This window comes from Phacochoerus africanus, chromosome 2 (assembly GCF_016906955.1).
Source record: "Phacochoerus africanus isolate WHEZ1 chromosome 2, ROS_Pafr_v1, whole genome shotgun sequence".
Taxonomy (NCBI): Eukaryota; Metazoa; Chordata; class Mammalia; order Artiodactyla; family Suidae; genus Phacochoerus; species Phacochoerus africanus.
In genome coordinates, this window is record NC_062545.1 from 128,300,806 (window position 1) to 128,443,003 (window position 142,198).

The 142,198-nt window shown below is 41.1% G+C and overlaps 1 protein-coding gene, 1 long non-coding RNA gene, 1 other non-coding gene and 2 pseudogenes across 4 annotated transcripts; 2 read left to right on the plus strand and 3 right to left on the minus strand.

Moving 5' to 3' along the window:
* Nucleotides 1-22,122: 22,122 nt before the first annotated feature.
* On the plus strand, nucleotides 22,123-27,436 carry LOC125120761 (52 kDa repressor of the inhibitor of the protein kinase-like; annotated as a pseudogene).
* Nucleotides 27,437-43,641: 16,205 nt separating this feature from the next.
* Nucleotides 43,642-45,817, minus strand: LOC125121174 (glucose-6-phosphate isomerase-like; annotated as a pseudogene).
* Nucleotides 45,818-68,151: 22,334 nt separating this feature from the next.
* On the minus strand, nucleotides 68,152-81,732 carry LOC125121175 (uncharacterized). The gene is made up of 3 exons (XR_007133393.1): nucleotides 81,576-81,732; nucleotides 76,553-76,807; nucleotides 68,152-68,448 (listed from the first exon to the last, which is right to left on the minus strand). It is a non-coding gene; the product is annotated as an uncharacterized LOC125121175 (long non-coding RNA).
* Nucleotides 81,733-84,257: 2,525 nt separating this feature from the next.
* On the minus strand, nucleotides 84,258-121,315 carry SLC28A2 (solute carrier family 28 member 2). 2 transcript variants are annotated; one of them, XM_047766455.1, is made up of 17 exons: nucleotides 121,115-121,315; nucleotides 120,893-120,981; nucleotides 106,754-106,845; nucleotides 105,009-105,192; nucleotides 103,201-103,342; nucleotides 101,724-101,837; nucleotides 101,305-101,382; nucleotides 100,773-100,853; nucleotides 99,022-99,102; nucleotides 97,663-97,788; nucleotides 97,455-97,585; nucleotides 96,883-97,051; nucleotides 96,489-96,686; nucleotides 95,819-95,900; nucleotides 94,172-94,270; nucleotides 93,894-94,005; nucleotides 84,258-84,568 (listed from the first exon to the last, which is right to left on the minus strand). In XM_047766455.1, exons 1-17 carry the CDS (start codon nucleotides 121,193-121,195, stop codon nucleotides 84,451-84,453), a joined length of 1,977 nt encoding a protein of 658 aa, XP_047622411.1. In that variant the 5' UTR covers nucleotides 121,196-121,315; the 3' UTR covers nucleotides 84,258-84,450. The 2 variants fall into 2 exon arrangements, 1 of the variants encoding a protein (XP_047622411.1); XR_007133102.1 differs by lacking the exons at nucleotides 84,258-84,568; nucleotides 93,894-94,005 and adding an exon at nucleotides 94,392-94,537 and having other exon boundaries at nucleotides 94,205-94,270.
* On the plus strand, nucleotides 110,051-110,157 carry LOC125121812 (U6 spliceosomal RNA). Its single transcript, XR_007133663.1, has one exon. It is a non-coding gene; the product is annotated as a U6 spliceosomal RNA (small nuclear RNA).
* Nucleotides 121,316-142,198: the final 20,883 nt, after the last annotated feature.

The following is a 142,198-nucleotide window of genomic DNA, read 5'->3' on the forward strand; positions in this document are numbered from 1 at the left end:
AATGGAATCATACAATAGGCGGTCTTTTGTGATGAGCTTCTTTCAGTGAGCAAACAGTTTTCCAGTTTCATCCACTTGTACTTCGTAGCACTTCATTTTTTTAAAGCACTTCATTTTTTATGGATAAACAAACTATTCTTTCTTTCTTTTTTCTTTTTCAGACCACACCTGAAGCATATGGAAGTTCCCAGGCTAGGGGTGGAACCGGAGCTGCTGCTATGGGGGTACACCACAGCCACAGCAATGCCATATCTGAGCCACATCTGTGACGTAAGCTGCAGCTTGTGCCAACACCAGATCCTTAACCCACTGAGCCAGGCCAGGGATCAAACTCACATCCTCTTGGACACTAGGTGGGTTCTTAACCTGCTGAGTCATAACAGGAACTCTGGATATTCCATATTTTTTTTTTTGTCCATTCATCTATTGGTGACTATGTAGGTCATTTCCACTTTCTTGGCAATTATGAATAATGCTGCTATGAACATTTGTGTGCAAGTTTTCATGTGGACCCAGCCATACCAGATTGGAATTGCTAGGTCATCTGGTAATCCCATGTATGACCTATAGAAATAAAACATTACATTAAAAAACTAGTAAGAAGATGGGATTAAGATGGTAGAGTAGAAGGATTGGAGCTCACTTTCTTATATAAAAGCAACAAAATTACAACCAACTGCTGAATAACCTTCAATCAAATAGACTGACAACTATCAAAAAAGATATCCTACTCCAGAAGACAAAGAGGAGGCCACATCAAGAGAGTAGGAGGCATGATTACACAATATAAGCAACACCACAACCACCGGTGGGACGCCCACAGACTGGAAAATAACTGTATCACAGAGACTCACCTATGGGAGTGAGAGTTCTGAGCCCCATGTCAGGTCACCATGCCTGAGAATCTGACATCGGGAGGAGGAGCCCCTGCAGCATTTGGCATTGAAGGCCAGTGGGGCTTGTGCACAGGAGCTCCAAGGTACTGGGGGAAACAGAGACCCCATTCTTGAAAGGTGCACACAGCCCTTTCATGTGCACTGAGTCCCAGGGCAAAGCAGAGACTCCATAGGAATCTGACTGCAGTTCTTGGAGGATCTCCTGGGAAAACAGGGGATGATCATGGCTCCTTGTGGGGGAAGGATATTAGAGGCAAAAGAGTCTGGAGTAACCATCAGCATGTGTTCCTTTAGAGGTGGCCATTTTGGAAAAGTCTGGCCCTACGCATCTGTGCTGAGAAGCCCCAGGCCAAACAATAATCCAGGTGGAAGCACAGCCCCATCCATCAGCACGCAGGCTGCCTAAAGATCCCCCAGGCACCCAGCTGCATCTGATCTCACCCAGAGACAGAGCCCTCCCACTAGAGGGATAAGAATCAGCTCCACCTACCAGTGGGGAGGCACCAGTCCCTCCCATCAGGAAGCCTACAGCAAGCCCCAGTACAAACCTCAGCCACAAGGGGGGTGGACATCAGTGGCAAAAGGCTACAATTCTACTGTCTGAAAAAAAGGCACTACTCCAAAGATCTATACAAAATGAAAAGGTAAAGGATTATGACTCAGATAAGGGAGCAAGAGAAAAACACCAGGAAAAGAGCTAAGTGATCTGGAGTTTACCAACCTCCATGAAAAAGACTTTGGACTGATGACAGTGAAGATGATTCAAGATACTGGAAATAGGAGTTCCCATCATGGCTCAGTGGAAACAAATCTGATTAGCATCCATGAAGACACAGGTTTGATCCCTGGCCTTGCTCAGTGGGTTAAGTATCTGATGTTGCTGTGAGCTATGATGTAGGGCACAGATGAGGCTTGGATCCTATGTTGCTGTGGCTGTGGCGTAGGCCAGCAGCTACAGCTCCAATTCGACCCCTAGCCTGGGAAACTCCACATGCCTCAGGTGTGGCCCTAAAAAGACAAAAAAAAAAAAAGATACTAGAAATAAACTGGAGGCAAAGATTGATACGTTACAAGAAACAATGAGCAAAGAAATACAAAATTTAAGGATTAAGCAAGCAGAGATGTAAAATTCAATAACTGAAATTAAAAAATTCATTAGAAGCAACCAACAGCTGAATACAGGAGGCAGAAGAACAAATAAGCGAGGTGGAGGACAGATTAGTGGAAAATACTGATGTGGAATAGAAAAGAGAAAAAAGATTGAAAAGAAATGAAGACAGTCTAAGAAAACACACCAACATCTGTATTATAGGGGTGCCAGAAAGAGAAGAGAGAAAGAAAGGGCCAGAAAAAATATTTGAAGAGATAATAGCCAAAAACTTCCCTAACATGGGAAAGGAATCACTCACTCAAGTCCAGGAAGCACAATAAGTATCACATGAAATGAACCCAAGGAGGAACACCCCAAGACGCATATTAATCGAACTGACCAAAATTAAAGACAAAGAGAAAATCTTGAAAGCAGCTAGGGAAAAGAAACAAATTACATACAAGGAAACCCTGATAAGGTTATCAGCAGATTTTTCAGCAGAAACTCTGCAGGCCAGAAGGGAGTGGCATGATACACTTAAAGTGATGAAAGGAAAAAAACCTCCAACTAAAATTACTCTACCCAGCAAGGCTCTCATTCAGATTTGAAGGAGAAATCAAAAGTTTTACAGGCAAGCAAAAGCTGAGAGAATTCAGGACCACTAAACCAGCTTTACAACAAATACTAAAGGAACTTCTCTAGGTGGAAAAGGCTATAACTAGAAACAAAAATTTTACAAATAACAAGGCTCACCAATAAAGGCATATACATATATATACAGTAAAGGTAGGAAATCATCCACACACAAATATGCTACCAAAATCAGAAATTGTGAGAAGAGGAGGGTACAAATGTAGGACACTGGAGAGTCACTTGCAATTAAGAGACCAACAACTTAAAACAATCTTGTATATATATAGCCTCCTATTCAAAACTTCAGGGTAACTGTAAACCAAAAATCTACAACAGATAACACACAAGTAAGAAAAAGCAACTCAAATACAACACTAAAGATAGTAATCAAACCACAAGAGAAGGGAAGAAAAAGAGCAACAAACCAAATTCAAAACAGTTAATAAAATGGCAATAAGAACATAAATATCAATAATTACCTTAAATATAAATGGACTAAATGCCCCAACCAAAAGACACAGACTGGCTGAATGGTACAAAACCAAGACCCATATATATGCTGTCTTCAAGAGACCCACTTCAGTTCTAGGGACAAATACAAATTGAAAGTGAGAGGTTGGAAGAAAATATTCCATGAAAACAGGAATCAAAAGAAAGCTGGAGCAGCAATACTCATATCAGACAAAATTGACCTTAATATAAAGAATATTGGAGTTCCCGTTGTGGCGCAGTGGTTAACGAATCCGACTAGGAACCATGAGGTTGCGGGTTCGGTCCCTACCCTTGCTCAGTGGGTTAAGGATCCTGCGTTGCCGTGAGCTGTGGTGTAGGTCGCAGACGCGGCTCGGATCCCGCGTTGCTGGCGTTGCTGTGGCTCTGGCGTAGGCCAGCGGCTACAGCTCCGATTCAACCCCTAGCCTGGGAACCTCCATATGCCGCGGAAGTGGCCCAAAGAAATAGCAAAAAGACAAAAAACAAAACAAAACAAAACAAAAGAATATTATAAGAGACAAAGAAGGACATTGCATAATGATCAAAGGATCAATCCAAGAAGAAGATATAACAATTTTAATATATATGCACCCATTATGGATCACCTCAATATATAAGGCAACTTCTAACAAACTTAAAAGGAGAAATTGACAATAACACAGTAAGAGTGGGGGACTTTAACTTACAGCAATGGACAGATCATCCAGATAGAAATCAACAAGAAACATGGGCCCTAAATGAGGCATTAGACCAGATGGACTTAATAGATATTTATAGAACATTCCACCCAGAAGCAACAGAATACACATTCTTCTCAAGTGCACATGGAACATTCCATAGGATTGATCACATTCTGGGCCACAAATCAAGCCTTTGTAACTTTAAAAAAACTGAAATCCTATCAAGCATCTTTTTCAACCACAACACTGTACAACTGGAAATCAACAAGAAAAAAAACTGCAAAAAACACAAACACATGGAGACTAAACAACATGCTACTAAACAACCAATGGATCACTGAAGAAATCAAAGAGGAAATTAAAAAATACCTAGCAGCAAATGACAACAAAGATACAACACTCCAAAACCTATGGAATGCAGCAAAAGCAGTTCTAAGAGGGAAGTTTATAGCAATAGAAGCCTACCTCAAGACACAAGAAAAAGCTCAAACAAACAACCTAAATTTATACCTAAAGCAACAAGAGAGAAGAACAGACAAGACCCAAAGTTAGCAGAAGGAAGAAATCATAAAGATCAGATAGAAATGAAGAAAACCATAGAAAAGATCAATCAAACTAAAAGCTGGTTCTTTGAAAAGATCAACAAAATTGATAAACCCTTAGCCATACTTATTAAGAAAAAAAGAGAGAAGACTCAAATCAATAAAATTAGAAATAAAAAAGAGATGTTACAACGGACATCACAGAAATACAAAGGATCATAAGAGACTATACTACATGCCCTACATGCAACGGTATTCTAATAAAACAGACAACCTAAAGAAATGCACAAATTCTTAGAAAACTACAATCTTCCAGCACTGAACTAAGATGAAATAGAAAAGATATATGGACAAATCACAAGTACTGAAATTGAATCTGTGGTTAAAAAACTTCCAACAAACAAAAGTCCAGGACCAGATGGCTTCACAGGCGAATTCTATCAAACATTTAGAGAAGAGCTGACACCTATCCTTCTGAAACTATTCCAAAAAAATTGCATGGGAAGGGATACTCCCAAACTCATTCTATGAGGCCACCATCACCCTGATACCAAACCAGACAAAGATACCACAAAAAAAGAAAATTACAGGCCAATTTCACCAATGAACATAGATGCAAAAATCCCCAACAAAAGACTAGCAAACCAAATCCAACAATACATTAAAAAGACTGTACATCATGATCAAGTGGGATTTATCCCAGGGATGCAAGGATTCATCAACATCCACAAATCAATCAGTGTGATACACCACATTAACAAACTGAAGAATAAAAACCTCTTAATAGATGCAGAAAAAACTTTCGACAAAATCCAACACCCATTTCTGATAAAAAAAAAAAAAAAACCCTAGGGAACCTACCTCAGCATAATAAAGTCCATATATGACAAACACACAGGTAACATCATTCTCAATGGTGAAAAGCTGAAAGAATTCCCGCTGAGATCAGGAACAAGACAAGGATGTCCGCTCTCACCACTACTATTCAACATAGCTTTGGAAGTCCTAGCCACGGCAATCAGAGAAGAAAAAGAAATAAAAGGAATCCAAATTGGAAAGGAAGAAGTAAAACTATCACTGTTTACAGATGACATGATACATACCTAGAAAATCCTAAAGACACTACCAGAAAACTGCTAGGGCTCATCAATGAATTTGGCAAAGTCGAAGGATCCAAAATTAATACACAGAAATCTATGGCATTTCTATACACTAACAACAAAAGATCAGAAGGAGGAATTAGGGAAACAATCCTCTTTACCATTGCATCAAACCTACCATAAACTAGGCATTATCCTGAGTACAAAACATACTTTTATCTCATTTGACCTTTCTAACAAACTTCAAGATAGGCATTTTCCTTATCAAAAAAGAAAAAGAAAAGAAAGTGAAGAGCTCATGTTCAAATCTCTCCTATTTTAGGGAGTTCCCGTTGTGGCTCATTGGAAACAAATCCAACTAGTATCCATGAGGATGTAGGTTCCATCACTGACCTCACTCAGTGGGTTAAGTATCCGGCGTTGCCATGAGCTGTGGTGTAGATCGCAGACACAGCTCGGACCCTGTGTTGCTGTGCCTGTGGTGTAGGCTGGCAGCTGTAGCTCTGATTCGACCCCTAGCCTGGGAACTTCCATATGCCACAAGTGTGGGCCTGAAAAAAAAAATCCTGTTTTAACAAAAAACAAATTCTCTTAAATCACATTATTCCCCAGCTACCTCTCATTTCCTTCCTCCCTTTCAGAGAGAAATTTCATGAAAAGATTGCTTATGTCTCCCATATTCATTTTCTTACCATTCACTTCAATTCACTTATTTCTGAAGTTTGCCCCACAGCATTGTCAGAAAACTACTTCCTCTGAATCAAAGAAGAACTAAGAGTTCTTGTGCCATTTTCTGGACTTGCTCTTAAAACACTCTTCCCTTGGCTCATCCTCTAGAGGAAGATAGAGCAAATTCTGGTCTGTAGGCCAAATCTGGACTGCCACCTGTTTTTAACATCTTGTAAGCTAAAAATGGCTTTTAGATTCTTCAAGAGTTGAAGGAAAAAGTTGAAAAAGGAAGACTATTTCACAACATGCAAACATTACATGAAACCCTCATTCCAATGTCCATAAAAAATGTTTTAAGGGACACAGACACTCACGTCTGTACTGTCTATGGCTGCTTTTGTGCTACAGTGGCTGAGTTGAGTACCTTGCAACAGAGACCTTATGGTGGGCTATGAAGCATACTGACACAATTATAATCTAAAACTTGACAGTGTTTCAAATGCCTTATGTATCACTGTATTCTGACATTTCTTTTCTTTTCTTTTTACTGCCAGTACATACCATCATTTCAAAACAAAAAAAGAAAAGTGGACTTCAAATGCCGTGCCTCTAACTCACAGTGGAACGAGGGGCTGTTTTGATCAAATTAGATGGCAAAGCTTTGTGCTTATTAACAATGACATCATAGCTATGCTAAAAGAATTCAGTGTTTGTTGACATTACCAAACTAAGCACTGATTACAATACTCCCAACTCCCTGGAGAGTAACAGAAAAATTGGAAAATTTTAAATGGACTAACATCACGGCAAAATTTCTTCAGAAAAATTAAAAAATGAAATAACGCTGTACACACACCCGTACTTTTCTCAGATTCTTTTCCCAGATAGAGCATCACAGAATATTGGGTAGAGTTCCCTGTGCTGTACAGCAGGTCCCCATCATACGATCACTTTGTTGTACAGCAGAAATTATCACAACATTGTAAATCAACTATACTTCAATAAAATTTTTAAAAACTAAATATAATCCTCAAAAAAATCATAAAACTGAAAGAGACTCAAAGATTTTGAAACCAAACTCATGGTTACCAAAGAGGAAATGGGGGGGGATAAATTGGGAGGTTGGGACTGACATATACACTAGTCTGTATGAAACAGATGAGTAGCAAGGACCTCCCTGTATTGAGTACAGGGAAATGTACTCAATACTCTGTTGTGACCTATATGGGAAAAGAATCTGAAAAGGAATGGATATTTGCATAGGTGTAACTGATTCACTGTGCTGTACACCTGAAGCAACACAAACACTGTAAGTCAACTCTACTCCAGTGAAATTTTAAATAATATAAAATAATAAAAAAAAAAGAAAAGAAAAGAAGGCTGTAACAAAAGCAAGTTTTCTTCTGGCTCATTTGTTAGCCAAGCAAGGAAAGCCATTTACTGCTGGTAAGTTAACTCAACCATGTGTGATTGCAACAGCTGAGGAATTGTGCCCAGAAAAACAAACTTGCTTAAAACTATCAGCCATTTGGTGTGAAACATTTCTCTATGAGTTGAAGACATTGGGAGCAACATCAAGAGTCAATTAAACCAGAAGGCAAATGATGCCAAGTGGTTCCTTCTACTTCCCCTGAATCCCACCATCTCCCCATCCTCCCCACACCCTGCTCTTGACGGGTCAACAGATGTTACCCATACTGCTCTGTTGTTCACTATTCATGGAGTCAATACTGAGTTTAAAATGACTGAAGCATTGTCTGAATGTCCTACCTTGCCTTTGCAGGAAGCACTTTAATGGCTTAGCAACGGTAAAGTGTTTTTTTGTTTGTTTGCTTGCTTATTTTTTTTTTTTTGGTCTTTTTAGGGCTGCATCTGCATGTGGAAGTTCCCAGGCTAGGGGTTGAATCCAAGTTGTAGTTGCCAGCCTACACCACAGCCTCAGCAATGCCAGATCCTTAACACATTGAGCGAGGCCAGGGATCAAACCCGAGTCCTCAGGTACACTAGTCAGGTTCATTACCCCTGAGCCACGAGGGAACTCCAATGGTAAAGTTTTTATCGCAATTTTTTGAGCTCAGGCTAAAAGTGAAATTTCTCTGAAAAAGAACTACCCTCAGCCACTACTATCAAACACTAAACAGCTTCAAAAATCAGCTTTTGCCGCAAACTTGATGTGTTTCTTAATAAATGCAACCTAAAATGACAAGGCAAACCAGTGCTCATGTGCAAAACATAGCATGGTAAAGTCATTTCAATAACTGACCCTGTTTTAATCACAAGCCATATCAAGTTGCTTTATACACAGATAAATTTTCTGAGCTCAAACTACAGTTCTAGCAGTGTTTCCAAAATTTGATGCAGTACAAACAAAATGTCCATATTCCAAAATCTATGTAACTGTGATTTGGGAGTTTCTATCTAATCTTCAATTGAAAGTGACTTATCTGGAGTTCCTGCTGCGGCATAGCAGAAACAAATCCGACTACTATCCATGAGGGTGCGGGTTCAATCCCTGGCCTCACTCAGGCTTTGGGATCTGGCGTTGCCATGAGCTGTGGTGTAGGTTGCAGACACTGCTCAGATCTAGCATTGCTGTGGCTGTGGCGTAGGCTAGCAGCTGTAGCTCTGATTCCACACCTAGCCTGGGAACTTCCATATGCCTTAGGTGTGGCCCTAAAAAAGACAAAAAAAAAAGAAGAAGAAGAAGAAGAAGAATAGACTTATCTGCAATGTAATAACATGCTAAATGTCAACAATCAAGAGATGAGTCTAATAATACTTTCTCTCTTCCTGGTCATTTAATTGTTACTGGAAAAAGTCATGAAATTTTCCTTATTTTCTTGTCTTTTTTCTCTGACTCTTTTTATTCTGGATTGATCTCTTTCTTACATTCTTCCAGAAATATTTAAATATATAAAACTCTTTAATGTGTATGAGAGCCAGCTGGAAGTCCTGCTAAGATGCAGATTCTTGAGCTCTACAGCCAGAGATTCTGCTTTAGTAGGTAGGCGGGCTCACATTTTAAAAGAGGTACCAACATAGAACATACCATATTCCAACTTGCATTATAATTTTTATTTACAGGTTTTATCTCCTTTCTAAACTTCTTGAGGTCAGAGATAATTTTTAAAAATTAATTCGATTCCTTCTTGCTACCTCGCACTTATATGTCATAGATGTGTAACAGTTACTGAGTGAATGAATACTGATTAATGTCATGACATTTTTATTCTGATGACAGCACTGCCACCAGTAGAGTTTCACAAGGTGGGTTTGGCATACTTATGTTTTTCGTAATAACTGCTGACAATTACAGTCTGATCATCACCTACAAAATGAATAACATAATTATCAACAATTATTCAAGAGCAGGGGCAAAGAGCCTCTAAGAAAAAAATTCCTAGAAAGGCTCCTTTCTTTACAAACTTCTCCATTTTCCCTGCTCTGGTTATATAACATCGGGGGTGGGGGTGGTAGGGAAAGACAAGAAAAGTGTGATGAATTCATTGGCTGGTTCAAAGAATGAGAAATAGAGTGGAGAAAGAAGAGGGAAAGAAACAAAAATATTTACACTTTCCTCCAAGCCAAGAATTAATGGCCTAAAACCTGCTAACAGAGAGAGGGATCAATTTGAAGCCTTACACACGTCATGCCCTCAAGTGTTTGTCACCTTTCCTTCTCTTCCCAGTAAATATATACACAACAAAGCCTTCAGGTCCGTTCAGGTCCCTTCTGTTCTCAAGCAGGCACTTAGGCTTTCAGGATTAGTACTTAGTCTTGTAGGATTAGAACTGCAGTGCTCAAAGCTCTAGGATAACAATGGCACATTTTCAGAGAATTTCAGCTTCATTCCAGGATTTAGAGAAATAATTGTTTAAAACGTTTGCCCTTTAAAAGGTTTTGGTGACATGTGTGCAAGTAAAATCAGCAAAATTCTGCTTTTTGATGTCAGTCAAACCTGAGTTTTTCTTGAAAGCCTGCTGTAGATTAGAAAATTTTTATCTGTAGAGGACCACTGAAAACTCTGCCATTTTTTTGTGAAATGGGGGAGAACCTGTTGATAATGGATCTGGAGTCTCTTCAAGTTAAATAAATGCAAGGTTTTACATGAGGCAAAAACAAATTTTGTGGCTATCTGTGGCCTGCGTGGCTTATACTTTGACCAGAGGAGATAAACTCGGAACATGTGACCTCTCAGTGAGTCCAAGAAGGCTGACATATCTATTGCACACTAATATTTATCCACCTTATGAGTGTCACCTCATAAATCACTGTTACTACTTGGATTACACTCAAAACCACTGGCTCCTGCAAATCAACTCAATTCCCTGATGTAACTGCCCTTAATCAGATGTTCCAGCAGACTGAAATACTTATGGATAAAGTCTATGGTATTCAGGATTTGGCTCAAAATAATACGGGATGGAGGAAGTACCCCAGGGTAAGGTTTCAAACTCAAGGTTGACTTGCTTTTTATTAACGAGAAAAGAGGACAGAAAACAAAAACCTGGATAGTTTAATTAAACTGTTCATCTTGATGATAAAGTCTCACTCAGTTGCCTTATTTAAGCTTCTGGTTTGTTTGTTTGAAGTCTGAACCATTTCAGATAACAGCTGCAAAGCAAAACTGTTCATTTTTTTCCCCTGCACATCAGTAAAACTGCTATAATAAAAATAAAGATTACGAGTTAGATGGAAATCATGAGGATTAGAAATTTGAAATTCTTGGTTCATTTAAGCATAGTGAAAGTTACAACTTTAGTAAAACAGAAAACATCATTAGTCATCTTTCTTCAAAAAGTGCCCTGGCAAGAATTCCATGGAAACGGTAAAAAAGGCTGACCAGATTCGAGAACAGATCTTATGACATGGTTACTCCGCCTGTAAACAGGATGATGCAACTATTAGGACTGTTTATCACAGAAACCTGAAAATACTGCGCCATAACTTTCTCTCCAGCAGCACCCTAAGAATATTTCCTCAGATAATGTGAGAAAAAGAACGTGTGTGTGTGTGTGTGTATATATATATATATATATATACACACACATATATATATGTATATATATGTACAAATGGGTCACGATGCTGTATAGCAGAAATTGACAGAACATTGCAAATAAACTATAATAAAAAAATTTTTTTAATATTTCCTCAGCATTCAGCATTTACCATCTTATAGCCCATAAAGCAATGAAAAACTGTTTGCCTCTTTTTGGGGGGGGGGGCAATAATAGACACTGAGACTTCAAAATAGAGAAGAGAAATTGCCAAGATGATAAATCTAAGATTGCTGTCAGCTGTCTGAGACAAGCAGAACCTTTCTTTTTTCCCAAATGATAATTTAAAACATTTTAAAGGGTGTTCCCATCATGGCTCAGTGCAAAGGAATCTGACTAGTATCCATGAAGATGCAGGTTCGATCCCTGGCTTCACTCAGTGAGTTAAGGATCTGGCGTCGCTGTGAGCTGTGGTGTAGGTCGCAGACATGGCTTGGATCTGGTGTTGTAGCTGTGGTGTAGGCTGGCAGCTACACCTCTTAATGTATTTTGAAATATGGTGTCATTGTAGTATAAAATGAAAAATTCACATGATTGTAATATTTAAAAAGGAAACTTCAAAGAAATTTAATGATTTTATTGGCTACTTTGGCCATACCTCAATACTCTCTAGAGTGTATGATTTGTTCTCCGCTGCTAGGAGGGGTAACTGGTAGAAAACAATGAAAGGTCCTGATTGAACTGGTTTTCTTTTTCTAAGGAAAGCTTGGGAAGGTATCAATTATTTAAAACTTCTCTAAACCATACCTACAGAGAGAAAGTTTTCTCAGTTACTTAAAAATTAGGCTAACAACAACAAAAAAAATTTTTTGGTCTTTTTAGGGCCACACCCATGGCATATGGAGGTTCCCAGGCTAGGGGTCGATTCAGAGCTCCAGCTGCCAGCCTACATCACAACCACATCTGAGCTGAATCTGCAACCTACACCAGAGCTGACAGCAATACCGATACTTAGCCCACTGAACCAGGCCAGGGATCAAATCTGTGTCCTCATGGATACTCGTCGGATTCATTAACTGCTGAGCCACGATGGGAAGCCAGGCTAACAAAATATTTTTATAGAAACATTAGTTTTACTATTTTCTAATGCTATAGTGTAGTAATTCAAAGTAGGCTAAAAAGCATTGCCTAATAGCGAATCTCAGTGAAATGGGGGGAAAAATGGATTTGATATGTGAAAGCATGGGCTGACCACAAATCAATTTCCAAATTGAAATTTATTATTTGCATACCCATTGAAGATACTGCCTTAAAACTTTCTAAAAACTAAGTAAAATTTCCCATGTAATTTTGTAGACAGACAATTTTCTATGGAAACAATTATCTCTGAGGTAAAAGGGGAAACTGATTCTGTCCCTTCAAATGATTACAAACAGTAAAATCTGTTTTAGGGAGGTTTTGTTATAACCTCCATTGCATAGAAAGGATGCTTGGGTGATATCTGTGTGGATGCCTACAATAAATGTATGCTTGGGTCACAGCTGAGACACTGAGGTCAGCATTTTCATCCACACACCCTGTCCTTGGACTCCAGGATGTGGGGACTGTGGCTTTCACATGAGCCCCACAACTCTCTCCACTCTGTCCCTATAGAAACTATTTCCTTAACCAGAATTTCTGGTGCTTGTTGTGCAAAGTGTGAGAACAAACTTTGGCACAGAGTTAGAATGTGTGAGACATCCTGAGAATTGCTTTAGCAATTCTCCCCTCTCCACGATGCATCAACATTTTTTTCTCTCTACTAGACATTTCTATTGGTAAACAAATATAGTATTATTTCTTCCTCTTAAAAAAAAAAACACCACTCCTGATCTCACTTCCCCCTCTAGCTTACTGCTCTATTTCTTTTCTTTTTGGCTGCACCCATAGCATGTAGAAGCTCCCAGACCAGGGATCAAACCCATACCACAGCTGAAACCAGAACCACAGCAGTGACAATGCCTTAACCCACTGAGCCACCAGGGAACTCTCTACTGCTCTATTTCTGTTCCCTCTGCAGAAAAACTACTCAAAATAATCACCTACCCCCCTGGTCTGAAATTCCCCCCACCTCCGTCTTCTCTTCTGAACCCAGACCTCCCTCAGGCCTCTACCCCACCTCTTCACATGAACTGCCCTGTTACCCCCCGTTGTTAGAGTCAAGGCACACCTCCTTCACCCTCACTTGATGCATTGCCAGCGACCTCAACAAGTGATCACTTTAGGTTTCTTCCTTGAAACATTTCTGCCTCTGACTTTCAGGACAGCCCCTCTGCGGGCTTTCCTCACTCCACGGTGGCTGCTACATAGTCTTTTCCTGTCTCTCTGACTTAAAACACAGGACTACTCCAGGGCTCAGCCCTGGCTCTATCTTAAGACTACCATTTCTCTAGGGGAATCTCACTCAATCTCATGTGTGTAGACAAATTTTCAGCCCTGACCTGTCACACAAACATTCAGCTGCCTGCTCAGTGTTTCTACTTGAATGTCTATTAGGCGTCTCAATTCTCCTATGTCCCAAACTGAACCCGATCTTTCCCCCAAAACCTGCTTCTTCCTCTGTTTATTTAGGTAAGGTAATTCCATCCTTCCCGTAGCTCAGGCTAAAAACTCTGGACTCATCATTCACTCTTCTCTTTCTCTTGAATAAAAAGCTGAAAGTAGGAGTTCCCGTCGTGTCTCAGTGTTTAATGAATCCCACTAGGAACCATGAGGTTGCGGGTTCCATCCCTGCCCTTGCTCAGTGGGTTAACTATACGGTGTTGCCATGAGCTGTGGTGTAGGTCGCAGACCTGGCTTGGATCCCGCGTTGCTGTGGCTCTGGTGTAGGCCAGTGGCTACAGCTCTGATTCGACCCCTAGCCTAGGAACCTCCACATGCCACAGGAGCGGCCCAAGAAATGGCAAAAAAAAAAAAAAAAAAAAAACTGAAAGAAAAAACTGAGGTCTGCTTAATCTAACACTTAAAGACAAAGGGCCAGAATTTTCACCAATGCCTAAAAGTTGCAAAAGGGCTGCCGCTACCTCTTCTTCTTTGGAAATGCTGAGCTTCCAACTACCAGCTATTGTCACCCTTTGGATAGACCAAGAAGCTTCTACTCAGATCTGCAGCTTCTACTAACTGGGTAACAAATGCTCAGACTGCTTCCAGTTAGGAAGGAGGAAGGGAAAACACAAGGCTGGACATCCCATCCCTTTATGCACACCACTGACATATACCAAATATTTGCACACGTTTCTTTTACTCTTTACTCTCAAATGGTCAGCTTTCCCACCAAGTGCTCAGGAGAGCTCTGTGGCCCTGGAGAAACCAACTTCCGAAAAATCCTTTCAGAGCACGTAGGGTCACAGTCACTGTTGGGCGCTTGTACTGGAGAAGCAGAGCTGCCCAACTTCCTCTGGGGACAGAGAGGATTCCCAAGAAATGGAGAAAACTGCTCCCATAGATAGAATATAGAATTTAAATCCCTCTGGGGGTTTTAAACAGAAAGGTGTGTCTTCTGCTTTTTGAAAATCAGCCCATCTGTAATTTCTGTGAAGATAAGAGAAGCATTTTCTACTTTTTTTGGACCACTCCCAAGAGCCTGAGTGAGGTGCTTTATATCTGATGGGTGCTCAAAAAATGTTGTAAATTGGAGTTCCTGTCGTGGTGTAGTGGTTAACGAATCCAACTAGGAACCATGAGGTTGTGGGTTCGATCCCTGGCCTTGCTCAGTGGGTTAAGGATCCGGCGTTGCTGTGAGCTGTGGTGTAGGTCGCAGACGCAGCTCGGATGCCACATTGCTGTGGCTCTGGCGTAGGCCGGCAGCTATAGCTTCGATTCAACCCCTAGCCTGGGAACCTCCACATGCTGTGGGAGTGGCCCTAGAAAAGGCAAAAAGACCAAAAAAAAAAAAAAATGTTGTAAATTATTCTCTACTTTATCCTCTCTCTTGTGAACTGGGTGGCTTCCTTTTTATTCTTTAAGGACTAAATCACATTTCTGTTTGTTTCTGTCACCAAGAACTGAAGAAGCACATACTTGCCACCCAACTCTAAAGATACAGAAGCCCCAGTGAAGAAGGCGCACATGCATTCTTGGAAAGCTGCTCTTCTGGTGGGACACTGCTGATGCCTCAGGCAACAGGGGAGATGAGGAGAAAGAAACTTAAGGTAGCCACATGCTTTGTTTGTTTGTTTATTTGTTTGTTGTCTTTTTTAAGGCTGCACCCACAGCATATGGAGCATATGGAGGTTCCCAGCTAGGGGTCAAATCAGAGCTGTAGCCGGTGGCCTAGGCCACAGCAACGTGAGATCCAACCTGCATCTGCAACCTACACCATAACTCAAGGCAACACCGAATCCTTAACCCACTGAGCAAGGCCAGGCATCGAACTTGGATCCTCATGGATGCTAGTCAGATTTCCTTCCACTGAGTCACGACGGGTACTCCAAGGTAGCCACATGTTTTATACACTACCAGTTTACTAGAAGAAATTCTGGTAGGATTCTGAGTTTATCACTATTAAAAGCTCTGCCTTTTCCTTTGCAAATTTGCATTTGTACTCTGCCACCATTTTTACTATCAATTCTGCAGTCTTTGGTGTCTTAAATTCACTCAAATACATTTCTTCTTCTTCATCCATAATCCACCATATATAATTAATTATATTCTGGTAAAGTGGAAATTGAAATTATCTAATACATATCCTCAAAGGCTTAAAATGTTTCTGAGAGTTTTGTCTGAAAAAACTGCGACAAAGAAGTATGAAGAAATCACTTTGTATTTATGTTTTAACCTTACTTTCTATTAAATGCAATTTTGAAGTGTTCTTTTCTATAAAAGGTAAATGAACAATACAGTTCTTTAAGAAAAACTAAAAGAAGCTATACGGTTGAAATTTGTTAGAGCTATTGCTAAGGAAATGATGAAACCATGAAGAAATGCTATAAATGAATGCAAGTAATTGATGCAGATTAGAAACTCAATTCTGGTTTCAAAGAAAGAAATGCTAAAAGTAAGAATAGAGAAATAACTTTTTTTTCTCTTAAGTTTTATTGAGATGTAATTGATATATAACATTAATTTAAGGTGTACAACATAATAATTTGATATATGTGCACAGTGCAAAATGATTATAGTTGTCAAGTTAACATCCATCACCTCATATAGCTACAGTTTTTGTCTTGTGATTAGAACTTTTGAGATGTACTATCCTAGCAACATTCAAATATATAACACAGTTTAACTACAGTCATGGTACTGTACATTACAGCCCCAGAACTTATTTCTCTTATAATTGGAAGTTTATACTTTTTGACCCCCTTTGTCCATCCCCACCATCCCTTCCCACTCTGTTAACCACCAATAACATTCTCTGCTCCTAGGAGTTTTTTTTTTTAATATTCCAACTATGTGAGAACATACAATATTCTCTGTCTGACTTATTTCACCAGGACTAACTTTCTTATTAGGTTGGGAGCTTATTAGTCAGGGATCACTAGAGAAATAAAACCAGTAGGAGATATAAATACACACACACACACACACACACACACACACACACTCATATAAAGACAGAAGGGGAGGAGACGGAGCCCAGGGGGGTAGGGGTGGGGTTAAGGAATCAGTTTGTGCAGTTTTAAGGGTTGGAAAGTCTGAAGGCAGGCTTTAGACAGAGTTTCTCTATTGCAATCTTGAGGAGAATTCCTTCTCCTTTGGGAAAACTGTCTGATTTTAAGGCCTTCAAGTGATTATCTACAATATGGAAGGTAAATTGCTTTATTCAAATGTTAATCATAGCTTCACAGCACCATCTAGACTGGTATTTGACTGAACAACTGGGCCGCACAGCCAGGCCAAGTTAATACACAGAGTTAACCATCACAAAGGTGGTCCAGAAAGAGGGGTCTCCCTCAACAACTTCTTCCACTGAGGAAGGAACTCTGAGTCCTCAGGGACATGGTACCCTGGGCAAAATCACCTAAGCTTGTTCAAGGTTAGCAGACACCAGCCTAACACTACTAAAGACTCAATGAAAGAAGTAAGAGGTTCTGGTAGCTGACAAAGCTGGTGAAGGTCCAAGAATGGTGGGTAGGGTCCTCAGAAGACCAAACTCAAGAAGGGTTCGGGTGAATGCGAAAATTTTGTTCTTCTTAAGGCTTAGATAAAATGAAGTAAGCAAGATAACACTAGAATATACAATAATCAATAATATCAAAATAAATGCAGAATAGAATTAATTACCCCAGATAGTCTTTGAAACTGCTTCTAATTGTATATAATTCTTTACACTTAAGGATAATTTAGGAATTATTTATGTCTAACTCCCTTAACAGAGTATTATTTCTTTTTGAAAATCCAAAGCACGTCAATATTTGACCCACTTAACCACTGTCTGGGAGAATGGCACCTAATGGTCAATTAATTAATAACTAGATAGAAAGGAAACAACTTCTGGAATGCTAGCTTTGCAAATCTATGCCAAAACTTATCATGTGGGAGCAAAAGTTCAAACTGTTGTTCTAAAATATTCTTTCTAAACATCTAACTCAATTCTCCTCACTTATTTCTTCTTTGAATTTCAACAAAGAAGGACACATATTCTTAAGAAATACCCTTTTGTTCTATCCTTCATTACTAATCCTGGATTCAACTACTTAGCAAGAGCAAAGGGAAATGACACCACTTCTGTTCTCCTGGTTCCTGCTCACTTAAATAAATTCAGTATTCATGCTTTTCATTGTACAGAAACAAATCTTCCCCAAAGACTTCACTTTGGCCCTAATTAAATATACCAATTTCTAAACTTACCTATCATCTTCCAGAGGTTTAACAGGAGGGAAAGGAAGTGGGGAGTTCCTATTGTGCTCACCACTCAAGTCTTCTCACACGATCACAGTGAGGGCCCAGACTGGCAAATCCACAAAGAACAAACTCTTATCTAAGAAAAACTAGATGTGAGAAGTTCTTTTTAAAGCCGCAACTTGCAGCATATGGAAGTTCCTGGGCTAGGGGTTGAATCAGAGCTGGAGCTGCAGCTCCTGGCCTAAGCCACGGCCACGGCAATGCTGGATCTGAGCCGCATCTAACCACTAGACCTCCAGAGAACTCCCTGTGATAAAAATTATTTTTATGGCTTATTTTCTGAAAACTCTCAAGATTATATGGGCCTATAAACAACTCAGCTAGAGAAAACTACTATACCCTACATAGGGAACTTTGGGGGGAAAAGCAGCAGAATTCAGGGTCATACCATCTTGATTTGATTACTGTAGCTTTATAATAAATCCTGAAATCTGGTGATGTGTCAGTCTTCCAGCTTTGTCTTTTTTTTTTTTTTTTTGGCCACACCCATTGCATGCAAAAGTTCCCAGGCCAGGGATTGAACTCACCACAGCAGTGACAACGCCAGGTCCTTAACCCACTGAGCCATCAGGGAATCCTTTGTTCTTACTGTGATTGTATTGAATCTACAGAGCAAGTTGGGAAGAACCTCTATCTTGACAATATGGAGTCTTCCTATCCATGAATATGGTATAATCTCTCAATTTATTTAGCTCTTCTTTGATTTTGTTAATCAGAGTTCTATAGTTTTCCTCATATAGACCTTGTATACATTTTATTAGCTTTATACCTCGGTATTATATTTTTTGAGTGCTAATGTAAATGGCAATGTGTTTTTCATTTCGAATTCTACTTCATTGCTGGTACATGGGAAAGTGATGGTTTTTGTATAAAATTCTAGGGATTAATTGAAGTAGGAAGTAAAATACATTTTTATTACTCATTTTGCCATCTTGTTAATGTAGGTTGCTTTGGGCACAGCAGCCACAGAAACTCAGAGTACAGCAGGAAATATTTTTGTGGATATGCTAAGTAGCATATATCTCTTTCATTAGGTAATCTCGGGTATTTTCATAAACATACCTCGGAGTCCCCAGAGCTCTGCTGGTTAGAGAAGGTTTTTTCAATAAGTTTGGTGTAGGGACTTTACACAATGATAGAAGCTCATTTTCTCTGTTCAGGTTTTCCGGATAGTTGACTATTTAAATCTCCAAATTCAGGTTCCTCAGTAAAATAACTTGCTCCATGTACCCCTAGAGTTGTTTCTTGAGCAGACTAGCCAGTGTTCTTTAACCTGTGGCTGCCTACATCCAATCCCAATTAACCTTCCTGTTTGCAGACAGAGGCACTTCTAACTTGTCTGTACACTGCAGGCTGTTGCTCTCTGAAATCCATGCCTTGATGACTGGTGACTCTGCTCCCCTGTAAAGAGTGTACAAAAGACATGTATCTACATATCTTTTGTTAAGCTTCTAGCAAAAGCCAGAGCTCCAGACACTGATTCATTGAGGAATATAAGCTTCTAATATAGCATATCAGGCTTGTAATATAGTAATTTACCTGTCCCTTCCAGAGTACTGGATCTGGAACATGTACAAAGCATTTCCTTACTGGTTTTAATAAGTGCTTTGGACCATTAGAGAAGACAAAGGTAAAAGAATGAGAACCCCAGGGGAATTTCCCATGGAATTCCTAGAACATAAGTACTCTAAATGTGGTATTCTTTTGGTCTAGTCTAATTTATCCCTAGGAACATTGTCTAAATATCAATAACTATTCTCTTTTTAATTTTTTTTTATAGCTACACTTGAGGCATACGGAAGCTCCCAGGCTAGGAGTTGATTTGGAGCTGCAGATGCAGGCCTATGCCACAGCCATGGCAACACCGGATCCAAGCTGCATCTTGACCTACGCTGCAGCTTCGGGCAATGCCAAATACTTAACCTACTGAATGAGGCCAGGGAATGAACCCACATCCTCATGGACACTATATCGGGTTCTCAACCCACTGAGCTACAATGGGAACTTCTTAATAGCTATTTCAAGGTAGCCGAACTTTCCAATACAGTGTGTTCCAGAAGCCACCATCATAAGGAATCCCTTCAGTGTACTTGTCCTGCACCCAGTCATATCCTTGTTAGGAGACTGGGGAGTACTAGTTACTAGTTTTTCCACAAATATTAGGGTGGCTAAGGGATCTCTTACCTTCAGGGGAGACCCAAAAGTCTTTGGGCAAGAGCTTTTGTTTCATCCTGTGTTACCTAATAAGGAGAATTCTAGTGGGAGAGTTTTGCTCTTGATCATCTAAACATTTCTTTTTCCTTTAAAGAATTCCAGGACATTACAGTTTGGCTCAGAATACGCGAAGCTTAAATGAAGTAAAAGTAGACCTTTCTTGCAGAAGCTATAAGCTAGAATAGTTTCACACCATCCTTACTCTAGGAACAATATAAAAAGACTCTGTAATTGCAGGAATCACTTCAAGAAATTTATCAAACCCTCACACCATGCACTAAAATAAACTAAAAATGGCTTAAAGACTTAAACATAAGATATGACACAATAAAACTCCTACAAGAGGACATAGACAAAATATTCTCTGATATAAACTACACAACTGTTTTCTTAGATCAGTCTCCCAAGGCAACAGAAATAAAAACAAAAATAAACAAATGGGATCTAATCAAACTTACAAGCTTTTGGACAGCAAAGGAAACCATTAAAACAAACAAACAAACAAACAAAAAAGACAACCTAAGGAAGGGGAGAAAATAGTTGCAAATAATGCAACTGAAATGCGTTCAGTCTCCAAAATATACAAACAACCCATATAACTCAACAACTACAAACAATCCAATCGAAAAATAGGCAGAAGACCTAAATAGACATTTCTCCAAAGAAGACATACAGACGGCTAACAGGCACATGAAAAGCTGGCTCAATACTTGAAATTCCCATTGTGGCCCTGTGAGTTAGGAACTGGACATGGTGTCCCTAAGGATATGGGTTCAATCCCTGGCCTCGCTCAGTTGGTTAAGGATCCTGTATCACCTCAAGCTGCAGTGTAGGTCATAGATGCAGCTTGCATCCAGTGCTGCTGTGGCTGTGGCATAGGCTGGCAGTAGCAGCTGCAGCTCTGATTCAATCCCTAGCCTGGGAACTTCCATACACAGCAGATGCAGCCTTAAAAGAAAAAAAAAAGTTGCTCATCATCACTAATTATTAGAGAAATGCAAATCAAAATTACAATGAGGTACTACCTCGCACTGGTCAGAATGGTCATCATTAATAAGTCTACAAATAACAAATGCTGGAGAGGGTGTGGAGAAAAGGGAACCCTCCAACACTGTTGGTGGGAATGTAAACTGGAAAACAGTATGGAGGTTCTTCAGAAACTATATACAAAACTACCATGTGCTCCAGCAATCCCACTCCTGGACATATATCCAGACAAAACTACAATGCAAAAATATACTGCACCCCTATATTCATAGTAGCACCATTCACAACACCCAAGACACAGAAACAAGCTAAATGTCCACTGAGAGATGAATGGATAAAGAAGATGTGGTGTATATATATAATGGAATACTATTCAGCCATTAAAAAGAATAAAATAATGCCATTTGCAACTAGAGATTATACTAAGCCGGAAAAAGAAATACAAATACCATATATATCACTTATATGTGGAATCTAAAATATGGCACAAATGAACCTATCTACAAAACGAAACAGACTTACAGACATAGAGAATAGACTTGTGGCTGCCAAGGGGGAAGGGGGAGAGAGTGGGATGGACTGGGAGTTTGGAGTTAACAGATACAAACTATTACATTTAGAATGGATAGACAATAAGGTCCTACTGTTTTGGGGATAGCCAGTATATATAGCCAGGCAAGTATATCTAATCTTCTGGAATAGGCTATGATGGAAAACAATATTTTAAAAAAGAAGTGTATGTGTGTGTGTGTGTGTGTGTGTGTGTGTGTGTGTGTGTGTGTGACTGAGTCACTCTGCTATACAGCAGAAATTTGCACAACATTGTAAATTAACTACACCTTAATAAAAACATATATAATAAAAAAATTCAAAAAAGAAAAAAAAAATTCTGAGAGAAGGCCTATAAGGCAGCACCAAACTGTCAAAAGGGACCATGGCAGAGAAAAATTTAAGAACCTTGTCTGGATACAAAGCTTCAGGAAAGAATCCTGACTTCAAAGCCTCATCAGTGAGTGAAAGCGATCATCTTATACTCCTTTGTATACCCCCACTTGTATTAAGTGGTTAATATATACTTGCAAAAAAATAGTTGTTTTTGTTGTCGTTGTTGTTGTTTTCCTTTTCTTTCGGGCCACAACACAGCATATGGAGGTTCCCAGGCTAAGGGTCTAATCAGAGATACAGCTGCCCGCCTACACCACAGCCACAGCAACACCAGATCCTTAACCTACTGAGCAAGGCCAGGGATCGAACCTGCAACCTCATGGTTCCTAGTCAGATTCGTTTCCACTGTGCCACAACAGGACCTCCAAAAAACAGTTTTTAAAGAAAGAAATTTATTGAGTTCAATTCCAATTTATACTCAGACATTCCGATTTAATTATCCAGCATGGGAACCAGGGCTCTTGGCGATTTGAATATGAAGCCTGGTTATAGTATACAGTAAGACAAGTATGTACAGCAAGATTCTATTCCCCACCCCCAAAAAACATATACATTTTGTAGATACAAACATTTTTCTGGAAGAAAAAATAATAGTTATACTTTTGGCAGGAGAGACTAGAAATTGGGGGAGGACAGTAAGGAAAGAGAGAACTTACACATTTTCCATCTGGTTTGAAGTCTTCACCACATACAAGTATTATCAATATTATTACTTAAATTTAACTATTCAAAGATTTCAAAACCAAATTTATGGTTTCCAAAGGGGAAACACTGGAGGGGGGATTAATTAGGAAGTTGGGATTGACATATACATGATACTACATATTAGAATGGATGAGTAAAAAGGATCTGCTGTCTAGCACAGGGAAAACTACTCAATACTCTGTAATAACCTATATGGGAAAAGAATCTGAAAAATAACAGATATATGTACATGTATAACTGAATCACTTTGCCGGACACCTGAAACGAATACAACATTGGAAGTCAACTATACTCCAATGAAATGTAAAAATAAATAAATAAATAAATTGATCTAAAAAAAAAAGAAATCTATTGAGTTCAATCCCAATCTATACTCGGACTTTCTCATTTAATCATCCAGCATGGGAACCAGAGCTCCTGATGATTTGAATATGCAGCCTGGTTTGAGAACATCCTACCCTCAAACCCCTTCATTCTACAGATGAAGAAATCGGGCACATTAATTAAAATGGTACCAATATAGCATACTAAAGTAAAGAAAAAAGTTTATAAATAAGTTATTCATAATTTTTAAAATCTGAAACTTCTTGGACAAGGGAGGCTTAAATGTTTGGATAATTGTTTACCGTTTTCACTTTTTTTTTTTTTAAGGAACTAAAGGTCATATTTATCTCTGATATTAACTCTGTGAACACAGATTAACCTTTCTAATCTTTCTCTGAAAGAATTACCAGCCAAATATTTACCCAAAGGAGCTGACACAAGCAAGTTTAAAAAGAATAAAACTTGAAATAACATTGTTGACTCACTTTTTAACTTCCTCCATCAGAACTTACTATACAAACAGAAGAGCTATTTTTAAATAGCTTACAAAATTAAAAATAAGGATTAAAATCTGAGAGGCAAACAGGTGCCAGGGTGATTTTTTCTTAAAGGGCTGTACCTTCTCTGACACACCTTCCTCCAAGAGCAGGGTCTGTTCCCCCATTTTACACAGAAAGGCTAATGACTGCTTTAGCCAACAGAGCAGGGCTCAGCAAACCTTTTCTGTAAAGGGCTAGACAGTAAATATTTAGGCTTTGCAGACCATACAGTCCCTCTCGCAACCATTCAACTGTGCATCAGAATACAAAGGCAGCTATCAAAGACACGAAAACAAATGGACAAGTCTGTGTTCCAATAACACCTTCTTTAGAAAGACAGGAGGCAGGATGGAATCAGCCTCAGACCAGAATTTGCTGATCTCTGCAGCAGAGTATGGAAGAAGTGATGCTATGTGACTTCTGACTTGACGGCATAAAAGGCCACAGAGCCTCCTCCTGTTTCCCTGGAACACTCACGCTCAGAAGCTTCCTCTTGGAACCTAGCTGCCATCCTATGAGAAGCCCACACCAGAGAGAGGGGCCCCATCTAGGTGCTCTAGTCAAGAGTGCAGCCTTGCCCAGGTGCCCATGTGAACAAGGAAGCCTCCACATCATTCCAGTTTCCGGCCTTTCAAATCACCCCTCACCATCTGAGTCTTCCCACGGAGACCCTGGACATCATGGAGCAGAGATAAAACATCCCCATCATGTCCTACCTGAGTTCCACAAGGATAATAAAACAGTTGTCATTTTTATGTTGCTAGGTTTGGAGGTGATTTGTTGTTTAGCAATTGACTAACCAGAGCAGACACTGACTGAAAAAACTAAGCACACACATGGAAGGCTAAAAAGTCTCAGAAAAGGAAGTTTCTGTGTATGTGTAGAATATTTAATACTTGACATTGCTGTGGTTTCAGATAACTTGGAGGTAATACTAAAACAACATGTATGAAACTAGTCTAAATTGGAAAAGCTTTCTAACTTCAAGTAGTATGAACTGTGCTAGTAGGTACATTTAAATTACAATGAACTAATTTCATCAGAACAAGCAAGAGAGAATGCAAGCAAGATGAAGTTAGTCTTTGGTAACTTAACCCTGGAGGTGACATCCATTACTCTTGCCAAATTCTGTTTATTAGAAGCAAACCATAAAGTCCAACTAACACTCAGCAGCAAACTCAATGGGGGGCAGTGTAGAGGCCTGACCACCCCAAGATATAAGAGAGGTAAACTTGGGGGGAATGTTTGCATGCCTAAAATAGTCTTTTTCAGAGTTCCCGTCATGGCACAGCGGAAACGAATACAACTAGGAACCACGAGGCTAAGGGTTCGATCCCTGGCCTCGCTCAGTGGGTTAAGGATCCGGCAGTGCCGTGAGCTGTGGTGTAGGTTGCAGACATGACTTGGATCTGGCATTGCTGTGGCTGTAGTGTAGGCCAGCAGCTGTAACTCCAATTAGTCCCCCAGCCTTGGAACTTCCAAATGCCATGGGTGCTGCCCTAAAAAAAAGACAAAAAAGACTAAATAGTCTTTTTTTTCTACTCTTGCATTTACTTGATAGGATACTAGGTTGGTAGAGTTAGGCTGGCTTTCCTCCCCAACCCTACTTGAGGGCAGACTGCCCTGATAAGATAGGAAGGGGACAGCACTAGGACCTGCAAGGTAAGGACAACTCATTCCTTCCCAGCCCCACTGCATGAGAAAGAATTGGAGCTGGTCTTCAGGTTCCCCAGGAGACCTGGTCAAATGCAGAACAGGTGAAGAAGTATAGGAAAGCAGACTTAAAAAGATAAACTTAGAAGATATGACTTGATAGGTTACATGCCAAACACTTTGAGACCTCTATTATCTGCAGAAATGGTCCCTATAGGATGATTTTTTTATCTCATCAGTCATCTGAACAATTTGCATGACAGACAGAAAATGAATAAAAGAACTGAGTGAAGATGAAATCAAGACACTGAAACAAAATCAAGTTACTGGAGTTCCTGTCGTGGCGCAGTGGTTAACGAATCCGACTAGGAACCATGAGGTTGCGGGTTCGGTCCCTGCCCTTGCTCAGTGGGTTGACGATCCGGCATTGCCGTGAGCTGTGGTGTAGGTTGCAGACAAGGCTCAGATCCTGCGTTGCTGTGGCTCTGGCATAGGCCGGTGGCTACAGCTCCGATTAGACCCCTAGCCTGGGAACCTCCATATGCCGCGGGAGTGGCCCAAGAAATAGCAACAACAACAACAACAATAACAACAACAACAAAAGACAAAAAAAAATCAATACAACTTCTAAACAGGAACAAAAATATAAGGACACAGTGGATAGTCAGAATCCCAGTGCAGAAGGAGGTAAAGAACTGAATGAAGGCATTTTATCTTTACTCCTTGAAGAGAAGAGAAACGAAACTTAAAACCTCTATTTGCAATTTATTTTTAAAAAGTTTTTATTGCAGTATAGTTGATTTACAATATTAGTTTCAAATGTAGAACAAAGTGATTCAGTATTTTTATAGAGTACACTCCATTTAAAGTTATTACAACATAGTAGCTATATTTCCCTATGCTGTGAAATATATCCTCACTGCTTATTTATTTTATGCATAGAAGTTTGTCTTGAAATTTCAATTCTTATGTATCACAAAAGCCACCTCTGGATAGACATGAAGCTGACGGACTCCCATAAGTTCCCTTTACTGCTGATAATTTTCAAGCACGGCTGAAGTGCAGAACAAATTCTGGTGAAGTAGTTCCAAGAAGCCACCTTGAGATAACATCAATGAACATGTTCTGTTGGGAAAAGGAAGAATCCGCTGCCAGAGATCAGTGAGAAACTTGTTCAGGAAGAACCCTTCAGGGAATTGAGGGACTCAGGATCATGATGATGTGTGAACCTAGCAGGGGAGGAACACCGGCTTGTGCTGGTGAGGTTTGCTGATGATTTCACTCCCAAGAGAAGAATTTATAGGTTTCCTGCCTCATGAAGCTGATGCAGAAATTTTGGTTGTGTGATTTCACACTGGGGTAACTGCAAAGTCAAGATTAAATATGGAGCACTGTCATGGCCAGGGGATTTTCTTCAAAAATGAAAGCTGTTGCTTCAAGACTTGTAGGGAAGCATCCTAAGCTATCAAGACTCTGCTCTTCCAGTGCCTTACATATGTGGTAGACAAAATTAGTACTTGTTATGGACATACCTGATGCACTGAAAACAACTTGGGAAGTCTGTTCTTTTATCCATCAATCAGCACAACTCTTTTAGAACTTGACAATGTAATTTGTCTACTCTCAGAGTAACTAAAAGGGTAATAACGTAAAGGAAATGTATCATTCTCAGTGGACAGACAAGCATGGCACTTTTGAAATTTTAATACATCTCCTGCAAGTATTTGCTTTATGTTTAGAGGGTATCCATGGTGACACAAATATTAGATGAAATAACTGTCTAGCTGGCTAAGCATTTGTCCTCTGCAGTGAATCAATAGATTTTTATTTCATTTTTATCACTATTGTCCTTTAAAGTGTCCTATCTTAACCTTTAAAAAAAAAAATCCTATCCTTTTCAAGAGCCTTTGGAGGCAATCTTCAGGGGGCAAATCTTTGATGTTTTCCTTGCAGTCAGTAGAAAGACTGAAGCATGCATTCACTAATGAGGTGACATAAAATATCAAAAATTACCACGGATTTTGGTTTGAGGAAGACATAAATGTGATAACCAAAACTGATATTCAAATGAAAACTCCCTGAAAATGTCACAGAGCTCATCAAGGTAACAGTTGACCCCTGAACAACACAGGTTGTTTGAACTGCACAGCTCCACTTATATGGAATTTTTTTCCCACAGTAAATACCACAGGACTACCCTGATCCACAGTTGGTCAAATCCATGGATAGGGAGGGCTAGTATAAGCTATACATAGATTGAGTGCAGGCAGTGTTGGTGCCATTTAACCTCCATGTTGTTCAAATATTAACTGTATATTTTCAGAACAACACCCTGAAGCTTATAACACTTATTTCTGGTGCCCTCTGTCATAGGACATCAAATCCAACGCATCAGATGAACAGCATGCTGACTTGTACAGAAGGGACTTAGTCAAACCTGACACACTCTTAGCTCAGCCCCCACTATTGGAGATCAAGTAGAAACATAGAAGACAGAGGCAGAGCTTCCATCCACCCCTTATGAAGCCCTCCACCTGCCTGGCCTCAAGTTTCTTTCCTAATGTTTATGCGTTGCTGAAGGGCCTGTGTATTCTTCCCATGATGAAGGCTGAGAATGAGTGTCATGAAAATGGCTGAAAGCATGTTAAAGCACACCTGAAGAACACTTTGACAGACCTAAGCCCAAGTAAGTTGGTTTTGCTTAACATAAATTTTATGTAAAACATGACCTGTATTTCATGATAGACACATATATCAAACTCTGTACAACTAAGTTGGTGCTTCCTACCAACTTAGGATAATTCATAAACCATCAAAAATACCTAAAAGAATGTTTATATTTACATATAAATATATTCTCTTGTATTTAACCATTTGAAGGAAAAGCTTTAAGTTGTACGTAGGCCACTTAATCTTTGAATATTCTTGCTTATAGCCTCTGACCAACAATTGCATTAGCCTTGGCAATGTCTGTCTAAATAAGCATTTGTTTAACACTCACACTTTGGAAACTTATCTGTTCTTCAGAAGACAGCATTGAAAGTGCCACATTTCCATTATGTGTGATATCTCAGGTACCGGCACTCTGGAATTGTTCGAAAGCCTTTATTTTTTTTGGCTGTGGCCCCAGCATGTAAAGATCCAAGGCCAGGGATCAAACTCCGTGCCACAACAGCAACCTGAGTCACAGCAATGATGGTATCAGATCACTCCACCACCAGGTGACTTTGGGAGTTGTTCAAAGTAATCTTAAACATGACATTTGTTTTATTACTGTGGATCTAACTGTATTGAGTTACCAGTTCTTTGAAGGAATAAATTCTGGGGAGGTGTGGGAGGAAGGAATACATTTATAAATGCTACAATGAATCTCACAATTGACCTTGACTAGTTCAAGTTTTAAGTATATTGTTAAGCATTTGTAATATACAGTTAAGGGAATTACAGGAGAGGGGGAAACTGTGAGCTCATTAAACAAAATTGTCATTGTAGGTTTTGTTTTATCAAGTGAACCTAAAGAAACAAGTTATAATTGAAGCTTGAATGGACAATTCTACCATTATTGTTCCACATCTGGTTACTACTATTTACATTACTTTGTTCACTTTCTTGTGTCATAAGCTTTTACTGGGTATATGTTAAACATTTTTGTGTCATGCTCAAGACAGAATCAGAGGCCATGGATTCAACTGATTTATCTGCTTTTCTTCTGCTTTTTTCCTTGACTACACTTACTTCTTATCTTGATCTGGAAAACTTATAAAACTAAATGTTTTGTGGTTTATTTAGGAATAAAACAGCATAAATGACTATTATCTTTAGTGAGGAAAATAAATTTTAGTTTAATCTAAATGAATTTTTACTTCATCTTACTTCAATGAAATAAGCATATTTCAAGATAAAATGTGGGTTGGCTTTTTTAAAATTTGTTTTAAAATTTCATTTTAAAGACATTGTGCCTTGGAGTTCCTGTCATGGCTCAGTGGTTAACGAATCTGACTAGGAACCATGAGGTTGTGGGTTCAATCCATGGCCTTGCTCAGTGGGTTAAGGATCCAGTGTTGCCATGAGCTGTGGTGTAGTCTTGCAGACATGGCTCAGATCCCACATTGCTGTGGCTCTGGTGTAGGCTAGTGGCTACAGCTCTGATGAGACCCCTAGCCTGGGAACCTCCATATGCCGCAAAAGCAACCCTAGAAATCGCAAAAAGACAAAATAAGAATAAAAATTAAAATAAAATAAATAAAAAAATAAAGACATTGTGCCTAGAGGAGTTAACTGGTGAATTCTACGCAATATTTAATAAGGAAGAAATTACACCAATTCTCTATAATCTCTTTCAGAAGACAGAAGCAGAGGATATACTTAACTGACTTTATGAAGCCAGAATTACCTTGATATCAAATCTAGATGACATTACAAGAAAAGGAAACTACAGACTGATATTTCTCATGAACTTAGATATAAAAATACTTAACACAATATTAGCAAACTGAAATCCAATAATGTATAAAAAATATTACACTATGACCAAGTGGGATTTTCCCCAGGTATGCCAAGTTTGTTGAACATGAAAAAAATCAGTTAATCTGGAGTTCCCATTGTGGCATAGCAGAAACGAATCCAACCAGGAACCATGAGGTTGTGGGTTCGATCCCTGACCCAGCTTAGTGGGTTAAGGATCCAGCTTTGCCATGAGCTCTGGTGTAGGTTGCAGATGTGGCTCGGATCTGGAGTTGCTGTGGCTATGGCATAGGCTGGTGGCTACAGCTCCGATTCAACCCCTAGCCTGGGAATGTCCATATATTGCAGCCCTAAAATGACCAAAAAAAAAAAAATCAATTAATGTAAACCTCCATATACTGCAGCCCTAAAAAGACCAAAAAAAAAATTTAATGTAATCCATCATATCAATAAGCTAAAGAAAATCGCATGATCATATCAATAGATGTAAAAAAAAGCATTTGACAAAATTCAAGACCCATTCCTAATAAAATCTATCAGAAAACTAGGAACAGAGGGAAACATCTTCAACTTCATGAAAGACAAGTACAGAAACATATAGCTAACATACTTAATAGCAAGAAAGCAGAAGATTTCCCACCAAGATCAGGAACAAGTCAGGATATCTCCCCTCACTGCTACTTCTCAACATCATACTGAAGTCTCTGCTAATGCAATAAGACAAGAAGAGGAAACAAAAGGTATATAAATTGAGAAGGACAAAATGAAACTGTCTTTGTTCATAGATGAGGTAACTATCTATTTAGAAAATCTTTAAGAATCAACCAAAAAATTCCTGGAACTATTGGCAAGGTTGCAGGATACAAAGTCAATGTACAAAAACCAACCACTTTCCTACGTCTCAGCAATGAAGAAGTGGAATTTGAAATGAAAAACACATTACCATTTACATTAGCAGCCCCAAAATATAATACTGAGGTATAAAACTAACAAAATATATACCAGGTCCATATGGGGAAAACTACAAAACTCTGATGAACAAACCCAAAGAAGAGCTAAGTAAATGGAAAGATATTCCATGTTCCTGGATAGAAAGGCTCAATATTGTCAAGATATCAGTTCTTCCCAACTTGCTCTATAGATTCAATACAATCACAATAAGGAAAAAGCTGTAAGACTGTTATCACCAGGCTTCAGCACTAAAGCTACAGTAATCAAGGACAGGGTGGTATTGTTGAAAGAATAGAAAAATAGATTCAGAAAACAGAATACAGAGTCCAGACATAGACCCAATAAATATACTCAACTGATCTTAAACAAAGAAGCAAAGGCAATACAATAGAGCAATATAGTCTTCTCAACAAATGGTGAATGAACAGCTGGATACACACACACACACACACACACACACACACACAAATAATCTAGACACAGACTTTATACCTTTCACCAAAACTAACTCAAAATGTATCACAGACCTAAATGTAAATGCAAAAATATAAAACTTCTAAAATATGACAGCCCACCTTAGGAAACAAGAAAAAGCCCAATAAACAAGCTAACTTTACATCTAAAGCAGCTTGAGAAAGAAGAACAGACAAGACCTAAAGTTAGTAGAAGGAAAGAAATCATAAAGATCAGAGCAGAAATCAATGAAATAGAAACAAGGAAAACCATAGAAAAGATCAATGAAACGAAAAGCTGGTTCTTTGAAAAGATCAACAAAATTGATAAACCCTTAGCCAGACTTATCAAGCAAAAAAGAGAGGACTCAAATCAATAAAATTAGAAATTAAAAAGGAGAAGTAACAATGGACACCACAGAAATACAAAGAATCCTAAGAGACTACTACATGCAACTATATGCCAATAAAATGGAAAAACCTAGAAGAAATGGACAAATTCTTAGAAAAGTACAATCTTCCAAGACTAAACCAAGATGAAATAGAAAAGATGAATGGACCAACCACAAGAACTGAAACTGAAACTGTGATTAAAAAACATCCAACAAACAAAAGTCCAGGACCAGAGAGCTTCACAGGAGAATTCTATCAAACATTTAGAGAAGACCCAACACCTCTCCTTCTGAAACTATTCCAAAAAATTGCAGAAGAAGGGATACTCCCAAACTCATTCTATGAGGCCACTGTCACCCTGGTACCAAAACCAGACAAAGATTCTGCAAAAAAAGAAAACTACAGGCCAATATCACTGATGAACATCAATGCAAAAATCCTCAAAAAATACTAGCAAACCACATCCAACAATACATTACAAGGGTTGTACCTCATGATCAAGTGGGATTTATCCCAGGGATGCAAGGGTTCTTCAATATCCGCAAATCCATCAGTGTGATACATCACATTAACAAACTGAAGAATAAAAACCATATGATCCTCTCAATAGACGTGGAAAAAGCCTTTGACAAAATCCAACACCCATTTCTGATTAAAAACCCTTCAGAAAGTGGGCATAACGGGAAGCTACCTCAACATGATAAAGGCCATATATGACAAACCCACAGCAAACATCATTCTCAATGGTGAAAAGCTGAAAGAATTCCCACTGAGATCAGGAACAAGACAAGGATGTCCGCTCTCGCCACTACTCTTCAACATAGTTATGGAAGTCCTAGCCACAGCAATCAGAGAAGTAAAAGAAATAAAAGGAATCCAAATTGTAAAGGAAGAAGTAAAACTATCCCTATTTGCAGATGACATGATACTATACCTAGAGAATCCTAAAGACTCTACCAGAAAACTGTAAGAGCTCATCAATGAATTTGGCAAAGTCGCAGGATGCAAAATTAATTCACAGAAATCGATGGCATTTCTATACACTAACAATGAAAGACAGAAAGAGAAATTAGGGAAGCAATCCCATTTTACCATCACATCCAAAAGAATAAAATACCTAGGAGTTAACCTACCTAAAGAGACAAAAGACCTGTACTCTGAAAACTATAAGACACTGATGAAAGAAATCAAAGATGACACAAATAGATGGAAAGACATACCATGCTCATGGATTGGAAGAGTTAATATTATCAAAATGACTATACTACCCAAGGCAATCTACAGATTCAATGCAATCCCTATCCAATTACCAAGGACATTTTTCACAGAACTCAAACAAAATATTTTAAAGTTTGTTTGGAAGTACAAAAGACCCAGAATAGCCAAAGACATCCTGAAAAAGAAAAACAGAGCTGGAGGAATCAGTTTCCTGGACTTCAGACTATACTACAAAGCAACAGTCATCAAAACTGCATGGTACTGGCACAAAGACAGACATATAGATCAGAGGAACAGGATAGAAAGCCCAGAATTAAACCCACACACCTACAGCCAACTACTCTATGACAAAGGAAGCAAGACTATACAATGGAGAAAGGACAGCTTGTTCAGTAAGTGGTGCTGGGAAAACTGGACAGCCACATGGAAAAGAATGAAATGAGAACACTCCCTAACACCATACACAAAATAAACTTCAAATGGATTAAAGACCTAGATATAAGACCAGACACTATCAAACTCCTAGAGGAAAACATAGGCCAAACACTCTCTGACATAAACGACAGCAACATCTTCTCAGATCCACCTATCAGAGTATTGACAACAAAAACAAAAATAAACAAATGGGACCTACTCAAACTTCAAAGTTTCTGCACAGCAAAGGAAACCCTAAATAGCACAAAAAGACAACCCACAGAATGGGAGAAAATATTTGCAAATGAATCAACTGACAAGGGATTAATCTCCAAAATTTATAAACACCTTCTGCAGCTCCATACCAAAAAAACAAGCCTATCAAAAAATGGGCAGAAGATCTAAACAGACAGTTCTCCAAAGAAGACATACAGATGGCCGAGAAACACATGAAAGGATGTTCAGCATCACTCATTATTAGAGAAATGCAAATCAAAACCACAATGAGGTGCCACCTTACACCAGCCAGAATGGCCATCATCCAAAAGTCTACAAACAGTAAGTGCTGGAAAGGGTGTGGAGAAAAAGGAACCCTAGTACACTAGGGTGGGATTGTAAATTGGTGCAACCCCTGTGGAAAGCAGTATAGAGATTCCTCAGAAAACTAAACATAGAACTACCATTTGATCCAGCAATCCCACTCCTGGGCATCTATCCAGAGAAAACCATGACTCGCAAAGACACATGTGCTCCGATGTTCATTGCAGCACTATTTACAGTAGCCAAGACATGGTAACAACCTAAATGTCCATTGACAGAGGAGTGGATCCAGAAGATGTGATACATATACACAATGGAATATAACTCAGCCATCAAAAAGAATGAAATACCAGCATTCTTAGCAACATGGATAGACCTAGAAACTATCATGCTAAGTGAAGTCAGCCATACAATGATACACCAACACCAAATGCTTTCACTGACATGTGGAATCTGAAAAAAGGACAGACTGAACTTCTTTGCAGAACAGATGCTGACTCACAGACATTGAAAAACTTATGGTCTCAGGAGGAGACAGTTTGAGGGGTGGGGGGATGTGCTTGGGCTGTGGGATGGAAATCCTGTGAAATCAGGTTGTTATGATCATTATACAACTACAGATGTGATACATTCATTTGAGTAATAAAAAATGGGAAAAAAAAAGAAGCTCTAAAAAAATAAAAATAAAAAAATTAAAATAAATAAATAAAAAATAAAATAAAATAAAATAAAATAAAATATGACAAAGGTAAAATCCTAGTTGACGTTAGATAAAGTGATAACTTTTTAGATACACCAGTGCATGATGCATGAGAGAAATTAACTGATAACTTCATTAAAGTTGCATACTTCTATTCTGTAGAAGACAATGTCAAAAGAATGAGAAGACAAGCCACAAACAGGAAGGAAATATTTGCAAAAAACACATCTGTTATCCAAAATATACAAAGAACTTTTAAAATTCTACAATAAGGAAACAAATAACCCAATTTAAAAATGGGCCAAAAACGTTAACATATACCTCACCAAAAAAAGATATACAGATGGAAAATAAGCAAATGAAAAGATATCATCACATCTTATGTCCTTAGGGAAGTGAAAATTAAAACAAGAGTGAGATATTGCTACACAACTACTAGACTAGCCAAAATCCTGAACACTGACAACACTGATGCCAGCAAATATGTAGGCCAAGAGAAACTCTAATGCACTGCAAAATGATTACAGGCCACTTTGGAAGACAGTTTGACAGTTGCTTACAAAACTTAAAAAAAAAAATCTTTAAAAAAAAATCAGCTTTAAAGTATAATTAACACTTTGGAGTTCCCATCGTGGCGCAGTGGTTAACGAATCCGACTAGGAAACCATGAGGTTGCAGGTTCGATCCCTGCCCTTGCTCAGTGGGTTAACGATCTGGCGTTGCCATGAGCTGTGCTGTGGGTTGCAGATGCAGCTCGGATCCCGCGTTGCTGTGGCTCTGGGGTAGGCCGGTGGCTACAGCTCCAAATTTGACCCCTAGCCTGGGAACCTCCATATGCTGCAAGAACGGCCCAAGAAATGGCAAAAAGACAAAAAAAAATAATAATAATAATAGTAAAAAAAAATAAAGTATAATTAACACATAAAATTGTAACATACTTACAGTGTACATTGTGGTTATTTGATATACATTGTGAAAGGACTACCCATCTAGTTAATTAACACATCCTCTCATACAATCCAGTAACCATGCTCCTTGGTATTTACTCAACAGAGTTGAAAATATATGTGTATACAAAAACTTGCACACAGACGTTTACAGCAGCTTTATTCATAACTGCTAAATGCTGGAAGTACCAAATATCCTTTAGCAGGTTAAATAAGCTGCAGTACATCCAAACAGTGGAATATTATGCAGTGCTAAAAATAAATGAGCCATGAAACATTGCAGAAGAACTTTACATATTACTAATTGAAAGAAGCCAATTTGTAAAAGCTACAACTCTATGATGCTAACAACATGACGTTCTGGAAAAAGGAAAAATTATCGAGTCAGTAAAAAGATCAGAATTGCCAGCAGTGAGGGTGGAGGGAGGGATGAAGAGGTGGAGCACAGAGCCTATTTGGGGTGACAATACTCTGTGTGATTCTCTAAGGGTGCATACATGTCTTCAACATTTGTCAAACCGACAGAACGTACAGCGTTAAGAGGGAAAGCTGGTTCGAGCTACAGACTTTGGGTGATAATGATGTGTCAGTGAGGTTCAACGATTGAAACGAATGTACCACTCTAGTGGGGGATGTTGACAACAGAGGCAGCTGTGAGTGGGCAGGAAGACTATGGTTACTCTTTGCATTTTTGGCCCAAAGTTGCTGTGAATCTAAAACTGCTCTGAAAAACAGTCTTTTTAAAAAACTTTAATTCACAGAGGATTTTAATAGTCCACCCAACTAATAAATATATTCCAAATGTCTAAGCACATCATTTTCTCTTCTGTAAAACTTAGTGGCTTCGCTGAAGGCAGAGAGACTAGATATGAGTGTATCAGAAATGATCATACATACATATAATTGAATCACTGTGCTGTACACTTGAACACCTAACACTTTGTAAATCAAACTATACTTCAATTTTTTTTAAATTCAACCAAAAATAAATAAATAAATACCATACCTGAAAAGCAAAGATTTCCTCAGGTGTCTCCAAAGAAATCTAGAAACCAACTACAACATTGTTCGGGAAAATCTGGGGGAAAAAAAAAAACTGTAGTTAATATACAATCATTCTATCTCTAAGTGACGGTTCTCAACAGGGTCCCATGGACTCCTATGAAGTCAATGGATGGAGGCCAATCCTTGAATTTCGTGAAAATTTGTAACATTTTACATGTATGTGCATTTTCATGGTGTTTTAAAAAATCAAACTGTAAAGTGTTCCATGACACAAAAAAAGGTTAAAAACTACTGACTGTATTATGTTCTCTTCACCCACATTTAATCTGCTTTTTAAAAAGGAGACCTAAGTGATTTTTTAATTTTTTTTTCTTTTTTTTAGGGACGCTCCCTTGGCATATGGAAGTTCCCAGTCTAGGGAACTTAGGGGGCGAATCGGAGCTACAGCTATCAGCCTATGTCACAGCCATAGCAGCGCGGAATCTGCAACCTACATCACAGCTCACGGCAATGCCAGATCTTAACCCACTGAGTGAGGCCAGGGATTGAACCTGCAACCTCATGGTTTCTAGTTGGATTGGTTAACCACTGAGCCATGAAAGGAACCCCCTAAGTAACATTTTAGACAATGAAAAAACTACCAAACAGGGATTTTTGGCATCTGAGATTGTGGGGAAAACTCCTAGGTACAGCATGCTTATTTGTATGAAACCTAAGAATCACACAGGAAATTAAAAAAAAAAATTGGTCTTATCCAACTAGGTACTTATTTTAGGGGGAAAAAACCTCAAAACTTTTTTCTTTTTGTGTCTTTTATCCTGCAAGGATCATGGGAAATTCCTCAGCAGGGGAATATCTCCTACATCAAAGCAGAACTAGTATCTAGTAATGCTGGCATCTAGTAATGCTGGCATCTGGATTAAATGAAGGCCTTGGCTCAAGGCCTGAAAATATTAGGGATGTAAAAACTCAGAAACTGATGGTTGTAACAATATCATGCCATATTTATATGGCCTACTCTTAGATTTCAATAAATACCTCACTCAGAACCTTCAACATTATAACTCTCCTTGTGTGAAATGGGAAGATTATGTTTTAGTATGAAACTCAAGTCATTTTTAGGATTTTGTCTTTCACATCACAACCCCTGCCTGTTTCTGGGTTGCAAAATTGTTCCTTTAAAGTGACTGAAGTAAGTATTTTTTGTACAGAGTTCACTGAAATCCTGATACAGTTACCTTTTATTATTTATTTGAAGCATAAAGATGAGAGCAGTTATCAATGAAATAGAAATGAAGAAAACCATAGAAATATCAAACTAAAAGCTGGTTCTTTGAAAAGATCAACAAAATTGATAAACCCTTAGCCAGACTCATCAAGAAAAGAGAGGACTCAAATCAATAAAATTAGAAATGAAAAAGGAGAAGTAACAACAGACATCACAGAAATACAAAGGATCATAAGACTACTATATATGCCAATAAAATGAAATTCCTAGAAGAAACAGACAAATCTTAGAAAAGTACAATCTTGCCAAGACTAAACCAAGATGAAATAGAAAAGGCGAATGGACCAATCACAAGCAGTGAAATTGAAAACTGTGGTTAAAAAACTTCCAACAAACAAAAGTCCAGGACCAGATGGCTTCACAGGAGAATTCTATCCAAGAAGAGCTAACATCTATCCTTCTGAAACTATTCCAAAAAATTGCATGGGAAGGAAACACTCCCAAAATCATTCTATGAAGCCACCATCACCCTGAAACCAAAACCAAAGATAACACAAAAAGAAAATTACAGGCCAATTTCACCAATAACATAGATGCAAAAATCCTCAAAAAAAAAAAATACTAGCAAACCAAATCCAACAATACATTAAAACGACTGTACATCATGATCAAGTGGGACTTATCCCAGGGATGCAAGGATTCCTCAATATCTGCAAATCAATCAGTGTGATACACCACATTAACAAACTGAAGAATAAAACCATATGATCCTTTCAATAGATACAGAAAAAGCCTTTGACAAAATCCAGCACCCATTTCTGATTAAAAAAAAAAAAACCTAGGGAACCTACCTCAACATAATAAAGTCTGTATACGACAAACACACAGGTAACATCATTCTCAATGGTGCAAAGCTGAAAGAATTCCCACTGAGATCAGGAAAAGACAAGCATGTCCATTCTCACCACTACTATTCAACATAGCTTTGGAAATCCTAGCCATGGCAATCAGAGAAGAAAAAGAAATAAAAGCAATCCAATTGGAAAGGAAGAAGTAAAACTATCACTGTTTACAGATGACATAATACTATACCTAGAAAATCCTAAAACAGGGAGTTCCCATCGTGGCGCAGTGGTTAACGAACCCTACTAGGAACCATGAGATTGCAGGTTCGGTCCCTGCCCTTGCTCAGTGGGTTAACGATTCGGCGTTGCCATGAGCTGTGGTGTAGGTTGCAGACGCGGCTCGGATCCCACGTTGCTGTGGCTCTGGCATAGGCTGGCGGCTACAGCTCTGATTCGACCCCTAGCCTGGGAACCTCCATGTGCCACAGGAGCAGCCCAAAGAAATAGCAAAAAGACAAAAAAAAAACTCCTAAAGACACTACCAGAAAACTGCTAGGGCTCATCAATGAATTTGGCGAAGTCGAAGGATACAAAATTAATACACAGAAATCGATAGCATTTCTATATACTAACAACAAAAGATCAGAAAGAGAATTAGGGAAACAATACCATCTATCATCACATCAAAAAGAATAAAATACTTAGGAATAAACCTACCTAAGGAGACAAAAGATCTGTACTCTGGAAACTATAAGAGGCTGATGAAGGAAATCAAAGATGACACCAACAGATGGAAAGACATACCATGCTCTTGGATTGGAAGAGTCAATATTGTCAAAATGACTATACTACCTAAGGCAATCTACAGATTCAATACAATCCCTATCAAAATACCAAGGATATTTTTCACGGAACTTAAACAAAGTATTTTAAAGTTTGTTTGGAAGCACAAAAGACCCAGAATAGCCAAAGTCATCCTAAGAAAGAAAATGGAGCTAGAAGAATCAGGCTCCCTGACTTAAGACTATACTACAAAGCACAGTCATCAAAACTGCATGGTACTGGCACAGAGACAGAAATACAGATCAGTACAGAAAGCCCAGAATTAAAGCCATGTACCTACAGTCAACTAATCTATCACAAAGGAGGAAAGAATGTACAATGGAGAAAAGACAGCGTATTCAGTAGTGGTGCTAGGAAAACAGGAGAGCTGCATGTAAAAGAATGAAATTAGAAACACTTCCTAACACCATACACAAAAATAAACTCCAAATGGATTAAAGACCTAGATATACGACCAGATACTATAAAACTCTTTGATGAAAACATAGGCCAAACACTCTCTGACATAAACCACAGAAACATCTTCTTAGATCCACCTCTAGAGTAATGACAATAAAAACAAAATGAACAAATGGGACTTAATCAAGCTTAAGTTTCTGCACAGCAAAGGAAACCTTAAACAAAACAAAAAGACAACCCACAGAATGGGAGAAAATATTTGCAAATGAATCAACTGACAAGGGATTAATATCCAAAATTTATAAACACCTCCTACAGCTCAATACCAGAAAAAACAAACACCCCATCAAAAAATGGGCAGAAGATCTAAACAGACAATTCTTCAAAGAAGACATACAGATGGCCAAAAAACACATGAAAAGATGTTCAACATCACTAATAGAGAAATGCAAACCAAAACCACTATGAGGTACCACCTTACACCAGCCAGAATGGCCATCATCCAAAAGTCTACAAACAATAAATGCTGGCAAGGTTGTAGAGAAAAGGGAACCCCATTACACTGTGGTGGGAAATGTAATTTTGTGCAGCCACTGTGGAAAACAGTATGGAGATCCCTCAGAAAACTAAAAACAGAAATTACCATCTGATCCAGCAATCCCATTCTTGGCATCTATCCAGAGAAAACCATGACTTGCAAAAAATACATGTACTCCAATGTTCATTGCAGCACCATATACAACAGCCAGACATGGAAAACCACCTAAATGTCCATCAACAGAGGAGTGGGTGGAGTTCCCATCGTGCACAGTGGTTTAACGAATCCAACTAGGAACCATGAGGTTGCGGTTCGGTCCCTACCCTTGCTCAGTGGGTTAAAAATCCGGCGTTGCCGTGAGCTGTGGTGTAGGTTGCAGATGCAGCTCAGATCCCGCGTTGCTGTGGCTCTGGTGTAGGCTGGCAGCCACAGCTCTGATTCGACCCCTAGCCTGGGAACCTCCATATGCTGTGGGAGCAGCCCAAGAAATAGCCAAAATGACAAAAAAAAAAAAACCAGAGGAGTGGATGTGGTACATATACACAATGGAATATTACTCAGCCATTAAAAGGAATGAAATAACAGCATTTGCAGCAACATGGATAGACCTAGAAATTATCATGCTAAGTGAAGTTAGTCAGACAGTGAGACACCAACATCATATGCTATCACTTACATGGAGAATCTAAAAAAGGACACAATGAACTTCTTTGCAGAACAGGTATTGACTCAGAGACTTTGAAAAACTTACAGTTTCCAAATGAGACAGGTTGGGGGTTGGGGGATATGCTGAGGGTTTGGGATGGAAATGCTATAAAAATTGGTTGTGATGATCATTGTATAACTATAAATGTAATTGAGTAATAAAAATTGCTATAAAATTTTAAAATAATGGGCTATTGTAAATGATAATGTAATATAATAGTAAATATATTTTTTTTAGGACTGTACTTGTGGCGTATGAAGGTTCCCAGGCTAGGATATATTGGAGCTACAGCTGCCTGCCTACACTACATCCACAGCAACACCAGATCCGAGCCACATCTGCAACCTACATCAGTTTGTGGCAACGCCAGATCCTTAACCCACTGAGCGAGGCCAGTGATCAAACCCGCAACCTCATGTTTCCTGTCAGATTCATTTCCACTGAGCCATGATAGGAACTACCCAACAACCTTTTAGGGAAAAAAAAAAGTATACTACAGTTAACATATACTTGGTGGTATTTTTTTCTAATGTTAATTTTTTTATTTTTACTTTTTGGCTACATCTGCACATGTAAAAGTTCTCAGGCTAGGGATCAAATCTGCACCACAGCAGTGACCTGAGCCACTGCAGTGACAACGCTAGATCCTTAACCCTCTACACCACAAAGGAACTCCATGAGTGTACCACTTTTAGAAAATGTGTGTGGTAGGGAATGTATCATAGATTCATGAATTATGTTATTTCTTTACATATTTGATACATAAAATGTTTGTACATTTTTGTACTCTGTTCTTTTCACCTAATATTATCACATAAACATTACCTTAATGTTATTAAAATCAGTTATTATATTCTTAATTTATTTAATTAAATAAAATTTATTTAATATTCCATTGTAACTACTTAACTGTTTTTCCATGATGACACTTAAGTTGTTTCTAGCATTTGCTCTTATTAATGCCTTTACAGACATCATTGTGCATACCTTTTTGCTGACTTTCACAGGCTGTCCCCATAATATTTAGAAGCAGAATTCTTTTTTTGTGTTTATGTGTATGTGTCTTTCAGGGCTACTCATAGCATATGGAAATTCCCAGGCTAGGGGGTTGAATCGGAACTTGAGCTGCTGCCCTACACCACAACCACAGCCACAGCAACACAGGATCCAAGCTGCATCTGCAATCTGCACAACAGCTCATGGCCACATTGGTCCTTAGCTCACTGAGTGAGGCCGGGGATCAAATCTGAGTACTCATGAATACTAGTCAGTTTCCTTAATACTGAGCCACAATGGTAACTCCTCAGAAGTGGAATTCTTAAGGCTCTTACTACAACACAACATAAAGATAACTATAGAAATATAGGACTAAACTAGCAATAACTCAACACTGAACTCGGAGCCCAACATTCAGAGTCTTTCTCTTAACATATTTGGTTTTAATAAACACAGGCAAGCATAGAAAATATTTAAAAGATTATTTATCACTCTTTTGAGACTATTTTGTGCTACATGCTGTGCTAAGTTCTATAGAGTCTAAGAAGATCAATCAATAAAATCCCTTATCTTAAGCTTACTATGGAAAATTACATTCAATTTTGTAGGCATGGGGGCCTGGACTCACAACACTTGAGATAATTTGACCTTTAGCAGGAGACTAAAAACAATTCAAATAATACAAAACTGGGAGTTCTCTTGTGGTGCAGTGGGTAAGGATCTGATGTTCTCACTGCAGTGGCTTGAGTTGCTGCTTGTGACTTGGGTTTGACCCTGGCCTGGGAACTACACATGCTGTGGGTGGGGTGAAAAAAAAGTTAAAAAAAATTTAAGAGTTCCTGTTGTGGCTCAGCATGTTAAGAACCCAACTAATAACAATGAAGATACGGGTTTGATCCCTGGCCTTGCTCAGTAGGTTAGAATCTGGTGTTGCCACCAGTTGTGGTGTAGGTCACAGATGTGCCTCGGATCTGGCATTGCTGTGGCTGTGGTGTAGGCTGGCAGCTGCAGCTCTGATTTGACCTCTAGCCCAGGAACTTCCATATGCGACAGATACATCCCTGAAAAAAATTTTTTCAATAAAACAACAAATAATAAAAAAATATTGCTTAGAAATGTCTTAGAGAATAAAGGAAAAATAATTTAAATGTTTTTTGCTTTATCGTATTCTAAAAACTTCTATTTCATTTCATTTAAAAGCCTCATCTGGAGACTAGAGGGCCTCTTTATTTTTTCAAGGTTCTAAATGGCTAGGCAATGACCCTAATACAAGTTACTAACTAATATTTTCCACACTGATTTGAAATAGTGCCTGTATTATACATAGAATTCCCATATACACATTCTACTTTTATTAGACTCCTAGAAAAAAACACCAAAATTATAACCATCTGCTGAACAACCATCAACAAAATAGACCAGAAACTACCAAAAAAGATATCCTATACCCAAAGACAAAGAAGCCACATTGAGACAGTACGAGGGGCACTTTCATGCTATTTGCAATTCTACACCCACCTGGAAGGCAACCCAGAGGCTGGAAAATAACTATCACAGAGGCTCTCCCACAGGGATGAGAGTTCTAAGCCCCACGTCAGGTTCCCAAGCCTGGGGGGTCTGGCATTGGGAGGAGGAGTCCCTGGAGCATTTAAGAATCTTGAGAAGTCACTGGGCTGCTGCCATCAAGCTCGGCCTCAATTCTCTTAGCCAGCTGCTTTCCCAGCTCCACTCCCCACTGGTCAAAGCTGCTGGTATCCCAGATGATGTCATGAATGAAGATCTTGTATTCGTACATGGCAATCAAGGCTCTAGGAATGAATGGCATGAGCTTGGTGAACACAGTAGAGTTCACTGGGAGATTTTCTTCAAAGACCTTGTGGTGCAACAGTTTTCTCAAAGTCTTCCAGACTTATTCCCACAGCTTGTAGCTCCTTTGAGGCCTTTTCTGTTGACTTCCCCCTCATCGGGGCCTCCGCCTGGGACAAGAAGTTTGCCAGGAGGATCTTGGGATGTGAATCCATCCTTACCAGATGCTGGGTCTGGACCAGGATGAGGAAGTTACAGGGCATCATCTTGGTAACCTGGTGGATGAGCTGGTAGAAGGCATGCTGCCCATTGGTCCCTGGCTCCCCCCAACAATGGGGCTTGTCGGGTGGTCCACACGGCTGCTGGATTTGATGATGTACTTCCCATTGGACTCCATGTCACCCTGCTGGGAGTAGGCAGCAAAGCAGTGCATGTACTGGTCATACAGCAGCATGGCCTGCATCTCACACCCCAAAGCACTTGATGTACAAGATACCTGGCAGAGCCAGCAGGGCAAGGGCGTTCTTCTCCAGGAGTGTTGTGCAGAAGTGCTGGTCCATCTAGTGAGCCCCTGAGAGCAGCTGCTTGAAGCTGTCACATCCCACAAGCAGGGCAATGGAGAATCCTCTGGCTGATCACGGCAAGGAGCAAGCTCCCACCTGATCCCAGATCTCAAACATCTTTTGAGGGTCAATTCCAAATTCCTTCACTTTAACAGTGTTGGTAAACAGGGCAATAAAGTCCTTCTCAACTGCAGAAGGATCCTTGGCCAACAGGAGAAACTAATGCTGGAAAGATGTTACCAGAATCCAGGTTCTTGTTCACCCAGTTGAAGAATGAACTCCCTGAACACACAGGCAGCAAGCAAGCAAAGTCTTTACTACAGGAAAGCAAATAGCTCTCAGGGCTGCTAGGAGTGGTGAGAAGAGCCCCCTTCTCTATTTTCCTATATGGATTTTTATCCCTTAAAGATGGGGGGATTACCAACGTGGGGTCCAGAAAGATGTGTTTTTCCTCCCATTGGCCTTGTCCACTTACCTCTATCAGTCCTTGTCCAATAGGGGTTTTAGGGGTGGAAATGTCCCGTAAGGTTTATGGTTTCTTTGTTTTCTCTTCTCTTAGACTGAGTCACCATTCCTCAGTCTCATTTCTTTTCTATAAATTGAGGAGTGGGTTAGAGATTAAGGTCCATGTGGGCGTAGGTACACTTCCTACAGTAAACGAGGCCTGTGGGAATATTACTCTCTGGAGCTCTTAAGCCACAAATGTTAATAAATAGCCACATAAAAGAATACATCAAAGCCCATGCTCCTACACTGACTACCTGAATTAATATTCTGCCTCAAAACCATTCCTTCGTCGTCTCTGCGTTCATGATGGTCTCTTGGGTAGTGAAGGTCTTGGAGGCAATGATGAACAGGAAGGACTTGGGGCTCAGGGTGGCCAGCGTTTTGGCAGTGAGAGTGCCATCAACATTGGATACAACCAGAGCTGGGGACCTTCTGCAGAATATGGCTTGAGGGCTTCATTCACCATGAGGGGTCCCAGGTCACAGCTGCTGATACTAACATTGATGCGTGATGGACTTGCCTGAGTATCCCTTCCATTCAGCACTTTGGATACGCTGGAAGAAAGACTTCAACTTCCCCTGGACCCTTCGGACCTCTGGCATCACATCCTTGCCATCCACAAGAACTGGGGTGTTTGACCAGTGGCTCAGGGCCACATGCAGCACTGCCCAATCCTCAGTGAAGCTGATGTCTGAAACTGTACTCCCAGGCAACCTCCATACCCTGGACTTGGCCAGGTCCACCAGCATCTGCATCACAGCCTCCATCACAAGGTTTGTGGAGTAATCCACCAGAATATGCCCATGGTTGATGTTGAGGTTCAAGATAAAAGTGGCTGGAGCACTCCTCAGTCCCTTCAAAAAGGTTGTGCAAGCTGAGGTCAGAGCCATGCCTGTGGTACCCTGCCCAAAGCTTCTTGACCTGCAGGTTCTGGGTGAGTGTGGTCATGGAGAGAGCGGCTGGGAACATGCACCAGGGTGAGCATGAAGGAGGAAGTGTGGCAGGTGGCAATGGACATGCTGAAGCATTCTATAGCTTATCTAGCAACCTACTCCGAGTTGGGGGGCGGGGGGGGGGTGGGGAGGGTACACAGGGTGTGATACCTAGGAGGCAGCCAGTGACCACTGGAGCCTGTCTTATAGGTTGACTCCCAGAGCTAAGTCTTCCCTTTTAACACTTTGATTTATTTATTTATTTAGCCGATCAACCTCATGTAATGACTCTTAGTGAAACTGAAAATCAAGTCATGTTCCAAAAAAAGAAACCAGTTATAGTCTTTGTTGAGATTTCATTAAATCTACATATTAATGCCAAGAAAAAGGAAATGCAGAATAGAGGCCACAGCAGAAAAACAACATAGCCTAAGGTGAGGCAGAGAAGGGAAGACTCAGCTTTCAGGGGCATGCTGCATCCTTTGCCAGGCTTTGGCTCCCACTCTTCAACAACAGTTGTTAACAAATCTCTTGAGCAGTGGGAGTGTCAGATTTTTTTTAGCTGGAAACACTTCAGGGTAGCAATCCATCCAGAAGGGGAAGCTAGAGGTCCTGCCTTAACTGAGCACTGCTTCTGGGTATGAGTGCACTGTTTTTACTTGGAATACATATTATGTAACAATAAAAATAACATGTTTTGGAGTTCCCAGGTGGCACAGCAGGTTAAGGATCTGGTACTGTCACTGCTGTGGTGCAGGTTTAATCCCTGGCCCACAATCTTCCACATGCCATGGGCGAGGCAAAGACAAAAACAGGTGTTTTGGGGAGTTAACTTCATGGCTCAGTGGTAACGAACCTGACTAGTATCCAATCCCTGGCCTCACTCAGTGGGTCAGGATCCAATGTCTCTATGAGCTATGGTGTAGGTCACAGATGTAGCTCGGAACTACTGTTGCTGTGGCTGTGGCATAGGCTGGCAGCTGTAGCACCAATTCAACCTCTAGCCTGGGAACTTCCATATGCTGTGGGTGCAGCCTAAAAAGCAAAAAAAGAAAAAAAGAAAAAAAAAGTGTTTTCTAAAGATGCTCTCATTTACAATTTATAATTTTTTTCTTTTTACATATGATTATAATTCTGGAGAGGGTGATGGATTTTATGCAAATTAGTGGGGCAAACTAAAGCTTTCCTAGTCCACTCCTTCATGTCCACAGGACTGTATAATGCACTGTTCTAAACTGTATGAAAGCATAAAATTTAAAAAGCTACAATTCTTGGAGTTCCCATTGTGGCACAGCAGAAAAAATCCAACTACTATCCATGTTAATTCGGGTTCGATCCCTGGCCTCGCTCAGTGGGTCAGGGATCCAGCACTGCCGTGAGCTACAATGTAGGTCTCAGACATGGCTTGGATCTGGCATTGCTGTGGCTGTGGCACAGGACAGCAGCTGTAGCTCCAATTCAACCCCTAGCCTGGGAATCTTCATATGCCATGAGTGCAGCCCTAAAAAGAAAAGAAAAGAAAAAAAAAGCTATGATTCTTCAAAACAGCATGGTACTGGCACAAAAACAGACATATGGATCAATGGAACAAAAGAGAGAGCCCAGAAGTAAATCTGCACACCTACGGTCAATTAGTTTTTGACAAAGGAGGCAAGAACACACAATGGCGAAAAGACAGTCTCTTTAGCAAGTGATGCTGGGAAAGTTGGACAGTTGCATATAAATCAATGAAATTAGAACACTCCTTCATATTGTACACAAAAATAACTCGAAATAGAAGACATGACACCATAAAACTCCTGGAAAAGAAGACAGGCAAAACACTCTATGACATGAGTTGTAAAATGTTTTCTTAGGCCATTCTCCCAAGGCAATAGAAATGAAAGAAAAATAAACAAATGGGACCTAATCACACTTAGAAGCTTTTGTACAGCAAATGAAACATAAATAAAACAAAAGACAACCTACAGACTAGGAGAAAATATTTGCAAATGATAACACTGACAAGGGCTTAATCTCCAAAATACACAAACAGCCTTTAAAACTCAATAACAAAAAAACAAACAACCCAATCATAAAATGAACAGAAGACCTAAACAGGCATTTCATCAAAGAAGACCCACAGATGGCCAAAAGGCACACGAAAAGATGCTCAATATCACTAATTATTAGAGAAATACAAATCGAACCTACAAATGAGAGTTAATAGATGCCTTTGGAATGGATAAGCAATGAGGTCCTGCTGTATATCTGGTCATTTATGATGGAGCATGATAATGTGAGAAAGAAGAATGTATACATGTATGTGTAACTGGGTCACCTTGCTGTACAGTAGAAAACTGACAGAATACTGTAAACCAGCTATAATGGAAAAAAATAAAATCATTAAAAATTTTTAAAAAACCTACAAATGAGGTACCATGTTGCACTGGTCAGAATGGTCATCATTCAAAAGTCTACAAACAACAAATGCTGGAGGAGGTGTGGAGAAAAGGAACCCTCCTTACACTATTAGTGGGAACACAAATCGGTGCAGCCACTATTGAGAATAGTATGGAGATTCCTCAAAAAACTAAAAATAGAGTTGCCATATGACCCTATAAACCCACTCTTGGGCATGTATCTAGATGAAATTATAATTCATATATACACACACACACACATACACACAGGAATATTACTCAGCCATAAAAGTTATGAAATAATGCCATTTACAACTACATGGATGATCCTAGAGATTATCATACTAAGCAAAATAAGTCAGAAGGAGAAAGACAAATCCCATATGATATCATTTATATGTGGAATCTAAATTATGACACAAGGGAGTTCCCTTCTTGGCTCAGTGGTTAACGAACCCAGCTTGGATCCATGAGGATGCAGGTTCGATCCCTGGCCTCACTGAGTGGGTTAAGGATCCCGAGCTGCCATGAGCCATAGTGTGGGTCATAGACTTGGCTCGGATCTTTTGTTGCTGTGGCTGTGGTGTAGGCCGGCAGCTACAGCTCTTATTAAACCCCCTAGACTTGGAACTTCCATATGCCACGAATGCGGCCCTAAAAAGCAATAAATAAATAAATAAATAAATATAAAAATAAACTATGATGCAAATGACCTGATCTAAAAGACAGAAACAGACTCACAGACATAGAGAACAGACTTCTGGTTGCCAGGGGAACGGGGTTAGGAGAGCGGTGGAGTGGGAGTTTGGGACTAGCAAGTGCAAACAGTTATATATAGAATGGATAAACAACAAGGTCCTATTGTATAGCACAGAGAAGTATATTCAATATCCTATAATAAGCCATAATAGAAAAGAATAGATTTGTATGTGTGTATGTGTGTAACTGAATCACTTTGCTGTACCCAAAAAAACTTACACAACATTATAAGTCAATTATACTTCAGCTTAAAAAGAAGAGATATGGGAGTTCCTGTTGTGGCTCAGTGGAAACAAATCCGACTAGGAACCATGAGGTTGCAGGTTTGATCCCTGGCCTCGCTTAGTGGGTTAAGGATCCAGCACTGCCGTGACCTTTGGTGTAGGTCGCAGATCTGGTGTTGCTGGTGTTGCTGTGGCTGTGGTGTAGGCCGGCAGCTGTAGCTCCGATTAGACCCCTAGCCTGGGAACCTCCATGTGCCATGGGTGTGGCCCTCAAAAGACAAAAAAAAGAAAAAAGAAAAAAAAAATAATGTGACTGAGGCAACTGTTGACTATGGACACAGTATAGAACTACTCAACCTCCAGATCACAAATGAAAACACTGATGTTCAGAGCTAAGTTAATTTTAAATTCTATCTTAAGGAGTTCCCATTGCAGCTCAGTGGTTAATGAACCTGACTAGTATCCATGAGAACGAGAGTTTGATCCCTGGCCTTACTCAGTGGGTTATGGATACAGCATTACCATGAGCTGTGGTGTAGGTTGCAGATGCGACCCAGATCTCGCATTGCTGTGGCTGTGGTGTAGGCCGGCAGCTGCAGCTCTGATTCAACCCCTAGCCTGGGAACCTCCATGCACCGCAGGTGTGGCCCTAAAAAGACTAAATAAATTCTGTCTTAAAATGTGTTGATAGTGTCAAAATATTCCCAGAGAGGGGGTATAGGAACAAAGAAGGGAATGTATCTTTTCTAACACACCTGGTGTTGTGGTCCTAAGCCATGAGGCGTCTGAAGAGGCACCTCCTCCAGCACACAGCTTATCATTTACCGCTTTGGGGAAACAGGTAATATGAGGTATTTCAAGTCCTATGGAGAGTGCAACTCAGGTCTGGAGCCTGGTCCAGACGGAGTGGCTTCAATTCAACATATATTTACTGAGTACATGTGTATCAGGCACTGTGTGGGGTTCAAAATAAGACAAAGGTCTCATCCTCAGAGCCAAGGGAAGAAGTTTTCACGTCTGTCTTCTCAGAATCACAGTCAGGGTCTTAACCTGTATACCTGTACATCGTAACTCAAGGAGCCACCAAAACAACTGGTCTTGCCTTTTCTAGAAGCTTCTTGTCTTTGACACTGTGTGCCATTTCTGAACAGAGTACAAAAAAACAAAATGTAAAAGGTGCTCTGGCCTGTTCTCTTTAACTCTCAAAGGCCTACCTTGAGGTGGGGGTGGGGGAACACTGCAAATTTCAGCTGATTTTGCTCTTGCTGGAGAGGGGAGGGACTGAGCAAAAGCAATTTTTAACTTAATAAACACCAACTCTGAGCCAATTTAAAACAAATATTCCCAACCAAGCCATTCTACTGGGCAGTAATCAGAGCAAACTCCATCCTAGCCTGGATCGATGACATCCACCAGAATCTGAATGCCTGGGGAGAGAGACCTGTTTGATTTAATTAATATTCCTCACTGAATTCTTGATTTTAACCACAAGCCCCTTCTCCAAAACCTCTTTCTCTCCACATTTTCTCCACCTGAGAAAATGGCAACCCATCCACCTAGCCACTTGCTCAACCTGGACACCTTAACACATCTGCTCTGGACAATGACCAAGTACTGTCACCTCTACCCTCCAATATATCTTGAATTCACCTACTTCTCTCTCCCCTAGCATCACCCTAATCCAAGTCATCCTGTACCTCCCATTTGGACAGCTGTAATAGCTTCCTAACTGGTGTGCTTGCTTCCACCTTGACCTCTATCAAATTCCCCAGACACATATATGATTTAACTTGTTTATTGGATATTTCTCCCTTTACAGTGTAAGCTCCGTGAAGACAAAAGCCATGTCTGACTTTTTTACTGGGGTATTCCTGCTGCCTAGCACAGTACCTGGCATAAAATGGGCATCAGTAAAACTTGTTGAGAGCATAAATGAACACTTTGTAATCCTTGCATGATAGAGGTCCTCCTGTTCACAAAATATGGTTCAGAGTCTATCCTCTTAAGAGTCTTTTTCCCCCCTCAGAGCCACACAAGCCATTCTTCAAAAGAGAATTGAGTCTTTTTCCTTCCTTCAGACTGAATGAATGGTGACCTTTTAGCAGAGCCTTTTAGGAAGAAATCAGAGTGAGCGCTGATAGAGCATGAATAGATGGAAAGAATTCAAACTGAGCCTACCTCTTTCTAATGCTTTGGAAAGAGATGAAATTTTATGAAGAAAAAAACAAAATACCATCTTGGATATAGACCCTTCGAGGTATTACTGCCATCTGGTGTCCATAATATTAACCCACAGGCAACCAAGAACTTTTCCCTCTGCCTTCTAATTGTCTCAATTTTTCTGAATATTTTTTTAAGGTCTACTTCTTAAAAATTTATTTTGTTTTATTTTCCTTTTTACAGCCACACCTGCAGCACATGCATGTTCCCAGACTCGGGATTGAATAGGAGCCGAAGCTGCTCACCTATGCCACAGCCACAAAGGATCTGGGTCACATCTGTGACCTATGCTGCAGCTTGCAGCAAAGCCGGATGGATCCTTAACCCACTGAGCAAGGCTAGGGATCGAACCCACCTCCTCATGGACACTATGTCAGGTTCTTAATCCACTTAGCCACAATGGGAACTCCTTTTTTCATTTTTTAAACTTTTGTTGAAGAATAGTTGATTTCCAAGGTTGTGATAATTTGTTATACAACAAAGTGATTCAGTTATACATATACACATGTCCATTCTCTTTCAGATGCTTTTCCCACATAGATTATCACAGAATATTGGGTAGAGTTCTCTGTGCTGTATGGCAGGCCCCTACTGGCCAATCAGTCCATATACCCAGTGTGCATGTGTCAATCCCAAACCTCCAGTACATCCCTCCCCCAAACTTTCCCCTTTGGTAACCATAAACTACCATAAGATTTTCAAAGTCTATGAGTCTGTTTCTGAAATTTAACAATAATTTTAACTTTGGTATGAGTCTTCTATTCTGGAACGTATGTTCTTCATTTCTAAGACATTTTCTTTGATATTTTCTAGGAATTATTTCTTTGATATTTTTCTCCCCATGATTTTCTTTTTGGAATTCCTAGAATTTGGATGTTGATCTCCTGAATTGACTTTTAACTTTCTTATCCTTTTTCTCTAACATTTTTCCTCTCTTTTGTTCTACTTTTTTTTCTTTTTAGGGCCACACCTGTTGCCTATGGAGGTTCCCAGGCTATGGGTCAAACTGGAACTCCCTATGCCACAGCCACAGCAATGCCAGATCCAAGCCGTGTCTGTGCCCTACACCACAGCTCATGGCAACGCCTGATCCTTAACCCACTGAGCAAGGCCAGGGATCAAACCCATGTCCTCATGAACACTATGTCAGGTTCGTTACTGCTGAGCCACACCAGGAACTCCCTTTTTGTACTTTTTGAGTAGCATTCTCAGAGCTGAGTTGCAGAAAGGGGCTGAGCTATCAGTGTCTAATTCTGACATTCACTTAATTCCCAATTTCAGTACGATATTCCTGTCCTCAGCTATGCCTCCTTTTTTTTTTTTTTTTTTTTGTCTTTTGAGGGCCACACTCACAGCATATGGAGGTTCCCAGGCTAGGGGTCTAATCAGAGCTGTAGCTGCCGGCCTACACCACAGCCACAGCAAGGCCAGATCCAAGCAGCATCTGCAACCTACACTACAGCTCACAGCAACACTGGATCCCCAACCCACTGAGCAAGGCCAGGGATCAAACCCGCCATGATTCCTAGTTGGATTGATTTCCACTGTGCCATGATGGGAACTCCTCCTTTTTTTTAATCTCACTCACAGTGCCCCTTTCAGAGATATATAGTACCTCTACCACTGATCTTTCCTGGAGGCTCTAAAAATGGGCTTGCTCTGGCTTTCCCCACCAATAGTTTAGTGAATTACTGCTCTGTAAGTCAATGTCCACTTTTCCAAAATGTGGTTGCTGTCATTTGTCTACCCAGGTTCTCTGTCTTATGGGTTTATGCATTTTGAACATACTGTCCTTTTAGAAGACTTTGGAGGGGCAGCAGAGATAAATGTTGAATTTATTCAACCACATTTAACACCAGGAGTATGCATTATATCGCTAAGATCAACTCCAATTCCAAATTCTGTGATTTTAAGTGCATTTTCATTAAAGCAAGAATGACACTGGAAATGATACTGAAGCAAGTATGACTTAGGATTCTCATTTGCCTTAGAAGAGAGGCTTCTCAGATTCTCAGTGGCTTCCTTGCAAGGTGCATCATCAGCCCTTCAACATTTTAGTACATCCAGTTTCCTGCATGCCACCTCTTCAATGGGCAGCAACTCAGCAAACTGTCATCCAGTGACATAAACTGTCACATACTCTCCCATATAGCCCAATTATCAGTCTTGATAATTTGGGGTCTCTTCCAAATTCTTTCCTTCCTTGTGTGCTTGGCCTCAACCCTGGAGGTAGTGGCTGTTCCCTATATGTGCTATTGTATCCTTTTAGCGTACTCTTTACCCCTTAGTAGTTAATGCCCTGTTACTGGTTAATAATTCTTTATAATAAACTTTCCCTATTTAATTTGTGGTTTCTGTCTCCTGAGACCCTAGCTGGATACAGTGTTTCATTATGTTTTCAAAAAACTGTGTGCATATGAAATTACACATAACCTCCACACACACACCTATATAAATGTACAGGCCAAATGGAATATACCAAATTATTAACAGTGATTATTTCATGAAAATAAGTGGGATGTAAGGATGGGAAAAAGGATTTTCTCATTTACTTTATATACATCTCATTTTAATTTTTTATTATGAACATTAATTCAGGTATTATATAATTAAAAACATGTATATGTTAATATAATATATATATTTTAAAATATGGTTTATATATAGTAATATATAATGCCAATTTATGGGAAATAAAGCTATATAATTTAAAACAAATATATATTTTAATATATTTTTTACTCTAATATGTCAAATATATATACATGTATATTTAATATAGCATGCCAATTTCTGGGAATTAAAATGGTAGATGGCTGTTTTCATGACTGAGGTTTGCTCTGAAAAAACTACACAAAAGACAAAAAAAAGAAAAAAGGATAAATTATTTAAAAAAGCAGTGAAAAGTGTGAAAAGGACAAATTCTTTGGGGAGGGGCTTTTTAGGGCCATGCCCAGGACATATGGAAATTCCCATGCTAGGGGCTGAATCACAGCTGCTGCTGCTGGCCTACACCACAGCTACAGCCACACCAGATCTGAGTCATGTCTGTGACCTGCACTGCAGCTCACAGCAATGCTGGATCCTTAACGCACTGATTGAGGCCAGGGATGGAATCTGTGTCCTCACAGATACTCGTTGGATTCATTACCAATGAGCCACAATGGGAAGGAAAATTCTAGGTGATAAGGATTTGATATTATTGCACAATTTCAAGAGATGCCAGAAATCATGCCATTGCTGTGTCAAGAGATGCACATTCAAGAAAAATGGCAATAGGAAGATGGACCACTCAAGCTTCATGATATGTAATTTTAAGAGAAGTTAGTAACTACAGTATAAGACGATACTTACAGATTTAAAGCTTGCCTAAGCCACTCCTAAAACTTGGGGGCCTTGAGCAAAAGAGAATCTAATAGATTAAACCCTGAAGTACCAGCAATTGTCATTCCAATAATTTCCAGATTTATTTCTCAATGTCCACCCCTGCCTAACTGGCTATCCCACAGTAGCAAAATCTACTGCTACAGTCAGATCTGTAAAGTCAGCATTTCCTAACTCCTAATTTAGCAGGGAAGCCTAAAACATAAATTTTTCTTCAAACTAAAGTGTTTTATGATCAAACTGAGGAAGTGAACTTGGGGTAGCAAAGTGCATTAATGTATTGTTCATGTAGAGTATATATCATTGAATTTGTGAAAAACATAAAGACCCTTGGACATAAAAAATGGAAATTTTGGTGTGGTTTAAAAAAAAAAAATCATGGCCCTGTCACTACCTAGTAATCCTTTCTACTTAATCAGTTAGGGAGGCAGGTTTTAGAGTCTGATCTCCTGGGATCAAATCCAAGCTATACCACATTAGTAAGTTAATCACACAGCCTGTTTCCCGAGAACAAGGATACCTACATTTTACAGCCTAGGTTTTTGAAGAATACATTTAAGATACATTTAAGATAAGCACAGCACCTGGTGAGTATTAAGGTCACAATACATGTCACGTGCACCTTTCCAAGTCTCAGGGCTTTGGGTTTTTGTTACGTAAAAATGAGGGGTCCCCACTAAATTATCTCAAAAGTCCCATTCCTGCTTTACCAGTCTATAAGTCTACATGATCAGGATGGGTTTCTTAGGAGGAAGTGAAATGGGAGGATGTAGACAAAACAGTCTAATATCCAAGTCAGCAAAAGAAAATTCATCAGAAAGCTAGCAGATTAATCACTACCTGCCTCTTCCCTCTCCCATTGGTAAAGAAAGACACTGGCTTTAGGGAGTTTTGTGAGGGAATGTATCGAAGTCAAAGGGTCAGGTTATTTATCCTGTAAATAAAGAATAAGAAGAGGAGTTCCCGTCGTGGCGCAGTGGTTAACGAATCTGACTAGGAACCATGAGGTTGCAGGTTCGGTCCCTGCCCTTGCTCAGTGGGTTGACGATCCGGCGTTGCCGTGAGCTGCGGTGTAGGTTGCAGACGCGGCTCGGATCCCGCGTTGCTGTGGCCCTGGCGTAGGCCGGTGGCTACAGCTCCGATTCAACCCCTAGCCTGGGAACCTCCATATGCCGCGGGAGCAGCCCAAGAAATACCAACAACAACAACAAAAAAAACAAAACCAAAAAAAAAAAGAGTAAGAAGAGATGCTCTTTTCTCAAAACCGAAGGATGTGAGGGTTAATCTTGCAGTAATTTATAGGTCGAATCTGTTGATCTGGCTGTTTAGATCCAGTGCTTTGAGTAGAATAACAGTCCCACTCAAAGAAACCCAGGAAAACTCCCTTGATTAGTCTCGCCTTAAAGGGACAGATGGCACCTCTGCACTCATCAGAGTAATTTGCATGTCAACGGAGACAGAAAGTGGGGTTAGGCTGGTGGTCAGCTGGGCCAGACGACCACCGACTCCCAATACTCACCCTGGCTTTGCTTTACTGCCCCACTTGGGATGAACCCTCCTAGAGCATCCCGGGCTCTGGTGGGGTATCCTACTCTTCCTCTTACCGATTCACTGTCCCACCTGCACCCTCCCTTCCTCATCCACTTCTCACCACGCCGCCTCTCTCACGTCCCTTCCTCTCACCCTCTTTCCATTTCTCTGGACCCTCCCAAGCTCCCACCCTCTCGAATTTTCTTCTCCATCGTTCTCTACTTCTCATTTCCGACGGTCGTATCTCCCCTCTTTTTACCACCCCCCTTATACGCTACTCTCCCGCGCTCACCTTGCTCTAAAAGACTTCAGCTTACCGGCCCACGCAGGACTGAAGGCTCGGGTGGGAGCTGCGCAGAGGCCCCGCCCAACGCACGCGGACGTCCAGAGTCTTCAGACCCCTGAAGGCGCATCCCGAGAGCGATTGGTCCCCAGCGTGCGCTTCCCAGGACTGACAGCTCTTCCCACCCAACTCGAACGTGTCCGGCAGTCTTGTGCCGGTCTACTGCCTGCCAGGGTCCTGAGCTGGCTCGTTGTTGCTTCGTCCAGCCTTTCGGTGTGTTCAGCTGGTGGTGGTTTTAGGATCACCTGGTTTCCTTGCTAGGAGAGCTGCGTTCAGATATGCTTTAAATAGGAGACTGAGTCGAAATTAGAAAGCCTGCCCTTCCTCTCCAAATTTTCTCCTTTTTCATGTGTGTTGGACCAAGTTTAAGCAAGTCCAGCAAACTGATACATATACGTGAATAATAATAGTAGCTAATACTCCAGACTTACAGTGCCACAGCTACGGTTACAGATGCTTTATAAGAAATTGCTCATTTCTCTGTAAGGTAGATGTATATTGTCTCAGTTGTACAAATGAGGAAAATTAAATTACAGAGAGGTTAAATATCTTGCTTGTGATCTGCTAATTAACTGATAGAACTACAACCCAGGTGATCAGATTCCACTAAGTTAAACTCCAAACCCGCTATAACTACTGCCTCTGGGAGCCTAGGATAAAGCAGGCTGCAATTCAAGGAGCAGGTTATTGACATTTCCCTCATCCTCTGAGTCAGGTTTAGAAGATATGGAGGAAGATGAGAGAGACGGGAAGGAAGACCAAGAAAGGTTGCTTTTTTTTTTTTTAGTTTAGTTTAGTTATAGTAGATTTACAATATGATATTAGTTTCAGGTGTACATAATTCCATTTTTTATAGATCATACTCCATTTAGTGTTATTATAAAATATTGACTAGGAGTTCCCGTCCTGGTTCAGCAGAAAGGAGTATGACTAGTATCCATGAGGATGCAGGTTTGATTCCTGGCCTCGCTCAGTGGCTTAAAGATCTGGCATTGCCATGAGCTGTGGTGTACATTGCAGACATAGCTTGGATCTGGGGTTGCTGTGGCTGTGGCATAGGCTGGCAGCTGAAGCTCAGATTCCACACCTAGCCTGGGAACTTCATATGCCATGGGTGCAGCCCTGAAAAAAAGCAAAATAAATAAATAAAATGTTGGCTGTATTGCCTATGCTGTGCAATATATCCTTATAGCTTACTTACGTCTTACATAGTTTGTACCTCTTGATCCCCCTACCCTTATCTTGCCTCCCCCCGTCCCTCTCCCCATTGGTTACCACTAGTTTGTTCTTTATATCCGTGAGTCTGTTTCTGGTTTGTTATATTCATTTCTTTGTTTTATTTTTTAGATTCCACATTATGAGTGATAACATACAGTATTTGTTTTTCTCTGTCTTATTTCACTTAGCGTAATACCCTCCAGTGTCATCTGTGTTGTTTCAAATGGCAATATCTCATTCTTTTTTATGGTGGAGTAGTATTTGATTGTGTGTATTACAATCAAATATATAGAGATACTGCATCTTCTTTATCCATTCATAAGTTGATGGACACTAGATACTTCCATATCTTGGCTATTAATAATATCGCTATGTTCATTGAGATGAATGTATCTTTTTGAAGGTAATGTTTTTGTTTTCTTCAAGTATATACCCCAGAGTAGACCTGCTGGATCATATGGCTGTTCTATTTTTTAGTTTTTTGAGGAAACTCCATACAGTTTTCCTCAGTGGCTGCACCAATTTATATTCCCACCAGCAATGTACAAGTATTCCCTTTTTTCCATATCCTCACCAACATTTGTTTTTTGCAATCTTTTTTTTTTTTTGGCCTTTTTAGGGCTGCACCTGCAGCATATGGAGGTTCCCAGGCTAGGGGTCAAATTGGAGCTGTAGCCGCTGGCCTATGCCACAGCCACAGCAACGTCAGATCCGAGCTACATCTTTGACCTACACCAAAGCTCACGGAAACACCAGATCCTTAACCCACTGAGTGAGGCCAGGCATCGAACCTGCGTCCTCATGGATGCTAATCAGATTCATTTCCACTGAGCCAGAATGGGAACTGTTTTTTTGCGGTCTTTTTGATGATAGCCATTCTAACAGATGTGAGGTAATACCTCACTGTGATTTTATTTTGCATTTCCCTGATGATTAGTGATGTTGAACATCTTTTCATGGGCCTGTTGAACATCTGTATGTCTTCTTTGATGACCAAGAGATTCTTTGTTTGGTACTAGGTTTTCTAAGCTTGGTGAGTTGGAAGATGAGTTGGGTCCATTAAGTGTAATACTGTATCTGGGTATCCTTTTGAAATCACTCTCTAAAGCTAACTTATAGAATATTAAGGAGAAAAAACTATCAAACAATCTTTTGTTAAAATAGGGAAGGAGTTCTCACTGTGGCATGGGAGGTTATGAACCTGATTAATATCCATGAGGATGCAGGTTCTACCCCCTGGCCTTGCTCAGTGGGTTAAGGATCTGGCATTGCTGTGACCTGTGGTGTAGGTCGCAGACAGCTTGGATCTGGTGTTGCTGTGGGCTGTGGTGTAGGCCAGCAGCTACAGCTCCAATTCGACCCCTAGCCGGGGGAACTTCCATATGCCACAGGTGCTGCCCTAAAAAGCAGGGGAAAAAAAGTGGGGTGGGGGTGGGGAGACTCTTAAGAGTTGTTTTTGCGGGGGTTTTTTTTTTTTTTTTGCCTTTCTAGGGCCACTCCATGTCTGTGACCTACACCACAGCTCACAGCAACGCCAGATCCTTAACCCACTGAGCAAGGCCAGGGATCAAACCTGCAACCTCATGGTTCCTAGTCGGATTCATTAACCACTGAGCCACAACAGGAACTCCAAGAGTTTTTAAGTATTAATATTTGAAGAGATGTGTAGCAGCTATGTAAGTGTGTGCAGGGAGGGAAAAAAAATACCCATTAAATTTATAAGCACTTTGGGAGTTCCCTCGTGGCTCAGCAGATTAAGGGTTCAGCACTGTCACTGCTGTGGCTCTGGTTACAGCTGCAGTGCAGGTTCCATCCCTGGTCTGGGAGTTTCTGCAAACCACAGGCATGGTCAAAAAAATGTATATGCACCTTCAAATGATTGAGAAGTCACATAAATCTCAGCTCACTCTCAAAATTTCTAGAAACAGAGCTTTCCTCCATGAGTACCACTACTCACCATACCACACATAAACCACGTTACATCATATAAATTATAGAATGACTGCCAGGAAAAATATTAAATTATTTGTCATAGTAATGTTTATTATTTCAAATCTGAGTTCATGTAAGGTCCATTGTCAATTTCTAATATTGTTCAGTAAGTTTTCATTTTAGGAAACAGTGAACAAGACTAAATTTAACATTTTCTATTAAAGATCTTGGTGAATAGATTGTGGAGTAGGAACTCAACTAGCTTTGCCAACAAAAAGGTAGTTTGAACAGGGAATGGTAAGGAAATGAATGATTCTCACAATAGTCTACTTAAATCCTGAACATTTTTCCACTTAGGAACTGGAAAAATGATGGTTCCTTTAGAGAAATGCCAATATGAAAAAGCAAAGGGATACAAAGTGGTTGAGATTAATACAGAGCAACAAGTCTGATAAACACATTTTGCTAAGTAGATGGAGGTGAAACCTTCTGCAATGAATAACTGAGTAAAAAGTCTATTTCTTGTTCATACCTCAGATTATACCAGTAAAGAACTCTATGTGTTAGGAGAACCAGTTCCTTACTTTCCCCCATACTCATATTTAACTCTGCCCCTGTTGGGAAACTCACTCCTCAAGCTTTCTTGCAATTTATTTCATGCTTTACCAAGAAATTTCTTTAGTGGACCTCTATCCTAGAAATGGAGTTAGGTATACTCAAGGCTCTTTACTTTTTTTTTTTTTTTTTGGCCGAAGTATTTCAATAAATTTTATTTTTTTAATTTTTTATGATTTTTATTTTTTCCACTATAGTTGATTTACAGTGTTCTGTCAATTTGTAGTACAGCAAAGTGACCTGGACACACACACACACACACACACACACACACACACACACACATTCTTTTTCATATTATCCTCCATTATGTTCCATCACAAGTGACTAGATATAATTCCCTGTGCTATACAGCAGGACCTCATTGCTTATCTGCTCCAAATGTAATAGTTTGCATCTACTAAACCCAAACCCCAAGTCCATCCCACTCCCCCCCACCCCCTTAGCAACCACAAGTCTGTTTTCCAAGTCCGTGAGCTTCTTTTCTGTGGAAAGTTTCATTTGTGCCATATAGTAGATTCCAGACGCAAGTGACATCATATGGTATTTGTCTTTCTCTTTCTGACTTACTTCACTTAGTATGAGAGTCTCTAGTTCCATCCATGTTGCTGCAAATGGCATTGTTTTGTTCTTTTTATGGCTGAGTAGTATTCCGTTGTGTATATATACCACATCTTCTTAATCCATTCATCTGTCGATGGACATTTAGGTTGCTTCCATTACTTGGCAATTGTGAATAGTGCTGCAATGAACATACAGGTGCATGTGTTTTTTTTTCAAGGAAAGTTTTGTCTGGATATATGCCCAAGAGTGGGATTGCTGGGCCATATGGTAGTTCTGTATTTAGTTTTCTGAGGTACCTCCATACTGTTTTCCATCATGGTTTTACCAATTTATATTCCCTACCAACAGTGTAAGAGGGTTCCCCTTTTTCCACACCCTCTCCAGCATTTGTTATTCATGGATTTACTAATGATGGCCATTTTGACCATTGTGAGGTGGTACCTCATAGTAGTTTTGATTTGCATTCTCTAATAATCTGTGATGTTGAGCATTTTTTTTCACGCGCTTGGTGGCCATCTGTATATCTTTGGAGAAATGTCTATTCCGGGCCTTTTGCCCATTTTTCAGTTGGATTGTTGATTTTTTTTGCTGTTGAGATACATAAGTTGTTTGTGTATTTTAGAGATTAAGCCCTTGTCAGTTGCATTGTTTGAAACTATTTTCTCTCATTCCGTAGGTTGTCCTTTTGGGTTTTTTAATGGTTTCCTTTGCTGTGCAAAAGCTTGTCAGTTTGATTAGGACCCATTAGTTTATTTTTTTTCATTTCTGTTGCCTTGGGAGACCGAACTAAGAAAACATTTGTAAGGTTGATGTCAGAGAATGTTTTGCCTATGTTCTCTTTCTAGGAGTTTGATGGTATCTTGTCTTATGTTTAAGTCTTTAAGCCATTTCGAGTTTATTTTTGTGCATGATATGAGGATGTGTTCTAGTTTCATTGATTTACATGTGGTTGTCCAGTTTTCCCAGCAACACTTACTGAAAAAACTGTCTTTTTCCCATTTTATATCTCACCTCCTTTGTCAAAGATTAATTGACCGTAGGTTTCTGGGTTTATTTCTGGGTTCTCTCTTCTGTTCCATTGGTCTGTATGTCTATTTTGGTACTGGTACCACACTGTCTTAATGACTGTAGCTTTGTAATATTGTCTGAGGTCTGCAAGAGTTATGCCTCCTGCTTGTTTTTGTTCCTCAGGATTGCTTTAGCAATTCTGGCTCTTTTATAGCTCCATATAAATTTTTGGATTGTTTGTTCTAGTTCTGTGAAAAATGTCATGGGTAATTTGATAGAGATTGCATTGAATCTGTAGATTGCTTTGGGTAGCATGGCCATTTTTATGATATTAATTTTTCCAGGAGTTCCTGTGGTAGCTCAGTGGTTAACGAATCTGACTAGGAACCATGAGGTTGCAGGTTCGGTCCCTGCCCTTGCTCAGTGGCTAAGGATCCAGCATTGCCATGAGCTGTGGTATAGGTTGCAGATGCAGCTCAGATCCCACATTGCTGTGGCTCTGGCGTAGGCAGGCAGCAACAGCTCCAATTGGACCCCTAGCCTGGGAACCTGCATATGCCATGGGAGCGGCCCAAGAAATGGCAAAAAGACAAAATAATAATAATAATAATAAATAATAATTTTTCCAACCTGGGAGCATGGACTATCTTTCCATTTCTTTGAATCCTCTTTAATTTACATGATTAATGTTTTATAGTTCTCAGCATAAGAATTTGGTCAGGTTTATTCCTAGGTATTTAATTTGGGGGGTATTTGCGATTTTAAAAGGTATTATATTTTTATATTCCTTTTCTAATATTTGATTATTAGTATACAGAAATGCAACCAATTTCTGAATGTTAATCTTGTATCCTGCTACTTTGCTGAATTAGTTTTCAGTTTGAGTAGTTTTTTTTGTGGAGTCCTTGGGGTTTTCTATATATAGTATCGTGTCATCTGCATACAGTGACAATTTTACCTCTTCTCTTCCAATTTGAATACATTTTATTTCTTTTGTTTCCCTTATTGCTGTGCCTAGGACTTTCAATACTATGTTGAATAAAAGTGGTGAGAGTGGGCATCCTTGTCTTGTTCCAGATTCTAGTGGGGCTTTTTCTCCATTGAGTATTATATTTGTTGTGGTTTTGTCATAAATGACTTTGATTCTGTTAAGGTATATTCCTTCTATACACACTTTGGTAAGAGTTTTTATCATGAATGAAGGTTGGACTTTGTCAAATGCTTTTTCTGCATCTATTGAGAGGATCATGTGGTTTTTGACTTTTGTTAATGTGGTGTATGACATTGATTGATTTGCATATGTTGAACCATTCTCGTGAACCTGGGAAGAATCTCACTTGATCATGTTGTATGATCTTATCACATGTTGTTGGATTCAGTTGGCTAAAACTTTGTTGAGAATTTTTGCATTTAGGAGTTCCCACTGTGGCTCACCGGAAACGAATCTGACTAGTATCCATGAGGACTTAGGTTCGATTCATGGCCTCGCTCAGACGGTTAAGGATCCGGGCTTGCCTTGAGCTGTGGTATAACTCGCAGACCTGGCTCAGATCTGGTGTGGCTGTGGCTGTTGTGTAGGCCAGCAGCTGCGACTCCAATTTGACCCCTTAGCCTGGGAACTTCCATACGTTTCAGATGCAGACCTAAAAAGACAAAAAAAAAAAAAGGAATTTTTGTGTCTATATTCACCAAAGATATTGGCCTATAATTTTCTTTTTTGGTAGCATCTTTGTCTGGTTTTGGTATTAGGGTGATGGTGGCTTCATAGAATGTCTTTGAGAGTGTTCCTTCTTCAACATTTTGGAAAAGTTTAAGAAGGATGGGTATAAGTTCTTCTTTGTATGTTATGTCAAAAAAAAAGGCTCTTTAATTTTGAGGGAAAGCTGCTTGCCCAGGAATCCCAGCACATGCAGAGAGCAGAGAAAGATCCACTGCAAGGGCATTCACACCCACACTGAGAACACCATGCTTGGTCTCAGTGGGAGGCAGGACTGGAGCAGAGGGATTCCCGGGCACCTGCCTGGGCTCAGTGCCTCCCAAGGTAGTTGGGGAGCCCCTGGGGCAACCCACCAACACCTGAAAAACAGGAAACTCCTCAAAACAAGGCTGTGCAATGATAATATTTACATTGGATCTTTTGTTTCCAAGTAGAGTCTTCAGCTAAAATGAGGTTCCTTCCCTCACTCCTCCTTTGGGGTGTCTGTGTTCAGGATGTGCTGGGAGGAGACCAGTGTGAGTGGTGAGTCTGGGAGAAGGGACAGCACATGGGAGACTCAGCCTCTAACTTCCTCCTCATGGAGACCCAGCCTAATCTCAGGATGCAGATATTTTTGTCTGTGTAGTAAAGCAACTATTCCTGCAGAGAGAGGCCTGTGGCTATCCCTGGCTATTTGTCCTGGGAAGAAAGGGCTGTTTGTTCAATTTAGCTTTCATCAGTGAAAAAAAGGGGAGAGGAGTTCCCGTCGTGGCGCAGTGGTTAACGAATCCGACTAGGAACCATGAGGCTGCGGGTTCGGTCCCTGCCCTTGCTCAGTGGGTTAACGATCCGGCGTTGCCGTGAGCTGTGGTGTAGGTTGCAGATGCGGCTCGGATCCCGCGTTGCTGTGGCTCTGGCGTAGGCCGGTGGCTACAGCTCCGATTCAACCCCTGGCCTGGGAACCTCCATATGCCATGGGAGTGGCCCAAGAAATAGCAACAACAACAAAAGACCAAAAATAAATAAATAAATAAATAAGACACTTTAAAAAAAAAAAAGGAGAGAAAAAAAGGAAAAAAAACAAACTGAATTTTCTTTTAATTAATTTAAAAATTTTTTCGAAATTGATAAATTACTAGCTTTGTTTACTGAAGATAAATTCAAATGTATTTTCAAACTTTCAGAAAAAAATTCAGGTGCAATACAAAGATATCTCTCCCAGATTCCTAACTGTTAACATTTTATCTTATCTGCTCCATCTGTGTATGTGTATATGTAATTAGGGTTTTTTTTAATTAATTAATTTTTTTTTTTTTTTTGTCTTTTGCTATTTCTTTGGGCCGCTCCCGCGGCATATGGAGGTTCCCAGGCTAGGGGTTGAATCGGAGCTGTAGCCACTGGCCTACACCAGAGCCACAGCAACGTGGGATCCGAGCCTCGTCTGCAACCTACACCACAGCTCATGGCAACGCCGGATCGTCAACCCACTGAGCAAGAGCAGGGACCGAACCTGCAACCTCATGGTTCCTACTCGGATTCGTTAACCACTGCGCCACGACGGGAACTCCCTAGGTTTTGTTTTGTTTTTTTTTTTAATGTACATATGTAATTAGGTTTTTTCTGAGCCTTTTGAGAACAAGTTGCATCCCTGATGCCCCACCACCCCTAAATACGTCAGTGTATATTTTCTCCAAATTAAAGACTCTTTGCTACTTTACCATTTAACCCCCAAAGTTAGGAAATCAACATTGATACAATGCCACTCTTCAGTTCAGGCTCTCACCAAGACTCTGGCCAACTCACCTTCCACCAATTCCCTCAGCAGTGTCTTCTCCTTCTTTCTGGCAACTATCCCTCCAGATAACACACTGCTGCTGGGGTCACGTCTTCTTCAGTCTTCTCTGGACTGAAACTTTTCTCACTTTTCTCCTGCCTTTCGTGTCCTCAACAGTTTTACCTCTTATGTCTGTGACACTTTTAAGGAATGCAGGCCTTATACTCTGGAGAAACGATCCTTAACCTTAGTTTGATGTTTCCTCATGATCTGGCTGGGATTGTGTTTTCCTGGCAGGAATTCCTGAGAAACGATGCTGGACACTTTGTAGAGTTGGGACAGGGCCTACTTTGTCAATCCATCCCACTGTTACTGAACTTGGGTTCAGCTGCTTACTGCTCAAAAGGCAATAATTCAACAGGCAAAGGTTGACAGAATGGAAAGCTATTTAATCAGAAAAGCCAGCAATCTAGGGACAATCTAGGTGGACTCATGTCCTGGGACCAAACTCCGAAGATTCTGCTCAGCCACGATGGCTTTTAATGGTGAAAAAATGGGGGTAAGTGAAGAATCTCATGAATCATGGAGGATGGGGTACGGCTATCTTGCCCTTTGGATGTTATCTTGCCCGTGTGATCTGCCTGCAGAATTGCTAAAGGGGCTGTGGGGGTAGGGTGCTAGCCAGGCTTAAACTACTTAATTCTTCATTCTTACTTCTTTTATCTAGGTGTTGCGAAAACCGCAAAAAACCGTGGCAACGGAAGGAGACAAACAGCACTCGGAGATACGGAAAAGCAAGGTTTATTCAGCACCGGTGGGGGCTCAGAGGAGTCACCTCCAGAGTCTGAGCACCAAGTCTTTGTTCTCAGTAACTTTTACACACTACAAGGTCTTGATTTTCCCATGTAGGCATCCCGGACCTCCCCCATCCCCAAGCAGACAGTGTTCCTCCCTAAGAAACTGAGCAAGCAAGGTTACAGAAGCGGAACTGATAAGCAATGCTGGGTACCTGATTAGCAGGGCTTCTGGCTTGGAGAGAGAGCACATAGTTGTTACATTATTACAAGAAGGGTGGTATAGTGATGAGCACAGCTGGAAAGGCTTGCAGCTGCCTTCTTAGCCAAGGGGGGGGGGGGTTGTTCTTTAGTTAAAACTCCATTTCATAGGAAAAGAATCAACAGGTTAGACAAGGTGTGGTATGCATTCAGGAGAGCATAAATCAGGAGTTGAACTGCCTAGTAAGCTCATTCCTATCATTAGGTTCTTTCACAAGTACAGGGGGATGGAGATGGGCAAACAAGAAAGGAGAAAAGAGCTGCTTTCGCCACCACCACTGGTAATGCTAACTGCAGTCATCCGGTCATGTTGGCATCTGCAGTTTTCACTTCTGGAAAAGTCACTGTTTACCTCTGTAGCTAATTAGTACTTCATGGAGGTGTGTTGCCAAAGTAGCCATCAAACCTCCAGTTACAGCCTCAGTCAGCCTTCTCTGACAACTTCACTCCAAGGAACCACTACTATGAAAGTTGCCAAATGGTGATTTTCTACTTCCAGCATTCCTGCTATGTTTATTACTTGATATTCTACTATGAAGATGAGCTTTTCCTCCTCTCTATTTTTCATTCTTCATTTATTTATTTATTTAATATGGGCTCACAGATTCCTATCTTATTCATTCATTATCATAAGTCACTCTCATTTTCATGCTTAAATTGATCTAGGTTTGGCCAATGGGAGTTTCACCAAGGGGCTCCTATGATCTTTTGACACATCCTCACCATTCTGTAAATATTTTCTCACTTTTTTGGAACAAGGTATTCCAGGATCATCTGGTATATTCCCCGCCCCAGCCCTAGAACCAGTCATTTCTCCTAGGAGGCCTGGTATTTTAGAGAAGGATGGTATTTGGAACCATGACCTGGAGAGTAGATGTGCTCACTGCTACAAGAAATGTCAGTGCTTCCAGATTTTTTGTCAGTGGACGGAGCTATATAGGCATGGATGTATAGACATATCCATGAATTTATTTATACCAATAGAGCACCTCGATGTTCTTTTGGACTTTGCCTCATTCCATCTTTCCTTCTCTAATGGTGAGAAACCTGGCTCTCTAATCCCAAATATATTTAATTATTTGCTCAATTAACTTTCTCATTTGCTCTGTGTAAACAGCCTCCCAATTGTTCTCCTCTCCTGGCTCTTGAGCACCAGTGCGCACAACACCAATGTGTGCTGCACAGCGCCTGCTTTCCACTTCAGCCTGTATCTTGGGGTCACGTGGGCAGAGGCCAAATCACCTTCACACAGCTCACCCCCAGCCCTGCCCTCTCCTTGTCTGTTTATTGCCAGTGTCTTTAAATTAAAAAGCAGTCACACTGGCTGTTTTCAGTCCTACATGTGAAGCTCAGTTTATACCCCAGATTACACTCTTTAGAAATGGTGATTTTTTTTTAACGATTTTAAAAATTTTTATTTATTTATTTAGCTTTCTAGGGCCACACCCTGTGGCACATGGAGGTTCCCAGGCTAGGGGTCCAATTAGAGCCACAGCTATCAGCCTACACCACAGCCACAGCAACACAGGATCCGAGCCTAGTCTGTGACCTACACCACAGCTCACAGAAACCCCAGATCCATAACCCAATGAGCAAGGCCAGGGATTGAACTCACAACCTCATGGTTCCTAGTCAGATTCGTTTCCACTGCACCATGATGGGAACACCTAGAAACAGTGCTTTTAAGCCTCTTCAGCCACCTCCTGATTGCTGGACAGTCTATTTTACTGATGTATTTGAAACTGCTGACTACTCACCTTCCTGTGGACCTCCACGGCCCTGACATCTGCTGGTTCTCCTGTCTCTCTGACAGCTTCTTCTGTCCCTTCTGCCTGCTCCCTATGTGTGACTTTTCCAAGCAGGATGGTGGTAGGGTACAGAAGCCTGGCAACTCCCTGAAGCCTCACAAGTCCACTGAAATAACTAATAGAGAAGAGAGATAGGGGAAATAATTGGTCACTGAAAACTAAGGTTAGAATCATCTATAAACTAAAAACCTAGAGGGATTTCTTCTAGCAATAATGATGGGTTCAGACGACAAAGAGCCAGTGAGGGCTGAGTGCTACCGTCCTACCTGAGGGACGGTAACTCATCTAAAACTCCCTAGCTGCCTCCACAGCTGTTCCCTGCCTGACTTGGAGAGGCAAAGGCAGTGCTGTCATGGCAGAGAGGAAGTGAGGGAGGCCTCTGCAAGGTCCAGCACCAGGAACACCTCTGGCCTCTGTGACCCTCTGAACGCCACCGCTAGCTTGCAAGCACTAGTTTACTACAGTCTATGAACAATCTGTAAGCAGAAAGCATAGTGCTGCATGTGCAGAGGCCTCAGAGTCCTTTTCCAGGGCATCACGGCTGTGCACAAAGCTCCAGGCTGAGGCTTAGCCTTCTCCTCATAGCCGTGGCCAGTGACCTCCTTCCTCAGTACTCATTCCCTCAGACTGCACGCAGCCTCGCCTCCAGATTCATCCCAGCCCATCTGCTGTTCACCCACGTCTACCCCCTACTCCTCTCTCCCTTGCCGTTCCTGGTTTACCAACTTCCATCTGGCCTTTTGACCAACCCAGTCCTGTCCATAAGGGATGTTACTTCAGTTCAAACAGTTTTTAAAATGTAGGTCTAATTTGTGTTTGCCAGGTGGCGGGGGTGGGGGGAGTGGAATGGACTAGGAATCTGGGGTTAATAGATGCAAACTATTGCCTTTGGAATGGATGAGCAATGAGATCCTGCTGTATAGCACTGGGAACTATATCTAGTCACTTATGGTGGAGAATGATAATGTGAGAAAAAGAATGTATATATGTATGTGTGACTGGGTCACTTTGCTGTACAGTAGAAAACTGACAGAACACCACAGACCAGCTATAATGGAAAAAACAAAAATCATTAAAAAATAAAAATAATAAAAATAAAATGTCTGTCTACCGTGGGAATTTTTCTTTTTCTTTTTTTCTTTTTTTTTAACGACACCCTCAACATGTGGAAGTTCCCAGGCCAGGAAGCAAACCCACACCACAGCAGCAACCCAAACTGCTACTACATTGACAATGCAGGATCCTTAACATGCTGCACCACAAAGGAACTCCTTGGCTGATTTTTAAATTCCCAGCTCCTTTATACTTTTGTCAGGAGGTAGTCCACCAGATTCTTTGTTAAAATCTAGGCTCAAAAGAAAAGTCCTCAGAGGAATATGATTACAGCAAAGTAATTTCAGCAATTTGCTCACTTCATGGTATTTCCCCAAGGGCCCTTCCAAGTCATTACGACATCATTTGGCTAGTACTTTTATAAGAATAGATAGTGCTTTCTGAGGTAAGGAAGTGAACTACAGCCAGGAGCAGAATAAAGAAATTTACAAGTTGATGGAGTTCCCCTCGTGGCGCAGTGGTTAACGAATCCAACTAGGAACAATGAGGTTGCGGGTTTGATCCCTGGCCTTGCTCAGTGGGTTAAGGATCTGGTGTTGCCCTGAGCTGTGATATAGGTTGCAGATGGCTATGGTGTAGGCTGTCAGCTATAAAACAAAACAAAACAAACTTTGCTTCCTGGGAATTAAATTCCACTGCTGGAGTTTTGCATACAATGAAGAAATGTCAGTAAAAAACACCCTCATTCCCTGCCCATGTTCAGGATCAGCTGAAAGACAAAGGAGTTGGTTAGATGGATATTTTTTACACTTGACCTTAGCCAAAAGGCTGAGAAGCGATAGATGGATATTTTTTAAATGAGAGAAAATCTGCCATACTTTTTCAATCCCCCCACCATCTTCTCTTCCTTTTCATTTTCTTTCATCCCAGGATGGAGTCGGGGTGGGAATAAGCTGCGTGAAGGTGATTTGGCCTCAAGATGACCAGTTAAATTTGAGTTTCAGATAAACAGCAAAAAATTTATTAGTATAAATGCATCCCAAATATTCCATGTGACATACTCTGACCAAAAAACAAAAAAAAAAGACTGTTTTTCTAAAATTCAAAAACAACTGGGCACCCTGTATTTTTTATTTGCTAAAGCTGGCAACCACATGGCCAGACTGTGCAAGGGTCTAACATATAGTTCCAAGGAATTTAGACTTTATTCCATAGGTAATAAGGATCTATTGAGGAGTTTAACACAAAGAAGTGATATTGGTAAGGTGGTATTTGAGACCAGCCAAAAGACAACTGTCCAGGTAGAAAATTCTGAAATACAAGAGTAGGATGATGGAAGAGGAAAGAATATGGCAGGCTCTAGTAGCTGGTTAAATACGGGCATGTGATGAACAAGGAGAAAGCCAGTATGACAGGTTTTCAGCCTAAATGGCTGAAAGAATGACGGAGCTACTGATGGAAAGAGACAAGTCTGGAGGAGAATTTGCTTTAGAAAGAAACAAAAATAGTCTCTGAGATGATGCTTGTATATCTAAGTGAACTTTAATACAGGAAACATAAGTTATCTCTTCTTCAGTACCTTCTCCCAGGTACTGCAGAGGAGGGATGTTACTCCTCATCCTCACAGCCACCAGCCAGGCAGGCGTTACTACAGCAATTTTTTTACAAAATCAGTGCCACCACCAGGTGGCAGAGTCAGGACTAAAGTCTGAGCATATACATATACCACTGCCCCACACTGCCTCAGATCAGAGAAACAGAAACAGAACTTCAGAATAGGAGTGCCCATTATGGGACATCGGAAACGAATCCGACTAGCACCCATGAGGACACAGGTTCAATCCCTGGCCTCACTCAGTAGGTTAAGGATCCAGCATTGCCATGAGGTGTGGTGTAGGTTGCAGACACAGCTCGGATCCTGCGTTGCTGTGGCTGTGGTGTAGGCCAGCAGCTGACCCCTAGCCTGGGAACCTCCATATGCCGCTGGGGTGGGCCTAAAAAGCAAAAAAAATTTAAATTTTAAAAATAAAAAAAAGAATGAAATCTAGAGTTCCCGTCATGACCCAGTGGAAATGAGTTGGCCTAGTAACGATCCCTAGCCTTGCTCAGTGGGTTAAGGATCCGGCATTGCTGTGAGCTGTGGTGTAGTTTGCAGATGAGGCTCAGATCCTGCATTGTTGTGACTGTGGCGTAGGCCAGCGGCTACAGCTCTGATTCAACCCCTGGCCTGGTAATCTCTTGTATGCCACTTGTGCAGCCCTAAAAAAAAGGGAGAGACCAAAAAAAAAAAAACAAAAACAAAAACAAAAAGAACAAAATCCTATTATATGCTACAATAGGAATGAACCTTGAAGACATTATCCAAAGTGAAATAAGCCAGTCACAGAAGGTCAAATACTGCATGTCACTTATATGAGGAATCTAAAATAATGCACAGAAACAGAAAGTAGAATGGTGGTTTCCAGGGGCAGAGTCGGGGGTGGGGGGGTGGGGGGGGACTCAAGAGCAGAGTGTTTCAGTTTTGCAAGATGTACATGTTCTAGAGAACTCTTAAACAACCGTGCATAAAGTTAACATTTAAAAAGGTTAAGATGATTTTTAAAAGAAGAAAGAGGTTGTTAAAGAAGTGCCAGATGAAACAAGGATTGGTAAATTTGTATACACTGGATCTAACACTTAGGTTTTATTGATTACTTCAGTGAGAGCATTTAATAAAGGGGTGGTGATGGGCAATTAAATTGTGCTTGACTAGGAAGTGAATGGAAAGTGAGGAAGCAGAAAGAACAGGTGAACTCAGCTTCTTTTTTGTTTGTTTTTTTCACCTAGCCCACAGCACGTGGAAGATCCTGGGCCAGGGATCAAACTCCAGTCACAGTAGGGACCCAGCCTCTGCAGTGACAGTGATGGATCCTTAACCCACTGCACCACAAGAGAACTCCTATACATTTAAAATTTTTAAAAATCATTTTGAAAATAAAAAGTAAAATAAAATGAAGAGGCAGTCAGGGAAAAAAAAAATCAATTGCCTTCCATAAAATTGAATGCCTTTTCTTTATGCTTAGAAGCCATATGTCCTCTGATCCCTCAGCCTTTCCTTTGATATCTCCCAAGTGAAACTCTACTCACAAAAGAACACTAGTAAGGGCAGAAGTATCAAATTCCTGAAGTACACCCTTGATTCACTTTCAGGGATATATGAGTATGTATTTAGCTCTCCTTCAGCTTAGCTAGGAATAGAATTCTAGACCCTTATTTCCCTCCGTCCTTTGAAGAATTTATATTATTGGTCTCCACTACATCTTGGTCTCCAATTACGCTGATGAGAAGTTTATTGTTTAATTGTTGTGTCTTTGTAGTTAATTTGTCTTTTCTTTCTTCCACTGAAAATTTGTGCTATATATTTGAAGATTTGAAGTTTCACCACAATATGTCTACCCATACATTTATTCTGAATTATCCAGCTCAGAAACTAAGGCTTCATGCCTTCCATTATATTGACATTAATCTAAAATTATGAAACCTCTTAGCTACTACATGAATTGTCTTGTGTATTACTTCTCCACTGCTGCCATAATGTTACCACAAAGTTAGTGGCTTAAAATACCGCAAATTGATTTCCTACAATTCTGTAAGTCTCACTGGAGTAAAATCAAGGTGTCCACAGGGGTGTATTCCTTTCTGATGGCTATAGGAGAGAATCTCTTTCCTTTTCCAGCTTCTACAGGCCACCCAAATGCCTTGGTTCATGCCCTCTTCTTTCATCTTCAAAAACCACCAATGTAGGATCTCTCTGACCCTTCCTCTGTTGCTACATCTCTTTGTTCTGACCACTGCCAGGAAAGGACCATTTTTAAGGATTTATGTGATTACATTGAGCTCAATGGGATAATCTAAAATAATCTCCCCATACCAAGGTCCTTAACCTTAATCACATCTGCAAAGTCCTTTGTACCGTATAAAGTAACATAGTCACAGATCCCTGGGATTAGAACAGAGCCATCTTTGGAGGACATTATTCAGTTTATTACTCCTTGGGACCTCAGCTCCTAATACCAACATCTCGACCATTTTTTGGTGGGTGTTTCCAAGTGTCTTAAGTTCTTTTGCTGCATCTACCTGTTTAGAGGCTTGGCTATCACTTCCAATACCAGTGCCCTCTGTGCAAATGTCATTCCTCTAGATGCAGTGGTCATTGATGGTAACCACTTAGACTTCTGACTGTGGTCTTCTGGAGTCGCTGGGGTCCCAAGAGGCAGAGGGGAAAGGGGGAGAAAAAGTAACTTGTTCCCTAGCTTCATGGCTACATCTTCCCCCTGAGTTTTGGAATAGAGTAAATAATCTCAGAGTCTCTTAAAGTTTTTCATGAATATAGAGCTTTTTCTCTTTCTAAAACTAAACCTTTACAAAGAAGCTCAACACTTGATCTTTGGTTTTAGCTGACAGACAAGCCCCATTGTATTCCTGCACTGTTGCTATCTTGTTTCTCTCTTACTCTCCATCCCTGGCACACCTGCCCCCAATGCCTACAAAAACAGTGAAGCTCCTCATTCATATCAGTTCATGCGTGAGGTTTACTAAATTGGCCCTGTTCCCACTGGTTCTCTAAACTGCCAATTTGGAGGTCAGTTAAGACACCCTTCTATAGAATGACTGAATGAATGAAATATTACAGGTTTAAATACAGCTTAGGTGGGGATTCACTCCTGGGTTATTTTCCTACAACCTACACTTCCAAGAGAAAATGACATCAGAGATTATCTCGATCTTTTATTCTGCCTAGAACTAAAGTCTCTTCAAATTTGGCTCTGCTGGACTTCTGTCAAGTTCCTTCCCATATGTCTGTTCCTCAAATATTCTTAGGTCTCACAATTCTTTTAGAATGTAGGTGAATTCCTGCTGGAGTAGGAGCTGTATTTCCCTGCTAAGGCTGTGCAGAGCTCTGACACTGGTTATCAGGCTGGAGGCCAAAAAGGACAATGGAGGAAAACAAGAGTCATCTTGCGATGAACCTATTTTAGGTGAGTTCATAGAGTCTCCAGGCAAGAGGAGGCTGTTTTCCTCAGTTAGGAGGAAATGGACTGCTTCTTCTGGCCAAGAAGATTTATGGCTAATTGGGAGCTCAAGCTTCTGAGGCTCACCCACCCAAACATTTCTTGTTCAGGTCTTAAGATCTCAGGTTTTTTCTATCTGGAAAAGTCTCTGACCTGTCGACATTATGCAGTCTCTTTTGCAGCTCTGCCACTCTGGGTCCTAAACCTAATTTTCAACAGTGCTTCACTTTCTCTGCAAGAGAGTGGAGTCTCCTTTATGGCTGCCAGAGAAGTCCCCTGGCTTTCGTAGTGTTCCTACCTCGGCATTTAGCTGCTTCAAATCATTGTTTTCTTTTTGTAAGGCTTCCACTTCTGTCAAAAGCCAGTGTCTTCCACAATTTGTCATTATCATTTCTTCCATAACAATCAAGTATAGTATCCCCAAGGCCTTATCTTCCACCTGCACTTCATCTCATTTAACTATAGGAGAAAGCTTTAGTAACTGTGATGACATGCTACTGTATAGCACAAATTATTATCCCACTTACTATCAGGAAAACCATTCCTTTTGCCTTCAGATAGGTAGCCTATTCAATCCCCAAATCTCATTTTAAGGATGTGCTCTTAAAGACCACTGCTGATAACTAGTATTTTTTTTTTTAACAGAGAGTCCTAAGGAAACAAAGCTTGAAGCATAAGATTATGTACTAATGCTTTGTTGATGGATGAAACTCCAGGGAAGAAAGAGTGAGAGAAAAAAGGAAGTAAGGCAGGGAAAGAGTGAAAACAAACATAAGAGATGTGTTACCAAGATGGCTATAGCTTCACTGCAGAGAGACCTAGCTGCTTGATCATCCAGGGCATCTCCAGGGAGTATTTATGAAGCTGCTACTTCTCAGAACATCTGTCACACAGGAGAAGGGGTGAGCAATGCTGGCTTCTGTCTGACTGCTATCTCTTATGCCTTTAAGTTTCACCCACCCCCAGATATAACTCCCCTACACTCCTGGATTGTATTATCCAGGTGCACAGGTAGATTCAGGGGAAGCCAGAGCCTCTGCAGTCTGTTCTGGCCAATTTTCAGGTGCTTCAGTTCCTCCTCCAAGTCGGTACTACCTGTGAGGACCCCTCCTTTTGTGGGGGGCCAGATGGCAGCAGGGGCTATGGCTTTCTGACTGTAGGATACCTCACAGAGTTTTTGTGAGGACTCCAGTCAAGTAATACCCAGTGCCTGGTATTTAGGATGCCCTCAGAATGTGGTATTGTGTACACGGATGGATGGTATGAGACAGCGATAAGAAAGAGACTGGATGAATACTACTCAGCTATTTAAAAAAAATGAGATTTTGTCATTTGCAACAAAATAGATGGACACAGAGAGTATCATATTTGGAGAAGTCAGACAGAGAAAGACAAATACTGTATGTTATCACATATGTGGAATCTAAAAGTAAAACAAACTAGTAAATATAAGAAGATGATTATGAGCATTCCCTCCCCCTACCCTGAGGCTCTGAGTACCACCAGACTCAATCATCACTCTGATATAGAGCAGGCACATCTGTGTGATTCAACAATGCCTTGGGCAGTGGTCCATAGCAGCAGGGGACAGCCAAGCAGCCAAATGGATTTGCAACAAATTCACAACAGTGTTGGCCATTAGCCAGGCAGCACACAGCTATGCAATGAAGCTGAATATCTTACCTTTTAAAAAAATATGACTAGTGATAATGCCTTTCATTGTTTAGCCACCTTAAAAAATTTTCTTAAACAGGGACGAGAATGGGCAGGCGGCGGTTGCGGGTCTGCAGGCTGGAGCTGTGGGCTGCTGGCCATGGTTGGTTGGGTTGAGCCGGGCCGGGCTGTGGCGCGGAGCTGGAGGGGGTAGCAGTGAGCTGCAGCAGAGGCTGCAGGATTCGATTTGGCTGATTGGGGAGGCAGGTAAGAGTGAAGCCACGGCCTTTGCTGCTCAGTCCTGTCCCTTTTGCTAGGGTCGGGCCCTATTTCGGCCTTGTGAGGCCGAGTTCCTGCTCTGTACGGCCTTGCCTTCGAACCGGGCGGAGCGCACCTTCCGGAGCGCACCTTCCGGACAGCCTTACGGTGCAGAGTTGAAGGAGGTCAGCCAACCCAACTCACCCATTTCACAGATTTGGAAGCTCAGCTCCAGAGACAGGATTTGACTTGTGCAGTGTCTCTAAGATAGTTCAAGGTAGAGACCAAATCGGTATCCAAGTTATTTTACTTCCATCACCCTTTGACCAGGCCAGCCTTTATGTGAAGTAAAACCTTTTCCTGGTTTTTGTAACTGCAGCTTGCATCTTGCGGTCGGATCTTGTCAAGTGGAGCGTGTTAGTCTGGCAGAGAAGTCTGCGCATGAATAAAAGCTGCTCTCTTTGAAAAAAAAAAAAAATTTTCTTAAACACTCAACTTGTCTCTGAAATCCACTAAGGAAATAAACTGGTATTGTTTTTCATTCTCTAAATCAAAGCCATGTAACTGTAGGGTAATTTGCCCATTTGCAGTGTCACAGATTTGCTTCTGGAACCATGAAATACAGGAGCTCTCAAATGTCAAATACCTGAAGGATACTATTTTCTTTGGGAAATTTGCTACAACATCCTCTGAGTTTGGTTAATCATAAATAAATATCCTTCACTTAATGAATAATTCAAATCTTAGTCTTGTCACTATGGAAAAGAGGGCTCCCTCCTCCATTTTTCTTTTATGAGACTCTCAGTGCCACAGACCTAATGTTTACTTCCCTTGAGGGAACAACAGCTCTTGACAAGTGGAAATATGATTTCAGCAAAGAAATTGCTATTCTATGTGTTAAAAATGGCTTCAATATTCTGTTTTGATTCCTGCTTAAAATACACACAAAGGATTTTTCCAGTCAAGGTAAATCTATGTGATGAATGTTGTAAGCATGAGCCTTGAAAGAGTGAAAAGTGCATTTGGGGCTTTCAAAAAAATAAGTGCATTGGGGCTTTGCTTTTCTGGATTTAAGAGTTGAACATTTAACAAAAAAAAAAAAAAAGGCTGAGTCCTGGGAGCGGCCCTAGAAATGGCAAAAAGACATAAATAAATAATAAACAGAAAAACCTGATAGAAATTATCACCTAACGAAAAATGTAAGCTGTAACATGGGTGGTTTCTAATAAATTTCTGAAATCATGCTTTTCTTGTTGATGACAAATGTTTATCATGAATGTCTGGTACTTGCTTGAAACCCTTTAACGACCTAGTCGCCCCTGTTCCCAGATGTACATCACCTTCATTACCTGAAAACAGATTTGGCTCCCCTCAGTTCTGATCTTTGGTCTTGTACCTTAAAGGTGGCATGGGGCTCCTGCTGGGGTGCTTCAGGCTCCCCTCAGTGACTACCAGCCAGACCTAACCCAGCCCTTTGCTCCATTCTTCTGAAACTACCTTTGGGCCCAGGAGAAGAGTTGGGCAGGCACAGGACATGAAGCCAGGTGCCATCAAGGTTGCAGAGAAATATTTGGTAGAGTTATGCAGAAAGTAATGAACTTCAAGTTGAGAGATACGAAAGAGAAAGAAAGCCAGGGAATCAAGGAGAAAATATTCCTTAAGCATCTCCATGTTCCAAGTGCCTTAAAGTTAAGAAATTTAACCTCCACAGCAACCCTTTAATGGAGCCATTATTATCTTCTTTAGCTAAACTGTGAGAACAGAGGTTCTGAGAGGTTAGGTATCTTTTTCGAAGTCACTTAGGTGTAGATTTCTTAAGGAAAGTCAGTAGACTTCTGTGGTATTGTGTACATGGATGGATGGTATGAGACAGTGGTAAAAAGAGACTGGATGAATACTACTCAGCTATTAAAAAGATGAGATTTTGTCATTTGCAACAAAATAGATGGACACATAGAATATCATACTTGGTGAAGTCAGACAGAGAAACACAAATACTGTATGCTATCACTTATATGTGGAATCTAAAAAGTAAAACAAACTAGTAAATATAAGAAAAAAGAAAAAGACTCACAGATATGGAGAATAAACTAGTGGGGGAGAGGGAAGGGGGAGGGCAAGAGAAGGGTAGGGGATTAAGAGGTACAAACCACTTTGTATAAATGAATAAGCTACAAGGATATATTGTACAGCACAGGGAATACAGCCAATATTTTATATTAACTATAAATGAAGCATGATCTATAATTTTTTTTTTTTTTTTTTTAGGGCCTCACCTGCGGCATAGGGAGTTCCCAGGCTGGTGTCCAATTGGACCTGCAGCTGCTGGCCTATATCACAGCCACAGCAACATAGGATCCAAGCTGCATCTGTGACCTAAACCACAGCTCACGGCAATGCCGGATCCTTAACCCACTGAACAGGGCCAGGGATCAAACCAGTGACCTCATGGATATTAGTCAGGTTTGTTACTGCTGAGCCACAACAGGAACTCCTGATCTATAAAAGTGTTTAATCACTATGTTGTACAACTGAAACTAACATAATATTGAGAATCAACTAATCTCAATCAAAAAGGGGGCGAGGGAGAAAGAGACTGGAAAACTAGATTTCACCCAGAGAGTGAAAAGCCTTATTAAACCATGTCCTTTTCACTATACTAGTCCGGCTTAGGTACCTGCTACCTTTATCACCAAGGGCAAATGTACTTAAACTTTCTGTGCCTGAATTTCCTTGTTTTTAAAATAGAAGGAAGAAAAGAAGTGTAACTCAAGGTTTAGCTGTCTTGATAGTTCAAAAGTTCTCCAGCCAACTGGAAAACCCCCATCCTTTACAATTCCATGGAAATGGTCTTAAACTCCCATCGAAATAAAATGAGGAAAATCAGTATTGTTCCCAATGTTTCTGTGGTTTCTTGGATATCTTACCTCTCTCCTTATAATTTATGGTTCTGTTTTACTTCTGCTGACTGCTCTATCTCTGCTGACAGGAGTGACCATACCACACCTTCTATACTGGACACCACCTGGATTTTTGAATTCAGCAGAATACCATTGGCACTGGATCATATATAGAGCAGACTTTTACTAAAGATTTGAGGACAGGACTTCCCATCGTGGTGCAGTGGAAACGAACCAACTAGGAACCATGAGGTTGCAGGTTCAATCCCTGGCCTTGCTCAGTGGGTTAAGGATCTGGCAATGACATGAGTTGTGGTGTAGGTCACAGATGAGGCTCAGACCCTGCGTTGCTGTGGCTGTGGTGTAAGCCAGCAGCTGTAGCTCCGATCAGACCCCTAGCCTGGGAATCTCCATATGCCACAGGTGTGGCCCTAAGAAGTAAAAAAAGAAAAAAGAAAAAAAAAAGATTTGAGGGCAAAAATTGGTGGGGTTAAATATTAAGAATCCCTGTTCTTAAATGCCCTTTGCCCATTTTTGCCTGAAAAGTCCTCACTAGCTATCTCTTCACAAACTAGACCAGCATCATTTTGATCATTTTTCCTTTCTTTTGCCTTCTCATTTTCCACCTGCTACCCACACCTTCCCTGAATGTATTATACATATGTAGCAATAGTAACTAAAACTGATTAAAAGCTTACTTTGTACCAGGCAGTATAAGTGCTTTACCTATGTTCTTTCATTTAACCAACATTCTCTCTTTGTTTTGACCCCTAAGTGTCCAGGCCAAAAACCATGGAGCTTCATCTTTTTTGTTTCTCAATAAATATTAAATACATTTTTTTTGCTTGCTTGCTTGTTTTGTTTTGATAGGTTTAGTGCTACCTCCTACAGTTTTGGTAACGAAGAAAAACACAGCCTCTGTCTTCATGAAGCTCCATATTCAAAGAGCTGATAGAAGTAACTTGTTAAATAAAGACAATTCTGTCTTTGAGGGAATTGCCAGCTTTTATAACAATCATTTTTCTGCAACAGAAGACAAGACAAATAGAAAAATAAGACAAAAATACAAAAGGTACCACAGAGCAAGACAGATTGGCACACAGGTACCTGAGAAATAATAAGTGTTTTGGAAGCTGATGAGATCACTTGAATTAAACTGATGGGCCTTGAGGCACTGGATTAGAGAAGGAAGGCAAGCAGGAAGGGCTGGGATGGTATGAGACTAGAAATAATGGTTAAGAGGCTTTTTGAGTCGTACAGACCCTGGGCTCAAATCCCAGCTGTCACTTACTCTGTGACTCTAAGGGAGCAAATGAATCTCTATCTTTCCTCCTTTGGAAAAACTGGGATAATAACAGTATCTTTCTTAAGGATTGTTGCATGGAATAAATGGGGGGGGAAATGCAAATTTCATAAAGTAATGCCAGGCGCTTGATAAGTGCCAAGCAAATGTTCCCATATAAAGGAGCAAATGCTATTTAAGTTCCTTACAATGTAACTTCTTATGAAAAGAATATATGTGACACACCTTACCATTTACTATGTAGTTTTTTAAATATATTATTAGCTCAAATTTTCTAGCAACTTATAAATATGATGATCATCACCTTCATTATACAAACATGGAAATTGAGCTTCTGAGATATTAAGAACTTTCAAGTGGCTTGAAAGGGGCTCAGGCCAGGACTGTAAATCCAGATCTTCTGGTTCCTAATCTTTTTATTTCTGTCTTAAAAGTCAATTATTCCTCGAGATGTGATAACCTTTTAAAGGTTTGACAAATATGAGCTGTGCCAAAGACTTTTACCAAAAGTAGGCCAGGCATCTAAAGGAGAGTCAAAAGTGAGTCGAATACAAACTGTCTACCTCAGGCCTTTAAAAATAACTGGCCAAATATAAGTCAGTCTTAATGTCCACTAACAGTGAAAGGGATAGATAACTTAGTACCTCCTTAACACGGAACATCCAAAGCCAATAAAATGTTGTGAGCCACACGGGAAGTCCGCGAAGCCAATAAAATGAATGAGGTAGATCTATATGTACTGATCGAGAAAGACGTCCACACACATAAGCAAAACTGGCAGACCGTGGAATATACACAAAAGAGGCTTTATGGTGCAGCGTTTGAGAGAACAGACCCCATCCATTTAGTGACCCAATTCCCCACTCGCCTTGCCTCATTGCCACAGTCTCCTTTCCACACTGCTGCTCACACATCCCAATACAGCCCCTTTCTACAACCTCCATTTCTCCTGGTCCTCCCGGCCTTTTCTCTTGCCCACTCTTCCTCAAGACCTTCTCTTCTCTCAGCCAGAAGCTCCTCTTACCAGGTTCGGAAAGACGGAGACCAGTTTGTGGAAGTCAAACGCATGCGCCGGGGTGTCTCTCAGAACTCGCGGTGGGCACGTTTGCCCCGCCCCCAGGACGGAGCCCCAGAGCGATTGGTCGTCGCCTTGCACCTCGGTGTTCATCTGCATTTCTCACTCAACCCTGCCTGGGCAGCCCGCTTCCGCCCTGGGCGCTTCCGCGAGTGCATCTTGGCCTCTGTAGGTGGCGTTGTATTTGCCTGGTCATGTTCAGTCCGGGCTTTTCCTGTTCTTTTTCCTGCTTGAGAGACTGTTGTGTTGGGGATGGTATTGTTACTCTTCCTGCTGGTATAGCGCGGCCCTCTGGGTGCGAGGGTTTCTACCAGATTTGTTTGAAGTAGGAAACAGAAAGCCAGCCCTTACCCCTGAAAAGAGATAGGGCGATCCCTCTGTCCCACATCCTTCCTTGCGCGAAGTAAATTTCGTACAAAACTCGGTAAATCGATGGTTGTGAATTCGGCTCCTTATATGGTAATAACAGCAGCTAACCCTTACATTGGGCTTACAATGAGCAGTCACTGTTTTGGTTCTTTTACAATCTCTCAACTTTTAACTCTAACGTAGGTCCCATTATCCCCATTTTATGGATGAGGATGCCAAGGCACAGAGAAATTAAGGAACTTGCCCAAGATCACTCTGGCATAAGTGGGTTCACCCAAATCAGAACCCAAGTAATCGGACCTAATACCCAGTACCACCAACTACTGCATTCTGCTGCCTCTCAGAGAGAAAGCGGGAGAGTAAAACCTAGCATGCAGATCAAGAAGCAGTTTATTGAGACTTCGTTTTCTTTTATGGCAAGCTTGGAAAATAAGGGGGAAAAGATAGGAATGGAGACTGGAGGGAAGACCAAGAGGTTCTGAACTCAGATAATTGTGAAGAGGAAGAAGGTAGCTTAGCTAAGGGAAACTACAAGTAGTTTAAACATTATATATATAATTATATATTAATTATACATATATTATTAATCATATATATAATATATATTATATATACTATACATAAACATTATATATAATGATTATATATATGATTTATTGAGGTGAAATTCACATAACATAAAATTAACCATTTTAAAGTGAATAAATCAGTGACAGCACATTCGCAGTGTTGTGTAACCACCACCTCTATCTAGTTCCAAAATATTTTTATCATCCCACAGTAAAACCGCATACTTATTAAGCAGTAACTCCCGATTCTCTCTTTCCCCACCCTTGGCATTACCAATCAGTATTCTGTCTCCTTGGGCTTATCTATGCTGAATATGTCATATAAATGGCATCATGCAAAACAGAATCACACAATAAGCCTTTGTGTCTGGCTCCTCTGCATAGTATTTTCTAGGTTCTTCTATGCAGCATATATCAGTTCTTCATGCTCTTTATGGCTGAATAAAATTCCATTGTATGTACATAATGCAAGTTGTTTAGCCATTCAGCTATTGATGGACATTTGGACTGTTTCCACATTTTGACTGTTACGAATAGTGCTGCTGTGGACATGCATGTATGTATACTTGTTTGATTACATGTGTTCAGTTCTTTTGGGTACACCAAGAAATAGATTGTGGGGCCATGAGGTAATTTTATATATATATATATATGTATATATATATATATATATTTTTTTTGTCTTTTTGCTATTTCTTTGGGCCGCTTCTGCGGCATATGGAGGTTCCCAGGCTAGGGGTTGAATCGGAGCTGTAGCCACCGGCCTACGCCAGAGCCACAGCAACGCGGGATCCGAGCCGCGTCTGCAATCTACACCACAGCTCACGGCAACGCCTGATCGTTAACCCACTGAGCAAGGCCAGGGATTGAACCCGCAACCTCATGGTTCCTAGTCGGATTCGTTAACCACTGCGCCACGACGGGAACTCCTTATATTTAAATTTTGAGGAACCCCTACATCCTTTTGAAACTTTTCCTTAAGATTATAATAATGTTATTATTATAAATAAAAGTCAGATACAAGATGTATGTTAAATATTTTAGCGTCCCAATTAAATAAATTAAATTAAATTAAAGAGTGTTGGCATTTGGGGCTAGAGAATTCTGTTTTAGGTGCTGACTATTCAGCAGCATTTTTGGCTTATACCCAGTAGAAGATATCAGTGGCATCCCCCTAGTTGTGACAACTAATTATGTCTCAAGACATTGCCAAATGTTCTTGGGAGGCAAAATTGCCCCCCCCCCCACACACACACACGCACACTGAAAACCGCTGTTTTAAATGATTGACTGTAAACCTGAAGCAAATATGGCACTCAAGCAGAATGCCAAAGCAAAGTAAGGGCCTCTAGAAATGATATTCCTTACAAGTGTGCATACAGGAAATACTGTTTGTTTACTGCGTAATAATGTTAAGGGGTTTGCAGGTTTACAAATGTGTGATAACCAGAAAAAATTTATCATGAAATATTCATGTAATTTTCACATGTACCTTTAGTACCATAAATCCAGCTCATCTACAGAACTCCAAGAAATACAGCTTTCCACCTCAGTACACATTATACCAAATCACATTTATAGCATACCACATCACATAATTTTTAAAATGGCAACTAGAAGCAAGGTTTGCAAGATATTTTCTGATATGGTAATGTTTATTATTTCAAATTTAAGTTAAAAAAAATGAGGAATTTCTTATTTGGTTCAACAAAATAACAGAAAGCCAAGGGCTAATTTTCATTACTGACATAGAGTGAACCAAAATGAAAATTTTACATTTTCTATTAACAATCAAGGTTAGTTGTAGAATGAGAACTCTGAGTACATAACCATCCTTGCCATCAAAAAGTCATCAAGATCAGGACTGTTATGTTAATGGACCAGTTTTAGGCACAGACAGCATTGGTGTAGAATTCACAGCAGTTAGCAAGGGCTATAGCACTGAACTCTTTATCTTCCCAGGGACCAGAAAAAGAAGGAGGGTTGGTGCCATTCAGAAGAGTACTGAATGAAAAGCCAGAGATACAAAGTGGGTCAGAGAAAAACAATAAACAAGATGTATAAAAAAATTCTATCAAGCAGGTGAGAAAAAACTATTAATGAAATAATAATAAACAAGTAAATAGGACATTCATGGCGAAGCAAGCAATGTGTCTGCTTCTGTGCCTAATTCCTAATCACATACCTTTTGGGAATTACTTTTCCAGACATCTCTGCAGCAAAATTTATATCTTGTAATGCAGTTTAGAACTGAATCCCAGGAGTTCCCGTCATGGCGCAGCAGAAATGGAACCATGAGATTGCAGTTTCGATCGATGGTTCAGTGGATTAAGGATCCAGCATTGCCATGACCTGTAGTGTAGGTCGTAGACGCGGCTCGGATCTGGTATTGCTGTGGCTGTGGCATAGGCCAGCAGCTGTAACTCTGATTAGACCTCTAGGAACCTCCATATGCTGCAGGTGCAGCCCTAAAAAGACAGAAAAAAAAAAAAAAAAAGAACTGAATTCCAAAGCTACTTTCCTCTTTGGAAAGAAAAACAGCTCAGGTTTGCATATGACTGTCCGTTTGTTTCAGCTTTATTGTATAACTAACTGACAAATAAAATTGTAATATGTAGTGCATGTACAAGGTGATGATTTGACATATATATATATCGTGAAAAGATTCCCAACACTGAGTTAATTAACATATCCATCGCTTCACATTTTTACTTTTTTTTTTTTGGTAAGAACACTCTAAGTTCTACTCTCTTAGCAAAATTCGATTATATAATAATGCAGTATAATTAACTATAGTCACCAAGTTATACATTAGGTCACCTATTCATCTTATATCTGAAAGTTTGTACCAGCCTCTCCCCATTCCCCCACCCCTAGGCAACCACTGTTCTGAGTTCAATTTTTTTTTTTTTAGATTCTACATATAAGTGATACTATGCAGTATCTGTCTTTATCTGCCTTATTTCGCTTAGTGTAACTGTTCATCCATGTTATAAATACCAGGATTTCCTTCTTTTGTAAGGAGGAAAAACATTCCATTGTATACATATAGGAAGTATTCTTTATCTATTCATCTGTTAGTGGACATATAGATTGTCTCCATACCATGACTATTGTTAATAGTGCTGCCATGAACATTGGAGTACAGACAGTATTTTTGTTTCCTTTGGATATATACCCAGAAGTGGGATTGCTGGATCATATGGTCGTTGTGGTTTTTTTTTTTTAATGGCCACACCCATCGCATATAGAAGTTCCTGGGCCAGGGCACTTCCCACAGCTGGGACCTATGCTGCTGGATCCCTAATCCACAGTGCTGGGCCAGGGATCAAACCCGAGCCACCGCAGAGATAATGCCACATACCTAACCCACTGTGCCACAGTGGGAACTCCTGGTTGTTCTATTTTTAATTTCTTCAGTAAACTGCATAATGACTGTACCATTTTATATTTCTACTAACAGTATACAAGAGTTTCCTCTTCTCCACATCCTTTCCAGCATTTGTTATCACTTGTCTTTTTATGACAGCTATCCTAACTGGTATAAGGTTATATTTCATTGTTTTTATTTGTATTTCCTTCCTAATTAGTGATATTAAGCACCTTTTCATGTACCTGTTAGCTATTTAGATGTTTTCTTTGGAAATAATTCTTGTCTTATTCCTGGTCTTAGAGAGAAAAGTGTTCAGCATTTTGAACATGGAGTATGATGTTAGCTGTGGGCTTGTCATATATGGCCTTTATTACGTTGAGATACATTGCTTCTACATCCAGTTTGTTGAGAGTTTTATCATGAAAGGATGTTGAATTTTGTCAATATTTTTCTGCATCTATTGAAATGATCATATGATTTTTCCCCTTTATTTTTTTGAAGTGTATGTCACATCATTGATTTGTGTATGTTAAACTATCCTTGCATTCCAAGAAGGGATCATCTCACTTGATCAGGTGAATGAACTTTTCAATGTACTGTTAAATTTGGTTTGCTTAATTTTGTTGAAGATTTTTGCATCTATATTCAACAGGAACATTGGCCTGTAATTGTATTTTCTTATGGTGTCCCTGTCTGGCTTTGGTATCAAGGTAACTCTTGCCTTATAAAATGAATTTGGAAGTGTTCACTCATTTTATGTTTTTTAGAAGTCTGAGAAGATTGGTACTAATTCTTCTTTAACTGTTTGGTAGAATTCACCGGTGAACCCATCTAGTCCTGACCTTTTCTTTGTTGGGAGGTTTTTAATTACTGAATCAATATTCTTACTAGTAATCAGTCTGTTCAGATTTTCTATTTCTTCATGATTCTAGTTCAGTCGTATACTTTTAGGAATTTATCCATTTCTTATTATCATATTTGTTGGGATAAAACTTTTCATAGTAGTTTCTCAAAATCCTTAGTATTTCTGTGTTATCAATTGTAATATCTCCTTTCTCATTCTAACTTTGAGTCTTCTCTCTCTTATTCTTGGCTTAGCTAAAGGTTTGTCTATTTTGTTTATCTTTTAAAACTAACAGTTCATTTCCATTGATCTTTTCTATTGTCTTTTTTTGTCTCTTTCATTAGTTTCTGCTCTGATCTTTGTTATTTTCTTTATTCTACTAACTTTGGGCTTAGTTTGTTCTTTTTCTAATTCCTTGAGGTGTTAAATTAGGTTGTTTATTTGTGATCTTTTTTTCTTTATGTAAAATTCCCCTTTAGAACCACCTTTGCTGCATCTCATAAATTTGGGTATATTTTGTTTCCATTTTCATTTGTCTCAAGATATTTTTTCAAGTTTTTCCCCAGTTTTATTGAGCTATTACTGACTTATAACATCGTATAAGGTGTGCAACATGATTTGATATAGGTATATATTGTGAAATGATTACCACAATGTTTCATTAACATCCATCACCTCATATAGTTATGGATTTTTCCACTTGTGATGAGTAAAGTCTTTTTTAATTTCCCTTTTGATTTCTTTTTTGACTCATTATTCAGGAGCATCTTGTTTAATCTCTACATAAATGTGAATTTATCAGATATTTTATTATTGTGGTCAGAAATGATATTTGATATAATTTCAGTCTTTTTTGTGTTTATTTATTTACTTACTTATTTATTTTTCTTTTTGGCTGTGCCCAAGACATGTGGAAGTTCCCAGGGCCAGGGGCCAAACCTGTGCCACAGCAGCAACCCCAGACACGGCAGTGACAATGCCAAATTCTTAACCCATTGTGCCACCAGGGGACTTCTAATTTCAGTCTTTTAAAAAGTATTAAGACTTGCTTTGTGGCCTAACATATGATCTATAAGATAATTTCCACATGTACTTGAGAGGAAAGTGTATTCTGCTGCTGTTGCATGGCCTGTTCTATAAATGTTCTTAGGGCCATCTGGTCTAATATGTAGTTTAAGTCCAATATTTCCTTGTTGATTTTCTGCCTGGATGATCTATCCATTGTGGAAAGTGGAATGTTGAAGTTTTCTACTATTACTGTACTGCTATTTCTCTCTTCAGATCTGTTAATATTTGCTTTATATATTTAGGAGTGCTATGCTGGTTGCATAAAAATTTAGGGTTATCTTCTTGATAAATTGACCCATTTATCACTGTATAATGACTTTCTTGTTACTGTTTTTGGCTTAAGGTCTGTTTTGTCCAATATAAGTATAGCTACCTCTGCCTTTCTGAAAAACTCTTTCTCTATCCTTCAATTCTGAAGGACAGCTTTGCCAGGTAAAGTATTATTGGTTGGCAGTTTTTTCTTTTTAATATATCATCCCACTTTCCTCTGGGCTGTCAGGTTTTCGCAGGAAATTCTGTTGATGGTCTTATGAGGGTTCCCTTGTATATAACGAGTGGCTTTTCTCTTGCTGTCTTTAGAGTCCCTCTTTGTCTTTAACTTTTGACCATTTAATTATAATGTGCCTTAGTTTGAGTTTCTTCAGTGGCCCAAAGGGGAGAATTGCAGCCAGCACCTAGTTGCAGGCTGATTAGAAGCTGGACCCTCAGGCACCAGCTGGAAAGTATGCAGTCAAACCCCTTCCAGGGAAAAAGTGGGAGATGGACATTTGTGCCTGCTTCTTCTGCACTAAGCCTTGTGGGCAGGGTGGGGTGGGAGTTGGGGCAGGGGCAGGTAGGCACAGTGGAGCCTTAAAAGTTGAAGCACTAGATGTGCAGTGTAAACCTTTGCTTCTTAGGGAAAATCTTAGAGTTGAATGTTCCCTTCCATTTTATGGTGCTGTGCCAGGAGTGGGGTTTATGATAAGTCTGCATCTCAGCCCTTCCTACCCAATTCAGTGTGGGTGTTTTCTCAGTTGCAGGAGTCATTTAGCTAGTTTCTGGGTTTTTCTTGGCAGGGATTACTCTCTGAATAGCTGTACCTTTGGTGCATCCAAAGGAAGAGGGAAATTCAGGCCTCCTTTGTAGCCATCTTGGTCTCCAGTCACTCCAAACATAGTTAGTATGAATGAATTGGACCAAAACATGACCTCTTTCAGATTCTCAATACTGATGTTGCTCAATAGGGACTTTAGGCAAAAATCAGTGGCAGTTTTAAAGGCAGAAATGAGAGGAAAGAATATTCCATTCAGGAGTTCCCATTGTGGCACAGTAGAGACAAATCAACTAGTAAACTAGTATCCATGAGGATGTGGGTTCGATCCCTGGCCTCACTCAGTGGGTCAGGGATCCAGCATTGCCATGAGCTGTGGTGTAGGTTGCAGATGTGGTTTGGATCTCATGTTACTGTGGATATGGAGTAGGTCAGCAGTTGTAGATCTGCTTCGACCCCTAGCCTGGGAACTTCCATATGCCACAGGTTCAACCCTAAAATGAAAAAAAAAAAAAAAGAATATTCTGTTCATTTTTTAGTGAAGTTCAGTAATGTAGAGACAACTCATCATTAAACAAAAATTATCAATTTTCACTTTATTCATTTACTTTAGATTATACTTACAATGACATTCACTGAACTGCCACAAGAACATAGGAATCATAACTATGCCAGACCATGATCTATCCAGTTTAAAATTCATCTTTAATAGTACATCAAAAGAATTATTTTTTCAGAAGACGTTGGTTGCCTTCTCTGATGAAAACCTCCAAATACAGAAGGGTAATGTCTGTTAACTTGGCCTAGTAACCTATTAAGGAGCTAGTACCCAAACACCTGCCTATACAGTGAGTAGATTGATTAATGATCACTTCCAAATCTATCTCCAGTTCTTATTTCTCTCCTGAACCCCAGATCCAAATCAGCTTGTGAGTTTCCTCCCATTATGGGTCCACAGGCACTTCCAAGTCAACATATTCACCTGAATTAAGCCATAATCTTTCCTCTTTACTCCCATTCCTGGAACAAGTCCTCTTCCTCTCAGTGAATGAATAGCACCCCTTAGACCCACTTGCTTATTTCCCTGCCCTTCCCTTCAGTAACCAATCTTCTTGATTCTCCTTGGTCTAGTGCATCTTCTTCCTCACAACTACTATTAGCTCGCATCATCTCTTACCTGGAGTATTACAGCAGTGTGCTTCTTGGTCTCCCTGACATCCAAATGGTTACCAGCATGATCTTTTGAGAAAATATCTTATCATGCCAGTGTTCAGAATTCCATAAGTTAAAATCTAAATTCTGTAGCATTTAAGAATTCTAAATTCCTTTCAGCCTCATCTCTGGAACTCTTTTCAGTTACCCATATATCACTACTTACACATATCTTTTGCTTTTGCAGAAACACACATTCTATTTCCTCAAATCTTTCCTTTTGTGCGTCCTATGACTAGTTCTTTTAGCTTAAGGATATACTCTCCTTTTTTAATTTAAAAAAATTTTTATTATTATAACTATTCATATATATTTTTTTATTTTTTTTCTTTTTAGGGCTGCACCTGTGGCATATGGAGGTTCCCAGGCTAGGGATCGAATTGGAGCTGCAGATGCTGGCCTATGTCACAGCCACACACAGCAACTCGGGATCTGAGCCGAGTCTGTAACCTACACCACAGCTCACAGCAATGCCGGATCCTTAACGCACTGAGCAAGGCCAGGGATCAAACCTGCATCCTCATGGATCCTAGTTGTATTTGTTAACCATTGAGCCACAAAGGGAACTTCTCCTCTCCTTTTTTTGAAAACTGGATTCTTGGAGTTCCTGTTGTGGCACAGTGGAAATGAATCCAACTAGTATCTCTGAGGATGTGGGTTCAACCCTGGCCTCACTCATTGGGTCAGGGATCCGGCGTTGCCGTGAGCTGCGGTGTAGGTTGCAGACTCATCTCAGATCCTGAGTTGCTGTGTTTGGCTGTAATGTAGGCCGGCAGCTACAGCTGGGATTTGACCCTTAGCCTGGGAACGTTCAAATGCTGCAGGTGCAGCCCTAAAAGCAAAAATAAATAAATAAATAAATAAAAACTGGATTCTTTTAGTATTTTTTCCTTTATCTTTGATTCTCTATAGTTTGAAAAAGATATGCTTAATTATAGTTTTCTTGGCACCTCTTCTGCTTGGTATTCTCAGAGTTTCCTAGGTCTGTAGTTTGGTGTCTGATGTTAATTTGAGGAAATTCTCAGTCATTACTGTTTCCAACATTTCCTCTATTCTTCTCCTGGTATCCCCATTACATGTATGATACATCTTTTGTAGTTTTCCCAGGGTCCTTGAATATTCCATTCCGGTGGGTTTTTTTTTTTTTTTTTCCAGTCTTTATTCTCAGTTTTCAAGATTTCTATTGAGAAATTCTTTCCTCAGCTATGTCTATTCTACTAATAAGCTATCAAAGGCACTTTTCATTTTTCTTACAGTGTTTTTGGTTTTTGTTTTTTTGTTGGTTTTTGTTTGTTTGTTTTTGTTTTTGTTTTTTCGCTTTTTAGGGCTGCACTCAAAGCATATGGAGGTTCCCAGGCTCCGGTTGAATGAATCAGAGCTGTAGCCGCCAGCCCATGACACAGCCACAGCAATGTCAGATCCAAGCCACATCTGCAACCTACACCACAGCTCATGGCAATGCCAGATCCTTAACCCACTAAGCGAGGCCAGGGATCAAACCTGCATCCTCATGGATGCTAGTCAGATTCGTTTCCACTGAGCCACAACGGGAACTCCACAGTGTTTTTTGATCTGTAGCTTTTCTTTTGTTTTTTTCTGAGGATTCTTTTTTTTTTTTTTTCTTTTTTGTTTTAATGCCTGGCTAATTTTTTTTTTTTTTGTCTTTGTTGTTGTTGTTGTTGTTGCTATTTCTTGGGCCGCTCCCGTCAACCCACTGAGCAAGGGCAGGGACCGAACCCGCAACCTCATGGTTCCTAGTCGGATTCGTTAACCACTGCGCCACGACAGGAACTCCAAAGAAATCTTTTTTTTTTTTTTTGGTCTTTTTGCCTTTTCTGGGGCCAATCCCACGGCATATGAAGGTGCCCAGGCTAGGGGTCTAATCTGAGCTATAGCTGCCGGCCTACACCACAGCCACAGCAATGCAGGATCCGAGCCATGTCTTTGACCTACATCACAGCTCACGACAATGCCAGATCCTTGACCCACTGAGCAAGGCCAGGGATCGAACCTGCAACCTCATGGTTCCTAGTCAGATTTGTTAACCACTAAGCCACGACGGGAACTGAGGATTCTTATATCTCTGTTTACACTGTCCATCTATTCTTGCATGTTGTCTACTTTATCCACTAGAACCCTTGGTATATTAATCATAGTTGTTTAAAATTCCCAGTCTGATAATTCAAAATTGTTCTGCTATGTCTGGTTCTGATGCTTGCTTTGTCTTCTCAAAAAAAAAGTTGTTTTTGCCTTTTAGTGTGCCTTGTAAAATTTTTTCTTGATAACTGGACGTGATGTGTGCATAAAAGGAACTGCTATAAATAAGTCTTACTAATATGGTGGTGAGGGGTTGGGGTAGGGGAAGCATGCTCCAGTCCTAAGGTTAAGTCTCAGTCTTTTAGTGAGCCTGTACCTCTGGACTGTGAACTTCACAAGTGTTTCTCAGTTTATCCTCCCTCCTTGTGTGGGACAGGATGGCTAGAGTGGGCTGGAGTTGCATATTTCCTTTCTCCCAGATTAGGTAGGCTCTGATAATACCCCAGCAGGTTAGACTCTGATAAACTAGTTTCTCCTGAGGGTAGGCCTTGTTTTAAAAAAACAGAGGAACTCTAATTTGAAAACAGCTCATTTAACCCTGCCCTTGCTGGAAGCATGCAGAGATTTTTGTCTGATATTTACTGTGAAAAGCCTGGTCTAGCTCCTGGAGGTAAAACTCCCAGAAATGCAGTGTTGCCCCCTATGACTGGGTGCCCCAGTGTGTGTGTGTGTGTGTGTACTTTTTTTTTTTTTTTTTTTGCTTTCTAGGCCCCCACTTGTGGCATATGGAGGTTCCCAGGCTAGGGGTCTAATCAAAGCTACAGCTGCCAGCCACAGCCACAGCCATGCCAGATCCCAGCCACATCTGTGACCTACACCACAGCTCATGGCAACACCAGATTCTCAACCCACTGAGAGTGAGGCCAGAGATCGAACCTGCAGCCTCCTGGTTCCTAGTTAGTTTCGTTTCTGCTGCGCCATGACAGGAACGCTGGGTGCCCCAGAGTATTTAACATTCAGACATGTCCTTACTGAGACCTCAGCAACTACAGTTTCAGGTTTTCCTGCCCCAGCACAGGTTTCTGTGGCAGTTTCCACACACGAGTCTCTGCTCCAGTAAGCCATGACTCCTTGTATTTACATGTCTGTCTCTCCAGTCTTGGGCCAGTAATTTGTCCTGTGTCCTCAACGCTCTTAGAGAACCAAGAAGAGTTACTGATTTTTCAGATTGTTCAGTTTTTCTACTTATTATTAGAATAGAGTGGTAACTTATAAGCTGTTATATGTGGAACTAGAAAGCTATTCTAATAATATCCCAGAAATTGGTAACCAAGTTCATTTTTACATTATCTGCATGCATTACAATTTTATCAATTCAACTTTATCTTCTCTGTCTTCATTTCTGTCTGGAGAAGGCTGTAAGTTTTTAGCCACTTAGGACCATTGCTAAGTCTTCTCCTACAACCTGTCTATATTACAATCACAATGAACATATCACTTCTGATCAGGGATACCACTCTCCCTTACTTCTTCTCTTACCCCTCCACTTCTCAGTACCTCATCAACACAGGTAAAATCTGTCACTTGTCCATGCTAGAGCTAATAGTGTGTAGGCGTCTAACAAGAGAAAAGACCACAGATCTAGACCACCACAAACACCAATGTCCCTTCTTCTATGTCCATTCAACATCCTCAAGACCCTATTTCTCTCTACTCCCAGAAGATTCCTGAGTGGAGGAGAGCAGGGATCTTGGTGCTCACTCACCTTTGAAAGAGCTCTCTGCAGCACACATAGGTATCATAGGTTCTATTGGTGAAACTTGTGTTTAAGAAGGAGACACAGTCAGTTTCAGCTCCCCTGGGGACATAGAGGATTCCTGGATAAAGGAGACAGAGATGCTAAGGGGAAGATTTAACACATGCTCCCTAAGGCTCTTAATGCTTTGGGTATAAATTGAGAACATTACAGATTTGGTGCCTTTTCTAGGCATTTGTGAGATGAATGGTCAAATCAATATTTTGAGACCACACTGAGGCACTTACCTGCCACACAGGCACTAATAAGGGATACACAGGCCCCTGTGAAGAGGGCACTAACCACAACCTTGGACAAGTCACTCTTCCGGTGAGGTACCATTGATGCTGCAGACAACAAAACAACATTATTTGATCTCTTCCCCACCAAGCAACTGGATATATCCCACGAACTCCCATTTAGAAGAATGATGAGGATCAAAACACAGCAGATGAATAATATTCTTACCATCAACCACCAGCAACTGGCCAGTGGTACCCTAAGATGTGTGTATATATATTCTCCTGTGGGGTCACTAACTTAGACATTTCCAGGTCAAGTATTATGTATCTGACCCTAACTTCAGTGGTTCTATGAACATTCTTAAGATGTATCTGGAAAAAAAAAAAAAAAAAAAAAGGAGTTCCAATGTGGCACAGTGGAAATGACTCCGACTAGAAACCATGAGGTTGTAGGTTCAATCCCTGGCCTTGCTCAGTGGGTTAAAGATCTGACATTGCTGTGGCTGTGGTGTAGGCCAGCAGCTGTAGCTCCCATTCAACCCCTAGCCTGGGAAGCTCCATATGCCACAGGTGCGGCCCTAAAAAGCCAAAAAAAAAAAGATGTATATCAATCATACAAAGCCTTGGATTGCTCGCTAGTTGAAATCTGCACTCTTAAGCTGGGACCAGAATTAGATAGACTATTTTGAGCCAGAGAGATAAGAAGGGCAACAACATTCACCTAGGTCTTTGCCACATGATGCAAATCCCACTACTAGATGTCAATGTCACAGTCAAATGGTAATCAGGAATCAGAATTAGAACACAGACATGGGGTTAACAGGAGGGAAAAAGATAAACTGAAAGGAAATTGTTTCACCTTTAAGTTGTTCAATCAGCTACGGTAAATGAACTTAATGATTCTAGCCCAGAATATGAGTGCCATAAAAAATGGACATTTTGAGCTATATTTTTTCTCATACTTTATTTCTAACTTGGATATTCCAAATTCTTGGAATCTCACTAGTATTCTCTGTCCTTGCCCTCCAGGACAATTCTGCTTTCCTCATATTATTTCCTCCCACCATTACCATTCAGCAGTATCTTCAGCAGTCTAGATGTATCTGTGTATGCTTCAAATACTCACTCCTTCTCCTCCCACACCTGTGACTTGTAGCTTTTAACCCAACACTTCACACCATTCTCTCTATCTGCCTTAATGCTATTGCTTTTATTTGTCTTTTGATTCTTCATGCAGCAACAACTTCTGCAAAGTCAAATGGTGAGTAGCATAGTTTCAGAAAGTACCTTCACTACCGAATAAAAAACAAAATACCTTTACTTATATAGGCACTATGTTCATTGGCTGGCAAAATAAAAATAATATCATTATAATATTCCTGATGGGAAAATAAAAATAAAAATTGTCTTTGGGGCCTCCAATTGAAAAGAAAAAAAACAGAGGTTGAGATTGTAAATCCAGCTGGGTTCTGTGCACAGCCAGGTGGCAACATTGCCTTAACTCCAAATTAACCGCCATCTGACAGGCCCATTTCACATCAGCTTCTCTATCTGGTCTCAAATTGTATCTGGTCTCAAATTGTACTGAAGCCCAAGAATTTCCCATTAATAAGTTCTGGCATATTGGGTAATTGGGAAAATGAATTAACTCACTCAAGCCTCCAAGTGTGATGCCTATGGAACTAAGATTGGCAAATCCACAGAGTGAAAATGTTGTAATGATTTCAGCTCTCACCTAGGGAACATGAAAAATAAATAAGTAAATAAACTCAGTTCCACATATGCAGTGGTATAATCATGATAGAGTACTTAGAACCCCCAATCCTGTCCACACTACTCTAGGGAATCCAGAAAGGATGCTCAGAAAATAATAGCTCCCTGAGTTACTACAGGGGTAATGATATGGAAACCACCATGGGCCTCTTTACCCAACATTCTTCTTGTTGAAGCCTATGAATTAGGAGAAGGCCTAAGAATGAGGATGACTGAGAGGGAAAAGATAGAGGGAGAGAAAAAAGGAGCTCACTTTATAGCAACTTAAACTTGTAAATGAAGAAGGAGACCTTACAGCATCACACAGTGTCCTCCTTGGACTACCCCACTGTAAAGACCCAATAATCACATTCTAGAGAGAAACTGGGTCAGAGTGTGGGGAAGACCAGCACAGACTTCAAGGCAGCTTGGGCACCAACTAAGCAACTGTTACTCTGGCTTTGCCATCAGGCCTGGGACTGTGAAAAGGGATCGGGGGTATGAGACAAATTTCGTGTAACACTTTTTGTCTGCCCATACACTGTTTATGCTTTTCTAGATTGTCACTTACTGAAATCCACTGTTTTTCACCTCCAATCCACTCTTCCACTCCAGAGAGACGTTTGCTCTTATATTGAGACAGTTGCTGGTAGGCCACAAACTCATTTGTGAAGAACTTGATCCCCACCATCTCAGCCACCATTGGACAGTCTGCCCACTCCACACCCATCATGAAAACCACGGGCCTTAGGATATAGGAGCAGATGACCTGGATGAAGGAGAGAGCTATCCCAGGAAAAGAACAAATAACAGGCCAGGAGCCAACGACGTCTCTGGAGCCTTGACTCCGCCTCCTCCACCCTTCTCCCACCCATGCTCCCTTAGCTCCCTCTGGGTCAGTAGGACATGCACAGTTCTAGTTCAACACACCCTAGAGGGACAGCCCAACAAATGGACTCATTTACCTGAAAAGTGAGTCCCTGTATGTCTACCAGTTCCCCTAGCCAGGAGAGGGCAGCATTGATGAAGGCCAACACAGCCAAAAAGGCAATCAGGTTGGCTGCTACATTAGCAGCAAGGCCTATGGCATCTGTGGCTCCATTGCTGGCAGCTTCTAGAACATTCTTCTCCTTCCTGTGGTTATTGGGCATAAGGAAAGAATAATGGTGTCTGAAGTAATCTCAGCACCTCAGAGAAGAGACGTCCCACTGTCCCAGTAGTGCACAAGTGCAAGACCAGTTTGAGAGGTGACAGGGGTTCACAGTGAACCTTTTGGTGGAAATTACACTGCGGCAGTATCAGATTTAACTGCCATGAAATTGGACAGAGGATAATGGCATGCAGAAGACAGAGGTGGGGGGAGGGTTAAACAAAAGGAAAAAATCAGCATGGTTAGCTTGAGGCAGAGGTAGACAAGAGCAGATGAAATCATATTATTCCTTCTCCAGGAGACTTGAAGCCTCTGCCACCACAGTACCACTCTTGAATCTGCACCTGACCACACCATCTCCCAAAGTATATGCCTCATTGGACTCACCCTCGGGGCAATTTCACCCCCTCCTTATTCTTGAACTTGGACTCCTCCACTTCCGGATATACCAGCTTTGACAAAGCAAGAGCAGAAGGCGCAGCCATCACAGAGGCAGAAATCAAGGATGATGCGTCAATCTGCAAGGCCAGACTTAGGAATAAGTGTCTACTCAGGCTTGGGCTCTCCCAGGAGTGATCAAACAGACCATGCCTACCCCGAAGGATATGAAGGCTCCCAACACAGTGCCTGAAATGGTTGCAAACCCTCCAGTCATCACTGCATGGATCTCGGAGAGAGTCATGTCTCCCAGGTATGGACGGATGAGCAGCGGTGCTTCTGTCTTTAAACAAGGAGAAGAGAGTCAGATTCAAAACAGTGCAGATCCCCCACCCAGAGTGGCCGACCTGGCCCAGGCCACAGATCCCTCCCATGCGGGTGCCCTTCCAACACTGAACTCTGCTCTTGGGCTTCCCAGCATCTGGCTCACTCCCTCTGGCACTTAATCATATCCTGGCTGACACTGTTCTCATGGATTTTCATATGAGTTTGCCTCACCTATTTAAAATTCAGAATGCTATAGAAGAGAAATGGTTTTATTTCTTTTGTATATTCTCAGAGTCTAAAACTGTATACTTAATGAATGACTTTATGGAGTACAATGGACTACTGAGTAGATATTAATTGCTTTAAAAAGTGCTCATTAAATAAAATACAAATAGATGATTAAAGCCCAATATAGCTGAATTAAAAGAAGTAAATTTGTGAAAATGGTATGGAATTATGAAGGCCCAGCTATATAAACTATACCTAGCATTGATCTAAGTAATAATGATTATTTAATGAATGACAACTATGTGCCTAAAGGCATATGAGATGCTAGGGACATTTCTCTGAATAAGGCAAAGTTTCTACTCTTAGGACTTCACAGTCAAGCAAAGGAAACTAAACTGATTTTGGAGAATTTCAGCAAAATGTGCATGCTATGGAAGAAGTATACAAAAGTACTCTGAGAACATTTCAAATACAGTTAATAAGCTTAGGGCTTTAGGAGAGAAAGACCTCAATATGAATTTTTTGTCTAACAGGTCATCAGCACTAACACTGAGCTAATCAATCAGTAGCATATACTGAGTACCTACTCCATACAGACAAATGGATCAAACAAATATTTTGGGGAAGTGGGCTTTGGGGTTACCCCTAAGCAAGGCAAGCTATTGTCTCCTTAGAGACCCTAGGAAACAAAGGTCACAGGGAGAAACCAGAAAATGGAGGAGATATCTTATCCCCTGAATGGGGATAAGATTTAGACCAGGACATTTCCCTCAATTCTTGTGTAAGAAGTTGGATCTGTGGTTAAGGATGCCCCATGATGTGTACCTGGATGAGTATTATTAAGTATGAAAGCAAAAACAATGAGTTGAGCTTCCAAGTTTTCTTTCGTCAGAGTGATTGGCCACACAGTCTTCATTTATTTAACTTTTCAGAAGGAAAGCATGTGTTTTTCAACCTATTTTCTGCCATACTCTCTAGTCCCCCAAGAAAAAAAAAGATCATATGGGCTCAGGGTGCTTACCATACCCACAAAGATGTTTCCTGCCACAGCCAGGGTCTCTGTGGCAGTGGTGCCCAAGGTGATTTGCAAAAACCAGGCAATCTAAAGGGACGTAAACACCCAAAGCATTAACATCAGCAGGAATCTTGGAGAGTATCCAGCAAAGTCCCTCCTCCATTTTACTGGTAAGGAAACTAAGGCCTAGAAAAGTAAAGTGACAAGGCCAAGGCCACAGAGCAAATTACCAACAGAACCTGGACCAGAATTCAGGATTCTTGGCTTCCAGAAAAAGTAGATTAAAACTCAGTATGAGAGGTTCCTCAGAAAACTAGAACTAGAATTACCATATGATCTAGTAATCCAACCACTGAGAATATATCTGCACAAAACTGTAATTCAAAAAGATACATGCACTCCTATGTTCACAGCAGCACCATTCACAATAGCCAAGACATGGAAGCAACCTAAATGTCCAAAGACAGATGAATGGATTAAGAAGATGTGGTATATATATATACAATGGAATATTACTCAGCCATCAAAAAAGAACAAAATAATGCCATTTGCAGCAACATGGATACAACTAGAGATTCTCATAGTGAGTAGGTCAGAAAGAGAAAGACAAATACTAAGTGATATCACTTATAGGTGGAATTTAAAATATGGCATAAATGAACTTATCTACAAATAGAAACAGACTCACAGACATAGAGAACAGACTTGTGGCTGTTAAGGGGGAATAGGAGGAAGGGGGAAGGGAGTGGGATGGACTAGAAGTTTGGGGTTAGTTGATCAATGCAAACTATTACATTTATAAAAGATAAACAAGAGTTCCTATAGTGGCTCAGTAGGTTACAAACCCAATAGTATCCATGAGGACACAGGTTTGACCCCTGGCCTCTCTCAGTGGGTTAAGGATCTGACATTGCCACGAGCTGTGGTGTAGACTGCAGACGTGGCTCAGATCTGGTGTTGCTGTGACTGTGGTATAGGCCAGCAGCTGCAGCTCTGATTTGACCCCTAGCCTGGGAACTTCCATATGCCTCAGCTACAGCCCTAAAAAGCAAAACCCCCCCCCACACACACACACACACACACGCACACATGCATATGCATATGTATAAACAACAAGGTCCTACTGTATAGCATAGAGAATGGTATCCAATCTCCTGGGATATACCATGATGGAAAAGAATGCAAAAAAGCATATACATATACACATTTAAAACCAAGTCATTTTGCTGTACAGCAGAAATTGGCCCAACACTGTAAATCAACTATACTTTTTTTTTTTTTTTTTGCTTTTTAGGGCCGCACTTGTGGCACATGGAGGTTCCCAGGCAAGGGGTCAAATCGGAGCTACAGCTGCTGGCCTGTAACACAGCCACAGCAATGCAAGATCCGAGCCGCATCTGTGACCTACACCACAGCTTACAGCAATACTGGATCCTTAACACACTCAGGGAGGCCAGGGGTTGAACCCGCAACCTCATGGTTCCTAGTCAGATTCGTTCCCTCTTGGAACTCCAAAAATCAACTATACTTTAATTAAGAAAAGAAACAAAGCACAAAATGGCAGTCTAGCCCATTTTCTCTCCCTGCTCTGCCACTCAGCCTGCACGGGGCCTGGTCCTGAGTTTGTCTTTTCACATTGGTTCTAATGCTCTAGATCCAACACAGGAGCATTTTTCCAAAGTAAATGTCATCTTCATGTATCTTGACAGGTCACAAGATAAAGGCACACCTCCTCACTATGTGGGAGAATGACTCACCTTCTGAACTACCCACTGCACAAGGCCCAGGTAGTAAAGAATGGACATCACACATCCAAAGAAAAGGATGATTGGTAAAGCCTATAATGAGAATGAAAGGGCGAATGGTGAGATATTACACTGAATGTGCTCATGTATGCCATAATCGGACTGTTTGTTTTCAGGCCTCTAAGTTAAGTTAGCATCCCAAGTGCAGCTGATACAGTATAGATACTTAGTGGATATTTAAATACAAAGTAGTTTAGGAATAAATTTAAATGTATTGCAAATCTATCATGCCATCTGCACTAAGCCACTAGAAGATGTTTTTGAGCCTTGTTCTCCCTCCCCCATTTCATTCCAATTTCAGTATGACAATGATCAAAGGAGAAGAGATTGATGTTGCTTCATATAGTGATGGGATCAAACCCTCTTCCTAGGGTCAGGTTGGTGTACAGACTGGCTGACCTCTTGGACACACATCTTCATCGCTGATTTATCCTTCCCTTCTCCCCACAATGACCCTCATTCGTGTTCATGAAACAGACATGACCTGAAAAGCAAAGATATCCTTGACGAGTGTATCCCCAAACACAAAACTGGAGCCAGCCACAGTATAGTGGAGGAAAATCTGAAAGAAAAAAGAGAGAACAAGAGTAAGGTCAGGAAGGATGCAGGGAAGATAGGATCAGCCTCATGTATGATTAGGACCTACTTCTGCTACTGAGGTTGGCCTCCCTTTGACAGCATGGGGCGAGCTGTGTCCTATGAGCTACTCATTATGACAGAGGACTCGGCAGATCAGTTCTCTTTATTCATGTGTTAGTTAAACCCCCAAATACTGTATCCTTTCCCACAGATCTCCCCCCACCATCATTGACAAGATACAGCCCTGATTCCCTCATGCTTTCTCCCAGTCTCTTTTCTCCAAAGTTCAAAAAGAGCAGAGCCTTCATATTCAATTTATCATACCTGAATCTGATCTCCCAGCCACTGAAATGCATTGAATCCAGGATCAGTTCTGATGACCAAGATCCCAAAGACAAACTGAAGACCCAAGCCCCAAAGCACAGCCCTCCAGGACACCTGGGACAAGTAAGAACATGATTCAAATGTGAATTCTAAACCCAACTTTTTCATTATCTGGCTGGAGTTTTAAACATGGGTACATGTACTCTGGACCCAATCTAGGATTTTAAGAGTAAATCTGGGGTAAGATGGGTAAGGGGGCAGGGGGAAATAGGGCAGTAATATATAAAGAGCCACATGTGTCCGCATGGTTGGTTTTTTGTTTGTTTATTTGTTTGTTTTTGCTTTTCAGGGCTGAACCTGCAGCATATGGAAGTTCCCAGGCTAGGGATTGAATCAGAGCTTAACTGCTGACCTATGTCAGCCACAGCAATGCAGGATCTGAACCTGCTGAACATGTTTGTAACCTACACCACAGCTCACAGCAATGCCAGGTTCCCGACCCAGTGAGCAAAGCCAGGGATTGAACCTGAATCCTCATGGATACTAGTCAGATTTGTTTATGCTGCACCACAGCAGGCACTTTTATGTCCATATGATTTTTAAAAATTGGGAGTTCCCGTCGTGGCGCAGTGGTTAACGAATCCGATTAGGAACCATGAGGTTGCGGGTTCGGTCCCTGCACTTGCTCAGTGAGTTAACGATCCGGCGTTGCCATGAGCTGTGGTGTAGGTTGCAGACACGGCTCGGATCCCACGTTGCTGTGGCCCTGGCATAGGCCGGTGGCTACAGCTCCGATTGGACCACTAGCCTGGGAACCTCCATATGCTGCAGGAGCAGCCCAAGAAATAGCAAAAAGACAAAAAAAAAAAATTGGAGTTCCCATTGTGGTGCAGTGAAAATAGATAAGGATCCCACATTGCCATGAGCTGGGGTGTAGGGCACGATGAGGCTCAGATCCTGCGTTGCTGTGGCTGTGGCGTAGGCCAGCAGCTGTAGCTCTGATTAGACTCCTAGCCTGGGAACCGCCATATGCTGCAGGTGTGGCCCTAAAAAGAAAAAAAACTATGTCTCACATACAGACACACACACACACACACACATACACACACACACACACATATAAAAGCATCATAACCCAATACTTTAATATTACTATATATAATGCAAGCTGACTATTGTATTCTATTTTCTTTCTTTCCTCCTTTTTTTGGTTTGTTTTTTCTTTAATATTGGCCTAGGTGCACAAAATTGATATTGAGGCTTGCTAATGGATCACAATCTACAGTCTGAAAATAAGTGCTCTAGAGCCTCTGAGAACTTTAAACTTAGGAGTGAAAGTGTCAAAGGGGCAAATTCCAGAGACTGTTAAGAACTTAGTTCTACGTTCTTTGTAATCAATACTTGGCACATGTACTATGTAATAAACACATGGTCCTTGGCTACATATTACTAACCACCCTGAATACCCAAAACTTACCGCACTGTGGTGTTTGGAGCAGGCAAAGAGGATGAGGATGAACATGCAAATTCCTGCAAAGGAGATCAGCTGCTCCGGCCTTTGGGCTGTGTCTAGAGCCAACCACAAGATAAGACCAACCAAGGAGGCTCCTGCAAACACCCTGGAGAGTGAATAAATAAGAAATAAATAACCTTACCTTTAAAAAATAGAAATTCACAGCACGGGTAAATGAAACAACTCAACACATTAGACATAGAGACATATCTTTAGAATCATTCATCTGGTTGTTTCCCAGGAGCCACCTCTCCCCACCCAACTCTCTTACTCATGCAATTAAGCTGAAAGAGTCCAATCTGAGGACACAAATCTCATGATTTCCTTTTCCTCAAGTGTTCACACCAGTAACATATGATATAAAGACTTATTCTTTAAGATTGTTCTAATGCATAACCAAAATACTGAAAAGGAGGAAAAGTCGCCCATGGATCTCCACCCAATCTCCAACCACTCCAATGGCAAGAGCAAAGGCTAAGCCACAAACCAACTATTTGTGGCCCGTGGTCCCCTGATATAACAAACATCCTTGATCAATACACAAATTGATCGGCTCTAACACTGAGTGTTAGAGTCATTTCAGTTGAAGGGAAAAGAATTAGAAGGGAAATCACATATAAAAAGGAAAGAAAACAAAAAGAGCACACAGTTCATTGGAATGCCTCAGGAACAGAAACAGCAACAGAAGGGATTACAGGTCAGCGCTGAATTTTGGAGCTGTTCTCTCTGTGAACTCATCTCACTTAAATTAAACCATCTGGAATCAATCCTGCTAATAAAGAAAGTCCTTTAGCTCTATCTCTCCAGTGTCAAATAAATCAATCATCCAAAATTTAGGCTGCAGTCTGGTGTGTTACTACAAATGACTGCTGTTGCAAATATTTTTTTAGGGCCACACATGTGGCACATGGAAGTTCCCAGGTTAGGGGTCAAATCAGAGCTGCAGCTGCCGGCCTACGCCACAGCCACAGTAACACGAGATCTGAGCTGCATCTACAACCCACACCACAGCTCACAGCCATGCTGGATCCTCAACCCACTGAGCAAGGCCAGGGATCGAAACCACATCCTCATGATACTAGTCAGGTTTGTAACCTGCTGAGCCACAACGGGAACTCCTGTTGCAAACATTCTTAACAGCTATTTTCTGTGCATTCATTGGAGAAAAGGCAGAAAAGTAGGACATATCGATTCTGAAGTTATTCTCCCACTCCAGGCATGTGATTAAAGAACATGTGCATGCCACAGTGAGTTAGATGAGCTTGGTTGCTGTAGCATCCAGTTCAGTATACACTGGACAAGCAAGTTTGTGCCTTAAACTCTAAGGAATTATAAGATATCAGTGGATGGAGGAAGTCTGGAGGGCCAGAGGAGAAAAGCATAAAAAGTATCCAGGATCTAAGAAAGAATCACATGACGACAAATCAATTTGAGAGTTTAATGCAGCCATCAGCCTCTTTGTCTTGATTACTTCATTGAAGAGGAGTATGGTTTTTCTCATTTCTGACATGAGCCCTGACAATAAACAGACTGAAACTCTTCTCTGAAACTTAACCCCTCCCGCCTCATGATGTTGACATAAGAGGCTGCAAGAAACTGGACTGACATTCAGTGCTCAGAGGCCCATTGCTGTTTACTCTCTGAGCCCTGGCTTTGTAAAGTATAGGTGAGGGTTTGAGAGCCCAGGAACAGTCAAAGGAGGAAAAAGGTAGTGAACTGGGGTTTAAGACAAGTGGTGGGACCAGGAATATTGAGATTATTATCCTACTCACCGTTTCATCCAAAGTTTCAGGCAGGAGTATTTAAGGGGCTTCAAACATCTTGTTATTTTTTTACCAAAGAACCTTTTCAGAATTCGGTAAACCACAACCAAAAGCACCAAACAGGTTAGGACAAACAAGGCCAGTGCCCTCTGAAAATTCAAGATGCAAGCTGTCAGGAGGTAGGCAGCATAAGCTAAAAGGAGAAAGTTCAGAGAAAAGATCAGCAAGGTAAAGCCCCAGGAGCAAATAAAGCTCTACTCAAGAACGTCTGGGACTTAAGGCAAGAAAAACCCTCCAGCAAACTTACCACCCAGCCCTAATTGTAAGACTGAGCTGAATCAATGGTAAACTCTTTTATTTTTCTTTTCTTTTTTTATTTTAGGGCCTCAGCTGCAGCATATGGAAATTCCCAGGCTAGGGGTTGAATCAGAGCTGTAGCTGCTGGCCCACGCCACAGCCACAGCAACTTGGGATCTGAGCCGTGTCTGCAACCTATAGGGCAGCTCACAGCCACACTGGATTCTTAACCCACTGAGCAAGGCCAGGGATAGAACCACTTTCTTGTAGATACTAGTCAGATTCTTCACCTGCTGAGCCACAATGGGAACTTCAGCAAACTGTTTTCTTGAGACGTCCCAAGGAGAGACCAACTTAGTTTGAATGCTGCATATTTTCACTCATCCCTGATGAAATCTCACTGCCTTCTATTTTATCTGATACGCTCTTTCTCTCCCTTGGAGTGGATTTGATCAGCATCCACCACTTTTTTTTAAATTTTATTATTATTATTATTATTATTTATTATTATTGCTATTTATTTATTTATTTATCTTTGTCTTTTGTCCTTTTTAGGGCAGCACCCGCAGCATATGGAGGTTCCCAGGCTAGGGGTCTAATTGGAACTGTAGCTGGCAGCCTACGCCAGAGTCACAGCAACGCCAGATCTGAGCCATGTCTGCGACCTACACTACAGATCATGGCAACACCAGATCCTTAACCCACCGAGCAAGGTCAGGGATCAAACCTGAAACCTCATGGTTCCTAGTTGGATTCGTTTCTGCTGCACCACAACGGGAACTCTGACCATTATATTCTTAAAAAATGATCTTTTCTCAAAACTTTCAGGCCCAGTAATTTCAGTCTTTCCTCTTCAGTAAAGCCATGTAAACAAGGCTACTACTAGGTAGCCATATGGCCCTCATTCCATGGCTCCTTGACACGCTGCAAATTATACTTTTTGTTTTCACCATCCCAACTGTCTCTAATATTGACATCAAAATCCCATCTCACTGCAGTATACTTTTAATAGAGGTTTGCTACATTTTAAAAATATTTCATATCATTGATCCTACTATATCAATATATATATCGATATTGATATATATTGATACATGTTATATTTTATATATATTGATATGTTACTTATACATATACCACAAGCTTCTTTCATAGACTATAAGAACAATGCCCTCCCTCACCAAGACACTAAAAAAGAGAAAAGCCTAGATTCTCTGAAATATTTGTCTATCAAATAGTACATTTTGAAAAATACTTTATTCTCAGATTCTACTTATTCCTGGAAGTGCAACTCTATACATTACAGTTCACCTATAAGTAATTAAGATTTACACAGCAAACAGGCCTTTTGATCAATTTGTGAATAAAGTTGCTTTGCATCTAGTAGTCATCTTGACACAAGGTCACATTTCTAAAATGATTGTGTCTCTCACTTCCACGGATTCTCAATATCTTACCCACACACAACAGGCTCAACAGGATCTTCTTGAACAAACCAGCATGTGTTTTGCAGAAACTTCTTGCTCTGGTGAAAGGCTGTAGGTTTTTCCTGATGAGAATCCAAAAGTTAACATACAAAAATCACTCCATTCCATTTGTATCAATTCCCAGAACTTAAACTGCCTGGCCTGAGGAAGAATTTTCTCTTAAAGAGGAAAATTATTCATCCAGGGGAAGTTAAGTAGTGTTCCAATAAGGTCGAAGAGGCCAGGTCAATCTGGCCAATGGGCAGCAGGTCAGAACACTCTTACCCAGCCTGGACTAGCAATAACTCCAGTAATCTCTTACCACAGAAGTGAACACTGGTCACATCAGGGAGAGACTCCTGGGACCTAATCCTTCTTCGTTCCCCAGGGACAAAGGATTGCTTAGCTTCCAGCTTCAAAAAATGCCTATTCTTTGAGAGGCAGCGTTGACCATTCCACCCGAAAAACCACACAAACCCATAACCCTGAACAGTCAATCACATGTGTATTGACAAACCAGAAGGAAGACTCTACCACCCACAAGAATTCTTGGGTAGGAGAGCCTGAGAGAAGATGCCCAGCATGTAGGATTATTTCAGTGTAATTTAACAAACACTTATAAAGTGGATTCTATGTACTAGGCTCTTTCTAAGAAGTGTACATACAGTAACTCATTGACTCCTAATAAGAACTCTTGAGGTGTTTACTATTACCATTCTCATTTTACAGATGTAGAAACTGGAAAACAAAGGACTAAAATACCTTTCCTAAGATTGTAAAAGTTGTAAGTAGCATGGACAGAATGTAAACTCAGGCAATCTGGCTTCAGAATCTGAGCTCTTAACCATCATTTTATGCAGCATCTTTCCCGGACCCCAAGCACACCTGTCTCTGCCATTCCTAAATATCTTCATCATACTGCAGTTACATGAGCAAAAAGCTTTAATTTCCAAATTCTAAGAAGCTCCAAAGAAGATGAGCCCAGCAAGAAGGTCCCAGTTGGCCATCATGCTGTGGCAGGACAGCTTAGCCAGGGCTGAGGCCAGCCTCTAGCTCAAAATGCTCAGGGGATTGGCAAAGATTTCCATGGCTCTTTCTCCATTGCTGCCTCTCCAATCTAACACATGCCCTCTTTTTTTATGCATAGCCTGCCTTTTTCTTCTTATTTCTTCTTTCTTGAGGGATTCCAACCCTGTGTTAGCTGTGTAGTGTATACTATCAGATATAGGTGATCTGAGGAAGGAGAAAACACTTTATCACACCTGCCTGGATCAATTCAAAAGGACACCTTAGGATTGCAATAACTCTGCTATCTTTCCATGCTTAACAGAGAAAGTAGTGAATAAAAAGGATTGCTTAAAAGTGTCAGTGCACCCAAAGGAGGTCATTATCTTTGGAACATCACTGGCAAAGTACATTAAGGAATTAATTTCATTTCAAGCCTAGACTTCTCAAGTGTGCCAGATGTCTTTGGTTTGCTCCAGATCTACTCTTCACCTCACTCTATGCCTGGGAGTCTAATCCATGTGGACTAAATCAATGGACTTCCATAACCCTCTGGATTACCTAGGGGTTCTAACAGGGGATCCCAGAAGGAGATTAGAGTGTATGAAAAGACTGAGGTCAGCATATTGAGGAGGTTTTTCTTTATCTGATTCCCCTTCTGGGTTCTTTTATATCTTGTCCTTTTGGGCCTAGGAATAGTAACTGTTCACTGCTTCTAGCCTCAGGTTCTTAAACTATTGTTTCTTGTGATTCTGCAATATTTTGCACACATCTTTGTAATCATCTTCCTGTAAATAAATCCTCCTCTAATTATCCTAACTAAAGTATGCCGTATGTTTCCTGTTAGGACCCAAACTGATATACTAGAGGAAGTTGATTTAAAATTATACCTAGTCAAATGCCAGTTCAGCAAGGCTATTGCAAAATTAGAGGGGGCACTTGCTAGTCCAAGAATAAGTATAAACTACATACCTAGAAAAGTTTTCTGCCATCGCCTCATGATCACATTTGACAATTTCCTAGGAACCAAAGTTCAGTAGGTGCTATCAAAAGTCAGTGAAGAGGAGTTCCCGTTGTGGCCCAGCGGAAGGAATCGGACTAGGAACCATGAGAATGGGGGTTCGATCCCTGGCCTCGTTCAGTGGGTTAAGGATCTGGCATTGCCATGAGCTGCAGAGCAGGTTGCAAATGCGGCTCGGACCCCCGCATTGCTGTGGCTGTGGCTGTGGCCAGCGGTTGTAGCTCTGATTCGACCCCTAGCCTGGGAATCTCCATACACTTTAAGTGTGGACCTAAAAAGAAAAAAAAATCAGTGAAGAGCACTCATTTCCACAAAACCCATTAACAACCTGATCCTAGAATGTCAAATTTAGAACTGGACCTCTGTTTTTAAAAATTAAAATAAAATTTTAGGAGTTCCCGTCGTGGCGCAGTGGTTAACGAATCCGACTAGGAACCATGAGGTTGCGGGTTCGGTCCCTGCCCTTGTTCAGGGGGTTAACGATCCGGCGTTACCGTGAGCTGTGGTGTAGGTTGCAGATGCGGCTCAGATCCCACGTTGCTGTGGCTCTGGCGTAGGCCGGTGGCTACAGCTCCGATTCGACCCCTTGCCTGGGAACCTCCATATGCCGTAGGAGCGGCCCAAAGAAATAGCAAAAAGACAAAAAAAAAATTTAAAATAAAATTTTAAAAAAGCCACAAGGGACATTCCAAAGGAAAAAAAGAAAACAAGTTCTCAGACTCTTTTAAACCAACTGAGAAGTAGTGTCTTGGGGTATGTGCACAGGTGTTCATGGTCCTGGTGTCCTGCTTGGCCCAGGATCTTATTAATATGACCAAGCTCTTTATTTTACATAATGATTCAGTTTGAGGGTTAGTAACTTGTGTTATATCCAGAAGCTGAATTGAGGGGAAAAAAAAAATCTCTCTTGTGACACTTGATATTCTGCCCGTAATTTTATGTGATATCTGTACCCACCGATAAAGTCTCCAGGTATGTGTATGGGGAGGCTTTCCAGGTATGGACCGATAATAACTCTCTCACTTACATGCTTACTGCCTGCATCCTCAAGTGAGAAGGCATAAGGTAAAGATGGGAGGTAGTGCTAGCTTAATGCGGCATTAGTGGGCACTATAGGTCAGGCCTAGCAGCAAGGGTGTTTGTGTATTTTTCTCAAGTGACCCTTTCTGCAAGATGTAAAAACTCTCATAACTAAGAGGGACAAAGCTATGAAAACTCCCAAGGTCTGGGGTACTATCATTTAGCAGTTAGAAAGAAAGGCTGTGCTCGCTTCGGCAGCACATATACTAAAATTGGAACGATACAGAGAAGATTAGCATGGCCCCTGTGCAAGGATGACACGCAAATTCGTGAAGCGTTCCATATTTTTGGGAAAATAAAAAAAAAAAGAAAGAAAGAAAGAAAGGAAGGCTTAGGACAGCTTTCAAAAAAAATCCATCTCTAGTGACAGCAGGGTGGATCTTTGCCTGCTCTAGCTTGAAGTAAGAACTAAGAGGAGTTCCCATCGTGGCGCAGTGGTTAATGAATCCGACTAGGAACCATGAGGTCGCAGGTTCGGTCCCTGCACTTGCTCAGTGGGTTAACGATCCGGCGTTGCCGTGAGCTGTGGTGTAGATTGCAGACGCGGCTCGGATCCCGTGTTGCTGTAGCTCTGGCATAGGCGGGCAGCTACAGCTCTGATTAGACCCCTAGCCTGGGAACCTCCATATGCCGTGGGAGCGGCCCAAGAAATAGCAAAAAGACAAAAAAAAAAAAAAAAGAACTAGGAGAAAGGAAGTGAGTCAACCCAGTAGCAAATTATGACCTGAGTAAAGGGCAAGAGCCTCTAGCAAGAAGAGACCAGAATCTTTTTAAGAGGTCCACAGTTTTAGTTTGATGATGTCGTAAAAAGGACTGGTCGGTCAATACTGTATCAGGTACCACTTTGCCAGATTCAAAGTCATGTTCGACTGGTGTAAAACTGGATAGGCAAGGATTGCTGGATAGTGTTGGGAATGGACTCAAGAACAATTACTAAAAGTGTCCAAGAGAGAATGGTGACTGAAAAGCAAAAAGGTTACTGATAAACTGAAATGTAAAGCCAAATAGGAGCTGGAAAACCAGGGAAGGCAAGAGAAATGTCTAGCAGATGGAGGCCAGCAAACCTACATTGGAAGCAGAGCCTCTGTGCACTTGGGCATGACCAGTTCTGACAGCCCAGGTAGAGTAAGAAGAGAACCTAAACCAGAACACAGCCCAGTTCTTAACAGCTCAGTTGTGATGGATGTGTTGCCTTGGGAAAGAACTCTCCCTCCACACAGTACCCGAATCTCTGCTTGATGTGCAATTTTTAAAAAAGGTCAGATTTTCACACTAAAAGTAGAGATTCATTGCCAAAAGTCCACAAAAACAAGAGGGACCTAGGTGGTGGGATTTCCAACAGGCCCTTCTACCCAGCTTCAACTTCTTCCTCCTAGAACTCTTTTTTGTTTGTTAGTTGGTTTTTTTTTTTTTTTAATGCACCTGTGTCATGCAGAAGAAGTTCCAGGGCCAAGGACCAAACCCATGCTACAGCAGCAACTAGAGCCACAGTAGTGACAATGCCAGATCCTTAACCCTGAGCTACCAGGGAACTCCCTTCTAGAATGCTTATCCCTCCAAGTTTAGAGCAGCAGGGGTTCTGAAAAGCAGTAGAGTCTTCCCAGGTAAGGCTCTCTCTCATTAGAGAGAATCATAATGCTTCCTCCAATTGCCATTTCCAGCCAGCCCTTCAGTTCTGTTGTTAGCAAAACTTTCTCCAGGTTTCTAGTATGTGATTAATGCTCATCATGGAATTCCTATGCTGAATCACTGTGTCCCTATTTACAACTTCTTGTAATGATTTCAATAGGAATGTGAGGACAAAGGAGCTCTGGCTCATTCAGCTGTTGACAGCAGGCTCAGGCCCTAACAGGGAAAAAAAAATGGAGGGACTTGAGGGACGATGTCCCAGCAAGGATGGGCTCCCTAAAATTCTTCACTCAGGACTTGCACTGACAGGCAACTTAGGTCCAAGATGCTCTTCTAGACCTCCCTCCTCCCACCCCCCTCCACCCACCTATCCCTGCCAGGCTTACCACCATCCTCCCGGGAAGTCAGAACAGTCGCTCTTATAGGGCAGCCAGAAGAAACAACAGACTTAGTAGGAGCAGTTGGAGAGCTAGGAGGAAAAGTGAAAAAGAGAAATGGATTTAAGAAGGAAGAGAGGTCAATGGCATATGGTGACGTGTAAAATTAGGTAGGATGGCAAAGGAAAAGATGGTGGTGAAGAGGTGACTGATTCTGTTTGAAAAAAGCCGTTCACAGGAGAGTGACTGCATGACAATGGAATTGTAGGGGACTGAGTGAGTGTGAACATATACTATATGGACCAGTTTATCAAAAAGGTTGTCTCAGAAGGAAAGAAAAACCACATACTATTTGTTAAGCACATTTTACGAGGTACCATAAGACCATCAATCCTCCTCCCCCAAAACCACAAGGTTAACATTATATTTATAAGCAAGGAAACTGAGCCTGCCAGCAGGTGGCAGAGTTAGGATTCAAAACCCAGATCTTCCCATTACTCCACATGGCTTCTAATTCTAATTAGATATTATGACTAGAATCCCGGAGGTACTATTCCAAAGTCCCAAAGTTATGACTGCTAAGAAAGTAAAGTAGAAGGGGCAGGTAACATGCCTGTGAATGTCAAAGAAGCTTTCACAAAGAAGAGAACAGACACAAATGATCTGAAAGGTCAAGGGGAAGGCATATGCCAAGGGGATATGTTGCAGGGAGTTAGAAGAGAAGGCTGGGCTTTCTCTAAAGGAGGAAAAGCATACTTGAGTGAGCCTAGCACCTGAAATAACAGAACAATTTATATTTGCTGAGAAGCAGAGAGCCTGTGGACAGGCGGGCGGCGGGAAGAAAGCTTGTAAAGAAAAGAGAAGTCAGGTCATTTAGATTATATATCATGCTTAGGAATCTCAGTTTTATCTTGTGGAAAGAAGAGACCCATTGAAGAATTTAATCAAGGTAATAACATGAGCAGATTAGTGTTTTGGAAAGATCACTCTGGAGGCAGGGGGTGGCAGATGGGCTGGGGGCCAGGAAAGAAGTGACTGAGGGTGCTGGGAAGGACTGATAAGTGGGTGAAGGTGTTTGAGAAAAGGATCAACATTGAGGGGAGGGAAACTGGGATGACAATGAGGTTCCTGCCATCGGTGACTCAGGATGATAAAAATAACCAAAATAGAGAATACAGGAGGAGGAACAGACCTGGGAGGAAATGTGAGATTATTTATCTCTGTGTGCCTAGAGTCCAGCCCAGGGTCTGACTTAGTAGGAAAGCATCAAATCTATGCTGATAGGAATTTGGTTTTAATGTTTAATTTAAAGTGTATGTCACACCCAGGTGAAGATGTTTAAAAAGTGGTTAGATATATAGATCAGAAGCTTAAACCAAAGATGCAGGCTTCAGGAGTTCCTGTTGTGGCACAACAGAAAGGAATCTGACTAGTTACCGTCTACTACCTCGCTCAGTAGATGGGGAATGCAGCGTTGTCCTGAGCTGTGGTGTAGTTTGCAGACGCAGCTCAGATCCTGTGTTGCTGTGGCTATAGCCTAGGCCAGCCAGCTATAGCTCTGATTTAACCCCTAGCCTGGGAACCACAGGTGCCACCCTAAAAAGAAAAAAAAAAAAAAAAGGTGCAGGCTTCAGATGTGGCTTTATGAATCAAGACATTAAGTGTAGGGGTGAGAATAGAAGACAAATGACAGGCTCTGGGAAAGAGCCAAGAAAGAACATCCAGACAGGTAGGAGAATGAGGAGGGTATAGGGTCATTAAAATAATAAATGAGTTTCCAGAGAGAAAAGGTCAGAAGGGTCATGCTGCAGAGATGCCCAGTGAAAGCGTGTGTATGTTGGACTTGGTAAGTAGGTTTTCATCTCTCGCTTGGGTAAGAGATTTTCAGCTGAGCAGTGGTGGTGAAAACTAGATTGCTCTGGGCTGAGAAATGAGTGGGGAGGGGAGAAAAAGCAAACAGCAAGAAAAAACTTGGCCTTGAAGGAAAAAGATATCACAAGTTTGAGTTAAGGTTGATTTTGTGTTTGTTTATTATAAGAAGAAAGAAGCTTAAGATTGGAGGAGGGTCTAATGGAGAAGGAATAATTGAAGAGATGGAGAAGAGTGGCATTAAGAAGACGGGTAGAGAGGTTGATTGCAGATTCAGAGTAGGACTTCTGACAAAGGAGAGGAAAAGACAGGGATTCATGCAGGTGCAGGTATATTTAAGTTGGAGCATGTGGAAAAAACATTGTTTAAAAACAAAAATAACACTGTAGTATGGGGTTTACAACATATGTAGAAAGAAACTTAATAGTAATATAAAGGCTGGAGAAGGACATACAGAAGTATACTATCATAAGTTTCTTATATTATATATGAAGGGATATAGTATCACTTGAAGGTAGACTTGATAAGTTGAAAATATAAACTATAAACTCTATTTTATTTTATTTTTATTTTTTATTTATTTTTGGCCACACTCACAGCATGCAAAAGTTTCTGGGCCAGAGGTCAAACCCACATCATAGCAGGGACAATGCCAGATCCTTAACTGCTAAGCCACAAGGAACTCCACATACTATAAACTCTAAAGCAACCACTAATACAGTGAAACACAGAGTTACAGCCAATAATTCAACAAAGGAAATAAAATGGAATCATTTAGAAGTATTCAATTAACCTGGAAAAAAAAGGCATAAAAAGAAGAAAGAGCATCAAAGAGGAAAGGCAATTTTTTAAAAACAAGAACAATGGCAAGACATCTTGTGTTTATGGAACAGAAGATTAATATTGTTTTGGAGTTCCCGTCGTGGTTCAGTGGTTAAAAATCCGACTAGGAACCCTGAGGTTGTGAGTTCAATCCCTGGCCTCGCTCAGTGGGTTAAGAATCTGGTGTTGCCATGAGCTGTGGTGTAGGTCGCAGACATGGCTCAGATCTGAGCAACAGCTCTGATTCAACCCCTAGCCTGGGAACCTCCATATGCCATGGGTGCGGCCCTAGAAAAGACCAAAAAAAAAGACCAAAAAAAAAAAGAAGAAGAATTAATATTGTTTAGGAGTTCCCACTGTGGCTCAGTGGAAACAAATCTCACTAGTATCCATGAGGATGCGGGTTCAATACCTGGCCTTTCTTAGTAGGTTAAGGATCCAGCGTTGATGTGATCTGTGATGTTGGTTGCAGATGTGGCTTGGATCTGGCATTGCTGTGGTGCGGCATAGGCTGGTAGCTACATCTCCGATTTTGACTCCTAGCCTGGGAACATCCATATGCTGAGGGTGCAGCAATTCCTATCAAAATTCCAGTGGCACTCTTCACAGAAATATAAAAAACAATCCTAAAATTTGTATGGAACCGCACATAATCAAAGCAATCCTGAAGAAAAAGAACAAAGCTAGAGGTACCATACTACTTGATTTCAAACTAAACTACTAAGATATAGTAATAAAAAACAGTATGGTACTGGCATAAAAAGACATATAGACCAATGAAACAGAATAGAAAGCCAAGATTTAAGCTCCCACATATACAGTCAACTAATATTCAACAAGGGCACCAAGAACACCCAATGGGGAAAAGACAGTCTCTTGGATAGTCTCTTGAACAAATGGTGTTGGGAAAACTGGATAAACACATAAAGAGCAATGAAACTGGACCCCTATTTACCCCACACAAAAATTAATTCAAAGTGGATCAAAGACTTAAACATAAGACTTGATACCATAAAACTCGAGGGGAGGAAGCTCCTCAACTTTGGTCTTAACAATAATTTCCTGGATGGTAAACTAAAAGCACAAACAGCAAAAGCAAAATTCAAAAAGTAGGACTATAGGGGAGTTCCCATCGTGGCGCACTGGTTAACGAATCTGACTAGGAATCATGAGTTTGAGGGTTTGATCCCTGGCCTAGTTCAGTGGATTAAGGATCCAGCGTTGCCGTGAGCTGTGGTGTAGGTTACAGACGCGGCTTGGATCCCGAGTTGCTGTGGCTCTGGTGTAGGCTGGCAGCTACAGCTCCCTAGCCTAGGAACCTCCATATGCCTCAGGAAGCGGCCCTAGAAAAGACAAAAACAAAACAAAACAAAAAAGTAGGACTATAGCACAAGCTTCTATACAACTTAAAACTTCTATACAACAAAAGAAAAATGAAATGAAAAAGCAAATTACATAATGGGAGAAAGTTTTTGCAAACCATATATTGCATAAAAGGGTAATATCCAAAATATGAAAAGAACTCAAACAACTCTGTAACAACAACAAAAGATGCAATTTAAAAATAGACGGAGGAATTGAATAGACATCTTTTTCCAAAGAAGACAGCCAAACAGCCAGGTATGTGAAAAGTTGCTCAACATCACTAATCATCAAGGAAATGAAAACAAAAAACCATCTCACACCTGTTAGAATAGTGAGATATAACCTCACAACTGTTAAGAATGGCTATCATCAAGAGACAAGAGATAACAAGTAAGTTGAGGATGTGAAGAAAAGGAAACTCGTATACACTGTTGGTGGGAATATAAATTGGTTCGAGCACTATGGAAAACAATTTGGAGTTTCTTAAAAAATTAAAAATAGATCCACCATAAGACCCAGTAATTCCATTCGGGGTATATGCCTAAAGGAAATGAAAACAGTATATCAAAGATGTATATTCCAGGCTGAGGAAAAGGACCATTTGTGATGACGTAATGGACATGACTGCTTTTGAGTACGGCCTTACAAGATATGTTGTATTTGAGCAGAAAGACATAAAATGAAAAGACATTTCACTCAGGAGGAATGATGGAAAGCATGACATAGAGGCAGCAAATGATGGTTGACTCTAACTAGAGCAGAGAGGAGCATTAGAAAAGGAATTAATTGTAAAGAGTTAATGCTGAAAGGTCAAGTTAGATAGGGGGCAGAAGTGGGGAAGACTTGAATGCCAGGCTGTGAAGTTGTGTTCTGTTCAGGAAGCAATGGGGAATGATAGAGACTTTTGAACAAGGCGGGTCAGAGTCATGCTTTAGATAGTTCTGATAGAATCTGTATAAGATAGGTTGGCAGCAAGTGATGGGCCTTGGAAACAAGAAATGTACATGGGTGCCATTTGAATAGTATAGCAGAAATGAGTTTCAAAATACAGATTCTACAGTAGTTGATAAAAGAAGGAAAGAAAATCACACACAGAAATACAGAAGGTAAACCAAATGGGGGAAATGCGTAGCTTTACTAGGATTTAAAGAAATGCAAGTTAGGAGTTTGCGTCGTGGCTCAGTGGTTAACGAATCCAACTAGGAACCATGAGGTTGTGGGTTCGATCCCTGGCCTTGCTCAGTTGGTTAAGGATCCAGCGTTGCTGCGAGCTGTGGTGTAGGCCACAGATGCCGCTTGGATCCCTCATTGGTGTGCCTCTGGCGTAGGCCAGCGGCTACAGCTCTGATTAGACCCCTAGCCTGGGAACCTCCACATGCCAAGGGAGCAGCCCAAGAAATGGCCAAAAGACAACAAAAACAAAAAAGTGCAAGTTATAACTTTAAGCAAGATTTTATGTAACTTAAAATTTTATGTAACTTAAAATTTTTCAGCTGAGAAAATATAGTTTATGAGGTTTGAGGGGACTGGACACAGTTATATATCAGAGCAGTTTAAGGTGCCAACAACAATCTGACAAAATATGTCAAGGACCTTCCACCTAAGTACTAATATTATCCCTGTTTTACAGCATGAAAATTGAGGCTTGGAGTTCCCATTGTGGTGCAGTGGTTAACGAATCCAACTAGGAACCATGAGGTTGTGGGTTCAATCCCTGGCCTTGTTCGGTGGGTTGAGGATCCAGTGTTGCTGTGAGCTGTGGTGTAGGTTGCAGACTCAGCTCGGATCCCACGTTGCTGTGGCTCTGGCATAGGCCGGTGGCTACAGCTCCGATTCAACCTCTAGCCTGGGAACTTCCATATGCTGTGAGAGTGGCCCAGGAAATGGCAAAAAAAAAAAAAAAAAAGAAAGAAAAGAAAAAAGAAAACTGAGGCTTAGGGAGGCTAAGTAACTTGCCCATTATCTCGTAAGTGATAGGGTCAGTAGTGCAAAGACACCAGCTTATATCAACTGGGGACAGCTGATTGTTACATTTTCAGGAAATGTGCAAGAATTAAGTGAATAAATTTACAAATTAAACTACATTAAGAAACAAGGGTAATGAATACTCAAAACATCACTTCCTAATATTTTGCTACATTTTACTGTTACCTAAGCTCTTGAGGTTCTCTCTTGTGTGTGCAAGGTAGAAATCTTACATAATGATGTGCCATTGCACATCTCTTCCCAACTCCTCATTCAAAAACAACCCATCAGCCCTGTTGAGAGTATTTATATTATAGTCAAATGCTGCAAATCACAGCTTGATTTACTATTTTGCCTAGATCAAGGATTGGCAAACTACAGCCTGGGGTCCAGTCCATCCCACCTTGTTTTTATTTTTTGGGTTTTTTATTTATTTATTTTGTCTTTTTAGGGCTGCGCACATGGCATAAGGAGGTTCCACCTTGTTTTTATAAATAAAGCTTTATTAGACCACAGCCATGCCCATCTGCTTGGTATTATTCGTGGCAGTTTTCCTGCTAAAATGGTAGGGTTGAGTTGCAGCAGAGACCTTACAGCCCATAGCACCTAAAATATTTACTATCAAGTTCTTTATAGAAAAAGTTTGCCAACCCAATGTCTTTTTTTTTGGCCTTTTTTTTTTTTTGGTCTTTTGCCTTTTGTCTTTTTAGGGCCACACCTATGGCATATGGAAGTTCCTGGGCTGGGGGTTGAATTGGAACTTAGCTGCTGGCCTACGCCACAGCAACCCAGGATCCCAGCTGCGTCTACAACCTACACCACAGCTCACGGCAACACCGGATCCCTAATCCACTGAGAGAGGCCAGGGATTGAACCCGAGTCCTCATGGATAGTAGCTGGGTTCCTTAACCACTGGGCCATGACAGGAACTCCCCAGTGTTTTATTCATTAAGGCAAGCAAAAATATGAACCAGGAGTTCCCGTCGTGGCGCAGTGGTTAACGAATCCGACTAGGAACCATGAGGTTGCGGGTTCGGTCCCTGCACTTGCTCAGTGGGTTAACGATCCGGCGTTGCCGTGAGCTGTGGTGTAGGTTGCAGACGCGGCTCGGATCCCGCGTTGCTGTGGCTCTGGCGTAGGCCGGTGGCTACAGCTCCGATTCAACCCCTAGCCTGGGAACCTCCATATGCCGCGGGAGCGGCCCAAGAAATAGCAACAACAACAACAACAACAACAACAACAACAAAAAACAAAAAATATATATATATATATGAACCAATACTCATGGCAATTACTCTTGGAAAGCCAATTCTCAAACATTTACCAAGCACACCACTGGGTAGAGTTCAGATGTAGACCTAAGTAGTCTAATGCTAGAATTCACATTAACCACCATATTGCTAAACAACGTATAAAATATTATGGAAGCATGAAAAATTTATAGAAAGCTGTCAATTCATAGAAGTATGATATATAAAATAAGTGGAAAAAAACAAAAATACAAAGTAGAAATATCCCACACTGATATATACCACTGATATATATCAGTTTGCATATAAAAGTGAAATTTGGGAGAAGCAAACAGAAGTTAAAATTTTAAGCTTGTTTTCTCTATGAAGTCACTGAGTTACTTCTTAAAAAGAAGAAAATACACATCCATATATTCCCTTTAGAAACTATCCACTATTCTCCTCTAAGCTTCTCAGTGTATGACCTCTGTGGTATTTTATAAATACCCAGACTCTTTCCATACCGCAGAACATGGCTTCCATCTGATCTATTTCACCCAGACAACTTCTACAGACATTACTTTTAGGACTATGACTATGACCAAATTCAAAGATTCTTCTCACTTCTTTCTTGACTCCTGTTACACAGAACATTGTGGATTGATTGTACCTTCATTCTTGTCACTTTCCTCCCGTTTGATTTCCAAGACTGTGCTTTGTAACTTTCTCTACTATCTCTCATGGTTGGTCCTTCCAAGTCTTTAAATTTCTGGATTTCTCTTTATTTCATCCCCAAATCTAAGTATTCCAGAAAAGCTATTTTTAAAAAATTTATGGTTAAGTTCATTTCTAAGCTTCAATTTTCTCTTTTGCTTTGTTTTTGTCTTTAGGGCCACACCCATAGCATATGGAGGTATCCAGGCTAGGGGTTGAATCGGAGCTACAGCCACAGCAACACCAGATCTGAGCCACATCTTCGACCTACACCACAGCTCACGGCAATGCTGGATCCTTAACTCACTGAGCGAGGCCAGGGATCAAACCTGAGTCCTCATGAATACTAGTCAGATTCATTTCCACTGAGCCATGACAGGAACTCCTAAGCCTCAATTTTCTTTTTTTCTTTTTTTTTGTCTTTTCTAGGGCCGCTCCTGCAGCATATGAAGATTCCCAGGCTAGGGGTCTAATTGGAGTTGTGGCCACTGGCCTATGCCACAACCACAGCAATGAGGGATCTGAGCCGCGTCTGCAACCTACACCACAGCTCACGGCAATGCCAGAGCCTTAACCCACTGAGCGAGGTCAGGGATCGAACCCTCAACCTCATGGTTCCTAGTTGGATTCGCTAACCACTTAGCCACGACCGGAACTCCCTAAGCCTCAATTTTCTAATTGAAAAAGGGGACTAAAATTAGTACCCACTTCTTGTTGTGAATATTAAATTAATTAATCACATGAGGCATTCTGCACAAATAGTAAGTACTCAATAAATATTAGTCATTGTTAATGCTCACTGCTGTTATCTTTGTTGGCAGTCCAACTGCTGCTGATATCGCTGAATCATTATTTATGGCATAGGTTTATATAATAATTAATTACATAAAAGTATATATGTGCATATGGTAACAGCAGGTGGCTGTGAGTCTTATTTCCACAAAAGGATCACGAGCTCCTAAGAACAGGGCAAGTTTGACCTCTTCTGATTCCACTGACCACACTGGCTCACCCTGGGCCCTTCCTAACTAAATTGATTTCAGAACACCTGTACCTCTTCTGAGTGGGAGGCTCCAACCCATCCTCAAGGCTGTGTCCTTGATCTTCAGCCCTCTTGGTTTTCTCAGGACTTATTCCTTCTTCCTGTAAGCACAGGTAGAGTTGAAGTCAGTCATAAGGGCTGCCAGGGGTGATGGGGATCACAAGCAGCCAAAGACCCTACATGAGGCCATGCAGCAGCCCACAAAGATGTGCTGAAAATAAACTGTTGAGTTACCGTGAGCTCCAGTCCTGGGTTCTCTATTCCAGTTTCCACTGTGGACGGAGCAATGGCCTCTCTCCCATTTGTTTTCTCCATCTGCTGTTCTCCTGAACAAAAAATTCATTGCCAAGTCTGAAAGATGAGTTGTTCTATAATGTGGGGCTGGGGAGAATCTTTAGGGTCAGTTACCTACAGGAAAAACAAAACTAAAAATGTTTAGAGATTTAGTTGATTTCTTTAAGAACTGAGAATTGACAAGCTTGGAAGAAAAATCCCAAAATAATAAACAATGAAATATAGACTTCTGCTTCCTATCGTGAATAGCTAAGGAAGGGGAAGTAAGAGAAGAAAAATGAAGGACAGAGGAATTGAAGTAAACCAGTGATTTATCCAGGACTCCAAGACCTAAAGGAAGGTTTATAGGACAACTACTTCCTATTAGCCTCCAGGAGGCCCCACTGAGCTGTGCAGAGTAAGAAGAAAAGAGAAAGGGAGGCAGAGGGCAGGAAAGACGGCAGCCCTGAATATACTACTGAAAAAAAAAACAAAACAAAAATTAACAGGCTTTCAAGTTCCTGGCCATATTGTAGTATGAGAACTGTTGTTGGAGCATCTAAGAGAGCGGCTCATCAGATAATAAAAGAAACCTACATGTAGAGTAATCAGAATGGATGTTAATTATCCCAAATAAAGAAAAGTTTTAAAACAAAATGAGAGAATAAGAAAAAAAGCAAACACTTGAGCCTCACTCTAAGCAACCTTAGTAGATAAACATTCAAGGTTATCTGAGATGATTTTGTACTTTGTAGAACTTTTCTTTCCCTGTGGAATTGTCTTTTGTTTTTGCTTTTTTACTGTGAACTCTTCAACTACTTAAAATATATAATTTTATTAAACACACATAAACAGACAACTTTTGTTTTATAAATCAGGGCCTTCCTGTATAGGCATAGAACTACTTGAATTTGGTCTAAACACCATAAATTAAGAAATCTGGCAAATCAGGATCCTGCCCTCCTCCAATACCCTTACCTACTCCAGTCTGTAGGATTCCTTCTGGTGCCTCAGTGAAGGACAGAAAGAAAAACCAGCTCCTAGGGACCCTGACTCTGAAGGGAGGGGCTGGGGATAAGGGAGGAGGATTTCCTGATTGGCTCATTCTGCCTTGGGGCCCTTATTTGCTGTGCCTGTCCTTCCCCGTAGAGGACAAGTACAACTCTCAAGTTAAATATTTATATGTTTTAAAGACTACTTTGCAGGGTTAGGTTTAAGAGTTCTGCAGTAATTCCTAACAGGCACTTCAGCAGATGCATTGCCTAGCACTTAAGCTAGGCACAGGGGGAGTCTGTAAAAGAAAAAATAAGAGAAAGATCTCAGCACAGAGAAAACTTATCATCATCTTTTACTGGAAAGACAGTTCTAAGAAAACAACAGAAGGGAAGACTGTGTATGATTAAATTCCAAATGACTGCCAGGAAGACTTTCTGTTAAACTATTTTTAACAAATTTTTATTAAGTACTCACTATCACCCAGGCACTGTTTGCTGTGCTGAGGATACAAAGATGAATGGGATGTTGTCTCTGCCATGAAGGAACTTACAAATCAGTGAGGAAAGACATGTGTTGAGAAAGGCTTTACAGAATTGGGTAACATTGGCCCTGAGTCTGGAAAGTCTTGAAAGGTAAGTAGAGGATCACTGACAGAGGAAGGGAGAAACTTAAAGGCACAGAGGTGCAAAAATTGCTAGAGAAGAGAGGGAAATTTTGGAGAAATTAATGAAGGGGGGGCAAAATAAAATAAGAAATTAGTGAAGGAATGGAGGGGGGGAATGTGAATGGGATGGGAGTGGTTTATCAAGAAATAAGTCTGGTGATGGCATCAAGTGCCTCTATAAGCCAGGCCAACAGGTTAGGCCAAGTGGGGATGCAGGAGAGGATGGATTGAAAGGATGCACCCTGGGGACAAGGAGACCAGTCAGGAGGCAAAAGCGATAGTCAAGGTCAGACATGGTGAGGCTCTAACCAAAGCAGCAGATGGATATAAGGAAACAAATATATAGGACATGGTGATTTATTGGGCATGGTGATTTATGAATGGGGGCAGTTAATTAGGACATGGTGATTTATTGGGCATGGTGATTTATGAATGGGGGCAGTTAATTCTTCAAAATTGTTCAAACTGATTTGTTTCTGCCTACTCCTATCCACCAGCGATACTGAACTTCATGTTACTCCCTAAACACTTGATGTTCCCTTCTGCCTGTGAGACTGTTGTGGATGCTGTTCCTTCTGCCTCTAACACCCTGCCCCTATTTATTTACCTAGCAATTCCTACACTGCCTTCAAGTCTCTGTGGCAAGGCCACTCTCTACAGTGAAGCTTTCTATTACTCCCTTCAGATGAGCCAGGCTGCCTTAAGACCCCTTTCCCCAAGTTCCTACTGCAACATGTTCTTGCACAAGTCTCCAGAGAACACCTTATTCTAAAGGTTTACTTGTCTTCCTCTAGACCATGATCTCCTCCAGCACACACTATTTTGCTCACCACTGTATCTCCAGGCTTAAGGCCCATCACAAGATTAGGCAATCAATAAATATTTGTAAAATAAGTGGGAAAAAAACAAACACAGAATTCTGGCTTGAGGAGTTCCCTTTGTGGCTCAGCCGTTAACGAACCCAACTAGGATCCATGAGGATGCGGGCTCAATCCCTGGCCTCACTCAGTGGGTAAAGGATCTCGTGTTGCTATTGCTATGGCGTAGGAAAGCAGCTGTAGCTCCCATTTGACCCCTAGCCTGGGGAACTTCCATATGCTGTGGGAGTGGCCCTAAAAAGCAAAAAAAAAAAAAAAAATTCTTCTGACTTAGAATATTGGGTATGTGGATGATGATAACAATCACCAAAATAAGAAAATATATTTTTATCTCCCTGGTTACACACACACACACACACACACACACACACACACACACATCCATAAAAGCCCTAGCATAGTAAACGTGTATTATATTCTGCAACCTACAGCAATTCATTTTGCTTCTCTGGGCCTCTTCTGTTATTCCTGCCCTGCCTTATTGCCTAATGCTATATCACAAGATCATTAGGAAAATTAATTTAATATAGAAAAAAATTTTGGAAAATAGTAGATGAACTTAACAGTGGTCAGCTACTCTTTTAAGTTCTTATAGTAACTCAGGAAAATTAAGATATTTCAAGCTGATGTCTGACTACAATCTCAATATGACTGTGAGGTCACTTTTACTCATCCCAGCTCACAGTTTATCTCTGTGTTTCATTTTTACCTTAGACTAGATTACTGCCAGTGGTGGGGCCAGGTCCAGGGGCACAGATCCTAGAGTTCAGTCCAGCTGAAATGATGCCAGGGATCACATCTCTCTCTTCCCTTTCCCTCCCTCTTCGCTCTTTCTTTTTCCTATAGAAGGTGTAAAACTCTATGTTTGTCTTATAAATGCAGGCTATGGTACTTATCTCACTTTTCCAATGGATCCAAATTTCCTTTAAATTCAGGTACTATTGATAACACCCAACTGCCAAGAGAAGAGAATTAATCGGGCTGGCACCTCTCCTCAATTAACTGCTGGCTTACAGGCTTGGGCTCTATTGTTTAAATGATTTCTTTCTGTCTTATCACTTACAGTTGATAAGCCCTCTCAAAGTACAGATCAGGAAGAATGAAATGATTTACTCCGAGTAAACAGCTAAGCCAAACCAATATGCTGGGATCTTCACTCCCAGTTCTGTGCTATTTCTGGGCTGTGGGATGAAAGGTAAGAGATGCTTCTGTTCCTACAGCCTTTTATAGTCTTTCCAAAGACTCTCCTACACTTTCACTGCTCATCCTCATAGCATTCCTATAAGCAAGTCAACTACTAATCTTATTTTAGGCACACAAAAAAATTATATTCAGAGTTCCCGTCGTGGCTCAGCAGAAACGAATCTGACTAGCATCCATGAAGACACAGGTTCAATCCCTGGCCTCTCTCAATGGGTTAAGGATCCAATGTTGCCATGAACTGTGGTGTAGGTCACAGACTTGGCTCAGCTCAGATCCCGTGTTGCTGTGGCTGTGGTGTAGGCCAGCAGCTGTAGCTCTGATTTGACCCCTAGCCCTAGCCTTGCTCAGTAGGTTAAGGATCGGGATTACTGTAAACTGCAGCATAGGTTGCAGATGTGGCTTGGATCCTACACCACTGTGGCTGTAGCATAGGCCTGCAGCTGTAGCTCTCACTTGATCCCTAGCATGGGAACTTCCATGTGCTGCAGGTGTGGCCATAAAAAAAATAAAGGAGTTCCCATTGTGGCACAGCAGAAAGGAACCTGACCAGTATTCATGAGGATGTGGGTTCAATTCCTGGCCTTGCTTAGTGGATTAAGGACTTGGCATTGCCGTGAGCTGGTGTGTAGGTCACAGAGGCAGCTTGGATCCTGTGTTGCTGTGGCTGTGGCACAGGCCAGCAGCTGTAGCTCCGATTTGACCCCTAGCCTGGGAAGCTCCATATGCCATGGGAGTGGCCCTAAAAAAAAAAAAAAAAAAAGTATATGGAAAGATGTTATATTACTAGTCACCAGGAAAAAGCAAATTAAAATCACAGTGAGGAATTCCCTAGTGACTCAGTGGGTTAAGAATCCAGTGTTGTCACTGCTGTGGCATGGATTCTTTTCTTTCTTTCAGTCTTTTTTATTTTTGGCTGCACTCATGGCACGGGGAAGTTGCTGGGCCAGGGATTGAACCCACACCGTAAGAGTGACCCAAGCCATAGCAGTGGCAATGCCAGATCCTTAACCCACTGAGCCACCAGTGAACTCTTGTGGTACTGGTTTGATTCCTGACCTGGGAACTTCCACATACCACAGGTGCAGCCAAAATAAAGGGAGAAAAGAAGAAAGGAAGGAGAAAGAAAAGAAAGAGAGACAGAGAGTAAGGACGGAAGAAAAGAAAGAAAGAAAGAAAGAAAGAAGAAAGAACGAAAGAAAGAAAGAAAGAAAGAAAGAAAGAAAGAAAGAAAGAAAGAAAAGGAAGGAAGGAGGAAGGAGGAGAAGAGAAAAGAAAAGAGAAATGAAAAGAAAAGAAAGAGAAAGGAAGGAAGGAAGCTTAAGCTTCAAACATCAGCAGCTTATACTGGAGGCAAAGGGTAGGGCCGAAGGTGGAGCAGATGTCTACATAAAAAACATTGCCTGGAGTTCCCATTGTGGCACAGCGGAATCGAATCCGACTAGGAACCATGAGGTTGAGGGTTCGATCCCTGGCCTCACTCAGTGTGTTAAGGATCTGGCATTGCCATGAACTGTGGTGTAGTTCACAGATGCAGCTCGGATCCTGCGTTGCTGTGGCTGTGGTAGCTCTGATTCAAAGCCTGGGAACTTCCATATGCCGCCACTGTAGCCCTAAAAAAAAAAAAAAAATGTTGCCTACCATTTTATACATCGAATGATAGGTGGCCATAACAAAATAGATTTAGTTTAAGAACTAACATAGGTAATTCGACAGAATTCTAAATGGAGTTAATTCATGTGAAGTACTTGCTTAGCTCAATGCTCCATGTGAACCACTTTTCACCTCACTTCAATTCAATTCCACAAATACTTATGGACTCAAACCCACAGCTCACAGCAGTGTTTGGTGCCTTTCAGCCCACTCCTGTGCATTACTCCTATAGACTTCTACCCCAGATGCAGAATCCTCTCCATAAGAATCTCTCCTATCCAAAACCAGCTACATAATCTGTAGGGCCCAGCATGAAATGAAAATGTAGGCATCCTTGTTCACTCTCATTTCACCTCCAGACAAATCCCAGTCTCTTCTGTGGTGCCCTCAGCCATCTGTTGGACAGAAAGCCTCTCCAGTAGCCTGTAAAAACCCTAGGAGAAGCACAGTGCATTTGAGTTGTAAGTGATGAGTGTTTTGATTGGTTCCAACCAATCATCACTTAAGCTCAAATGCACAGTGCTTCTCCTAGGGGTTGTTACACAGCACTTAATAAACACTTGTTGGATAATAAATAATGAGGAAGATGGAAGAAATTGTGCCCTAAGGAAAAGAGCTAGAATAGCTTTGACCGTCAGGAACTTTCTGGCACCCGTGAAACCTTCCCACATGGGTGATCCCTTCTTGAGCTCTAAGGATGAATCTGCCAATATTCATGCAGTGCTAATGTCATTTAGCAACCTTTGGAGAAAATTTGTTTAAAATGAAGGAATTGTATTTAGAGGAAAGGCAGAAAACCAACAAAGGCAGAAAGTTCCAACTTTCTAATCATTGGCTGAGCTAATGTCAAGTGGGTATAGTATTGTATTATCTTGTTAAAAGCGAAAGAGAACAGATTTGGAAATTATCCTGTTTCTAAGAGGATGACTGCAGAAATCAAAGAACCAAGGAGAAGTACTCAGATGCCCTCCCATTCCTCCCTTACTCAATTCTATGGGGTCTTGGTGCCAGCCAGGGTCACAAAATAGCTGCAGTTGGCGGGGGGGTCGGGGGGGGGGGGGGGAAGCAGGTTATCTTGTAGAGTCATACAGATTTTTAGAGCAAAATGGACACTTAGGATCTTCCTGATAAGGAACTGAACTAACTATGGGTAGCCACAGGCAGCTACCTGGTGACCATAGCATAGAACTCCATGCTGTGCTGGTCAGGCACTCATGCCCTCAGTGAACCTGACAGCCTATCACACACCTTCCACTTGATGGAGATGACATCCAGTCCCTTTTTCTAACCATGGCTTCAAGAAGCTTCCTCCTACTTTCCTGTCATCCCCCAAACCTGAAGGTCATTTCCACTTGGATGACCCAACCCACTGATACCTCAGCACCAATATATTCTAAACAAAAACTTACAGATATCTTCTCAGGTGCTGTCTCCTCACAAATTGCCACTGTTACCCCCTAGGTGAAGTATTCCTTCTACTTAATTCTCTCCTTCTGTCTCCCCCACCCCAAGTCCACCCCATTGGTGCTTTTCTCTCTTGGCCTGGAGTTAGAACTAAGCATGTGTTAAAACCAAGTAGAGAGCTTGTGTAAGATAGAACTAGGGCCTTTGTTCCTTCTCACCAGAGATGAAGTTCCTTGGGAGAAGATCTTGTGAAAGAGAAAACAAGGCATGGAGTAGAGAGCAAAAGAAAGCATTTAAAGATATATTTCTTCCACATCATTATTTTGGATAAGGTTGACTCTGGCTATGTGAATAACCGGGATGTAGGTAAAATGGAAAGTTTGAAAAGGTGGTAATTAATGACTGACACTTATGGTCAACTAATGTGACAAAGGAGGCAAGAATATAAAATGGGAAAAAGACCATCTCTTCAGCAAGTGGTGCTGGGAAAACTGGACAGCTGCATGTAAATCAATGAAACTAGAACACACCCTCACACCACGCACAAAAATAAATTCGACCCTGGGAGAAGGCGGATATCAATGCAAAGTGGGCAGACACAAGGTGGGCCAAGAAGATTCAAGCCAGAAGAAAGAAAGCCAAAATGACAGATTTTGATTTTTATCAAAGTCATGAAGGCAAGGAAAATGAGAAACAGACTAATCAAGCTTCAAGTTAAGAAACTTCAAAAGGCAGCTCCCCCGAAAGCTTCTCCCAAGAAAGCACTTGGGCAGCTACTGCTAGGATTCCAGCAAGAAACATCACTGCTGCAGGCAAGAAGGCTCCGGCCCAGAAGGTTCCTGCCCTGAAAACTGAAGGCCAGAAGGTGGCCCCTCCTCCAGAAGCTCAGAAGATTCAGAAAGCTCCAGCCCAGAAAGCACCTGCTCCAAAAGCATCTAGCAAGAAAGCATGAGAGCAAAAGAGGCTATTATAAACATAATAAAGTTCTTTTTGATATGCTGGCAAAAAAAAAACCCAAAACCTCAAAATGGATTAAAGACTTAAACATAAGACAAGACACCATAAAACTAGAAAAGAATATAGGCAAAACATTCTCTGACATCAACCATACAAATGTTTTTTGGGGGTCAGTCTTCCAAGGCAATAAAAATAAAAACAAAAATAGGAGTTCCAGTCATGGCTCAGAGGTTAACGAACTCAACTAGGATCCATGAGGATGCACGTTTGATCCCTGGCCATCCTCGTTGGGTTGAGGATCCAGCATTGTTGTGAGCTGTGGTATAGGTCACAGACTCGGCTTGGATCCCAAGTTTCTGTGCCTGTGGCGTGGGCCGGCAGTTACAGCTCCGATTCGACCCCTAGCCTGGGAACCTCCATATGCTGTGCCACGGGCGTGGCCCTAAAAGGACAAAGAACAAAAAATAAATAAATAAATAAAAACAAAAATAAACCAACAGGATCTAATCAAACTTACAAGCTTTTGCACAGCAAAGGAAGCCATAAAAAAGAAAAAGACAAACTATGGAATGGGAGAAAATAGTTGCAAAGGATACAACTGACAAGAGTTTAATCTCCAAAATATACAAACAACTCATATAACTCAACAGCAAAAAAAATGTGGTGACGACAAGTGTTTTCCAATGACCTTATTATTTTTACAATGTCTCAAATATCCAACTACGATTTTTTTTTTTTTGGAACAATTGTCATTCCTCATGGAATTCTGCTGCTTCTTATATTTTGCCTATGAGAAATGTAAGGTCTTCTCTCCAGCTTTGTTTCCCCCAAGGGTTCCATTCAGTGTAGCTAGACACTGAATGTGTGAAGGGCATGGAAACAGAGGAGGGATATGATAAGATCCTCCATACTGTAGCACTAGTCTTGGCCAATTCAATGACCAAGTGCTGGATAACCTGCTTTTTCAGTAAGCGTTTCTAAAAATACCTAGTTGAAAGATTAACCAAACGTTATCTCACCACAGAAAGCAATGTGAGAATATGGTAAATCCTAAAGAATTATAATCTCTCTGCCCTGGTGTTAAGCAATTCTATTTCTAAAGAGCCTTTCCTGTCCTTTGCTTTTACATCCTGTTTGTAATTTCCTCTGCTTTTACATCCTGTTTGTAATTACACTTTAGTTATTCGAATTTTGGTGCTCCGAAAATCCGAATAGCTAAAGTATAAAGACTCTAATGTAGATCATTTTACTTTTTTTTTTTAGCTAAATTGTTCACATATCATACTTCAGGCACTACTCCAAGCCTGAAATGCATTTCACACATTTTCTCATTTAATCCTGACCACACATCTTAGATGAAAGTATCCCAGTTTTCCAGAAAAGGAAACTCAGGCTTAGAGAGATGAAACAATGTGCCAAAGTCCCAGAGTAAGCAAATGACAGCTGAGTTCGAGCCCAGAGGCCTTGCTCTTAAACCTGCCTCTCTAGTCCTCATCCTGCCAGCATTCCACACCTTCCTCCTCTCTTCCTAGTTTCATATCATCCATCCTTTAAGATCCAGCATAGATGACTTCCCCTTTTCCTGAAAGCCTTCGGATTCTGTTTCAGCTCCCCAGTGAACTCTCTGTCCTCTTTTACTGCTGAGCTGTTCCTGTGTCGATCATTTGGCATTGTTTGTATTCTTTTCTAATATTGCTGATTGTTTTATACTGTAGCCCGGAGGGGAAAAAGTTTGGTTAAAAGTAGCACTAGAGGAGTTCCCATAGTGGCTCAAGCAGAAACAAACCTGACAAGTATCCATAAGAACACAAGTTCAATCCCTGGTTTTGCTCAGTGGGTTCAGGATCAGACGTTGCGCCAAGCTGTGGTGTAGGTAGAAGTCATGGCTTGGATCCAGCATTGCTGTGGCTGTGGTATCAGCCAGGGGCCACAGTTCCTATTCAACCCCTAGCCTGGGAATCTCCATATGCTACGCATAAAGCCCTAAAAAGACAAAAGAAAAAAAAAAGTAGCAATAGAATTCCTTACTGAGAATTACTGTTTTTTTTGTTTTTTAGCAAATTACCTTGATTCGCTCTTTGGCAATGAAATTCAATTAAAGAAGATATCGGAGACCTAGCACGCAGAAGTTGTGTAAAAATTATTTGTTGAGAGAGTTCCTACTGTAGCTTAGTGGTAACAAACATGACTATTATCTATGAGGATGCAGGTTTGATCTCTGGCCCTGCTCAGTGGGTTAAGGATCTGGCATTGCCAGGAGCTGTGGTGTAGGTTGCAAATCTAGCTCTAATCTTGTGTTGCTGTGGCTGTGTAGTAGGCCAGCAGCCACAGCTCTGACTGGACCCCTAGCCTAGGAACTTCCATATGCCCCAAGTGAGGCCCTAAAAAGAAAAAAAAAATTTGTTGTTGAAAAAAATAGAAGCTCCTAGGATATATGTCTGCATTGTCTGGAGCAAAGGAAAGTGAGAATGCGTGTCATTTGAGAAATGTAAAGCACTCAGCATGTCTCCCAGTTCTAAGCAAGCATTCAACAGATGCTGTGTCTATTTCGTTCTACATAGGTAATACAGCAGGAATTCCTGGAGCATGTTAGAAGGAGCAGGTAGAAGAGGGTAGGAGAAGATGGAGAAAGAATTTGAGCAATGTGGTGTTGCTGGGTCCATATGTAAAGAGCAGGCCAGTGAGGCCCGAATTTTCAGGGGTGGCCCAGACAAAGGGGCAATTAAGGAAAGGGACATTTAGCATTTGCTATACGGAGCTGCAACTTCACCTTCCTTCCCTTAAGTCTTCTTAAAATCTTATAGTGAGATTGATAAGTAAATCTTAGAGTAAAATCCACTACACATACAGCTTGGTGTCAGCGATACCTGGAGAATTCAGGAAGCCAGGTGGGGTTCAAGGCTGCTGGGGCAGGGGTGGGGGCAGGGAGGTCATATAGAAGAAAAAAAAAAAGGCAGCCCACCCAAGAAAGTTAGGAAATTCATCAGAAGTGTGCAAATAGGAGTTCCCTTCATGGCTCAGCATTTAACGAACCCAGCTAGAATCCATGAGGATACAGGTTCGATCCCTGGCCCCGCTCAGTGGGTTAGGATCCAACGTTGCCATAAGCTGTGGTGTAGGTTGCAGATGCAGCTCAGATCCTGAGTGGCTATGGCGTAGGCTGGCAGCTATAGCTCCAATTCAACCCCTAAGCTGGGAACTTCCATATGCAAATAGTGCAGCTCTTAAAAAAAAAAGAAAGAAAGAAAAAAGTGTGCAAATAGAGCCAGAGACGACAATGAGAGAGGCCCCAAGAATTCTCAGAAATATTGGGAATGAAGATAATTATTCTCATTCTATAAGAGATAGGGTTTCAAGACAAATTTATTTAAATATTAAAGGATGATGGTTCCCAGCAGGCCAGAGGACTTTGGGGACATCCAAGTGGCTAACACTTCAGTCATGTGTCTATTGTTTTCACTTGGTTTAAGTTATATCTCCTTAGCTGTGCTGTAACCTTAAGGCATTTTGTTTTGTTTTTTGCTTTTTTTTTTTTTTAGGGCAGTACCCGCAGCATATGGAAATTTCCAGGCTAGGGCAACCTCATGGTTCCCAGTCAGACTCGCTTCTGCTGCACCATGACAGGAACTCCTGCTGTTTAATATTTTTAAGGATGATAACAATGGCATCCTTACAGAGCTGTGGAATTAGATGAAATAAACAGTTCATTCAGGAGTTCCCTGGGGGCACAGTGGGTTAAGGATCCAGCATCGTCAGTGCAACGGCCTGGGCCACTATCATGGTGTGGGTTCCATCCCTGACCCAGGAAATTCTACATGCCATGGGCACAGACAAAACAAAAACAAAAACAAAAAACTGCAATTCACTTCATTAATAAAATTCTTTGACAAGTTGCCTGGCACAGAGATGTTTAATAAATGTTCTCTCTCTTTTCCATTCTGTGGCTCTCCCTTCTTTCTCTATCCATAAATTTAGGTTCACCATTCACTCTATTATGCTGTATTCCTTAGATTCCATTGTACCTTCAGCAGTTCCTGACACATGACTAATAATCTGACCCTTCACCTGGGAGTAACCCAGCAGGGTGGGACCAGGGGCTAGGGTTAGGCTTGAGTTGGAACCAGACAAAGTCCTAGGCCATGTTTAAGTGGCAAGAACAGAGATCAAAAGCAGTGGACCAAATCTGTTCTCCAAGAAGTGACCTCAGAGCCAGGAATAAGGGGCAGCCAGGCTGTCGGATGGCTTCAACACAAATAGTAGTCCATGTGAAAACATCTGTCCACAAAAGAGAAACATGGTCTAGAAAGTTTGTTGGTGTATTAGTCTGCTTGGGCTACCATAACAAAATACTATAGCCAAGTAACTTAAGTAATTTAATTTAATTCTCACAGTTTTAGTGGCTGAAAGTCCAAGATCAGGGTATAGCAGGGCCTAATTCTGCTGAGAGCTCTCTTCCTGGCTTGCAGATGGCTGCCTTCTTGCTGTGTCCTCACATGGAAGAGAGAAATTTTTCTGGTTTCCTTTGTATAAAGATGATAATCCTACACAGAGGGCTCCTCTCTCATGATCTCCTCTAACCTAATTACCTCCCAAAGCCTTTGTTTCCAACACCATCACATTTGGGGTGAGGGCTTCAACATTTGGAGGTGGGAACATGTAAATATGCAGTCTATGACAACCAGCAAGGCAACCACTACAGTAAAGCTTTTTCCTTCAGTGGGTGAAATTTGGCCATTAAAAAAAGACCTTTTGGAAACTTGGCTTTTGTTTCTAAACAAGTGAAATGTGTACTTTTGGAAGCACAGAGTTCATTTTTTTTTTTTTAATGACACAAGACTCAAAAGTACCTCGCTCATCAGAATACAGATTTCTCATGACTATACATATTTTCCCACACATTTGATGTAGGAATTTTAACAGAATATTAAGCCAGAGGAGTTCCCATTGTGGCACAGCAGAAACAAATCTGACTAGTATCCATGAGAATGTAGGTTCGATCCCTGGCTTTGCTCAGTGGGTTGGGGATCTGGCATTGCTATGGCTGTGGTGTAGGCTGGCGGCTACAGCTCCAATTTGACCCCTGGCCTGGGAATTTCCATAAGCCATGGTTACAGCCCTAAAAAAGAAAAAAAGAATATTAATCTGGGCTTTTTTTGTTGTTGTTTGTTTTTTGGGTTTTTTTTTGCCACACCCAATGCATGCAGAAGTTCTAGGGCCAGGGATCCTACACAAGCCACAGCAGTGACAATGCCATATCCCCAACCTGCTGAGCCACCAAGGAACTCCTAAACTGTCTTTTTTTAAAAGAAATCTGGAGCAGCAAGTTCTTCACTGAAACCGTATTTCTTCTTGACAAAAGCCATTGTTCCCTTAAGGGAAGTGAACATTATGTCTGCAACACTGGCTGTTTTACTAAGAGAAATTACAGGGAGGTCCTTTTCCAATGTTACAAGTTCTAGGTTTGCATTCTTTGTCAAAAGAAGATTTCTTTGTGATTAATAAAATACATGGGATGATAAGGTACATTTCCTAAGGAAATTAGCTGTTCAGATCTACTGCTCATATAAACTATATATATTGCATACATTAAGTTATTTATTACATAATAAATTATTGGGGGATTAGAGGCAAATTTATTGACCACAAATAAGCAAACAATTCTTTTGCCACATGATTGCATTATTCATAACAAAAAATATATCAATTATTCTTTAATAATTATAAAATCAAATTCAATGCTTATATTTTCTCATTTAAGGTAGGTAGGCTTTTAAAAAAATTAATGTTGCAGGAGTTCCCATTGTGGCTCATCAGAAATGAATCTGATTAGCATCCAGAGGAGGTAAGTTTGATCCCTGGGCTTGCTCAGTGGGTTAAGGATTCGGTGTTGGTGTGAGCTGTGGCATAGCTCCAATTCGACCCCTAACCTAGGAACCTCCATATGCCACGGGTGTGGCCCTAAAAAGACAAAAAAATAAATAAATAAAAAACAAAATAATAATCTTCCAAGTAGTCCTTACCATAAAAAAAGTGCTGTGGTACATAGCAGCCCTTAACAAGAATTAGATGTTATTATTATATTTTAGGAACACTGAGGGATAGGAGAAAGAAATGTTAGACAGAGAATAGCTGTCTGAGGAACCATTCCTTTTTCCTTTTTATAGCTGCACCCACAACATATGGAAATTCCAGGGCTAAGGGTTGAATCAGAGCTGCAACTGTCGGCCTACACCGCAGCCACAGCAGGAGCAGGTCCCAGCCGCATCTGCAACCTACACTGTAACTTGTGGCAACGCTGGATCCTTAACCCACTAAGGAGGCCAGGTATGGAGCCCATATCCTCATGGATACTAATCAGGTTCTTAACCTGCTGAGCCACAAGTGGAACTCCAGGAACCATATTTTTGTTAAAAAAAAAAAAAAAAAAATTCCTTGCCATGGCAAGTGAATGCTATCTGGGAGGCCTCATTTGAGCTTGGCACCCAGGTACCAAGGACCCAATCCAGACATTGATGAGGTTTTATCAAGCTCCGTTTCAGAGCACTGAATGGGCTCCATGGAGTTTGACACAGGCCTACAGGGGAAGGGAGAAAAGGATCCCAGAAACCATGTCCTAATGTGATCACCAAAACCTTCAATTACTATTAATAATAATTAACCTTTATGGAGAGCTTACTTGGTGGGAAGATCTGAATCAAAAGCCTTTCACATATTATTTTGCTGAATTCTCCCAACCCCTTTAAGATAGTTAATACTATTTTATTTTATTTTATTTTATTTTATTTTGTCTTTTTAGGGCCACTCTAGTGGCATATGGATGTTCCCAGGCTAAGGGTTGAATCGGAGCTATAGCCACTGGCCTATGCCACAGCCACAGCAATGCCAGATCCTTAACTCACTGAGCGAGGCCAAAGATCAAATCTGCGTCTTCATGGATACTAGTCAGGTTCGTTTCCATTGAGCCATGACGAAACTCCAGTTACTGCTTTTTTAAACCTCTATTTTATAACAACCAGGGCTGAGAGAGGTTAAGCAACTTACCCAAATACTGTTAAATGGAACTTTTCATTATGAATTCAGACAGTTGGGTACTCTTTCAAGTAAAGTCACAAACTTCCAATCGATAGATTCCAAAATCACCCCATCCCCTATTGCCTCAGAGGGTGTTGCCTCTGGAGCACTGATTCAGCCTCTCAGTTCACCTCTTCCCAGGAAGCTGCTCCAGTTCCTGATAAAGCCTTGGAGAAGCAGTGTTGCAATCAAGATAAGTATGATGACATTCTCCTGAAAGGGATTAAGATAATTTAAGATAACTCTGGCAGTAGTGGCCAGGCTGCACTAGATTTGAAGCCTGCAAACTCCACATGAAATTCAGTCCATAGGTCAAGTTCTTAAGACTTTTCCTTGTCTATTGATTCTGAGAGTGGAATCTGCCTGCAAGAAAGACAGAACAGAGTGGTTGCCAACATCTCCTTGCTTCACTCCTCCCCCCCTCTACCTCTGCAAGCCTTTCCAAGGAAACCATGCAAGTAGAAGGGGGAAGTGGGGTCCAACCTGGGTCAGATGGGGGTGTAGAGAGGAGGGATCATGTCTGAGACACGCACTAAAGGACAGCACAGATAAATGGGAAGCCAGTAAAGAGAGTCTTTGGAGGTAAAGTCCCCTCTTGTAATCGAGCAGGACCCTGTGACGCTCCTGGGCACACGAGCCTTTCTGTGTCCTCCATTTCTTGTTTTTAAGGAATAAGCTTCAGCCTCCATGACCTTCCCTGAGTTCCAAAGGGCAGCTGCAAATCAGGGAAGGGAGGGGATGCAGAGACCAGGGAGGGGCAGTTAAGAGACAAGAGTGGAGCCTTGGGGCAGGGTCCTTGTTCCTCCTCAGGGAAAATACGGAACAATATCTTTGAGCCTTTCTGCAGAACTAAAACCCCCAACAAAAACTACTCAATGATGCATTCTTTACTCTGGGAAGGAGGAGGACCTCCAGAACCAGTCCTGGGGCCACTAAACACCAGCTTTGAAAGACAGTACAAGCTTGCCTCTACATTGACCCTTATCAACGGCCCTATTTTCCACTCCCCAAACTATAAATCACCCCTGAATTGCTCCAAAAGGGGGCATAGTCTTTAAGGTATTAGCCTGCTGTAGCCTCCTTTGCTGGCTTTTTCTCCTTCGCCCAAAACTCTGACGCTGTGTTTCTATTCGGCAACAGCAGACAGAGGCCGAGTTTCAGCAACACTCTCTTTTCTCCATCTTTTGTCTTCCTCCTCTCTAGCCTGATCAAAATCTGTCCTCAGGAAACGATGTGAAATTGGCTGCTTCCTGGGAACCAAAGTCAGGAAGTTGCCATGTGGTTCCTGTGCCCTGTAAAGGGCTTTGAAGAACTGGTGAGAAAATGAGGGAGGTAGGCCTTGTCTTGTTCAGGTTAATTTCTCCAATGCCTAGATCAGCGCCTGGAGCCTTAAAATTTGTGGACTAAATGAATTTTGGAGGCCAGGGAGTCCTCCTCACGACCCTAAATCTGAACACCTATTGCCCGGGCTGTGGACCTGTGGGCAAAGGGCCTTCTTGTGTGAGATCTAGGCCTAGGTGGGCCCTAGGCAGCACAATGTGTGAAGCCAACACTAAGTACTGTGTCATGACATGTACCCAGGATGCTCTTGAGCTCTGAGCAGAGATATGTAAGCCTCACCCCAGCCTCTAACCCCTGCTTCCAAAATAGAAGGTTGATGGCTCTACCATTGAAGGACATGCCCCCACCTTTGTGGGCACAGAACAAAGGGTCAGGATTAAGCCTTCCCTCCTGCTAATGGGCTGAATTGTGTCCCCACCCCTCTAATTCATATGTTAAACCCCTAACCCTTAATGTGACTATATTTATAGTAAGGAAGTGATTAAGGTTAAAGAGGTAATAAAGGCAGGGCCATAATCTAATCAGATTAGTGTTTTCGTGATAAGAAAGACCAGAGTGGACACTTTCCACCATGAGAGCACAAAGCAAAAAATGGCCCTCTTTTTGCAAGTAAGGACGGGAGTTCTCACTAGAAAACAAACTGGCCAACACAAATTTCTGTTTAAGCCTACAATAATCTGTTATGACAACCGGAGCAGAACAAGACACCTGCTTCCTCTATAATGCTTCAAGATTTATGCTCAGAGAGGTTCAAATGAGCAGACATACCTTCTAGGCCCACAAGCCAAATTTCTTCCTGTTATATATCTTTTATTCCACACAAACAGACACAACACTACTTTCTCTCACACTCCATTTCTTCTTTGCCACATCTCAGATATTAAGTCATAAATGAGGCAGAATCTGTGGGACAAGAATGCTCTGAAGATCTAGGTATACCATGAGGCCCTGGCAATACACAGAATCTCTCTTAGTCTGTCTTGGTTTTGAGGCAGAATATTAAATCACATAGTCAGTGTAGGAGCATGGGCTTCAATGCATTCTTTGATATGGCCATTGATTAGCATTTATGGCTTAAGGGCTCCAGGGAATAACATCCCCACAGGCCTTGTTTACTATAGGGAGTGTACCTACACCCTGATGGACATTAATCCCTAATCCCCTGTGACTCAGTTTACAGGAATAAAAGGGCAAAGAGACTATGAGACTTTGAGGACATTTCCACCCCTAAGACCTAGTGGACAAGGACTGATATGGGTAACTGAGCAAGGCCAATGGGAGAAGACCACATCTCTCTGGACCCCACTTTGGTACCTCCCCCCCCCCAACTTTAAGGAACAAAAACCCCTATAGGACAATAGAGAAAGGGGGCTCTTCTCCCCACTCCCAGGAACCCTGGGAGCTATCTGCTTTCCTTTAATAAAAACTTTGTTTGCTGCCTGTGTGTTCGCAGAGTTCATTCTTCAACCACGGTAAACAAGAACCTGGATTCCGGTACCATCTTTCCAGCATCAGTCTCAGGGTCTCAGCACCAAGGAGGGGTGGCCTTAAGATGTCTCCATGGGAGTTCCCGTCGTGGCGCAGTGGTTGACGAATCCGACTAGGAACCATGAGGTTGCGGGTTCGATCCCTGCCCTGCCCTTGCTCAGTGGGTTAACGATCCGGCGTTGCCGTGAGCTGTGGTGTGGGTTGCGGATGCGGCTCGGATCCCACGTTGCTGTGGCTCGGGCGTAGGCCGGTGGCTGCAGCTCCGATTCGGCCCCTGGCCTGGGGGCCTCCATATGCCTCGGGAGCGGCCCAAGAAATAGCAACAACAACAACAACAAAAAAAAAGACAAAAAAAAAGATGTCTCCATGAAAATGACCATGTTGGAGTTCCCTTGTGATGCAGCTGGTTAACGATCTGGCGTTGTCACTGTAGCGGACTGCATCTCTGCTGTGGTGCAGATTCTATTCCTGGCCTGGGAATTTTCACATGCCACAGGGGCAGCAAGAGGAAAAAAAAAAAAAAAAAGTCACTTTGGGATAGGAAGATAATATCTTTAACACCCTTCAGCAAATTAGCAGGTCAGCTGGTTGCCTCTGAAAGGAACTGGGTGAAGAATAATTAGAGGAAAGAAGGATCAGGCCCTGGGAGGGAATGCTTAGGAACCAGAGCTGGTGTCTACAAGAGTGTGAAGCTAAAATCAGCAAGCCAGATTTGCTGACTCAATAGTTTTCCCCCTATGTCCCAGAAGATAGAAAACTATAATAAAGCACTTAATGCTGACACAGAACAAACCTTAGCAAAGGTTAGTAAACAATTATAAAGCATTTAAGATAAAACTTTAAATGATTAACAGATTATCTTGGAAATTAAAGAACAGGCCCCAGGGTATGGGACCTGATTAGAAAGAGAATATATATATACACAGGGTAGGGAGAGGGAACGGGAGGGTGTCCTATTAGAACAGGCTGAAGGGGAAGGGGATGGGGAGGCAGGAGACCTTTGCTGACTGACAACTGTACCTATATCACTGCCATGTCTTGGGGTGGCCGCAGTGCTGGCCATTAACTACAAAGACTATCGCCTTTTCCAAACATACACAACCAAATGCTTGGGAGAGGAGCTAGAAGAAGACCACTGGAAACATAATGGTCTTTCTATGAAGCTGCTATAAAGTGATGTTAGACTTATTTTCCAATCCCAACCTTCTGCCTCATTAAAATGCTGGGCCTTCACATCACCTTGGGAATGTCCTAGAGTGAGTCACCAGCTGTTCTATAGAATTTCGCGATGCTCTGTTATCTAGTAGCTGAGCCTTCACAGCCTTGCTGGTTTCCAGGAAAAGTAGGCACCTAAATCACTCAGCATAGACTTAATAATTTTTTTCTTTAAAGTCCATTAAAAATTGCTGGAATTTCTCCTGCCAAAAATGGACATTCATACATATCTGAATAATTTACAAATACAGTTTATATATAAATAAAGCATTCCAACAATTTTCAAGAGTCATGAAATCTGTAATGTGGCCTTCTGAGACTCAGGCAAATTAAAGATAATAGGATGACACTAGTAATATATATAAGGATAGGGATTTGCAAAATTAAGGTGAGAAGAGGAAGTTCCTCCGTAGCACAGCAGGTTAAGGATCTGGCATGGCCCTAGCTGTCTGTGGTGCAGTCTGCAATTGCAGCTCAGGTTCAATCCCTGTCCCAGGAACTTCCACATGCTGTGGGTGTGGCCAAAAAAAAAAAAGTGAGAAGAAAAACAAGTTTGTTCTGGACAACTTTAAACTTTTTTTTTTTTTTTTTTGCTTTTTAGGGCCATGCCCACTGCATATGGAAGTTCCCAGGCTAGGGGTAAAATTGGAGCTGTAGCTGCCGGCGTACACCTCAACCACAGCAATTCTTAACCCACTGAGCAAGGTCAGGGATGGAGCTGGCAACCTCGTGGATCCTAGTCAGGTTCGTTAGGATCTGGGCCTCGAAGGGAACTCCTAGGCAATTTTTAATTGTATCATTGAGGTGAAGAATAAATGTAGAAGACCTTCTCTGGACTAACATTTGTTTAAGAATCAGAAATGCTATGGTTCCCATTGTGGCTCAGCAGGTTAAGAACCCAACTAAGGGAGTTCCCGTCGTGGCGCAGTGGTTAACGAATCTAACTAGGAACCATGAGGTTGCGGGTTCGATCCCTGCCCTGCCCTTGCTCAGTGGGTTAAGGATCCGGCATTGCCGTGAGCTGTGGTGTAGGTTGCAGACGTGGCTCGGATCCCGCGTTGCTGTGGCTCGGGCGTAGGCCACTGGCTACAGCTCCGATTCAACCCCTAGCCTGGGACCCTCCATATGCCGCAGGAGCTGCCCAAGAAATAGCAACAACAACAACAACAACAAAAAGACAAAAAAAAAAAAAACCCAACTAATATCAGTGAGGATGCAGGTTCGATCTCTGGCCTCACTGAATGGGGTAAGGATCTGGAGTTGTCATGGCTGCAGTATAGGTCACAGACATGGTTTGGATTCTGTGTTGCTGTGGCCGTGGCATAGGCAGCTAAAGCTCCAATTTGACCCCTAGCCTGGGAACTTCCATATACTGTGAGTGCAGCCCTAAAAAGACAAAAAAAAAAAAAAAAAAAAAAAAGAATCAGGAGTTCCCGTCGTGGCGCAGTGGTTAACGAATCCGACTAGGAACCATGAGGTTGCGGGTTCGGTCCCTGCCCTTGCTCAGTGGGTTAACGATCCGGCGTTGCCATGAGCTGTGGTGTAGGTTGCAGACGCGGCTCGGATCCCGCGTTGCTGTGGCTCTGGCGTAGGCCGGTGGCTACAGCTCCGATTCAACCCCTAGCCTGGGAACCTCCATATGCCGCGGGAGCGGCCCAAGAAATAGCAGCAACAACAACAACAACAAAAGACAAAAAATCAGAAGTCCCTACTTCTTTTTGCACATGTGGTTGTGAGCTGTTGAAGCAACTTGTTAAAGGTAGAACCAGCTTCAGTTTCCTGACACTAAACCAGGCTGAAACTAGGTTTACAGATAGCACAAAAGTCTATGAAGGGCCTCAAGTCTATGTTGTGGAACTAAGCCTTGGGGAATTATGCAATGGTCGGTTATTAGCTGTCTCTTATAACTACTTTGTTTAGGGTGATGCTATTTATAGAACCTTGATTAGATGAGGTAAAGATTAAGAGAATTATAAAATATTTAGGGATTCATCCAGCCCAACTCCTTAATTTCACAGATGGGGAAACTGAGGCTCAGAGAAGAATGTAACTTAATGTGCCGATAGTGGGTTGCATTATGGCCTCAAAAAAGGTATGTCCTAAAAAGAAGACCAAAAAAAAAAAAGGTACATACAAATCCTAACACCTGGAACCTTGAATATGATCTTACTTGGGAAA

Excerpts from the sequence above, each read along its gene's own strand:
- SLC28A2 (XM_047766455.1), bottom strand. The coding sequence starts at position 121,195 with ATGGAGAAAACAAATGGGAGAGAGGCCATTGCTCCGTCCACAGTGGAA. Across the intron at positions 99,103-100,772 it reads TGCAGTGGGTAGTTCAGAAG|ATTGCCTGGTTTTTGCAAAT; the intron begins GTGAGTCATTCT and ends ACGTCCCTTTAG. Across the intron at positions 97,789-99,021 it reads GAAACATCTTTGTGGGTATG|ACAGAAGCACCGCTGCTCAT; the intron begins GTAAGCACCCTG and ends CCTTGTTTAAAG.